The sequence below is a fragment of the Ammospiza caudacuta genome, chromosome 1 (assembly GCF_027887145.1).
Source record: "Ammospiza caudacuta isolate bAmmCau1 chromosome 1, bAmmCau1.pri, whole genome shotgun sequence".
Taxonomy (NCBI): Eukaryota; Metazoa; Chordata; class Aves; order Passeriformes; family Passerellidae; genus Ammospiza; species Ammospiza caudacuta.
In genome coordinates, this window is record NC_080593.1 from 362,537 (window position 1) to 478,196 (window position 115,660).

General features: G+C 68.9%; 11 protein-coding genes across 13 annotated transcripts; 6 read left to right on the forward strand and 5 right to left on the reverse strand.

The window, feature by feature from the left end:
• Window positions 1-299: 299 nt before the first annotated feature.
• Window positions 300-2,193, forward strand: TMUB1 (transmembrane and ubiquitin like domain containing 1). The gene is made up of 2 exons (XM_058811550.1): window positions 300-753; window positions 1,253-2,193. Exons 1-2 carry the CDS (start codon window positions 380-382, stop codon window positions 1,605-1,607), a joined length of 729 nt encoding a protein of 242 aa, XP_058667533.1. The 5' UTR covers window positions 300-379; the 3' UTR covers window positions 1,608-2,193.
• Window positions 2,194-2,433: 240 nt separating this feature from the next.
• Window positions 2,434-12,519, forward strand: FASTK (Fas activated serine/threonine kinase). The gene is made up of 10 exons (XM_058811538.1): window positions 2,434-2,558; window positions 2,868-3,471; window positions 5,799-6,269; window positions 6,874-7,022; window positions 7,222-7,438; window positions 7,884-8,043; window positions 8,973-9,064; window positions 9,306-9,921; window positions 10,356-10,470; window positions 12,316-12,519. The coding sequence occupies exons 2-10, from the start codon at window positions 2,913-2,915 to the stop codon at window positions 12,400-12,402; spliced, it is 2,466 nt and encodes an 821-aa protein (XP_058667521.1). The 5' UTR covers window positions 2,434-2,558; window positions 2,868-2,912; the 3' UTR covers window positions 12,403-12,519.
• A 421-nt stretch (window positions 12,520-12,940) lies between these two features.
• SLC4A2 (solute carrier family 4 member 2) lies at window positions 12,941-29,524 on the reverse strand. Its single transcript, XM_058811500.1, has 24 exons — window positions 29,370-29,524; window positions 28,705-28,759; window positions 24,061-24,204; window positions 21,100-21,268; window positions 20,740-20,975; window positions 20,404-20,528; window positions 20,023-20,246; window positions 19,092-19,228; window positions 18,839-19,019; window positions 18,614-18,749; window positions 18,294-18,477; window positions 18,106-18,220; window positions 17,837-18,021; window positions 17,087-17,300; window positions 16,772-16,993; window positions 16,441-16,589; window positions 16,068-16,262; window positions 15,752-15,988; window positions 15,534-15,623; window positions 15,105-15,271; window positions 14,770-15,023; window positions 14,341-14,510; window positions 13,904-14,077; window positions 12,941-13,778 (listed from the first exon to the last, which is right to left on the reverse strand). The coding sequence occupies exons 3-24, from the start codon at window positions 24,118-24,120 to the stop codon at window positions 13,698-13,700; spliced, it is 3,705 nt and encodes a 1,234-aa protein (XP_058667483.1). The 5' UTR covers window positions 24,121-24,204; window positions 28,705-28,759; window positions 29,370-29,524; the 3' UTR covers window positions 12,941-13,697.
• Window positions 29,525-29,829: 305 nt separating this feature from the next.
• Window positions 29,830-33,569, forward strand: CDK5 (cyclin dependent kinase 5). The gene is made up of 12 exons (XM_058806339.1): window positions 29,830-29,895; window positions 29,998-30,086; window positions 30,184-30,251; window positions 30,356-30,416; window positions 30,530-30,586; window positions 30,672-30,767; window positions 31,439-31,513; window positions 31,661-31,757; window positions 31,835-31,904; window positions 32,329-32,389; window positions 32,464-32,544; window positions 33,084-33,569. Exons 1-12 carry the CDS (start codon window positions 29,859-29,861, stop codon window positions 33,168-33,170), a joined length of 879 nt encoding a protein of 292 aa, XP_058662322.1. The 5' UTR covers window positions 29,830-29,858; the 3' UTR covers window positions 33,171-33,569.
• A 602-nt stretch (window positions 33,570-34,171) lies between these two features.
• ASIC3 (acid sensing ion channel subunit 3) lies at window positions 34,172-41,295 on the reverse strand. The gene is made up of 11 exons (XM_058811817.1): window positions 40,741-41,295; window positions 38,346-38,496; window positions 38,056-38,183; window positions 36,985-37,135; window positions 36,849-36,905; window positions 36,312-36,465; window positions 35,493-35,584; window positions 35,342-35,421; window positions 35,204-35,275; window positions 35,057-35,103; window positions 34,172-34,425 (listed from the first exon to the last, which is right to left on the reverse strand). Exons 1-11 carry the CDS (start codon window positions 41,293-41,295, stop codon window positions 34,347-34,349), a joined length of 1,566 nt encoding a protein of 521 aa, XP_058667800.1. The 3' UTR covers window positions 34,172-34,346.
• A 1,495-nt stretch (window positions 41,296-42,790) lies between these two features.
• On the reverse strand, window positions 42,791-47,471 carry ABCB8 (ATP binding cassette subfamily B member 8). Its single transcript, XM_058815165.1, has 16 exons — window positions 47,395-47,471; window positions 46,511-46,799; window positions 45,891-46,046; window positions 45,719-45,813; window positions 45,541-45,646; window positions 45,238-45,399; window positions 45,071-45,156; window positions 44,902-44,999; window positions 44,686-44,791; window positions 44,545-44,578; window positions 44,251-44,387; window positions 44,047-44,141; window positions 43,780-43,913; window positions 43,526-43,673; window positions 43,018-43,268; window positions 42,791-42,926 (listed from the first exon to the last, which is right to left on the reverse strand). Exons 1-16 carry the CDS (start codon window positions 47,469-47,471, stop codon window positions 42,846-42,848), a joined length of 2,055 nt encoding a protein of 684 aa, XP_058671148.1. The 3' UTR covers window positions 42,791-42,845.
• On the forward strand, window positions 47,470-49,427 carry LOC131564710 (collagen alpha-1(II) chain-like). Its single transcript, XM_058815267.1, has 4 exons — window positions 47,470-48,078; window positions 48,153-48,666; window positions 48,829-49,020; window positions 49,159-49,427. The coding sequence occupies exons 1-4, from the start codon at window positions 47,470-47,472 to the stop codon at window positions 49,425-49,427; spliced, it is 1,584 nt and encodes a 527-aa protein (XP_058671250.1).
• ATG9B (autophagy related 9B) lies at window positions 47,645-56,292 on the forward strand. 2 transcript variants are annotated; one of them, XM_058813091.1, is made up of 15 exons: window positions 47,645-47,868; window positions 49,424-49,556; window positions 49,707-49,750; window positions 49,876-49,940; window positions 50,023-50,181; window positions 50,769-50,910; window positions 51,251-51,999; window positions 52,708-52,861; window positions 53,369-53,548; window positions 53,627-53,872; window positions 54,008-54,180; window positions 54,572-54,674; window positions 55,367-55,436; window positions 55,553-55,668; window positions 56,058-56,292. In XM_058813091.1, the coding sequence occupies exons 2-14, from the start codon at window positions 49,427-49,429 to the stop codon at window positions 55,651-55,653; spliced, it is 2,316 nt and encodes a 771-aa protein (XP_058669074.1). In that variant the 5' UTR covers window positions 47,645-47,868; window positions 49,424-49,426; the 3' UTR covers window positions 55,654-55,668; window positions 56,058-56,292. The 2 variants fall into 2 exon arrangements, with proteins under 2 accessions (XP_058669074.1, XP_058669082.1); XM_058813099.1 differs by lacking the exon at window positions 47,645-47,868 and adding an exon at window positions 48,465-48,666.
• A 445-nt stretch (window positions 56,293-56,737) lies between these two features.
• NOS3 (nitric oxide synthase 3) lies at window positions 56,738-71,314 on the reverse strand. Its single transcript, XM_058819865.1, has 26 exons — window positions 71,178-71,314; window positions 69,750-69,852; window positions 69,252-69,400; window positions 68,465-68,627; window positions 67,488-67,579; window positions 67,264-67,405; window positions 66,893-67,032; window positions 66,286-66,460; window positions 65,642-65,743; window positions 65,045-65,239; window positions 64,197-64,270; window positions 63,970-64,114; window positions 63,734-63,838; window positions 63,250-63,317; window positions 63,050-63,166; window positions 62,496-62,670; window positions 62,257-62,386; window positions 61,695-61,773; window positions 61,093-61,280; window positions 60,437-60,615; window positions 59,908-60,118; window positions 59,362-59,449; window positions 58,998-59,119; window positions 58,245-58,393; window positions 57,566-57,760; window positions 56,738-56,938 (listed from the first exon to the last, which is right to left on the reverse strand). Exons 1-26 carry the CDS (start codon window positions 71,312-71,314, stop codon window positions 56,738-56,740), a joined length of 3,624 nt encoding a protein of 1,207 aa, XP_058675848.1.
• Window positions 71,315-75,465: 4,151 nt separating this feature from the next.
• On the forward strand, window positions 75,466-103,311 carry KCNH2 (potassium voltage-gated channel subfamily H member 2). Its single transcript, XM_058800830.1, has 15 exons — window positions 75,466-75,541; window positions 79,328-79,337; window positions 80,378-80,538; window positions 81,042-81,509; window positions 82,088-82,302; window positions 91,735-92,160; window positions 94,144-94,522; window positions 98,428-98,627; window positions 99,397-99,649; window positions 100,348-100,541; window positions 101,178-101,277; window positions 101,360-101,599; window positions 102,262-102,439; window positions 102,774-102,936; window positions 103,150-103,311. The coding sequence occupies exons 1-15, from the start codon at window positions 75,466-75,468 to the stop codon at window positions 103,309-103,311; spliced, it is 3,225 nt and encodes a 1,074-aa protein (XP_058656813.1).
• A 2,051-nt stretch (window positions 103,312-105,362) lies between these two features.
• Window positions 105,363-111,225, reverse strand: AOC1 (amine oxidase copper containing 1). Of its 2 annotated transcripts, none has more exons than XM_058810482.1 (5): window positions 111,156-111,225; window positions 108,568-110,114; window positions 107,425-107,713; window positions 106,712-106,844; window positions 105,363-106,554 (listed from the first exon to the last, which is right to left on the reverse strand). In XM_058810482.1, exons 1-5 carry the CDS (start codon window positions 111,173-111,175, stop codon window positions 106,276-106,278), a joined length of 2,268 nt encoding a protein of 755 aa, XP_058666465.1. In that variant the 5' UTR covers window positions 111,176-111,225; the 3' UTR covers window positions 105,363-106,275. The 2 variants fall into 2 exon arrangements, with proteins under 2 accessions (XP_058666465.1, XP_058666455.1); XM_058810472.1 differs by lacking the exon at window positions 111,156-111,225 and adding an exon at window positions 110,929-110,956.
• Between the last annotated feature and the right edge of the window lie 4,435 nt (window positions 111,226-115,660).

Consider the following 115,660-nt stretch of genomic DNA (forward strand, 5'->3'; position numbering starts at 1 on the left):
AACTGGCAGCAACGGAGATCGCATTTGGAGCAGCTGGGCCCATGCTGGGGAGAACTGACCCCACTGGGACCGTCTGGAAACGCACTGCGGTTACTGGAATAGTACCGGGAGTGTCTAGGAGGAGCTGGGAATAACTGGGATTGCCCCGGGCGCGCCTCCGCCGGGCCGGGACTACAGCTCCCGGCGTGCCCCGCGCGGCGGCCACGCCCCCGCCATGGCGCCTACAGCCAGGACTACGTGTCCCATGGCCCCCCGCACGCGGCCGGAAGCGGCGCGATGGCGGCCCGAGCCCGGCCCGGTGCGGCCGTGGCCCCGGTTCCCCGCGGCCCCGCGGGCTGAGGCCGCGCCCGCCCGCTGCCCTCTCGGTCCTGCCGCCGCCATGGCGCTCATCGAGGGCGTCGGCGATGAGGTGACGGTGCTGTTCGCGCTGCTGCTGGCGGCCGCCGTGCTGGGGCTCGCCTGGGCCTCCACGCGCGCCCCCGAGCCCGCGGCGCCGCTGGCTGAGGCGGCCCCGAGCACGGCCCCCGCCGAGCGCAAGGCCTCGACCCCCAACCCGGCTTCGGCCCCTGCCCCGGCCCCGGCCGAGGGAGCGGCGGCCTCCGATGAGGCGGAGGGGCTGCGGCACCGGAGCCCTCCCGCGGCCACCGCCGAGGGCCCCGCCGAGCCCACGCTGGTGCTGCGGCTCAAGTTCCTGAACGACACGGAGCGCCTGGCGCGGGTGCGCCCCGGGGACACCGTCGGCGCGCTCAAGAGGTGAGGGCGTGCGGGCAGGGTCCCGGGCCCCTCCCCGCAGCACCCGGCAGGGGACAGCGCTGTCCCGGGACAAGCGGCCCGTGCCGGGTGGCTGTGCCGGGGTCCCTGTGCCCGGGTAGCTGTGCTCGTCCCTGGCGGGGCCGCGGGACAGCCCAGGCTCGCAGGGGACACCTGGGGTCGCTGATGGGCACAGGCACGCTCGGGTGTGTGCGCAGGGCAGGGCGGGAGGGTCACGGTGGGTGCGTTGGCAGAGGGGTCTGTCTCAGCAGGTGACAGGCACAGGTGTGTGGGGTCAGGTGTGCAAGGCACGGTGGGGGTCAGGGTGGGCACACCCATAGGATGTGGATGAAGAAACTGAGCTGGCAGGTGACACTCCGGGCGGCTGATGGGGACACACAGGCTCAGCTGTGCGGGTGGGTGAGAGCTCGGGGTGGGCACAGGAGGTGGGTCAGAGGGCCTGTCCCGTCAGCGGTGTGACCGCTGTCCCTGTCTCCTGCAGGACCTACTTCCCGGGGCAGGAGCAGCAGGTGCGCTTGATCTACCAGGGACAGCTGCTGCGTGACGACACCCAGAGCCTGGCGGAGCTGCACCTGGGCCACCTGAGCGTCCTGCACTGCCACCTGTCGCCGCCCAGCGCGGCCGCCACGGCCCCCGGCAGCCCCGGCCCCCACAGCCCTGCGCCCGCCGCGCTGGGCGTGGGCAGCCTGGCGCTGCCGCTCTTCGTGCTGCTGCTGGCCCTGCTCTGGTACCTGCAGCTGCAGCACCGGCATGTCTTCACCGCCACCGCCACCACCTGCCTGGCCGGCCTCACCCTGCTCGTCACCTTCGTGGCCTTCGCCATGTACCGCAGATAGCGCGGCCGCACCCGCACCGGGGACACGCGGGACCCTCAGGGCCTGCCCAGCCTGCCTGGGACGTGGAGGGCTCTGCATTCAGCCCACAGCATATCGGGGGCACGTGGGGCCTGCCCTGCACCTGAAGGGGGGCTGGCCCCGGACCGTGTCCCCCGCGGGCCCACCCGCGCCCTGTCTGCACACAGGGGCTGTGGCAGGAGTGGGGGCTCAGCTACCTCGGGGGGGCCCCGCTGCCCCCTGTCCCTGCATGGAGCATCCCCCCAGCCACTCCGCGTGCAGAAGCTCCTCGGGCGCGGTCCTGCCCGAGCCGGTGTCCGTGCCCGCGGAGCTTCTCCTCGTGGGAATGCGGCCTGGCCCCTCCCGGGGGCTGCTCCCGGGTCCCGGTGCCTGGGGAGACACATGAGCCCTGGCGTGCCGAGGGTCCTGGTGCCGGCGGGATGCGCTCCTGAGGTCCCTGCCTGAGCTCAGTGCCCCCCAGCGGTCCCGGTGCCGGGGGTGGCTGCACTCCCCACTGTGCCGGAGTCCCGATGCTATGTTGGGGGTGCCACCCCCCACCGCCGTTCCGATTAAAGCGGACAGACTGTGAGCGGCCGTGGCGTCCCGGCTGTGCTGCGCCGCGGGTCGGAGGGGTGGCGGCATCCGGTGTGACCGGGCACCGGGCTGGGGGCGGGGCTTCGGGGGGTGGGGCCCGGCTCCTCCCGCCACGCGCTCCGCAGGGCCGCAGCGCGCCTGCGCTGGCGGCGCCGCCCCGCGCTCAGCGGAGCTCTCGCTCATTGGCGGGGACCCGGCGCTGATTTGCATGCAGCGCGCGCCTGCCCCGCCCCGGAAGTGCCGCGCGTGGGGCGGGGCCGCAGGAAGATGGCGGCGGGGCTGCGCTCCCCGGCCGGGTCCGTGTCCCGGCGGCGCTGAGCGGCGGCGGTGGCGGCGGGAGCGAGCGGCCGCCAGCGCCATGTACGGCCGGACCGGGTGGGGGGGGGGGCAGGGAGTCCCGCCGGGGGGACCGGGGCGGGCCCGGTGCCGGTGGAGGTCGGGGTATGCCCGGGAGAGGGGCGGGGGACCACCGGGCGGGCGGGAGGTCCCGGCACCGCGGGGCCGGGCGGGACGCGGGCCCGGACAGGGCGGCGGGCCCGGTGCCGGGGAGTCGCGGGGGCGGGGATCCCTGTGGGTGGGTGAGGGGAGTGCCCGCGGCCGCCCGTGCCCCCCGCCGGCCCGGCCGTCCCGCCGGTCCCCCCGTCACGGCCCCGCCGCTCTGTCCCGCAGGGTCCTCCGGAGCCGCGGAGCCCCCCGCGCCGCGCCGCCCCCGCCATGCTGTACCCGCTGCTGTGCCCATGGCTCCGCGCTCTGACCCGGGCGGGCCCGCGGGGCCCGGCTGCCCGTGAGCGCCGCGGTGCCGCGATGTTCCCCGCCTGCTGCTGCGCCGGCAAGGCCAGGCCGCGGCTGCTGCTGCCCCTGGACCCCTACGGCCATGGGCTGCTGCCCGCCGTGCACCCGGACGGCGGCCGGGGCCGGGCCCACGGCAAGAGGAAGAGCTGGAACTTCATCCACGAGAAGATGAGCTACGACACCTTCTTCACCATGAAGCGGCTGATCGAGCGCTCGCGCAGCGTGGGCGAGGTGCTGCGCTGGGTCACGCAGAACCCGGGCAAGGTGTCGGCCAGTCACTACCCCATAGCGCTGCACAAGCTGGGGCAGCTCCTGCAGCAGCAGCCGGGGCCGCCCGCGGGGGCCGGGGATGGGCGCGGGCCCGCGGGGCAGGTGCTGGAGCAGCCCGAGTTCCACGTGCTGTGCCAGGCCATCGTCAGCGGCTGCGCCAAGTTCGACAACTTCAGCATCGTCAACTGCCTGTATGCGGCGGCCGCGCTGGGTGAGCTCCTGGGGTGACACGCAGGGTGGGGAGCACGGCGCCAGCCCGGCTCCTGGGCACTGCTGCGCTGCTGGGTCTGGGGCAGATGGGCTGTGACCCCTGGGGCTCTGGGCAGGAGGCTCAGTGCAGCAGCGATGCTCTGCTCCTCCAGGGCAGGAGGACTGAGTGTCCCTGGCTGACCAGGAGGTTGGTGCTGGGCAGCTCTGCTTGGCAGCATGTGTGTCCGCCTCTCCTGGGCCGTGTCTAGCTCCAGCTTGAGTTCCAGGCCCTGAAAACCAGGAACCACCCGAGCACGAACGGGGGACACCATGGGTTTGGCTGCACTCTCGGAGGGCACAGGCCCCATAGCACCAGGTGTTGCTGTGTGCGAGAGAGGGTTTGAAGTATTTGGGTTCCTGTGCAGCTTCCTTGGCATGCTGCTGAACTGGGGAGGCTGTGTCCCAGGGAGGGCTGCATCCCAGAGGCTCCTCCATCTGTGGGCCAGGGTGACCCTGCAAGTTCTGCTGCAAGCAAGGGGGTGGGATCCACATCCAAAGAGAGGAGTGGACAGCAGGGCAGGAGGGGGAATCTTTCCCTCTGTCCCACTCAGGTGAGTCCCTATCTGCAGTGCTGTGCTGCTTCCCGCTCTGAAGCCCACCGGCAGGCAGCCATGAAGCGAGCCCGGAGGAGGCCACAGAGATGCTCTGAGAGCTGGAGAGGGACTTGGGACAAGGGCCTGGAGAGGCAGGACAAGGGGGAATGGTTTCCCACAGCCAGAGGGCAGGGTTAGATGTGATATTGGGAAGGAATTCTTCCTTGGGAGGGTGGGGAGGCCCTGGCACAAGTTGCTCAGAGAAGCTGTTGCTGCCCCATCCCTAGAGGTGTTCAAGGCCAGGGTCTTGGAGCAGCCTGGTCTGGTGGAAGGTGTCCCTGGTCACGGCAGGAGGTTGTAACTGGATGATCCCTAAGGTCCCTTCCAACCCAAACAATTCCAGGATTCCGCGATCCGGCGGGTGCCTGCCCTCCTTCCCTGGCTCCCCCATCCCGTTCCCGTTCCCCGCAGCCCTGGGCCGGGGCCGGTGCTTGAGGCAGTAACCCGAGCCCCTGCCGGGCCGGGGGGGGCCGGCCCTGCCCGCGGTCCCGGGCGGCGGCGCCGGCTGTTTGTTGACGCTGAGCGGGGCTGCCTGCCCTCGCCAGGCTCCCCGTGCTGGGCCCCCCACCTTGTTCTGCCCCCTTGTCCCTCATTAACACAAACTCCAGCTCTCCTTTGAGGCCTTTTCACGGAACAAAGCGGCTGCTCAGACCAATTCTGCTCGTTCCCCCAGCTGAGTTCTGATTAACAGTAACCCGCAGTGACTGGCCCTGCGCTGCCCTGCGGCCTGAGCCCGCCCAAATCCTGCCGTGATGGGGAACTCCAGGCCCCCCCAGTGCTCTTTGCCTCTGCTGAGGAGATCCCTCCTGACAGCCAAGGCACTGAGCCTGTGCCCAGGCCTGGATAACACGTCCTGAGCTACAGGGAAGTGTTTCCCTGGGAGCCAGGTCTTTAGCACAAGCTAAGGCTGAGCTGGGAAACAGGAGAAGGTCAAAAAAGCCAAAGGATTAGTCTCTGCTGGAACAAACAGGGTTTAGTTTGGTCACATGGGATGGCACAGTTGTTTTCCAACCACAACTTTTTTTTATGAACTTTTTGATGTGAGTTTTTTGAGTGCACAGAGCCCCTGGAAGTGCTCCAGTGCTCCAGGTTGGAGCAACCTGGTCTAGTGGAAGTGTCCCTGCCCATGGCAGAGGTGTGGAACTGAGTGGGATTTAAGGTTCTTTCCAAACCAAAACAACCTGAGATTTTGGGATTCTATGAATTCCTTGTCTTTGAGATGTCTGAGACTTAGGAAATAAACCTTGCCACTGAGGGTGAGCTGCAGTGCTCCCATTGCAGTGGGACAGGTGAGGATGACCCACAGCTCCCTGCAGTGTTTGCTGTGGTGTGGATGCTCTGATGTTCTGCCCGTGCTTTGCCTTCCCCTCCCTTCCCCTGCTCGGTTTGGGCACTGACCCAGCACATCCGTCCAGTCATGGCAGTGGCCTCCTGCCCGAGTTCTGAGGCGGTTGTGCCGTGGGGCTGAGCCGTGCCAGGAGCCAAGTTGTGCCCAGGTGTGAGCCGTGCCGGGATCTGACCCGTACCCAGATATGAGCCATGCTGGTATCCGAGCCGTGCTGGGATCTGACCCATGCCGGGATCCAATCCATGCCACCCCGTGCTGGGATCTGAGCCGTGCTGGGATGTGACCCGTGCCAGGATCTGATCCATGCCATCCTGTGCTGGGATCTGACCCCTTCCCATTCCCCCGCAGGGCTGCCCGGGGAGTCGCCGCTGGTGCGGGTGCTGGAGGACGAGTCCCGCAGCCGCCTGGGCCGCTTCAACCAGAAGGACGTGTCGATGGTGTTCAGCAGCGTGATGCGGCTGCACCCCTCCAGCCCGCACCCGCTGGTGGAGTCGTGCCTCAGCAGCCTGGAGCGGCACCTGGAGAAGGAGCGGCACCCCCAGACCCTGTTCCTGCTGCTCTCCTACTACCGGCTGCGGGCGCAGGCGCTGCAGGGCCACGCGGCCTCCGACCAGCAGCTCATCAACAACCGCAAGATCCTGCGCCTGGTGCGGCACACGCTGGGCCAGGTGAGCGCCATGAGGGAGCACGAGCTGGCGCTGCTGGACGAGATGCTGGCCCTGTGTGCCCAGGAGGCCAACAACAAGGCCCTGGAGGCCATCTTCAGCTCCCAGCTCTTCTACGAGAACCGGCAGGAGCGCTTCATTCGCAGCATGGCAGGTGAGGGGTGCCCGGGGGGGTCCAGCGTTGCCCCCTCATTGTGGGTGCAGGGCTCTGGTCAGCCAGGGGACATGGGGGCCTCTGGCAGGGTGGGGGGCAGCCTTCAGCCTGGCCCTAGACATGTTTGGGTGGTGCAGCCTCAGCTGGGGCCCTGCTGAGCCCCAGAAGTGGAGCAGAAGGAACCCTGTGTCATGGCCACCCTTGTCACTGACAGCCCAGCCCTTTGACAGGCTGGGAGCCCCCCATTCCTCTAGAGCCTGGGAGGGACTGGGAACCCCTCTTTCCTTCAGGGGCTGTTTTCCCACAGTGACTCCAGGCTGGGCACAGCAGAGTTTTGGTGGGATTTTGCAGAAAGCCCCACTTGTGCACATTCCAGCTGTGCTCCATCTGTGCCTTCTGGCTGTGTATGACAGGAATCTGTCTCAGCCTGTCACCTGACATATACCTGAGGGTTTTTAGGAGCTGCCTGGCTTTTGAGGTTTCTGGGACTGGCCCTCCTGTCCGGTCCTGTGCTCCCACCTGCCCAGGCTGCAGTGGCTGCAGAGGACCTGGGCTGGGGACAGAGCTGGCCCTGTGACGGCCTCCCCGCTGTGTTGGCTCGCAGAGTGGCTGCCCCGGAAGGCAGAGAACCTGACCCCCTACACCATGGCCCTCATCGCCAAGTATGTGGCACGGCACCGGCTGCGTGAGCCACGCCTGCTCGACACCATCGCCAACTTCCTGCTGAAGCGCGGCGAGCAGCTCGACAGCAAGGTGAGCGCTCCCCTCCGTCTGTGGGCACGCCTGGGCACAGCAGCCACGGCCCTTCTCCATGGTGAAGGGGCATTCCAGGGAGCCAGGGGCCTGCCCCAGTCCGGGTGGGTTCTGAGCATCCGTCTCTTCATGGCACCGGGCAGGTGGCCCCAACCTGTCCCTTGTCCCAGCCCGGCCCCACACGCCTCTCTTGCCACAGGTGATCCAGAAGTTGGTGTTTCCCTTCAGCCGAATGAACTACCGCCCCTCCAACCACGGCGAGCTCTTCCCCAAGCTGGAGGCCATCCTGGAGCAGAAGGCTGGCAGCTCCCCCTTGGCCACCGTCAACATCCTCATGTCCATGTTCCAGCTCAGCCACTTCCCGCAGACCGTCCTGCACCAGGTCTTCTCCCCAGGCTTCATCACCAATGTCATGAGTACGTGGGGCCATTGCTGGGGTGCTCCCAGCTGGGGTGGGGGCAGTCCCCAGTGGTACGGCTGAGCAGGGGGTGCCCGTGGCGTGGGCTCCATGCGCGTGCTCCCGGCTGGCAGAGCCCCAGCTGGGGTAGGGGTGCTCCCTGGTGGCACGGCTGGGCAGGGGGTGCCCATGGTGCCTGTGGCGTGGTCTCCATGCACACCCCGCCCCTACGGTCCTGGGGCACGGCTGGGCGGGGGGTGCCCGTGGCGTGGGCTCCGTGCACACTCTGCCCCACAGGCAGCCCGTACGCTGCTGGGCAGGGCAGGGGTGCCCGTGATGCCCATGGTCTCGATGCACACCCCGCCCCGCAGGCAGCCCGTACGCTGCTGGGGCAGGGCTGGGCAGGGCAGGGGGTGCCCGTGGTGCCCTCGGTGCCCATGGTCTCCATGCCCACCTCCCCGCAGGCAGCCCGTACGCGCTGATCGTGCGCCGGTACCTGTCGCTGCTGGACGCGGCCGTGGAGCTGGAGTTCCGCGAGTACAGCGGCCCCCGGCTGGACCCGCGCTACCGCGTGCTCATGTTCGAGCACGCCCTGACCGCCGACGAGGCCAACAGAAAGTACAGGTGAGGGGCCGGGGGAGCACCCCTGCATGGGGGACAGGGGTCTGTCACCTGCTCTGGCAGCATCCCGCAGGGTGCTGGGATGGAGGCCCCTATGGCAGCTCCAAAGCTTGTGGGGTAAAATCACAGCATTATTTAGAATTGCAGAATTGTTTGGGTTGGGAAAGCCTCGGAGACCTCAGTGCCTCAGTGGAGAAGAGGTGATATTCATACAGGGAGAACTGGTTTGGAAGGGCCTCCAAGTCCAGCCAGAGATACCAACAGTGGGGCGCGGAGGCTGGGTGCAGAGGCTTCCTTCCCAAGGCATTCTTGCAGTCAATGCCCTCTCTGTGCCACGCCAGCCTCACCGCACTCCATGCATTTTGGGGATACCACCTGCTGGAAGCAGGATGTACAGGAGGTCAGGAGACTGGCATACAGGTGAAGGCTTTCAGATTGACAATGAGGAGAGCAAAAAATCAGATGATGGGAATGCATCCTGCACACCCCATTTCCCCAGCAGGACCTGGGCGGAGGAGGAGGAAGGGTGTTTGCATGAAGGGGCTGCACATCTGGATGAAGATGTCATAACAATGCTGGGTCACCTAGCCCCTGAGCCCACCTGTCCCCCAGCACTGCTAAGGCCACCACTGACCTGTCCCCAAGTGCCACATCCACATGGCTCAGAGATGGGGACTCCCCCCTTTCCTGGGCAGTGGTGCCAGGGCTGGACAGCCCTTTTAGGGGCTTTTGGTGTCCCAATACTGTGAGGAGCTTTCCTGCAAAAGGAACTGGAGCCCGTCCCCTCTTGACTCCCAACAGCTGAGCCCAAAACTCCAGGCCTGGGTGTTCCACTCCTGGGGGTTCCCATCTCCACATCGATGTATGCAGCACCAACAGTTCTGGGGACACATGCCAGCCCCTGCAGTGCCCTGACTGTCCCCTCCTTGCAGCTACAAGGGGCTGGTGGCCGAGGCCCTGCGGCAGCTGGTGGGGGAGGAATGCTACCGGCAGGACGAGGTGCTGCCCCCTGGGTACTGCACAGGTAACCTCCGGGCTGTGGGCTGCCAGTGGCATCGGGGGGCTGGGGGTGGGAGCTCATGTGGGGCAGAATGAGCTCTGGCTGCTTTGTCACTGCCTGTCCTGTGACACTGCCTTTGGGACAAAGCTCCCGCTGCAGAAGGGGCGTTCCCCTGTCTCTGTTTGCTGGCTCAGAGTCCCAGCTGGGGCACAGAGGTCCCGAGCCGTGTCCCATCAGTAGCTGATCCCTCTTCTGTCTCCCGCAGACTTCCTGCTGTGGATCAACCGCTCAGGCACGGTGCTGCCTCTGTCCCGCGTTCCAGCAGCTTCCAGGGCGCCCCCAGCCACGTCCCCTGTCACCATGTCCCTGCGCTCCAGCGTGCTCGCCCTCGCCTCAGATTTGCAAGACTTTGCCCCGTTTGCTGCAGAGGCGCCCAGCAGCCCCCCAGGCCCCCGGGAGGGCAGCCGGGCTGGGCGGTTCCTGCCGGCGCTGTGCCCGGCCCCGGGGGGGCCCTGCTTCCAGCCCCCCTCGGACTATTACTGCGGGCTGAGCAAGGAGCCCTCCCTGGCCAGCCCGGGCAGCTCCACGCTCAGCAGCCCCTCCGAGTGCCTCTCGGCGCCGCCGCCCGGCACCCCCGACTGCTCCCCGCGTGCCTCTGCCGCCTCCCTCTTCCAGTTCCCCATCGGCAAAATCCTGGAGGAGGAGGAGGAGGCGGCCGGCTGCCCCGGCCAGGAGCGCGGCTGCTTCCAGGGGGAGCAGGCCCAGGAGCAGCCCGAGGAGCGCAGCCCCCCAGCCAGCGAGGACGCCGGGCCCTCGCCGTGCCGGCCCAGCCCCAAGCGGGGCCCACAAGAAGGGCCGCAGGGAGCCGAGGAGATCCAGAGGTACGGGCAGGGCCACACCCCGGGCGTGCCCCGCGTCCCCTTGTGCTGTAGAGCCACCCTGGCACTGCCCTGGCTCTGCTCCCTTCCCACAGCACAGCCACCCTGGCAGTGCCCTGGCTCTGCTCCCTTCCAGTGGGCCACCCTGGCAGTGCCCTGGCTCTGCTCCCTTCCAGTGGAACAGCCACCCTGGCACTGCCCTGGCTCCTGCTCGCTGAGACACTCAGCCCTGGCCCCTTCCTGCCCGGTGCCATGGGGCACACACAGACCCAGTCCCCACTCCACTGGGTGCTGTATACAGCTGTCCCTGCCACCAGCAGGGTCTGGGCTCAGCTGGGTGCTGCTCTTCAGCTGCCACGGTGCTGGGGAGCAGGGTCCGTGGGTGGGGTGGCACTGTGGGGTGACGCTGCCCTCCCTCCGTGCTGTCCCCTGTGCAGGGTGGTGCTGTCGGTCAATGACAAGTGGCACTACTGCCAGAACTCCGACATCCTGGTGGGCTCCCGGGCCATGAGGGACCGGCACCTGCGGCTGCTGGGATACTGTCTGGTGCAGGTAAGGGGGGCTGTACCCGCCTCCTCGGGGCCAGGGCACACGGTGGGTGATGGGCTCAGCGCTGGCATCCCCCTGCAAGGATGGGCCTGGCATGCCCAGTGTAAACACTCCTGTCCCTGTGAGAGGAAGCAGGGATGACTCATCCTCATGTCTCCTCGCCCTCCCCCACCCCATGCAGGACTTTTTCCATGCAGCTGGTGGGTGACACCAGCCCTGATGGAAAGCAGAGACAAGGGACGGTTTGTCCTGTGCGCTAAGACCCGACCTGAGTGAGGGGAAGGGGAAGGGAAGGATGTTCAGCCCAGGCTGGCAGACACAGCCACAGGGGCAGCATTGGGTCTGGGGCCTTGGGGTGGAATCAGGTGGTGGGGACACACTGGGCCCACGTATGGTGACCTGTGATCCCATGTGCCAAGGGGGCAGGAGGGAGGTTGGGTCACCACCTGTGCCAGAGCCCTGCCTGCCCTGTTCCAGCCCCAGGTGTTCCCTGCCGAGTGCTGGGGCTGGGAGAGCCCTCAGGTGTGCAGCTCCTTTGGCAAACTCCAGGTGTTGGTTTAGGATGTGCAGCTCCCACGTGCTTCTCTGTGGGTGGTTTTAGCCTGAGGATGTCTTTCTGAGGAGAACGGCACTGGAAAGGAGCCCTCTGTCCTGTTCACTCTTGCACTGCAGAGAGGACCAGGATTGCAGCAGTGCCTCCACCGTGCCATCCCACAGCCATTCCCAAACAGTTTCACTCCCTGCTGCCGCCAGGCTGTGCCAGCCGCAGCTCCCTCCTCATCCTAGAGCCCAGCAGCCCAGAGCCCCGTGTTTGTGCAGAGCTCCAGAGTCCTGTGACTGCTGAGGAATCACCTGGGAGCTGCCCAGCAGTGTAGCTGGGCTGGGAGCAGGGCCAGCTCTCCCTTGAGCTAGTGTTAGGGCTGGGCTGGGCTGGCCAGGGCTGTCAGTGTCCCTTCTTCAGAAGGCACAGCAGGGACCCAGCTGAAGGGACCTTAAAGGCCATCCAGTGCCAGCCCCTGCCACGGGCAGGAACACCTTCAGCTGTCCCAGGCTGCTCCAAACCCCAGTGTCCAACCTGGCCTGGGGCAGCCACAGCTGCTCTGGGCACCCTGTGCCAGGGCCTCCCCACCCTCCCAGCCAGGAATTCCTTCCCAATATCCCATCCAGCCCTGCCCTCTGGCAGTGGGAAGCCATTCCCCATTGTTTTGTCTCTCCAGGCTGTTGACCTAAGTCCCTCTCCAGCTCTCTTGGAGCCCCTTTAGGCACTGGAAGGGGCTCTAAAGGGTCTCCCCAGAGCCGCCTTTTTCCAGGTGAAAACCTGTGGGTTGAGGGCCTCCAGCCCTCCGAACCTTTATTCCTCCCGTGTGCTGCCAGTGGCTGGAGCATGGGTCCCAATACCCTCAGTCCTGCTCTGTGAGTGCTGCTGGTGCCCTCAGGGCTGTTGGACCCGCAGGGTTTCAGGGTTTGCAGCCCCCTGGTCCCCTCAGGGCTGTTGGACCTGCAGGATTTCAGGGTTTGCAGCCCCCCAGTCCGCTGTCACCTTCCATGGAGGGTGCTGGCAGGGGCTTGAGGGTGGTGTGAGGCTTGAGTTCCTCCCTCTGTGTGCCTGCAGCACCTGTCCAGAGCTGAGCTCAGGCTGGACGAGCCAGCAGCTGGGCATTGTCTGCATTTGCCCTGCTATTGTCCATACTTCTGTCTGTGCCCTCCACCTCCAGGAGGGATCTGCGTTCTGGTTCTTCCTCACACCACCACAGAAGGCTGAGTGGGGCTGGGGGCTGGAGATACTGGGGATACAGGTGGGGCCAGACATGCTGTCACTGCTCTGACATGGTCTCTGTTCCCTCACAGCTGCCCTACACGGAACTGGAGAAGGTGAGTGGCATCGAGGAGGCCAAGCACTACCTGCGGCAGAAGCTGAGGGAGCTGCGCTTCTGAGGGATGGATCCGGGGGGTGTGGGGGGCCAGGTGGGTGCTGCCAGCCCCTTCCCCTGTGCCGGGGGATACGGAGCTGCCCCCCATCCCGGGGGGTCGGGGGATATGGAGATGCTCCCCATCTTGGGGAGCCAGGCTGTGGGGCCAGGCCGTGGGCACTGCTCCTGCTGTGGGGCTGGGGGAGTGTGAGATTATTTATTGCCGTTATGGGGGGCCGGGGTGTGACTTGGGGGGTGCCAGAGGGTGGGGGGAGTTACTGGGGAAGGTCCCTCATGGCCCCCCTGCCCCAGCTCTGCCACCTCAGCCTGGTCTGTTGCTGCTGCTGGGCCTGGCCTGGGCACCAGGCCTGTCCCTGTGTCCCCAGCACGGCTGCTGGGCCTGGCCCCTCCAGGATCCCAGGGGGCTGTGGTGGAGAATCTGTGCAGGGCCGGGAGCGGGTGTGCACGTGGGGCTGTTCCCAGGGCCTGGGCCTGGAGGAGGGGGGTGTTAGGGAAAGGGGAACTTTCCAATAAAACTGGTGAAAAGTGTGCAAAGTCCGGTCTCTTTATTAGTTGAAGGCAGCAGGGGGGCCCCAGCCCGGTAGCCCCCCAGGGACTGCTCGGAGCAGGCTCCCCTGGCAGGGGACTCTCCCAGCACCTCTGCCCTGGGCCCCATGATCGGAATAAAGCTGTTTATTGCCTTTGAATTGCCTGATCCATAAACCCCGGCGGCTTCAGCCGACGCCTGAGGGTGGGGCGGGAGCCGAGGGGCTGCTGAGGGGCCAAGGGGCCCTGTCCCAGACAGCCCTGTCCCGTGAGGGGCTCTGTCCCGTGAGGGGCTCTGTCCTGGGAGGGCCCTGTCCCGGGGGCCCCTTTTCCATGAGGGGCTCTGTCCTGGGAGGGCCCTGTCCCGGAGGCCCCTTTTCCGTGAGGGGCTCTGTCCCGGGAGGGCCCTTTCCCGGGGGGCCCTGTCCTGGACAGCCCTGCCCCAGGAGGGCCTGTCCCTGGAGCACCCTGTCCCGGGGGGTCCTGTCCCAGACAGCCCTGTTCCTTGAGGGGCTCTGTCCCGGGGGCCCCTGCCCCAGGAGGGCTTGTCCCGTGAGGGGCCCTGACCCGGGAGGGCCCTGTCCCAGGGGCTTCTGCCCCGGGGGGCCCTGCCCCGGGGGGCCCTGTCCCGGGGCACGGGCAGCAGGTGTCTGAGGGGCTGAGCCTGGGGCCGGCGTCTCTTTGGCAGTGCCCTCCGAGGGCCTGGGGGCGCGGGCGCGGCCGCTGCCCCGGCCCCGCGCGGGCTCCACCGCCAGCCCTGAGCCGCCGGCGCCCTCACACCGGCATCGGCATCTCGTTGTACTCGTCCACACCTTCCCGCTCGTCCAGGATGGGCTCGGCCTCGGCTGCGTCCAGCTGCGGGACACGGCGGCTAAGGGGCAGCCAGGGCCCCACGGGAGCCCCCCGGCCTCGGGAGCCCCCCGGCCCTGGGAGCCCCCCGGGCCCACTGCTCCCGGGAGACCAGCGACATGGCCACTTACACACTTCATCTCCCGGTCGGTGAAGATGCGGCTGAGCAGGCACATGCGGAGTGGCACCGTGAGGATGAGGATGAAGGGGAAGGCGAGGGAGGCCACAGTGGACATGACGGCCCAGAGCACGGCCAGGCAGGCCAGCTGCAGCCCGGTGAACAGGTGCATACGCAGCGTGCGCACCTGGGCACAGAGGGCTGTCAAGGCTGGGGCACTGTGTCCCCCAGCCGGGCTCTGTATTGCCCTCCCACCACGGGCACAGCCTGGCTCGGGGCACCCACAGCCCCAGACACGGCCCCCGAGTCCCCACTCTGTCCCCCTGTGCCCCCTAAACCAGGCTCTGCCACAGCCTGTCCTGCAGTGCTCCTACACAAGAGTACCCCAGCCCGGCCACTGTCCCAGACAAGGGTCCTGCCCCAAGGATCCTCCCCAGGCCCCCTCCCCACCTTTTTGACATAGGTGACATCAGGGTGGTGCTTGGGGGGCATCAGCAGCAGCTGCAGGCGCTCGTAGAACTGGATGCCGTTGAGGGAGGTGACGCCCATGTAGAGGAAGATGCCGAAGAGCACGGCCAGTGGGATCTGCCGCAGCAGGTCCCCGATGACAATGGACAGCCCTGGGCCAGAGCAGCATCCGCCTGGGGAGGGGGCTCAGCACAGCCCTCCAGCCCCACCTGCCCACTTCACCCCCTCACGCGGGGAGGGTCCCACATCCCTGTGCCCACTGGGGACAGGATGGCCACATCAATTTGACCAGGGCTCAGGGTGCCCCAGCTCCGTTCCCCACACTGCCCCCTCCCCACTGCAGCCTCCCACGGCCCCCCAGCCCCCTCCCCACTGCACTGCAGTCCCCCAGGACCCGAGGGCCGGACCTACCGACCAGCACGGCCACCAGCAGCCCGGTGACCCGCTGCTCCTTCACCTCCTGGATCTTGGGCTTGTCCCCAGGCGCCACGGCCTTGCTCATGACGGTGAGGGCGTTGGCGTGGGTGACGGAGCGCACGGTGGCTGCGGCGAGCCAGGGCAGCCCAAAGAGCGCGAAGAAGCCGCCCATGGCCACGATGAGCAGGAGGTCGAGGTGGAACCCGGAACCCTTCTGCAGCATCCGCTCCTTCTTGCTGATGATCAGCCTGGAACCAGCGCAGACAGTTGGCGCAGCATGGGCTCCCCCTGCCCTGCCAATGCCCCCTGCCCGCCCCCAGTGCACTCACGTGGTGATCTGGGTCTCCATGAAGATGAGGATGAAGACAAGGATGGCGGGGAGGCCACTGGCCACCATCATCCACACGGGGAAGGCACTCTGCACACCCAGAGGGTTGATCACCCAACCCCGCTTGTCTGGGGCTGTCACCGAGAACCCACTGGGCACACTCAGCTTCTGAAGGGAGAGGGGGACACAAATGTTCAGAGGGCACCGGCTGTGCCCCATAGAGTGAGGGGGTCATGGAGGCACCGGGACCCCCAGAAGCCATAGTGAGAGGGAGAGAGAAGGTCAGATGCTGGCACGGAGCAGGTGCAGCCCTGCTGGGAGCAGATGGAGCTGCTGACCCGCAGCCAGGACAGTGGGACGGGTCACAGGGATCCCTAGGAGGGTGTGGGATTAGGTGTGCTGCCCAGGCAGTGGATGGGTGGCTGCTCACCTGTGTGTAGGTGTCCCGGATGCTGTAGTCCACCAGCACCATCACCAGGATGGCGATGGGCACCCCAAAGTCCCCGATGAGCCTCCGGATCTGGGGGAACACCAGTGCCAGCCTGGCTACAGCCCTCCTGGTTCACCCCACGGCACCCAGGCTCAGCCCAGCCCCCCTGGGCTCAGCCCAGCCCCACAGCCCCCAGCCCCAGGGCCGTCCCCACGCACCCGTCCGGGGAAGAAGCGGCTGTTCTTGAACTTGCGCAGGAAGAAGGCGATGAAGAAGGTGCCGGCCATGAGCACGAGTGAGAGCAGCGCCGTGTTGGGCTGCCCCGTGACCTTGGTGGCACCGCGGGCAGCAGGGCTGTTGACCAGGGCTGTGGTGTTGGCCACAGTGCCATTGCCCCAGGCCTCGGCCGAGCTGTTGGCACTCAGGCAGCCATGCAGAGGGTGCTCCTGGAAGATCTGGAGCAGGAGGATGGGATGTTCAGCCCCGTCCTGCCTGGCCCTGCCCCACTGCCCTGGGCTCACCCCCACAGCTCACCTTGGCCAGCTTGGAAAAGGTCTCATAGATGAAGATGAGGGAGATGAGAAAGGCAAAGATCTCCTGGGTGAAGCGGGAGACGAAACGCACCAGGAAGCTGCCCTCAAAGGCCACCATGACCAGCACGATGAGGATGAGCCAGAAGCCGATCCAGACACGCCCCACCAGGTACTCCAGCTCGTTGGACGTGCAGAACTGCCCAGCCGTGCAGACAGACAGATGGACAGACAGGTGTCAGGATGGTCACAGGGCTGGACAGAGTCTGGGCAGTGGGGCAGAGCCCTGGCAGGAGGGCTGTGGAGATGTCTGCCCTGGGCAGTGGGGCTGGGGTGGGGGTGTCTCCCCAGCCCCAGGGCAGACCCCAGCAGCTCACCGTGAAAAAGGCTTCCTCAAAGACCAGCAGCGGCCCCGAGAAGCCGATGACCAGCAGGGGCTGAGCACCCAGCAGGCAGAACAGGACGCCCTGCAGCGACGTGGAGATGATCAGCTCCGACACCCCGATCAGGTCCTGCGTCTTCTCCCCTGCGGCAGCACAGGCACAGGCACACCATCAGGATGGGCCCTCGGGCACGGCCCTGCCCCGCAGCACACACGGCGGGCAGCACCAGCACCGCTGCAGCCCCCTGCAGCTGCTCCACACCCACACTCACCCAGCAGCCCCATGCAGCTGTACCACCCTTGGCAGGCTCCACACCCGCACTCACCCAGCAGCCCCCCGAAGGTGATGGCGGGCGACAGCGCAGCGAAGTAGATGAAGATGACGGCAGCGATGCACTGGGGGTCCAGCGCGTCGCGGAAGTCGCTCAGGTAGTGGGGGTACCTCCGCCGCACGTCCCGGATCAGCCCCCCGAAGGGGCGGCCCGTGCGCCTCAGGGGATCATCGTCCTCCTCGGCCTCGTCCTCCACCACCTTCAGCTTCAGCAGAGCTGGGGGCGAGCGGATGCACAGACAGACAGACAGACAGTGAGACCCCAACAGCTGGGACATCCCAAGCCCTACCCTGGCCCCAGCCCTGGCACCTTTCTCCTCAGGGGACTTGGGCTCCAGCAGCAGCCTCCGCTCCTGCTCCATCCTCTTCTTCAGCATCTCGCGCTGGAAGTGGGCGACGCTGCGCAGCAGCTCCTCGCCCTGCACCTCAGAGGGCGGCAGCACCACGCTGCAGTCCAGGAACTCGTTGATGGCGTTCAGAAGGTCGTGACGGTCGTCGGCCAGGTAGGCAGCCTCGTGGAATTGCTGGGGGGCCACGGCAGGGTCAGTGCCCACACTACAGCCCTGTGGCTCCTGAGAGCCTGGTATTCCACAGCCCTGACCCCAAGGCCTCAGCATGGCCCTGGTCCTGGCACAGCCCTGAGCCCCAACCCTGGCACAGCCCTGGCCCCCACTCCAGGATGGCCACGAGACCCCAACATGGCAAGGCTAACTGGCATCCTGGCATTGCCCCACACTCACTAGCCCTGACAGGTCTCCAGGCCCTCATCCTGGCATTTTTCTGAGACCCCAGCACTGGCACAATCTGAGCCCTCCAGCCCATCCCATCTGAGTCCTGACCTGCCTGCCCCATCACAGTCCCAAAGCCCCAGTCCAGTGCTGTCTGAAGAGCATAGTGCCAGCACGACCCTGAATCCCCAGCCCTGGCACAAAAACCCTGAGCCCCCTGCCCAGCACAGGCTCAAGCCCCTGAACCCCATCCTGGCACAGCTCCAAACCCCTCAGCCGGGCACAGCCCGAGCCCCCTGCCCGTTAGGACCCCCATGCCCCGGGGCAGGGACCTTGTCAGACATGAGTGTGGAGATGGAGCGCCCAATCTCGTGATAGTCCATGTGGGTGCTGCTGGGGCCCAGCAGCACGAAGAGGAAGCGCACAGGCACGGGCACCTCCAGCACCGCGTCCAGCTCCACGGCCTCCTGCAGCCGCACAAAGGCCATGGTGGGCTGGTCCAGGAACTCCACACAGCCTGGGGGGCACAGGGGGCACAGGGGTCACCAGGGCGCCTGGCACGCGGGGCCCCCACACCCCTGGCCTGCCCACCCCTCCATACCCACGAGCACCACTGTGGCCTCAGCGTTGTCCGGAATCTTCTCCAGCAGCTTCAGCTCGTGCTTTGACTTGGAGCGAGTGATGCCGGCCGGGGGTGTGGGAGTGAGGACCTCCCTCTGTGGGGCAGAGTGGGGGACAGGGTCAGGGCCCTTACAGGGCACGGGCAGGGGGGGGGGCCGTGGCACCCACCTCCCGCTCCACATCGATGCGCGTGTCGTGCTCGCCGGCGTGGCCGGCGATGAGGGGCTCGGTGACGGCAGGCTCGCTGCCCTCGGCCACGTGGTTGGTGCTGTGGTGGTGCACGAGCAGGGAGCCCAGACTGCCCGCCGAGATGTTCCGCGGGAAGGAGAACTCCTTCTCGTCGCTCGGGTGGCTGCGGGACAGGGCCAGGACTGTCCGTGGTGCCCGGTGGCACAGCCATTGCCAGGATCCCAGGGACAGCATCAGCTCCACAGCTCAGGGAGCAGGGCCCGGGGGCAAGGGGCTGTGTCCGTGCCCCCCATGCCCACCTGTGCTTGAGCAGCAGTGCCCGCAGCACGTTGGCACGGTCCTCAGCCCGGATCTGGTCCGTGATCACCATCTGCTCCACCACCTGGTGAGCCACCCCCGGCAGCGTCTTTTGGTCCAGGTCCAGGAGCACGGCCCCTGGACAACAGAAGGGGTGCTGGGGCCAGCAGGGACAGGACCCCACCTCACTCACCGTGGGCCCCACAGGGTGGTCCCTGCCTCCCTACCATGGGCCAGGGTCTTGCGGAGCTCCAGGAGGCTGCGGAAGGAGAGGGAGGCCACGTGGGGCTTGCCCCAGCGGTCTGTCTCCTCCTCCACGTCCTCCTCAAACTTGATCCAGCGCGCCGTCTCCTTCCACTGCAGCTCCTGGTTCTTGTCCACCACCAGCTCGTTCAGCTCCACGAACACCTGCAGCACAGCAGGGTCAGTGCTGGCACCCTGGGGCCTGTCTCTGCCCGTGCCCTGCCCAGGACCCCGCACCTCGTGGGGCTGCCGGTCCTGCTTGCGCTGCCGCGTGCTGGGCTCCTTGTGGTCCTTGCTGACGTGCACCACCTGTGCCTTGGCGCTCTTCCGCACCAGGTGCCGGCGCACGCCCGGCACGTCCTCGAACCGGTGACCTGGGACGGGTCAGCAATGGGGGGTGACCACTCTGTGGGGCCCTGCACCTCAGACCTCAGCACAGGGGACACTGAGCCCTGGCACGGCCAGTCCTGCACCTCAGACCCCAGCACGGGGGACACTGAGCCCTGCCACAGGTGCCCGTGGAGCTGTGGGATGTGTCCTGCCAGGGAGAGCTCAGGGCAGAGCCATCATCCCACTGCTGGAGGCAACTGCTGCAGCTTTGGGGGGGTCACCGGGTCACCACCAGCAATGCCACCAATCGAGGTGGCTCCTGGCACCAGGGTTACCTGTTCCCTATGTGCCAAGGCCCACCCATGGCCACCAGCATGTGGGCTCTGCCCTGGCTGCGCTCCCATGGCAGCTCCACAGCAAAAGCATCACCTGCCACCCTGAGAGCCCTGGGCTGTGAATCCCTGGGGCTGCTGAGTGCCCAGGGGAGCCACCACCACTGCTACTGCTGTCACTGGCTCCAGCTGCCCAGCTCCTGGCTCCTGGCCATTTCACAGGGACTCAGCCCAGCCGTGGCTCAAGGGATGGGTCCCCTGTTGTTGTGCCTAGCACTGGGAGCAGGGTCAGTGCCTGCACCCAGCCCAGCTTGGCTTCAGCCGCAAGGCAACCTGGCACTGCCAGCCCCACTGTCCCAAACCCACCATCCCCAGCAATGCCAGCACCAGAAATGCCAGCCCCACCATCCCAAACCCACCATCCCCAGCCCCACTCCACTGTCCCAGCCCACTCTCCTGACACAGAGTGGACACCAGGGCAGCCCCAGGGGCACAGCCCCACTCACTCTTCATGTAGTCCAGGTCAGCCGAGGCCAGTGTCTGTGCCTCTGACTCGTCTGTGGGCATTTTCTGGTAGCGGTCCTGCTCTGCGGCCGTCATGCTGCCGATGCAGCGCCGCTCGTGCAGGTTGTAGCTGCGGTGCCCCGGCTGGGATTTCGGCGCAGGGCGGCCCGGGGACCCGGCCTCGGCGGCTGCCCCCTCCCCCAGGGCCCCCTGCTCGGCATCGGGGCTGCAAGGCAGGAGCCCAGCTCAGTGCTGAGCCCCCTCTGCACCCCAGGCCTGCCACGGGGTACGGGAAGGGGCTGTCCAGCCCCAGTCTGCCATGGGGCGGTCAGAGGACACTGCCCTCTCCCCAGGAGCCCCAGCACGGCCCAACCCCGGCTCACCTGCTGGCCTGGGCTTCCTTCGGGGCCGTGCCCCCGCGGGGCTCAGGGGGGGAGCCGGGCAGTGCCGCGGGGGCCGCCGGCTCCTCTGCCTGCCGGTCGCTCGCCTCATCCTCCTGCAGGAAGAACTGGGGGGGCAGCGGGTGAGCCGGCTGCTGGGGAGCCGCGTCTCCCTGGCCATGGCAGCACCGGCCCCGGCTCCTCCGGTGCCCAGCTGTGCCCAGGCACGCTGAGCTTGGAGGCACAGCGCTGAGCCAGGGGAGCACAGCGCTGAACCAGCGGGGCACAGCGCTGAACCAGCGGGGCACAGCGCTGCCCCCGCCCCAGCCCGGCCCTCACCTGCACCGCCTCGGCCGGCCCGGGCTGCCGCAGCTCCTCCGCCGACCGCTCCGTCTCCGTGTCACACGCGTCATCCTCATCCTCCTCAGCCTCCTCGATGGTGGGGGTCTCTCCGGGGACAGAGGCACGCCGGGCCTTCTTTTTGCCCTTTTTCGGGATGCCCTTCTTGCGGCGGGCGTCCGAGGGCAGGTGCGTGGAGAGCGGGTGGTGGATGTGGTGGGACGACTGGCGGTGGTCTGGGGGAACCGGGAGTTGGTGCTGTGTTCCCTGCCCATTTCCTGCCAGCTCCCCACTCCCTGCCTGCCCCCTGTCCGCCCCCTGCCCGTTCCCTGCTCCGTGCCCGCCCTTGGCCCCGCTCACACTCGAAGTCCTCCTCGCCGTAGCTGCGGCCGGCCTCCTCGGCATTGCGGGGGTGGGCGTCGTTCAGGATCTCCTCGAAGCGCTCCACGCCCAGGGCCTTGTTCAGGTCCTTCTCCTCCTCCTCCTCCCCGAAGGCAGGTGAGCCGGCGCCCAGCGCCTCCTGCTCGGGCTGCGGGAGGGCACGGGGATGAGCGGGCACGCGGCAGCACCGCTGCTCACTGTGCCCCGGCCCCAGCATACCCCGGGCACGCCGCCCCGCGAGATGGGTGCCCCGGGCAGGGCTGTCTGAGCCCCGGAGGCACCCAGGGGCTGGGCACCCCTGTCCTGGGCTGGGCACCCCTGTCCTGTCCTGGGCACCCTTGCCCTGGGCACCCCTGCCCTGGGCTGGGCACCCCCTGCCCTGTCCTGGGCACCCCTGCCCTCGTCTGGGCACCCCTGCTCTGGGCTGGGCACCCCTGCCCTGGGCTGGGCACCCCCTGCATCATCCCACCCCACGCACCCCAGCACCCCCGGTCTCAGCGCTGTGCGCCGGTGTCACCTCCGCCCCAGGGTGTCACCTCCACTCCACGTGCTACAGCACCCCAGCTCCAGGCCCTGAGCTGTGCCCCGGGTATCCCCTGCCCTGCTCTCCTCCGGATGGGACCCAGCACTGCCAGTGCTGTACCCCTGGACAGCCCCAGCTCCCCCAGTGCTGTGCCCCGGTGCCGTGCCCCCCCCCAGTGCTGTGCCCCGGTGCCGTGCCCCCCCCCAGTGCTGTCCCAGCCCCTGGCCCGCCGAGCCCCCGGCTCTGTGCCCCCCGCCCCCCGCTGCCGCTGCCCCCCAGCCGGGGGGTGCCAAGGGTGGGCTCCGGGGGAGGGGCTGCGGGGGCAGGGGGCGGTGCTGGGGGCGGGAGGGGATGCGGGGCTGGGGGCGCAGAGGGATGTGCAGGCTGCGGGGGGGTTGCGGGGGTAACGCGGCACCGGGGGCTGCGGGGACACGGGGGCTGCGGAGCTGGGGGGTGCGGAGGATGCGGGGCTGGCCTGGCGGCTGCGGGGGCTGCGGGGGGCGCGTCCCCGGCCGGTCCTACCTGAGTCATGGCGGAGCCGCTCCCTCCGCAGCTCCCGCAGCGCTTTATCGGAGCGGCGGGACCGGCCGGGGATGGGGCCGGGGGTGGGGGGAGAGCGGGGGGGGGGGCGGGGGAGGGAACCGGGGGGGCGGCGGCTCCGTCCCGGCCTTGCCAAATATTGACGGAGCCGCCTCGCGCCCGTCTCAAGGTGACGGCGAACGCAGAGGGCACCGGCGGCACCGCGGCACCGGCGGCGGCCCCGAGCGACCGCCCCCCCCGGAATGCACCGAGGCGCCCCGGGATGCACCGGGCCCGCCCGGGATGCGCCGATCCCCCGCCACCTCCGGCCCCTCGGGACGCACCAATACCCGGGACCCACCGGCTTCTCCCGCCGAGCCCCGGCCCCCGAACCACCGGCTCCCCCGGCCCGGCGCGGATTGCCCGGAGGGCAGCGAGCCCACGGCCGCGCTCCCATTCCCCGGGGCCCCACGGACCCCCGGTAAATCCCCCCAGCCTTGCACCCCTCAGCCCCGGCGGGGGCTGCACAGCCGAGCCCCCCACCACGGCCCCACCCAGTGACCCCGGGACCCCCGGAGTGGGGGGGCAGGGGTGTAAAGGGGCACCCCAGGCACCAGGGTCTGCCTGCAGGGACAGCGGGGGGGGAGCTGCCAGCACCCCGAGTGGGCACCCCAGCAGCACCTGCGGGTCCAGGGCTGTGCCATGGCCACCCCACATGAACCCCAGCCCAGGTATCCAGTTTGGGCACAGGTGCCCCATACCCATCCCCATTGCACAGTGACCCTGGGCTCCCAGGGGGGTTACCCAGAGAGTGACACAGGTAGTCACTCTGCAGTGGGGTGACCCAGGTGATGGCCCATGCCACCCCATCACACCCCGGCACACATGGGCTGCCACGTGACGGCAGGGGTGGCCTCAGAGCACATCCTGCACCTGCATCTCCCCCTCCTGCCACATCCCTCCCACCATCCCCGTGCCCCCTTTGATCCCCCAGACCCCCAAGCCCCTTTGGCCACGGCCCCATGGCCCTAAACCTGCCGGGCTCCATCCTGCACCCCAGCAGCACCCACCCCACCTTTGTCTGGCACCTGGCGTCACCGTGGCACAGGTGGGCACGGTTCCCTGGGCTGGCAGCGCACAGAGAGCCCCCAGAGCCCCCCTAGGCCGCAGCTTACCTGGGAGCCCCGGAGGAACTCCATTAGGATGGGGCCGGTCCCATCCCCGGTCACGTGCGGGCGGCGGGGCTCGCCAGCAGCACCGGGCGGCCGCGGCGTGACACGGGGCTCAATCATTAACCCGGCCAGAAACGGCCGCCAGGGCAGCGCTGGCACCGCGGGCACCGCCACCGCCCGGCCATCGGCGGCGCTGGCACCGCGCAGCCCCAAGGGCGCCCGGCACCCTGGCACGGCTGGCCTGGCCTGCCCCGGGGGGCTGAGCTATGGGGCAGGTGGTACACAGCACTGCCAGCACCCACAGCCCTGCCCCACACCTGAACAAGAGCTAGGGCAGGTGCACTGGGCACTGCCAGCACCCACAGCCCTGCCCCGGGGGCTGAGCAATGGGGCAGGTGGCACTGGGCACTGCCAGCACCCACAGCCCTGCCCCACACCTGAGCCAGAGGCCGGGGTAGGTGCAATGGGCACTGCCAGCACCCACAGCCCCGCAGTCGGGCATCCCCCCGGTGCACCACGGGCTGTGCCATGACACCCGTCACCCCTCCAGGCACTACCAGGGGCTGTGCCATGACACCCGTCACCCCTCCAGGCACTGCCGGGGCTGTGCCATGACACCCGTCACCCATCCAGGCACTACCAGAGGCTGTGCCATGACATCTGTCACCCCTCCAGGCACTGCCGGGGGCTGCAGCCTCTCATCCCCCGCCCCGCGGTGGCACTTACGCTCTGGAAGGCTGAGGAGACGATGTGGTGAAGCTCGGAAGACACCTGGGAGTGGGTCATGGCGCTGGCACGGCCCCCGGCGCGGCCGGCTTAGCCCTTTTCCTTCTCGCGGGGGCTCAGGGGACGCTCTCGGGGCAGCATAACCTGGGGGCACACGGGGGATCAGGGGTGCCCCGGGCCGTGCCGCGGGCGGGGCCGGGGCTGCCCCTCCTCGGGCCGCGCTGGCTCCGGGCTGGTTTGTCTTGGCCACCGGCTGGAATGGCAGAGCCGCGGCCAAGACAAACGCGGGGAGGGGAGCGGAGTCGGGGCAGCGGGACCCCGGGCAGGCACCCAACCCTGCGGGGTGCGGGCAGCGTGCCACACTCGGGGGGCACCGCAGCTCCCGACCCTGCCGAACGCCCACAGCCCTCCCCCGTTACCCCAGCCCGGCCCAGCTTCCACCCACGTTCCCCCTTGGCAGCTGCCCGGCCCCGCGCTGACCCCTGTGGCACCGGCGTGCCGCGTTTATTGCCACGGGAGGTGCCCACGTGACGGGGGCACCGGCGAGGGTGGTGACGGATGACTGCGTCTCACATGGGTGGCATCACCGTCCCGTCACCGGCACCGCTGGGGTGCCAGCACGGCGGCCGCGGCGAGGCTGCAGGAGCTGTGCTCAGTGAGTGCCGAGGCTGCGGCTCCGAGCCTCACCGCAGCCCTGAATCCCACCTATTCCCAAAATTCGGTGCTACCCTGCTCCGGCTTCACCCTAATCCCCGCTCCCGTCCGGGGCCGGAGCCAGCACATCCACATTCCAGCAGGCAGATTATCCGCCCTGCCACGCCGCTCTCCTGGGGCGCCCGCCAAGCCGCCGCCAGCGCTCAACCCCCCCAAACTCGGGATGGGACCCTCCCTCGGGGGGACCCGCAGCCGGGCCACCGCCTCGCAGGGCGCACAGGACGGTGCCGCCGCTGTGGGCACTAAGCAGCTTTTTGGGCTTAATCTCGTGGGCAGCTCGGGATTAGTTTGGGAACACACTGGGATTGTTCTCGGGAACGTCGTGCTTTCACCAAAACACCCGAAACGGGGGTCCTGGCCCCCAGGTGCCACAGCACGGGCCCGGCGGGATGGTGACACTGGGGACATGTGGCTCCCGGGAGCCGGGGGCATGACCCCGCTGGAAAGGATGATGGAGAGCTGGGGGGGACAGGGGGACACTTCTGCTTTCCGTCGCTGAGTCACGGACGAGTGGCGGCCGGGAACGGCTCAGGGCTCGCGCCAGCCCCGTGGAAAGGGGCCAGAACAAGCCTTGGTTGGTGTCCTGCGGCCAGCCCCACTCCCGGGACGCTCTGGCACCCTGGCATGGGGTCGGGTCCAGAGCAGACACCCCAGGACAATCCCACGGCCACCACACGGCAGCTGCAGCGCCGCCACCTCGCCCTGCCGCCGGGCAGAGGGGTCAGGACACGCACCCGAGCCCATGGCGGCGGCGGCACCGTGCCGGTGTCGGTGCTGGCACTGGCACCGGCCGCGCCCCGCGGCACAATGGCCCCTTGTGCAGGCCGGGCCGCCCCGACAAGCGATAAGCGGGGCAGGAGCGCTCCGGGCGCTGGGAATGACCTGCCGCTGCCACGGGCGCCCAGCGCCGCTGCCACGGCCACTCCCGCGCCGCCGGAGTCACATTCCTGGGACCGGCCCCGGCCTGCCTGAGCTGCTGAGGCGATTACAGGGCTCGGCCCCGGCCCCACACCGCCTCGGGGCTGCCCCGGAGCTCCCGGACCCAGCCTGTGCCGGGAGCCACCTCCGGCACCGCCAGCACCGGTGGGAAGTGGGACAAGGGTGCTGGCATTCACAGCACATACACCTGCCCACACCTGCACAGTTATGTCCTGGACAGCCTGTCCACAGCGGGACAACCACAGCTGCACTGGGACAATCACATCGTGGGCAGCCACAACAGGACATCCTGGACAATCACAGCCAGGACAGCCACAACCACACTGAGGCACCCACGTCCTGGGCAGCCAGGGCACACATCCACACCAGGACAGCCATGTCCACACTGAGGCACCCACGGCCTGGGCAGCCAGGGCACACATCCACACCAGCACAGCCATGTTCATAGCACAGAGCCAAGACCTCATGAGAAGAGACAAGACTGGAGGTGGGGGACCCCCAGGGCAGCAAGTGTCCTCCTGCCCACTCTGCCATGCCAGTGCCCCCAGTAGCAGCAGCACCAGGACTCCTGCCAGAACATCTCCTGCCACCACTGTGTTACCGGGCAGATCCCTGGCATGGGCTCAGTGCACACACATGTGCCACCCATTCCTGTGCCCAAATTGGCATCAAGGCTGATGGTGACTCCCGTAGCACGTTCCCCAGCCTTGGTGGTGACACCAGCTGCCCCCGTGGTGACAAGGAACAGCACACCGTGTCTGTTGTTGCTTCCTGGCTGGCAGCACCTCCAGCACGGCATGTGCCAGGCAGGAGGAATGGCTGGGGCGAGGCCAGCACAGCTCAGGCTGTGCCCATCCCCTGGGCAGACGTGCCCATGGAACAGGGAAGTCAGGAGACCCCCAGTGCCCTGCACCCCGAAATGGAGGACCGGTGGGCGCTCCAGCACTCTGCTCACCCCCAAATATGGGAGGACCCAAGCTCCCTGCAGCCCCTTGCTCCCTGCCCCATCTCACCTGGCTGCCCCGGGAAAGCCCTGGGTGTCACTGGCACACAGCGTGCCCCCAGATGCCACCCAACAGGGGCACTTGGGACCCTGCAGCCCTTGTCACCACGGGACAGAGCCGGACCAGACACCACTGGCTCCCACCCGGCAGAGCTTCCCATGCTGAAACTCCAGAAACCAACACCAAAAATGTTCACCTCCCCCCGCCCACACCTCTGCCCACGACCTCAAACCACCGGATCTGGAGATGAGTCACAGCTCTGCACCCACATGGTGCCACCACCGCGGTCATTGCCACGGTCACCAATGTGCCAGGCACCCTCCAGCACCCCTCTGCCACCTCAGAGCGGCCGGGATTCCCCCACAGCACCAGACCTGCAAGCGCCTCCTGCCACTGTCCCTCCCCATCCCAGCCCCAGGAGGGGACAGGCACAGCTGCCAGCACTGACAGCACTGACAGCTCGGTTCCTGTAGGACGGGATCGTGGAGGGGTGGTCTGGACACAGGGACAGCCACTCTGTCCCCTGCGGCACGGCTGGCCGCCGCCCACCCCCCTCGGCTGTCGGAGCCCACCGCGGAGGGGTCGCTGCCGCTGTGCCAGCCCCGGTCCCGCACCGGCCCGGCCCCACTCACCCCATCACCCGCGAGCCGCTCCGGCGAGGCTCCGGCAGCTGCCCCGGCCGGGGTCCTGCCCGGCGGGAGGGACCGGGACCCCCGGCCCGGCAGGGGCGAGGCGGGCCCGGAGCAGGAGCGCGGGCAGCGGCGCCGTGCCCGGGGCTGCCGAGCGCTGCCCGCAGTTTTATACCGGCTCCGGAGGAAAACAACCCGCTTGAGCTGCGGCGGGAGCGCGAGCCTTTGTTCCCTGGAGCAGCCCGGATCCAAACACTGAAGCGCTGCCAAGTCCTCCGCCGTGGCTCCCGTGGCGACCCCGCTCCCGCCCCAGGCGTGTTTGGGGACACAGGGGACACGACCCCCTCGGCGAGCGCAGGGTCCCACCCCGGGGAGGGCAGTGCCACCCCCTTGGCCCGGCGCCCCTGGAATGCCCCAGCGCGGCGCCCTCGGGCAGCCAGCCCGGCCCTGCGGCCGCCCCGTCCCGTCTAATGACAGGCTGCCACTGTGGGGGCTGAAACGGGGACAGCGCGGGGACACGGCTCCCACGGTCCCCTCCCTGCCGCCGCCCGGGACGGCGCTCAGGCACGGGGGCACCCGGGCCACCCTCAGCCCTGCCCGGGGCACGGGAGGTGCCGGGAGGGTGCCCCAGCCCGTGCTTTGGAGCCCTCCCGCAGCCCCGCGTCCCGCAGTGTCGCCGCCCGCCCGGCACAGGTGACAAGGCAGGTACAGCGCTCCCTGAGGAGCGGCGGAAGGGCTGCCGGCGGGGAGGCGCAGCCGCCGGTGCCAGCGGATCGTTAGAACGATCAAATCCCGGCTTTTTGGCAAGCGCTTGAAGTGGTGCAGCGACCCCGAAGGGCTCGACAGCAGGTTCCCAGCTGGAGCCCCCTCCGCGCGGGGACGGGGCAGGCACGGAGCCCTTCCCGCAGCACCGGGAGCTGCCAACAAAATTCCACTGCGGAGCGATCCCAAATCCCGACACCGTGCCGCAGAGCAAGTGTCTGTGCGGCTGCCGAGAGGCACCGCAGCCCCCCAAACCTGCGCGCACCCCAAACCTGCTGCCCCGTCCCCGGGGAGCGCTGCGGGGCCACGGGAGACCACGCTCCGTGGGAGAGCCCGGGCTGGAGCCGTGCCCGGCGTTGCTCAACCCCGGATGGTTTCGCAAGGGGCAGTGCCCCGGCACCGGCGGCGCTCAGCGGGCACCGCGCGGCTCCCCGGGCCCCTCGGAGCCCCCGTTGGACGGTGGGGGCGGCTGGATGACCCAGAGCCCTTCCCGGCCCCGGGGACCCCCGGAGCGCCCCGCAGGCGGGGAGCGGGGGGTGCGGGGGGCTTCGGGCGTGCGACGGGGACACGGAGCGGGTCCCGGCCCGGTCACTCACCTGCCGAGGGCTGCCGGGCTCAGGCGCCGCGGGGCAAGCGCATGGAGCGGCCTCGCTGCAAGAGAGGGACGGGCGTGGGTCAGGGGGCTCCCGCTGCCCCGGGACCCAGCGGCACCCGGGACCGCCCCCCACGGAGCTCCGGGGCGGCACCGGGGCTCAGCGTCCCGGGCGGCACCGCTGCCGGCCGGGGGATGGTGCCGGGGTGTCCGGGGGTGCCCGGGCTGGGTATCGCTCCACCTGCAGCCGAAGGAGCCGAGGCACCGGAACATGTACCGGGAGAGCCCGGGTCCCGGGACACGGCACAGCCCCGTGAACCCCCGCAGCGCGGCTGGGACCCCGGAAGGAACCGGGGAAAGCAGAGCCGCGGCCGCGCCGGGACCTGCGGCTGCCAGGGCGGGGCAGGACCCGACCGGGACCGGGACCGGGACCGGGGCTGCCGCGGGCGGGCGGGGCGGGAGAGGAGGGAGAGGAGGGAGCGGAACGGAGGGGGCTCGGTGAGAGCAGCGTGCGGGGAGCGGGGACAGCACCGACTGGGACGGGCGGCACCGGGAGGGTAGGGGCACTGGGACGGGACCGGGACCGAGACCGGGACCGGACCAGCCGTGCTGCGCCCCGCCAGCCTCACCGCCTCCGTTCACGATCCCGCTGCCGGTGCCGCTGCTTACCGGACAGTCCAGCCGCGCCGGGCGGGTCTGCGCGTCCCCGCGGGGCGGAACGGCGGGAGCGCGCCGGGGCGGGGCGGCACCGGGCGGGTCCGCACTGCTTCCGGCACCGACCCAGCGGGAGCGGACACCGTTCCCGCAAGGGATCCCCTCAGGGCGCCCGCGCAGCGGCGCTGTCCCGGGGAGGGCGGGCGGGGGGACCGGGGGGTCCGGCGGGGACGCGGCGGGCGGGGCCGGGGATCGAACCCGGAACCACGGGGCAGGGGCGGGGCTCGGGGGCGGGGCCATCGCGGGGGTGTGGTGGGGCGGGGACGCGCGGGGGCTGCCGGGAGGTGTGGCGGGGCCGGGACGCGCGGGGGCTGCCGGGAGGTGTGGCGGGGCCGGGACGCGCGGGGGCTGCCGGGAGGTGTAGCTGGCTGGCGGGCGGGCGGGCGGGGGCCGGTGGCGGGGCCGGTACCGGGGCCGGGCCGGGCCGGGACCGATCGCGGCGCGATGCAGAAATACGAGAAGCTGGAGAAGATCGGCGAAGGTGCGGCAGGGCTGGGGCAGTACCGAGGGAGCCGGTGCATGCGGGGCCCGGCGGCGGTGTCGGTACCGGGGGCTCTGCCATGACCCCGTTCCGTCCCCGCAGGCACCTACGGGACCGTGTTCAAGGCCAAGAACCGGGAGACGCACGAGATCGTGGCGCTGAAGCGGGTGCGGCTGGACGACGATGATGAGGTGAGGGGGGGCCGGGGCTGGGACCCTCCCGGTACCCCCCCGGTACCTCCGGGGACCCCCGGGGACCCCCGGCTCCCACAACCCGCGTGTCCCGCAGGGGGTGCCCAGCTCGGCGCTGCGAGAGATCTGCCTGCTCAAGGAGCTCAAGCACAAGAACATTGTCAGGTACCGGGGGCACCGGGAGTACCGGGGGCTGGGCTCGGGGGCTGCTCCTGCCGGTGCCCCGAGCCCGGCCGGGCGCTGGGGGCTCAGCGACCCCTGCCCCGCAGGCTCCATGACGTTCTGCACAGCGACAAGAAGCTGACCCTGGTCTTTGAGTTTTGCGACCAGGTGAGCACCGGAGGCACCGGGGACTGGGGGGATACGGGACTCCGGGAGGGGCACGGGGACCCTGGGGGTCTCTGAGGGTCACCGCTGCCTGCTGCCCCCCTCGCTCCCCCCAGGACCTGAAGAAATACTTTGACAGCTGTAACGGGGATCTGGACCCCGAGATCGTCAAGGTGGGTGTGGCGGTGCCGGGGCCCGGGGGGTGCCTGGGGTGTGCCCGGGGGTGCCCGGTGCTGACGGAGCCGCCCGTGCCCGCAGTCCTTCATGTACCAGCTGCTGAAGGGGCTCGCCTTCTGCCACAGCCGCAACGTGCTGCACCGCGACCTGAAACCGCAGAATCTGCTCATCAACCGGGTGGGCACGGCGGGGGCACGGCGGGGACACGGGCTGGGACACGGGCGGGACACGGGGTGACGGGCTGGGCACTCACACCTGCGAGCGGGGCTGTGCTCGGGGGTGGCACTTGGGAATGACGCTGGCTGGTTGGCTGTCTGTCTGTCTATGCTGGGCAGTCACACCTGGGAGCAGGGCTGTGCTCAGGGGTCACACTTGGGAATGGGGGCTGTCTGTCTGTCCATCTGTCCTGGGCACTCACACCTGCAAGCAGGGCTGGGAGCAGGGGTGGCATTTGGGAATGGGGTTGTCTGTCTGTCCTGGGCACTCACACCTGTGAGTGGGGCTGTGCTCTGGGGTTGCACTTGGAAATGGGGGCTGTCGGGCTGTCTGTCTGGGTGTCTGTCTGACCTGGGCAGAGAAACCTGCGAGCAGGGCTGTCTGTCGATCCTGGGCAATCACACCTGGGAATGGGGGCTGTCTGTGTGTTTGTCCTGGGCACTCACACCTGGGAGCAGGCCTGTGGTCAGGTGTCACACTTGGAAGCGGAGGCTGTGCGTCTGTCCTGGTGTCTGTCCAGCCCCATTTGCGATCTCTGCCGTGTTCCCAGTGATGGGCAGGCAGCAGTGCCGCAGTCCCTGGGGTTGGGGGACGCAGTGGGGCCCCTCAGGCTGAGCCCTCTGTCCCCCCAGAACGGGGAGCTCAAGCTGGCAGATTTCGGGCTGGCTCGGGCCTTCGGCATCCCTGTGCGCTGCTACTCGGCTGAGGTGAGCGGGGCCCTGGGGCTCCTGGGGCTGGGGATGGGGCTCCTGGGGCTGGGGCTGGGGCTCCTGGGGCTCGGGATGGGGCTCCTGGCCCTGCCCTGCCGGCCGGGGCTGTCCCTGTCCCTGTGCCAGCGTCCCTGTCCCTCCCAGGTGGTCACTCTGTGGTACCGGCCCCCAGACGTTCTCTTCGGGGCCAAGCTCTACTCCACCTCCATCGACATGTGGTCAGCTGGGTGCATCTTTGCGGGTACACTGGGGGGCCTGGGGGCTGGAGGGGGCCTGGGGGGCCACGGGGGCCTCTGGGAACCACCCCTGTCCCCCCAGAGCTGGCCAACGCCGGGCGGCCCCTCTTCCCGGGCAATGACGTGGACGACCAGCTGAAGAGGATCTTCAGATATCCTTGGGAGTGGGGAGCTCAGGGGATGGGGAGCCCAAAGGAATGGGGACTGCCCCTGGGAATGGGGAGCCCCAGAATGGATTGTCTGGGAATGGAGACTGCCCCTGGGAATGGGGAGCCCCAGAATGGATTGCCTGGGAATGGGGAGCCCAAAGGAATGGGGACTGCCCCTGGGAATGGGGAATCCCATGGGAAGGGGAGCCATGCATGCTGATCCCTCCAGAATGGGGAACCCAAAATGGGGGATTGGGGAAATCCTGCAATGGAGACTTTCCCGGGAATGGGGAGCCCTGCAGAGTAAGAACCCTTTGGAATGGAGAGCTCTGAGAACGAGGATCCCTTGGAATGGGAGCCCCCTCGGCTGGGCAGGGGGCAGGGGCAGGTGCTGGGTGTCCCCACGGTGGCCCTTGACTGTCCCCACGCTGCTGGGGACCCCCACGGAGGAGCAGTGGCCGGCCATGGCCAAGCTGCCGGACTACAAGGTGAGGGCAGGGGACTGGGGGGTCAGAGGGGATGAGGGGTCTGGGGGAGCTGGGTGTCACCCGTGTGTCCCCAGCCCTACCCCATGTACCCAGCTACCACCTCCCTGGTCAACGTGGTGCCCAAGCTGAATGCCACCGGCCGGGACCTGCTGCAGGTGAGAGCCGTGCCCTGTGTCCCCTGCCCCTGTGCCCCCCACCTCTGTGCCCCCTGCCCCTGTGTCCCTGCCCCTATGCTCCCCACCTCTGTGCCCCCCTACCGCTGTGCTCCTGCCTATGCCCCCCAACCCCTGTGCCCCCCTGCCCCTGTGCCCTTCTGCCTGTGTCCCCATGCCCCTGTGCCCCCCGCCTCTGTGCCCCCCTGCCCCTGTGCTCCTGCCTATGCCCCCCAACCCCTGTGCTCCCTGTGCCTGTGCCCCCCTGTCCCTGTGTCCCCTGTCTCTGTACCCCCTGCCCCTGTGCCCCCCTGTGCCCCCTGCCCCTATGTCCCCCACCCTGGTGTCCCCCATCCTGCCTGCCCCCTGCCCCTGTCCCAGCACTGTGTCCCCCACCCGTGTCATCCCTGCCCACCCCATAAGGGCTCTGGCTCCCGGGAGTGGGTGAGTGGGTGCCCTCCCCCTCGCAGCCCCCTGCCCGCCTGGGGGGCTGTGGGCTGGGGGGCTCCGTGCCGTCCCCCTCAGCCCCCCGTGCCCCCCAGAACCTGCTCAAGTGCAATCCGGTGCAGCGCATCTCGGCGGAGGAGGCCCTGCAGCACCCCTACTTCACCGACTTCTGCCCCCCCTAGGGCCCCCGAGGCCCCGGACCCCCTGAGGGGGTGCCAGCCCCTGCCAGCCCCCCGACTGCAGCCCCCCCAGTATTTATTAGGTTCTGCCCCGGCTGCAGGGGGCTGGCACCACCCCCGGGCCCCCCATCCGGGGGGGATGAGAGGGCTGGGGCTCCCCCGGGACTCAGGACTCACCGGGGGCAGGGGGCTCCCCGAGGGCACGGGAGCCCCCAGAGATGGGGCCAGGGCTGGTGGAGGGGCAGGACCCTCCGGGACCAGGCGCAGGGACGCCAGGGGGGACGCGCCCCCCTCTCCTCTCCCTACTCCCCTGAGCCCCCTCTGCTGGGGGGTGTGCCCCCCGCCAGGGCCTGCTGTACGTGGGTGATGTGCGTGCCGTGTCCCATAAAGAGCTTCCCCCCACCCCGTGCTGCCTCCTCCTTCCTGGGTGTCGGGGACCCCCTCAGACAGCCCCTGAGCCCACCCACCCCTGTGACCCCCCTCACTGCCGCCTCCTCCTTCCTGGGCTGTTGGGGCCCCCACAGCCATGGGACAAACCCCCCACAGCCCCTGACCCCAGCCCAGCCCTCGGAGCCCCCCAGTGCTGCCTCCTCTGTCCTGGAGCCCCCAGACCCCCTGAGCACCCCAGGCCCCCTGAGCACCTCAGACCCCCTGAGCACCCCGGATCTCTGAGCACCCCAGGCCCCCCTGAGCCCCCCAGACCCCCTGAGCCCCCCAGACCCCCTGAGCACCCCAGGCCCCCCTGAGCACCTCAGACCTCCTGAGCCCCCCAGACCCCTGAGCACCCCGGGATCTCTGAGCACCCCAGACCCCCTGAGCCTCCCAGACCCCTGAGCCCCCCAGACCCCTGAGCACCCCAGGCCCCACTGAGCACCCCAGACCCCCTGAGCACCCCAGAGCCCTGAGCCCCCCCGGTCCCCCGAGCAGCCTGGAGCCAGGGTTTTGGGCACCTCTTTATTGGGGGGGCGGTGGGGAGGGGTTGCATGTCCAGCGCGGGGGGGCACAGGCAGCGCATGCAGGAGGTGGGAGCGGGGCCGGGGGCCCCTCACCCCCAGCCCCCCGGCGCCCCCTCAGGGGGCGGGGGAGGCCTGGAGGCCGCCCCGCGGCCCGGGGGTGTCCCCCCAGCCCCCCGGCCGGCGGGGGGGCGGGCTGGGCTCCGCGGGGGGGCGCGGGGGGGCCCTAGAGCCGGGTGACGAGGTAGCAGGTGCGGGGCGACGCCGAGACGGGGCGCGGGGCCGGGCACGGGGCGCCGGGCGCCCTGCGGGGAGCGGGGGTCAGCCCTGCTGCCGCCACTGCCCCTCCCTGGGGGCTCTGCCCGTGCCCCCTCCCCTCCCGGTGTGCCCCACGGTGCCCAGGAGCCCCCCCTTCGGCAGGGGGCACCGCAAAGGGTGTCCCAGCCTGGAGCCGGCCTGGCTCCTCCCGTGTCCCCGCAGGGACCCCCGCCCGCCCCGCGGGACCCCAGCCCGGCTGAGGGTGTCGGGGTACCCCGGAACGAAGCGCTGTGGGGATGATGAGGATGGGGGGGGGTCTGCAGGGAATGGGGGGGGATCGCAGGGAATGGGGGGGGTCGCAGGGAATGGGGGGGTCTGCAGGGAATGGGGAGGGTCTGCAGGGAATGGGGGGGTCTGCAAGGAATGGGGGGGTCTGCAGGGAATGGGGGGGGATCGCAGGGAATGGGGGGGATCGCAGGGAATGGGGGGGATCGCAGGGAATGGGGGGGATCGCAGGGAATGGGGGGGGTCTGCAGGGAATGCCGGAGATCTGCAGGGAAGGGGGGGGGGTCGCAGGGAATGGTCCCGCACCCCCGCGCTGGCCCCGGGGAGCCCCCAGGGACCCCCCCAGGGAGCCCCATCTCCCCCCGGTGACTCCGGGTGCCCCCCCCCGTGTACCTGGGTGGGCGCGGGGCCGTGGGGCTGCCCGGGACCGCCGGGTGCTCCTGGACGGGCGCACGGAGGGACGAGAGAGCGGTGAGCGGGGGGAGGATGGGGTGGGACCCCCGGGCGGGGGGCTGGGGGCGGGGGGCGCGGGGGGGTTACCAGGGTGCCGCCGTCGCTCCGCGGGCTCCGCTTCTTCTCCTTGTACAGGCTGAGCAGTTTGTCCCGGAACACCTGGGGGGGACAGGTCAGGGTCCCGGCCCGCGGGGCCCCGCGCACGGGGAGGCCGGGGGGGCTCACCTCGTACAGGTAATCAAAGATCTCCAGGATGGTGAGCAGGCTGGCGCCGATGAAGAGCCCCATCTGCCCCCCGATGTCACCTGTGCGGGAGGGGACGTCAGCGAGGGCACACCCCGTGTCCCCCTGGCACCCCCCGGTCCCCGTCCCTCACCCAGCAGCCCCGCCACCTCGTACGCCTTCTTCTGCTCGATCATCTCGTAGTTGAGTGCCTCGAAGAAGATGTCCAGGACCAGCACATTGTCCCTGGGGGACACGGGAAAAGGGGGCACTGTCACCTGTCAGAGGGGTGCCAGGCTGTGCCGTGCCAGGCTGTGCCGTGCTAGGCTGGGGGCTGCACTGTGCCATGGGGTACCATGGGACAGGGCAGAGGGTGCATGCTGGTGTGCCAGGCTGTGCCGTGCCAGGCTGTGCTGTGCCATGGGGTTCCGTGGGACAGGGCAGAGGGGGCACAAGGGTGTGCCAGGCCGTGCTGAGCCATACTGGGCTGTGCTGTGCTACGGCCATGCCATGCCGTGCCGTGTGGGTTTCCTGTATCTGGGGCAGGTCTGCACAGGGAGGCCATGCCGTGCCATGCCGTGCCATGCTGTCACGCCATGCCATGCGTGTCACACGTCACTTTGGGCTGTCAGTCGGTGTGTGATGGGGATGCCGTGCGTGGCTGTGCCGTGCTGCTGTGTCACACTGCCGTGCTGTCCCAGTTCATGTCTGCTGGGGGTGCTGGGTGGGTGTGCCCTGTCACTGTCACTCTGGGCTGTGTGTGATGCTGGAGCCCCTGTGTCACACTGCTGGTTCATGTCACGGGGCCATGCTGTGCCATGTCACACTGTCACGCTGTGCCCTGTGATGGCACCGTCACGCTGGGCTGTGGGGCTGTGTCACGCTGTGCGCTGGCGAGGCAGCGGGTGACACCGCGGTGACAGCGTGGTGGCAGCGTGGTGGCAGTGGCAGCGGAGGTGGCGGTGTCACTCACGCAATGTACTGCTCCGTCTTGTTGAACTTCTTGGCCAGGTACTTGGCCGAGGCCTTGCTGGGGATCTTGACCATGGAGAGCTCCTTGCCGTAGCGCACCATGGCGCAGGGCGTGCGGCACGCGCAGTACTCGCTGTCCTTCGTCACCAGGAAGTCTGGGGGGGCGCGGGTGGCACCGGGACCCCAGACCCCTGCCCGGGGCGGGGGGGGGTGCGGGACGCTCCGGGGACAGAGCTGGGTGCTGTCCCCCCCACCCGGGACAAGGGTGCCACCCGGGATTAGTGCGCCACCCGGGATTAGTGCGCCACCCGGGACAAGTGTGCCATGGGCACTGCCGGTGGCACAGGGAGGGGACCCGGCCCTGCGCATCTGGGGACAGCAGTGACCCCCACTCCAGCGAGGGCACAGGGACACCAGAGCCACTCTCACAGTGGTGGGGGCACAGGGACATCAGAGCTGCACTTACAGCAATGGGGGCATGGGGAGGCTCGGGGGTGCCCGGGGGTGCCCGGGGCCGTTGGGGGCACGGGGTACGTACCCAGCGCGGGGTCGGCGCACTCCTTGTACTGCTCGGGGGTGCAGACGTTGGCATTGCCTGCGGGGAGGCGGCGGTGGCGGGCCCGGTTGGTGCCCTGGCGCCGCAGCCCCGCGGCCCCCGGGCGCCCCCCGCTCACCCGGCATGTGCACCATGCGGCAGTTGCAGTTCTCGGCCAGGTAGCGCGTCTCGCAGTCCAGGCGGCACGCCGTCAGGCTGTAGTTGGTGAAGAAGTCGGACTCGATGGGGGTGGCCTTGCAGTCCCCCCAGGGCGGGGGCAGGTACACCAGCTGCCGGGCACCCGCTAAGGAAAACACGGCGTCCTGGGGCCCCGAGCCAGCCCCGCTGTCCCCGCTGTCGTGCCCGGCCCGCGGCGGAGCCGCCCTCGGGCAGAGCTCACCCCGCACCCCAGCAAGGCGGGTGCTGCCCCCCCGAGCCCCCGTTCCGCCCCGTCCCCTCCTTTCGGGCACGGGGATGGCTGCTGCAGCAGTTGTCACCTGCGCCGGTGCCGCGGCGAGGTCCGGCGGGCGGCACTGGCTGGGACAGGACGTGCCGGGCGGGGGGCTCAGCGCGGACCCCTGCCCTGCCCTCGGCGCGGGGACGGTGCCTGGCTCGGGCCCAGCACCCCCGCCCGTGGGTGCCAGGGCCGCTCCTGCTGCCGCCGCGCTCCTGCCGCCCATGTGCCGGCACACGTGGTGACGCCCACCCCGGGCACCTAAATTTAGGTGTCTGGCTGCGGGGGCCGTGCCGCCACCCCCCGGCGGCTGCTCCGCGGAGCCGGGGGTCGCTGCCGGAGCCGCTGCCGCGTGGGGCCGCCCCACAGCCTGTGCTGTGCTGTGCAGTGCCACGGTACCCACGGCAGGGCTGGGCAGGGTGTCCCCATGGGCATGGCTGGGGTGCCCGCGGCTCGGAATGTCCCCACAGGGCTGGCTGTGCTCATGGCTTGGAATGTGCCCACAGGGCTGGCTGTGCTCATGGCTTGGAATGTGCCCACAGGGCGGGCTGTGGCCATTCCGAACCCTCTAGGGGTCCGTTCTGGTCCCTTTGGGTCCCATCCCAAGCCCTCTGGGGGTCCCTTCTGCTCCCTTTGGGTCCCATCCCGGCCCTGCGAGGGTCCATTCTGCTCCCTTTGGGTCCCATCCCGGCCCTGCGAGGGTCCATCCCGGGCCCTCGGGGTGCGTGCCCAGCCCCGGGCGCCGTGCCCGGATACCCGCTGCTGCTGGCAGGAGACGAAGGTCTGGAAGCCGGGGGCGACGCCGAAGCCCAGCTGGTCGATGAAGGGAGGCTCGTCCTGGCTGTGGATCTGCACCTTCACCCCCACCTCAAACGAGGTCTCATCTGCAGGGCAGGGGCTGGGGGTCAGGTGCGGGGCAGGGATCTCACCCGTGTCCCCCCAGATGGACACGCGCTCACCTGTGTCTGCCCAGACGGGCATGTCCCCCCTCTGTCCCCCCAGAGGTGCATGTCTCACCTGTGTCCCCCCAGACGTTCATGTCTCACCTGTGTCCCCCCAGACGGGCAGGTACTCCTCCTGCTGCACGTTGAGCATGAGCTCCAGCCCGTTGCCGGAGCCGCCCTGCAGCGTGGTCAGCACCTCCCGGCCCGGCCCGCCCGGGTTGAACGTGTAGCACTTGCCCAGGCGGGTGAAGATCTGCAGGGACACACGGGGAACACACGTGGGACACACGTGGGACACGCGTGGGACACGCGTGGGACACGGGGACAGGGCTGTCACTGCCACTGCAGGGACCCGTGTGGACAAGCAGTGCCACTCTGGGGACCCTGTGGGGACACGGGGACACACATGGCATGGCAGTGGGGATTCCAGAGCCCCACAGCACCCAGGACGGGGTCCCAGTGTCCTGCAGAACCCAGGACGGGGTCCCAGTGCCCCAGCACAGGATGCCAGTGCTGCCAGGAGCAGGCGAGGGCGTTGATGGTGCCCGGCCTGTGCTGCTGCAGCTCTGCAGGGATATTGGGTTTCGTCACAGCTCCAGGGAACATGTGGGGACACTTGAGATGGGAGGGCACAAGGCAGAGCGGGGATGGGGACCAGGACTCTCTGTCACAGCGGCAGAGGCCACCGTGTCCCCCCAGACCCCAGAGCCTGTCCTGGGCAGCCCCCCCGGGTCCCGCAGCCCCAGCAGAGCCCTGGGGTGACCTTGAGTCCCCGGGGATGGAGCCCCCAGCCGGGACCCCTGAGCCCCAGCCCGGTTCCAGGGCCCCCAGCCCCTGCCCCGCCGTGCCGGGGGTGCCCCACCCGGGGTGATGTCCCATGGGGGGAGCGGAGGGGGCGTTGCCGTGGCAACCAGCTGCTCCCAAAGTGGGGACCCGTTGCCATGGCAATACGGTGCCCAAGGAGGAAAGGGGGGGGCGGGTGTCATGGCAACGGCTGCCCGGCATGGGGATGCTGGGGGGGGCACGGGTGGGGACAGCCACGGGGACGCGTCCCCGGCAGTGCCAGCCCTCCTGCGCTGCACTGGGGTCACACAGGGACCCCCAGCCCCGGGGACCCCCAGCCCTGCTCCCCGAGGATTCCCCCGTCCCCACAGCCCGCCCTGCCCCATCCAACAGCCCTGGGGATGTGAGAGGGGACTCAGCTCACCCCATGGGCCTCGGGCCCCACCACGAGTCCAGGAACCTCGGGGACACAGGGCCAGGGCTGGGGTGAGGTCAGGGACACAGGGCCAGAGATCAGGACCGTGGCCTGGGGCACAGGAGCCCAAGTTGGGGATCCCAGTCCCTAAGACTGGCCGAGCCTGGGGATTCTGGGGGGCTGAACCAGGACCCTGCTGCCTAGTCAGGCACATGCCACCCACCCCAAATTCTGTGCTGGGGACCCTCAGCCCTGCTGTCCCATGTCCCAGCCCTCAAACCCAGGGGCCGTCACCGCTGCCTGCTGGGCTATGGGGACACTGGGGGAGCAGCTCTGGCCACAGGCACGGGGGGAACAGAGGGGCACGGGGGGCACAGACCTGTGAAAGGACAGCTGGTCCCTCAGCTGCGTGGCGGATTAATTAGTGCTCCAAGAGCATTAAGGGGACAGCGATGGCACTGGGCAGAGCTGGCATGGCAGACGTGAGCTGCCCAGCGCCCACGCTGCTGCTGTGGCAGGAGGGGAGTGTCTGCTGCCCATGCCGCCATCACTGCCTGTGCCCATGTCCCTGCCTGTGCCCATGTCCCTGCCTGTGCCCATGTCCCTGCCTGTCCTGCCCGTGCCACCACCCCTGTCCACCCTGTCCGTGCCACTGCCCCTGTCCTGTCTGCGCCACTGCCCCTGTCCTGTCTGTGCCACTGCCCCTGTGCTGTTCTGGGGGCTGCTGGGGGCAGGAACGAGGCTGCTGGGGTAGGGATGGAGGGTGCTGTGGGCAGCAGCAGGGAGTCCCAGCAGGGCTGGCATGGGGACCCGCACCCATGGGAGCCCTGCCCATGGGAGCCTCTGTGCCAACAGTCAGGGCAGAGCTGCTGCTGGCACTGCCCACTGGCACCTGAGGCTGGCACAGGCAGTGAGGGTGCACCTGTGAGCACCTGTACATGTGACACCCCGTACAGGAGAGCACACCTGCGAGCATCCTGTGCCTGTGAGCACCCTGCAACCCTGAGCATCCTGTGCCCACCACAGCCCTGCATGCCAGCAGAGACCCCGGGCAGCCCAGAGCGCCCGGCCCAGCCCCGCTCCCTGCTGGCACTGCCCGCGGCCGCCTGGCACCCCGCAGCACCAGGGTGGGCACATCCCGGTGTGGGTGCTGTCCCCAGCGGGACGGGCAGGGCCGAGAGCGCTGCGGGCCGGGGTGAGCGAGGGGCATCACCCGCCGGTGCCCGCCCCCAGCAGGACTCCCCGGTCCCCCCGCAGCCCCGGGCCCGCCGCGGGCCCCTCCCGGCCCCGGGCACTCACCACGGTGAAGTTGCGGGCGGTGCAGCCGGTGCCGCGGAAGGAGCACTGCAGCAGCATGTCGGCCAGGTCGTGGCCCGTGCGGTTGTAGAACTCGGCCATGCTGAAGGGCTTCGCCTTGAAGTTCTTGAAGTTGGCCTTGTCGCGCAGCGCGGCCAGGACGTGGGGCTCGGCCAGCTGCGGGTTGCTGATCTCGTAGCGCTCGTTGAGCAGCGCCAGCAGCTCGCCCACGTGGTACATGTCGTTGCGGGTGATTTTGGAGAAGCGGAACTCGTTGAGGTTGCAGATGGTGATGGCCGGGAAGGTGAGGTTGCGGGCGGCCACCTCGTCCAGCTTGGTGACGTGCGGGTAGGTGAGGAAGTAGGCGACGCGCTCGGCGCACACGAGCAGCAGCAGCCCCAGCGAGCCCAGGAAAAAGCCGCCCCAGAGCACGCGGCGCAGGGACACGGCCCCGTAGGCGAAGACGTGGCTGATGCCGTGCAGCGAGGAGCTGTGGGCGAACGCCCGCAGGCTCGAGAGCCCCTCGCCCTCCCCGCTGCCCTCCGAGCCCCTCCTCATCCTGTTGCGGCCGGGGCCCCGCGCTGCCCCGCAGCCTCAGCCCATCGCCGCGCCGGGCTCGGGGCGCCGCCGGCGGGAGGCGACGGGGGAGGAGGAGGAGGGTGGGCAGGGGATGGGAAGGCGGGGATGGGGGGGCAGGAGCGGCGGCCGCGCTGCCCCCGGTCCCTCACGCTGCCGGTGCCGCTGCCGGAGCCGCGGGCAGCGCGGCGCAGCCCCCGTCCCGCTCCCAGCCCCAGCCGCGGTCTCGGCTCCGATCGCGGTCCCGGTTCGAGCCCTGGTCCCGGATCCGGTCCCGATTCTAGCCTCGGTCCCCTCCCGGTCCCGGCTCCAGTCCCAGCCCCGGCCCCGCTCCCGGTCCCGCTCCCGGCTCCGCTCCCGCCGCGGCGCAGCCGCCGCCGGTCCCCGCCGTCCCCCGCCGCCGCCGCCCCCGCCCCTCCCGCGGCTCCACCCGCCGCCCCCGCCGGCGGCCGCAGCCTTGGGGTACGGGGGGGCCGGGACCCCCGGGAGGGGGCGCAGACAGCGCCCCTGCACCGGGCAGACCGCGGAGCCCGGCGCGGGGGTCACACCGCGGTCCCCCCAGCCCGGGGTCACACAGGGGTCCCCCATCCCGGCAGGGATGCAGGGGAGCCAGAAGGATGTGGCAGGGTCCCCCCGCTCCGGGGGTGGCACAGGGGGCTCCCATCCAGAGGCTGCCCCGTGGGACCCCCGCCCCCCGAGAGTCCTGCAGGGCTGATCCGGGGGGTCACACTGGGGCTCCTCCGCCTGGGGGGCTGACACAAGGGTCCCCCTCCTTGGGGGGCAGCACAGGGGACAGGGGACAATCCCTCCGGTGGCGTTACAAAGGGGTAGCCCCATTCCAGGGGTCCCCCGTCCCGGGGTCACACAGAGGGTCCCGACCCCAGGAAATGACACAGGGTCCCTCCGCTCCTGGAGGGTGACACAGGCGACCCCCTCGTTCCAGCGGGGGTCACACGGGGGTCGCCCCACCCCAGAGGTCACCCAGGGGTGACAGATGAGGCTCCCTGCCCCGGGGGTATTATCGGGGCCCCCTGACAGAAATCACGCAGGGGCTCCTCCATCCCGGGGGTGCAGGGGTCCCCCATCCCGGGGTCACGTAGGGGTTCACCCCTCCAGCCCCCGGGGGTCTTGCAGCGTTTCCTCACTCGGAGTGGCAGGGGTGCCACACTGCCCGGTGACACACGGGACACCCCAGGGTCACACGGGGAACGCTCAGCGCGGCAGGGGCCCCGCACCTCGGCAGGGGGCTGGCACCGAGCGGGGGTGGCACAGGGGGGCGACACAGGGGGGTGACACCGGGGGTGACACCGGGGGTGACACAGGGGACACCCCCGCCCCGTGGGGCAGCGCGGCAGGGGAGGGGGCGGGGTCAGCATCATCGGTCACGCCCACAAATCAGACGTCACTCACCCCGCCCCCTCCCGCAGCCAAGGGCGCCCCCCCCGCGGCCCGGAGGACCCATCGCAACGCCCGCCAGCCCGGTCCGCCCGGCAGCGCCGCTTTATTGGGGGGGGGAGCAGCGCGGGGACCCCTCAGGACCCCTCCTTCGTCTGCCGTCGGATGAGCTCGGCGTAGAGACCCCCCCGCCGCAGCAGCTCCTCGTGGGTCCCCGCCTGCGGAGACAGGGGGACAGCCGATGGTGTCACCGGCGGGCCGCACCCGGGTGTCGCCTGCGGGGCCGCGCCCGCCCTGCGCCCGCCTCACCTCGGCCACGCGGCCGCGGGCCAGCACGGCGATGAGGTGCGCGCCGCGGATGGTGCTGAGGCGGTGCGCGATGAGCAGCACGGTGCGGCCGGCGGCAGCGCGCTCCAGCGCCGCCTGCACCGCCCGCTCCGCCTGCGCGTCCAGCGCGCTCGTGGCCTCGTCCAGGATCAGCACGGCCGGGTCCTTGAGCAGCGCCCGGGCGATGGCGATGCGCTGCTTCTGCCCTCCGGACAGCGCCGTGCCGCGCTCGCCTGCAGGGCACCGCGGGGACACCGCGGGGACACCGTGGGGATGCTGCGCTGCACCATCCCAGGGCACCCCCAGAGTGTCCAGAGCCCGGGGACGCCGCCCCGGCCCGCAGCCAAGGACCCCCCAGACCCGGAGCCATCGCTCCTGCTCAGAGCCCAGCGCGGCCACGGCTCCCTGTGAACCTCAGCGGTGACCAGCACCGGTGTCCCCGCAGGACCGGGACCACCTCAGCTGGGCTGAGCCCCCCGCCCGGCCATACCCACGACGGTGTTGTAGCCCTCGGGGAAGCTGCGGATGAAGCCGTCGGCGTCGGCGAGCCGGGCGGCCTCGTACACCTCGGCATCAGAGGCTCCTGGCTTCCCGAAGCGGATGTTCTCCATGATGGTGGTGCCGAACAGCACCGGCTCCTGCAGCACACCCGGCCCTCAGCGCTGAGCCCGGCCAGCCCCAGCTCCCTCCCCTTGCCCTGGACAGCCAGGGGACCCCGGCCAGCAGCACTCCTGTCCCCTTCACCTGGCTGATGAAGCCGATGACCTGCCCCCGCAGCCAGGAGGGGTCCAGGCCGGCGATGTCGTGCCCGTCCAGGGTGATGGTTCCTGCCGTGGGCTCGTAGAACCGCTCCAGCAGCGCTGCCACCGTTGACTTCCCTGGGGAGGGGACCCCTGAGGCCCCCTGCTCCGGAGGTCTGGGGGGTTCCCAGTCCCTGGCACACACTGGGCACACTGGGCAGAGCCCTGGGGCGCAGGAGGAGGTGCCCAGGGAGGATGGGGGTGCTGGTACCTCCTCCTGAGGGGCCCACGATGGCCACGGTCTGGCAGGGGGGCAGGGTGAGGCTGAAGTCCTGCAGGACAGGGTAGCCAGGCCGGGTGGGATAACTGCAGGGAGAGGAGCAGGGGCTGCAGGGCTGTGGGGACAGGGTGCCAATCCCCTGTCCATGGGGTGGCTCAGAGCCATGGGGCCCAGGCAGGGCCTGCTGGGACCCACCTGAAGGAAACATGATTAAAGGAGATGCGTCCGAGCAGGGAGTGAGCAGGGATGGTGCTCCCCCCTTGCAGGGGCACGGGGGGCTCCAGTCTCAGCAGCTCGAGGACACGGGCACCAGCACTCAGACCCCGCACCACCTGTGGGGGACAGCAGGAGCACCCCATGGCCCCCAGACCCCACCTCACTGGCACTCAGACCCCACCTCACCCACAGGGAGGGTGGTGAAAGCAGCCCCGGAGCCCCAAACCCGAATCCCCAGCCTCAGGGGGTGCCAGGACCCCTCAGCCCACCTACCTGGCCCATCAGAACGGAGATGCTGGCCAAGGACCTGGGATGCACAAGGGCAGAGGTTGAGCTCAGGGCTGTGCCCAGGCAGGCTGCGGGGGTACAGGGGGTGCCAGGGGTTCTGGGGGCACCATGGGGCCCTGCCCTGACCTTTGCACCGTCTGCGAGGCCACCAGGAAGGACATGAGGTCACCGGGGGAGAGCTGGTCTCCAGCCATCAGGGAGCCACCCACGAAGATGGTTCCCAGGACGATGCCTGTGGGATGGGGGCAGAGCTGGATTTGAAGGGGATGTGCGGAAGGGGCATGGAGGAGGTCCTGCCCAAGGGAGTGCCACCCCAGGGCGCACTGTGTGACCCCCACTGACCGTTGAGCGCCAGGTTGGAGAGCCCCTGGAAGGCGGCGATGCCCAGTCCCAGCTGCTCGCTCAGACATCCGGCACGGTCCACCTCGGCACGGAACAGCCTGGGGCAGGGGTGGGCCGGGGTCCCTCTGCCCCACGCCCACCCCCCCCAGGGCCCTAGCCTTGCCCTTACCCTGCCTGCTGCTCCTCCATGGCGAAGGCGCGCACCGTCCGCACGTTGCCCAGCGCCTCGTCGGCCACCACGGTGGCCTTGGCCACCTGCAGGGACAGCGGGGACGTCAGAGACGCCCCACGGCCACGCTCAGGGCTGGCAGGGCAGGGGCTCTCAGCGGGGGTTACCTGCTCCTGTGCCTGGCGGGACAGGCTGCGCAGGAAGGCGCCGATGAAGGCACCGGCGCCCACGAGCGCCGGCAGCGCCACGAGCAGCAGCCCCGTGAGCTTGGGCGAGAGCAGGTACAGCGACACGAAGCAGCCGGCGGTCTGCGTGCCACTGCGCAGGCCCTGCGGGACACAGAGGCTGGGGGCACCGCCGGGCTGGCCCAGGAGATGGCCGGGCTCACCTGGGAGAGGCCGGGCTGGCCCAGGAGATGGCCAGGCTCACCTGGGACATAGCCAGGCTCACCTGGGAGAGGCCGGGCTCACCTGGGAGACGGCCAGCTTGAAGGAAGACTTGAACTCCTGGATGTCGGCCGTCAGCCGTGTCACCAGCTGCCCCGTGCGTGTGGCGTCAAAGAAGGCCACCTCCTGCCTGCCTGCCGGGGGAGCGGTGGGTGGGGGGCCCCGGACACCCCCTCTCCCGTGCCCCCCGTGCCGGGGTTACCTGAGCAGGGCGCTGAAGAGAGCCTTGCGCATGTTGCCGGCCACCCGCTCGCCCACGCGGGCCAGCAGCGCGATGTACCCGAAGGTCAGCAGGCCCTGCGGGACGGGGGGGTCAGCAGGGCTGGGGGCACCCCCGGGACCCCCACCCGCCCTTTTGGGGGGTCGGCACTCGCCTGCAGGCAGTAGACGGCGAGGAGGCGCAGGGCCGGGCGCCGCACCTCCCGCAGGTAGGTGGCCACGTGGCCGCGGGCACACCGTGCCACCACGTCCACCAGCTGGCCCAGCAGCACCGGGATGCGCACGTTGAGCAGGGCTGCGCCCAGCGCCAGCTGCGGGGACACACAGGGACAGGGACAGGGCTGTCACCACACCGGGACAGCAGCACGGGGCGCCATGCCATGGCACTGGGACAGCGGGTGTCACACCGTGGCACTGGGACAGCGGGGGTCATGCCATGGCACCAGACAGTGGCTATCTTGTGTCAGCACTGGGATGGTGGCTGTCACACTGTGCCACTGGGACAGCATGCGTCACACAACAGCGAATACCAGGATGGTGGGTGTCACACAATGGCACCAGGACAGTGGCTGCCACACCCTGGCATGGGGACCATGGTCATCACACTGTGGCACCAGGACAGTGACAAACAGTGGGATGGCGGGTGTCACACCATGTCAATGGGACAGTGGCCATCATGCCGTGGCACTGGCACAGTGTGTTACTCCACAGCACAGGTGTGATACGGGGACAGCGGGGACAGGGGCAGCCATGGCCACCCGCCCGGGCTGCTCACCACGACAGCAGCGGAGAGCGCCAGGAGCTGCGGGCGCAGGAAGGTCCAGAACAGGGGCCAGTCAAAGGGGGTCTCCGGGGGGGGCTCTGGCGGCTCGGCAGCGGCAGGGGGGACAGCAGGGACAGCGGGGACAGTGGCGGCCTCCTGGCAGCGCGCAGCCGTGCGCAGCAGCCCCAGCAGCACGCAGCCCGAGGCCGAGCCCACCAGGAGCAGCCGGGAGCGCGGGGCCGGGGGCGCGGGGGGCGGCCGGGGGGGCACGGCCAGCCCCAGGCGCCCCCCAAACCTGAAACTGCGGAGAGAGGTGGGTGAAGTGAACCTGGGGGTGAGCCAACCCGGGGGAGCCCCCAGAGACCAGCCCAGGCACCTCAGAATCCCATCTCCCTCACCAGGAGTTGTGTTCCCGCCCCCAAGGGAGCCGGGACCCCCCAGGACCGCCCGGGATCCCGCAGTCCAATCCCCCGCCAGGAGCTGGGGTGCCCCCATCGCGCAAGGCCGGTGAGTCTGGGAAGCCCCGGACGCCGCAGGCTGCCGAGCGCGCGGTCCCCGCCCCGCACCGCACCCAGAGGCGGCTCCTCCTCCCAGGGCAGCCCGGGGCACCCCAGTACCTGCCCACGTGTTGCCCCCGCCCCGGTTCCCGTCCCGCTGCACCGGGAAGCCCGCGGACCCCTCAGCCCCCCGGGAGCCCCGGCCTCCCCCGGTCCCCGCGCACGGATCTGGGTGTCCGGGACCCCCGCGAGTTCCCGGCACCCCTGGCTCCCCGCAGCCCGACTCGCACCCCGGGACCCCCGCGACCCCCGAGCCGGGGCTGCTCCCAGCCGGAGATGGGGTTCCCAAGGGAGCCGAGGCTCCGGGATCCGCCCGGGATGCCCCGCGCTCCCCGGTACCTGCGGCCCGGCACGGAGGGCGGCCGGAGCCGGGTCCAGGCGCCCGCCGCCCGCAGCAAGAGCACCGGCAGCGGCATGGCGGCTCCGGGCGGGGGCGGCTCCGGGGGCGGCTCCGGGCGGCGCGGGGCGGGCGCGGGGCGGGACCGGGCGGGCGGAGCCCAACACCGCGGCCCGGGCCCTGCGCCGGCCCCGACCCGCACCGGCCCCGCTCCGCCGCCTCGGGCCCTTCCCGGGCTCCGCGCCCCGACCCCGCCGATCCCCGGGCCCGGCACACCCGCTCCTCCCCGGGGCCGCCCCGGACCGCCGGACTCGCACCGGAACCCGCGGCGGAGCTCGGAGCGCGCCCGGCACCCCCGACCCCGCCGCTGCCCGGGCTGCTGCCGGTGCGGCCATGGCCGGCGGCGGGGCCCGGGGCGGGCGCGGCGCCCCCTGAGCGCCCGGCACCGGCGGGACCGGGCCGGCACCGAGCGCCAGGTGAGCGGGGACGGGCAGCGGTACCGGGGCGGCCGAGCCCCGCTGTGCCCGGAGCGGGGTCACGCTGCTCCTCCCCGGGCTCCCGCAGCCCGGCCGCTGCCCCGGGACCCCCAGCCGGGCTGCGCGGGGCACCGGGCCGGTGTGTCCCCTGCGGCCGTGCCGTGTCCCGATGTGTGCTCCCGGGGCACACGGGGCTCACTGACGGGCCCCGTACGGCACAGCCATGTGTCACCACCGGGGCTCGTGTCACTCGGGGGTGTCACCCTGCCCTGCCCCACGGGCAGGTGTCCGTGTCCCCGTACGGGGTCCCCGTGACACAGGTGACGCTGCGGAAACACAGGCGTGTCCCGGCAGGGTCCCCGGGGCCACTGCCGAGGTCTCCGTGTCCCTCGGGTGCCGCCGTGTCCCTCGGGTGCCGCGTCCCCCGGGCTGTGTCCCTGGCCCCGGGGGTGTCCCTGTCGCCCGGCCCGGGGATCCCCCGGCCCCCCCACCGGGGCTATTTACCCTCCGGGGCTATTTTCAGGCTCCGCGGGTATTTTTGGCCTCGCGGTGCGGAGCGGGTTGGGGACGGGCCGTGCCGATGTCACCCGCCGGGACACCCGATCCCGGGGGCCGCGGCCGCTGTCCCCAGGGGTGTTGCACAAGTGGGGTCGCGTCCCTCCCGCTGCATCAGCCCCGCGCGTGAGTCAGCCCCGGACACGTGGGGCCGGACGGTGTCACCCGCGGCCACCGGCCTGGCCGGACAGCGGCTGCGGCCACCGCGGGGGACGCTGGTGACGCGCGGCGCTGCGGGCGGCGGTAAGGGGGCATCGGGAGGGTGAACGGGGGGTCCCGTCCTGCTCCAGGGGTGGGGGTCCCGTCCTTCCCCGGGGGGCGATGGCCCCACCCAGGGGTTTGGGGTCCCTTCCAAGAGTTTTGGGTCCCGTCCTCCCCTGGGGGGGGGCGTCCTCCTGCCCCAAGGTCCGGGGTCCTGCCCTGCCCCAGAGGGGCGCGGGCTCCGGTCCTTCCCCGGGGAGGTCCGCAAGGCGCTGAGAGGCCGCCAGGGCTCGGCACCGCTCCCGAGCTGCTCCCGGCTCCGGGGGCGGTGTGTCCGTGCTGAGTGGGGGCTGCGGGCTGTCTGTGGGCACACGAGTCCGTGGGGAGGGGGGCTCGGTGGGGTGAAGGGTGTGGGGGGCTGTGGACACGGGGATCCGTGGGGAGACCCGTGTTCCCCCCGCTCGGGCTGGGCAGCGCAGCGTGGCCCGGGGGAAGGCTGGGGGAGTATTGGGGTCCCTCCCTGGGACCTTGCAGGGTCCGTCCCGGGCAGCCCTGCGGGGTCACGGCAGGCTCTGGCACTGGCCCGGCCGGTGGGACAGGACGGGCCGGTGGCAGCTGCGGTGTCACCTGCGGTGTCACTGCCCGCGGCCGGGGCCAGCTCAGGCCACCCGAATCCGGGGCACGCGGGCGGCACCCCGGCGGCATTTCCGGCGCCCCACATCTGCCCCGGCCCCTCCGCGCCCCACCGCCCCATGGCGGCGGCCCCACGGCGGCGGCAGGCGCTCCCGTTCCCCGGCAGGTGATGGCGGAGCACGGAGAGGAGCACCGGGACTACCGGGAGTACCGGCGGCTGGAGGATTGTGAGGAGGACTCGCCCCCCGGCGAGGAGGAGGAGGAGCAGCTGCTGCTGCACGTCACCGAAGGACCGACAGGTACTGGGGTGCCGTCTGGCGGGGATTCCGGGTCCCGTGGGCTGTTTGGGGACCCAGGAGGTGTTTCTGGGTCCTGGGTGGGGCGCGGGGGGTCCCGGGGGGGGGGCGGTACCACATTCCCACCTGACCCCCCCGTGTTTTTCCCCACAGACTCGTGGCATCACATTAAGGACCTGGACAGTTTCTTCACCAAGATATCCTGGCACAGCCCCTGGTGGCACTGTGGGGGACAGGGGGGAGCATGGGGTGACTCAGGGGATGGGAGGGGGGACATGGGGGGGTCCATCACTCCTTCATAGCCTCCTTAACCTCCCCGCACATCTACCAGTTCCACCAGAGGAATGGCTTTGCCTGCGTGCTGCTCTCGGACGTGCTGGAGCTGGTGTAAGTGCTGCCACGGTGTCACCGTTGGGTGCCAGGCGGCCCTGAGTGCCCCCAGGCTCCCGCTGACCCCCCGTGCCCCCAGGCAGTTCCTGTTCGTGGTCACCTTCAGCACGTTCCTGCTGTGCTGCGTGGACTACGATGTGCTGTTCGCCACGCGCCCGCTCAACCACAGCCACGTCCCCGAGCGCGCCAAGGTGACGCTGCCCGACGCCGTGCTGCCCGCCCCGCAGTGCGCCCGCAGGTGGGGACACCGGGGACACCTGGGCTCCCAGCGGTGGGGGTGACACGCGTGTCCCCAAAGGGTCGGTGGCTGTGGGTGGCTGCGGCGCCAGCTGCTGCCTGCGTGGCCGTGCAGAGGTGCCAGTGCCACCAGCGTGGCTTTGCAGGGCCAGGGTGCCACTGGTGTGGCTGCATCACGTCCTGGTGCTGTGAGTGATGTGTCCCCAGCAGTCTCTGAGGCTGCAGAGGGCAGTGAGGCGGCTGGTGGCACTGGTGACACCTGTGTTTCTGCAGGCTACATGGCAGCGGGTGGCTGTTGCCTGTGAAGCGTTTGTTGGCCCTCCTGACACTTGTGTCCCCACAGGCTTTGTGTCAGCAGGTGCCTTCTGGGTTTGCTGGCACTGGTGTGGCTGTGGGGGGGTCCCGGTGGCACTGGTGACACCTGTGTCTTCTTAGCAGGCCCTGTGGCACTGGCTGGCAGGTGGCCATGGGGACTTGGTGACACTGTGACACCCGTGTGTCCCCGCAGGCTCCGTGGCAGCGGGTGGCTGCTGTTCCTGCTGCGCTGGCAGGCGCAGTGTGGCACCGGTGACACGCGTGTCCCCGCAGGCTCCGTGGCAGCGGGTGGCTGCTGTTCCTGCTGGTGCTGGCGGGCGCGGTGTGGCTCTGCCGCCTGGTCACGGCGCTGCGGCGCCTCGTGGGCTACTGGGAGATCCGCAGCTTCTACATCCGAGCGCTGGGCATCCCTGCGGTGAGGGGGCCGGGCTGGGCTGGGGCTGGGCTGGGCTGTCAGGTGCCACTGAGGGGGACAGAGGTCTGGGCTGGGCTGTCAGGTGTCCCTGGGAGAGGGCTGGGGTCCAGGGTGGGCTGCCAGGTGACACTGGGAGGACTGGGGTCTGAGCTGGGCTGTCAGGTGACACTGGGGGAGCTAGGGTCTGAGCTGGGCTGTAAGGTGCCACAGAGGGGTCCAGGATCCAGGCTGGGCCATAAGGTGTCACGGGGCACAGGGCAGTGCTGAGTGACGCCAGAACCGAGCAGCGCCGCGCTGTGCCGCGGGTGCCCCGTGCCCATGCCCATTGCCGCCGCCGCAGGAGGAGCTGTGTAACCACAGCTGGCAGTCGGTGCAGGCCCGGCTGCTGGCCCTGCAGCGGCGCCAGCCCCTGTGCGTGCCGCGCCGGGAGCTGACGGAGCTCGACATCCACCACCGCATCCTGCGCTTCCGCAACTACACCGTGGCCATGGTCAACAAGTCCCTGCTGCCCGTGCGCTTCCGCCTGCCGCTGCTGGGCCCCGTGGTGTTCCTGACGCGCGGGCTGCAGTTCAACCTGGAGCTGCTGCTGTTCCGCGGCCCGGCCGCGCTCTTCCAGAACACCTGGAGCCTGCGGCCGCAGGTGAAGCGGGCGGGCGCGCGGCGGGCGCTGGCGCGGGGGCTGGCGCGGGCGGCCGTGCTGCTGGGGGTGGCCAACCTGGCGCTGTGCCCCTGCGTGCTGGGCTGGCGCCTGCTGCTCGCCTTCTTCAGCTACGCCGAGGGGCTGAAGCGGGCGCCGGGCAGCCTGGGCGCGCGCCGCTGGTCGCTCTACGCGCGCCACTACCTGCGCCACTTCAACGAGCTGGGCCACGAGCTGCAGGCGCGCCTGGGCCGCGGCCACGCGCCCGCCACCCGGTACATGGACTCGTTCAGCAGCCCGCTGCTGGCCGTGCTGGCCCGCCACGTCGGCTTCTTCGCCGGCTCCGTGCTGGCCGTGCTCATCGTGCTCACCGTGTACGACGAGGACGTGCTGACCGTGCAGCACATCCTGACGGCCATCACCCTGCTGGGGCTCGTGGTCACCGTGGCCAGGTGGGTGCTGGAGTCACCATGGCCAGGTGGGTATTGTGGTCACCATGGCCAGGTGGGTATTGGGGTCACCGTGGCCGGGTGGGTAATGCAATCACGGTGGCCAGGTAGATGTTGGGGTCACCGTGGCCAGGTGGGTGTTGGGGTCACCGTGGCCAGGTGGGTGTTGGGGTTATGGTGGCCAGGTGAGTGCTGGGGACATGGTGGCCAGGTAGATGTTGGGGTCACGGTGGCCAGGTAGATGTTGGGGTCACGGTGGCCAGGTGGGCGCCAGGGTCACGGTGGCCGGGTGGGTTCTGGGGTCACGGTGGCCGGGTGGGTTCTGGGGTCACCGTGGCCAGGTGGATGCTGGGGACACGGTGACCGGGTGGGTGTTGGGATCACCGTGGCCAGGTAGATGTTGGGGTCACGGTGGCCAGGTGGGCGCCAGGGTCACGGTGGCCAGGTGGGTGTTGGGGTCATGGTGAACAGGTGGGTGCTGGGATCACCATGGCCAAGTGGGTGTTGGGGTCACGCCGGCCAGGTGGGTGCTGGGGGCACGGTGGCCAGGTGGGTATTGGAGTCACTGTGGCCAGGTGAATGCTGGCCTCATGGTGGCCAGGTGGGTGCTGGGATCATGGTGGCCAGGTGGATGGGGCAGACCCTGTGCCATGCCATGGGGGCCGGGTGGGCAGCGGGGGGCTGAGGTGGGGCCCTGCCTGTGCCCCGCAGGTCCTTCATCCCGGACGAGCACGCGGTGTGGTGCCCGGAGCAGCTGCTGCAGCGGGTCCTGGCGCACGTTCATTACCTGCCCGAGCACTGGCAGGGCCGCGCTGGCCGTGCCGAGACACGAGCAGAGATGGCACAGCTCTTCCAGTACAAGGCGGTGCGTGCAGCCTCCCACTGCCCGAGACCCTCCTCCCCAGGACCCTGCTCCCCTGGGACCATCCTCTCCCCCTGCTCCCCCCCCAGCACCCCACAGACTGGGAGCCCCCATCCTGGGACTTCCCAGCCCCATATCAGGACCCCCAGCCTGGACCTCTCAACACTGCGACCCCCTGCTCCAAGACCCCATTGCCCTGGATTCCCTGTCCCAATCCCCTGCCCTGGGACCCCTCAGAGCAGGAGCTTCCCGTGCCTGGATCCCATACCCTGGATCCCCCACACTGGGACCCTCCTGCACCAGGGCTCCCCACTCTCGAGGTGCCCCCATCCAGGAGCCTCCTGCTCTGGAGTCCCCCAGGCTGAGATCCCCCACCCCAGGCAGCCCAAGGACTGCCCTGCTCAGGACCTACTGCCCTGATACCCCCACCCCGGACATCCCACCCCACGGCTTCCCAATCTGGGCCCTCCGCCCCGGGACACCCCCATATCCCGCTGGCCCCCCCTGCAGGTTTTCATTCTGGAGGAGCTGCTGAGCCCCCTGGTGACACCCCTGATCCTCATCTTCGCCTTCCCCCCCCGCGCCCTGGACATCGTGGACTTCTTCCGCAATTTCACGGTGGAGGTGGCGGGCGTGGGCGACATCTGCTCCTTCGCGCAGCTGGACGTGCGCCACCACGGCAACCCGCAGGTGTGCGCGGGGCCGGGCGGGGCGCTGCGGGCCGTGCGGCCGCGCCGGGGCGGCCGTGCCACGTCCCTGTCCCCGCAGTGGCTGTCCGAGGGACACACGGAGGCGCCGCCGGAGCGCCAGGCGGAGCACGGCAAGACGGAGCTGTCGCTGATGCGCTTCGCCCTGAGCAACCCCCGCTGGCGGCCGCCGCCGCCCGCCCGCCGCTTCCTCGGCCACCTGCAGGCGCAGGTGACCCGCGACGCGGCCGCCGCGCCCGCCCCGCGGCACCTGCTGCCCGAGGGGCCGCTGCCCGCGTCCCTGCTGTCCGAGGAGTCGGCCCTGGCGGTGAGTGGGGGCGCCCCGGGGGTGCCGGGGGTGTTTGTGTGTCCCTGAGGGTGTCCCTGCAGCAGCGAGCAGTGTCCTGGCTGCCGGGGGGGTGCCAGGGGGTGTGTGCGTGTCCCCTGACGGGTGTCCCCGCAGCCCGAGGCGCTGGTCAGCAGCGTCCTGGCGGCCAGCGGGCTGGTGGCCCGGGACCCGCGCTTCGGGCCGCCCTGCGGCACGGCCAGCGCCACCGCCAGCCTGCTGGCGTCCCTGCGGAGCCCCCTGGGCACCTGCGCGGCCGCCGAGAGCCCCGGCGAGCACCCCGAGGACAGGTGGGACACGGCACGGGGGCCGTCAGCAGGGGGACATGGGGGGGCATGGGGGGCGTGGGGAGGGGGGACGGGGCTGGGAAGGGTGTCGGGGGTGTCACCGAGGGGGGCTGGCGTGGTGGGACGGGGGTCGGGAGGGGAGGGGGTGTCACGAAGGGGATGTCATGGCAGGGAGGGGGTGTCACAGCGGGAAGGGGTGGCGGAGAGGGATGTGGTGGCAGTGAAGGGGTGCCAGGGAGGAATGCGGTGACACTCAGGGGTGTCACAGTGGAATAGGTGGCACGGAGGGATGTCGGGCAGCTCAGGGGTGGCACGGGGGGATGCGGTGGCACTCAGGGCGTCCCAGCTCGGAGGGCGCCGCGGCGGGGCTGTCACCGTCCCTCCCGGGCCCCAGGCCGGCGCTGAGCGAGTCGCGGCTGCGCAGCCTGAGCCGCTCGGCGCTGCTGGCCGAGGTGGCCTCTGCCGAGATGAGCCTGCACGCCATCTACCTGCACCAGGTGTGTCACCGCCGTGCCCGTGTCCCCCTGCCCGCAGCACCCCGGCACACAGCGACACGGTCCCTTGGGGCTCCCTGGTGTCTCTCACCACAGTGTCGCTGTCTGCGTGCTCTGCCTGGCCCTGGTCCCTTGTCCCCCGTCCCTTGTCCCCATTCCAGGCTGTCCCCACCCTCCCAGCCCGCTGGGTGACACCCACCCTGTGTTCTCAGCCTGACGGGATGCTGGGATGCGGCACCGCAGCTGGTGTCGCCCACGGTGCCCCTTGTGCCACCGCTCCGGGGCTGGGGAGGGTCCCGGGCCGAGGGACCCTTGTCCTGCTGCCCCAGGGGGGCTCCAGTGCCAGCACGGGGGCTGTGCTGTGCTGTGCTGGGGGGCTCCAGCAGCAATATGGGGTCTGTGCTGTGCTGGGGGGCTCCAGCAGCAATATGGGGGCTGTGCTGTGCTGTGCTGGGGGGCTCCAGCAGCAATATGGGGGCTGTGCTGTGCTGTGCTGGGGGGCTCCAGCAGCAATATGGGGGCTGTGCTGTGCTGTGCTGGGGGGCTCCAGCAGCAATATGGGCGCTGTGCTGTGCTGGGGGGCTCCAGTGCCAGCACGGGGGCTCTGCTGTGCTGGGGGGCTCCACCGCCACGTGGGGGCTCTGGGGGGGCTCTGAGCGCTCACCCTGGCTCTCTGCTCTTCCCTGACCCCCCAGCTCCACCAGCAGCAGCAGCCGCAGGGCCCCCAGCCCGCGGGGGCACCAAAACACCCCTCGGTGACCACAGGTGAGCCCGGGGGTGTCCGGGGGGCTGGGGGGCACTGCTGGCACCCCCCCCAGCACGGGGCTGAGCCCGGAGCCGGGCAGGGGGGGCTCTGAGCTCCTGCCCCCCTGTGCCCCCAGGCTCGGCTGCCCGCGCCTCGCAGCTGCGGGAGATGCCGCTGGGCGGGTGGGCCGAGGAGGACGAGGAGGAGGAGGAGGAGGAAGCGGAGACGATGACGTAGCCGAGCCCGGCGCCGGTGGGTGGGGACACGGGGGAGGGGGGACCCCCAGGATGGGACATGGAAACCGCCGGGGCTGGGGGTACAGGGACTCATGGCCTGGGACACGGAGGGGCTGGGGGACAGGGACCCCCGGGGCTGGGGGACAATGGTGGGTGACCCCCAGGGCTGGGGGACAGGGACATGAAAGGGATGCACTGGGACATGGAGGGGCTGGCGGACAGGGACCCTCGGGGCTGGGGTTCAGTGGGGCCTGGCTGCCGCGTGTGCCAGGGTCCCCAGTGCTGGGGTGCCCAGTGTTGGGGTCCCCAAGTGCCAGGGACCCCACTCCGGGGGCCCCCACTCCGGGGTCCCTGCCCCGGGGTCCCTGCCCTGGGGTCCCTGCTGACCCCCGGTTCCCTCTGCAGGGTCCTGGGTGTGCCGAGAGCCCTCGGAGGTGCCGGGGGAGCCGCCAGGGGCACAGTGGGGGGCTCGCCGTGCCCACTATGCTGCCAGGGGGGCCCTGTCTGTCGGAGCCCCCTGCTCGGGGCGTCCCTGGTGCCCCCACTACACTGCAGGGCCAGGGGTGCTGCCAGGGCCCCCCCAGGTGCTGTTTTTGGGGGGCACAGCGCTGGTGCCCCCCGTGGTGCCCCGAGCACCAGCTGAAATAAAGGTTTACAGAGGGGCTGTGCCCGCTGGCTGTGCCTGGGGTGGGCTGGGGGTCCTGGGGGCCAATGCCGTGGATGGGGCTGGGGCAGTTTGGGGTGACACTGGGGGTCCTGGGGGGCAGTGATGCCGTGGATGGGGCTGGGGCAGTTTGGGGTGACGCTGGGGGTTCTGGGCAGGTGGCAGCAGTGGGCCTGGCAGGGGGTGCGCTCACCTGCAGCCACACAGGTGGGAGCCACGGAACACGGCCCTCCCCCGTTTCCCACCCCTCAGAGCCACAGTCCATGTCCTTTCGCCCCCATTTCCCACCCCCGGCGTCTGGAGCGTGGCCAGGTGTCCCCGGCGGTGTCACAAAGCCCGTCCCTCCCCAGTGCCACCTCCCCTGCCCCCGGTGCCAGCGCAGGAGCCCAAGTGTCGGGCCGGGGGTATCAAAACTAAACCTTTACTGGGGGTGGCGGGCGGCGGCCCGGCCGCAGGGCCCCGTGTCCCCGTGTCCCCCGTGTCCCCGTGTCCCCGTGCCTCGGGGGCCGGGCCCCGGCGGGCGCCGCTCCTGCAGGGAGAAGGACTGGCTGCGGATGCGCAGGGCCACCTCCTGCGTGCGGAACGTCAGCCCGAAGATGTCCTCGTGGTAGCGGTTCTTGTCCTGCGGGACAGGCGTCAGGCCGGGGCCGGCCACCCCCGCCGTGTGTCCCCGGGGTGTGTCCCCAGGGGTGTCCCCAGGGTGCCCCCAGGGTGTGTCCCCAGGGTGTCCCCGGTGTGTCCCCGGGGTGTGTCCCCAGGGTGTGTCCCCAGGGTGTCCCCAGGGGTGTCCCCAGGGGTGTCCCCAGGGTGTGTCCCCAGGGTGTCCCCAGGGGATGTCCCCAGGGTGTCCCCGGTGTGTCCCCAGGGTGTCCCCAGGGTGTCCCCAGGGTGTGTCCCCAGGGTGTCCCCAGGGGTGTCCCCAGGGTGTGTCCCCGGTGTGTCCCCAGGTTGTCCCCAGGGTGTGTCCCCAGGGGATGTCCCCAGGGTGTCCCCAGGTGTGTCCCCAGGGTGTCCCCAGGGTGTCCCCAGGTGTGTCCCCAGGGTGTCCCCAGGGTGTCCCCGGGGTGTGTCCCCAGGGTGTCCGCAGGGTGTCCCCCGGGTGTCCCCAGGGTGTCCCCAGGGGATGTCCCCAGGGTGTCCCCGGTGTGTCCCCAGGGTGTGTCCCCAGGGTGTGTCCCCGGTGTGTCCCCAGGGTGTCCCCAGGGTGTCCCCCGGGTGTCCCCGGTGTGTCCCGGCTCCCGGCCCTTACCCTCAGCTCGCTGATGACGTCCCCCGCCTGGCCCAGCGTCATGTGGCCCTCCTGGGCCAGGATGTGCTGCACGGTCTGCAGCACCTCGGTGGCCATGGTGACATCCCCGCACACGTACATGTGGCCCCCGCGCTGGCAGAGCACCTGGTGCACCTCGGCCGCCAGCTGTGCCCGCAGCACGTCCTGCACGTACGTCTGGGGACACACGGGCACCGTGGCAGCCTGTCCCCGGTGCCCATCGCCGCCCTGAGCCTCGCTGTGCTGTCCCTGTCCTTGTCTGTGCCACCTGCAGCTCTGGCTTCGTGTCCCGCGGCAATCCCTGTCCCCTCCGCTTCCATTCCCACCCTGTCCTTGTCCCCAGCTCCGTGGGACATCCCAGCCCGTCCCCGGCTCCGTGCCCACCCCAGCCCGTCCCCATTCCATCCTCTCCATTTCCATCCCGTCCTTGTCCCCAGCTCCGTGCCCACCCCATCCCGTCCCCGGCTCCGTGCCCACCCTGTCCTTGTCCCCGGCTCTGTGCCCACCCCAGCCCGTCCCCATTCCATCCTCTCCATTTCCATCCCGTCCTTGTCCCCGGCTCCGTGCCCACCCCGTCCCGTCCCCGGCTCTGTGCCCACCCCAGCCCGTCCCCCTCGGTCCCCGCTCGTTCCCCCCGGTGGCAGCGCGGTCCCGGTCGCACCTTGGGGCAGCCGGGCTCCCGGGAGAAGGCGGTGAGCACCTGGCTGAGCGCGCCCTGCTGCCGCGCCTCCTCCATCTCCTCGCGGTAGATGTGGTCCAGGGCGGAGGAGCGGCACCCGAACACCAGTACCATGGGGCCCAGGGGGCCACCTGCGGGGGACAGCGGCCTCGTGTCCCACAGCCCCGCTCAGCCCAGCCCTGCAGCCCCCTGCTCCCCGTGTCCCCAGTCTCCATCCCCTTCCCCACGTCCCCAACCTTTTCGTCACTGTCGCCACATCTCTTGTGCCCCATCCTAGTGCCACCATGTCCCTGTGCTCATGTCCCCATGTCACTCCCGCATCCCTCCCATCCCCAGGTCCCTGTCCCTGTCCTGCTCCCCACTCTCATGTCACTATTTCTCCATCCTCTTCTCCCGGGCCCCCCATGGCCCCTGTCCCCTGCCCCAGCCAGCCGTGTGTCCCGTGTCCCCCGTGTGCCACGTGTACCCTGTGTCCCCCTCGCATCCCCCGTGTCCCCGGTGTGCCCTGTGTGCCCTGTGTTCCCCTTGTCCCCCATGTGTCCCGTGTGCCCCGTGTCCCCTGTCACTGTCCCTTGTGTGCCCCGTGTCCTCAACGTTCCCCATGTCCCCCATGTCCCCCGTGTCCCCCGTGTCCCCCATGTCCCCCGTGTCCCCGTGTCCCCCGTGTCCCCGTGTCCCCTGTGTCCCCCATGTCCCCCCATGTCCCCTGTGCCCCTCCATGTCCCCGTGTCCCACCTCCGTTGCGCAGGAGCTGCAGCCGGTGCTGCCAGAAGCTGCGGAAGGGCGCCACGCCGGTGCCGGGCCCCACGAGGATGCAGGGGGTGTCGGGGGCGGGCGGCAGCCGGAACGAGGGGGCCCTGCGGGAGCCGGGGGTCACCGGGGGGGCTCGGGGCCAGACCCGGCCGGGGGGGGGGCGGGAAATGGGGCGGGGGGGTAGGATGGGACATGCAGGGGACAGGGAGGGCAGGGTGGGGACAGGGACGGCAGGCAGAGGACAGGGACAAGGACAGGGACAGGGAGGGCAGGCAGGGACAGGGAGGGCAGGACGGGGACAGAGATGGCAGGTACAGGGACACGCGGCAGGACAGCGATCCCTCACCCCCGGATGAAGGCTGGCACCGTGTCCCCCGGCTGCAGCCGCGCCAGCCACGTGGAGCAGACGCCGTAGTGGAGCGGACCCTGCCCGTCTGTGGGGACCAGAGCGGGCCGGTGGGGCTGTGCTGGGGGGCCGCAGTCCCTCACAGAGCCCCCGCAGGGCTGGGGACTCCTCTGTGCCCGGATGGGGATTTGAAGTTGCTCTGGGGACACTGGAGATGTGCTGGGAACACTGAAGGTGCCCTGGAACCCCTGGAGATGGGCTGGAGATGCCCTAGAGCCCCTGGAAGTGCCCTGGAGGTGCCCTGTAACCCCTGGAGGTGCCCTGGAACCCCTGGAGGTGCCCTGGAGGTGCCCTGAAGGTGCCCTGGAACCCCTGGAGGTGCCCTGGAGATGCCCTGTAACCCCTGGAGGTGCCCTGGAGCCCCTGGAGGTGCCCTGGAGGTGCCCTGGAGCCCCTGGAGGTGCCCTGGAGGTGCCCTGTAATCCCTGGAGGCCCCGGAGGTGCCCCGGAGGTGCCCCCCGCCCGTGCCCCCCCCGGCCCGCTCACTCTCGCTGTGGTAGGTGACCACGGCCACGGTGAGGTGGATCTCGCCCGGGTGGGCGCCGGGCGCGGAGCTGATGGAGTAGTAGCGGGGCTGGAGCAGCGGGAGCTGGGAGAGCAGCAGCGCGGCGGGCAGAGCCACGGACGGGAACTCGGCCAGCACCTCGGGCAGCGTCGGGCACCGGAACCACTTCCACTCCTCGTACAGCCGCGCGTCCTGCGGGCACGAGAGTGGCACAGCGGGCACCCCAGCGCCGGGCACCGGGCACCGGGCACTCCCAGCGCCGGGCACCGGCCCGGGGAGCGGGGCAGCACCCGGGATCCAGTGAGGCAGCGGGGCAATGTCCCGGAATCAGGGAGCAGATCAGCATCCCGGTGCCAGGGACAGGATCAGCATCCCGGTATCCCGACTGCGAGGTAGCTGCCATCCCAGCAGCCCAGTATCCCGGTCAGAGAGGGGGAGCCGGACCCCCGTATCCCCCAGCCCCCCCAGCCCCCAGCCCCTCTCCGAGCAGCGTCCCCCCGCTCCCCTGACCTGCGCCAGGCGCTGCAGCCGCTCCCGCTCGGCGGGGTCCCGCGCCAGCGAGCCCAGGAGCTGCAGGAACTGGGGCGTCGGGGGCGCCGCCACGTCCAGGTAGAAGGTGAGAGCCTGGGCCAGGGTGCAGGGCGGCAGCCGGGGCTGCAGCACCCAGCGGGGCCCGGGGCTGGACCCGCCTGGGGACGGGGGATTGCGGCTCAGTTCTGTCCTGTGTCCTTCCCAGGCCCTTCCTCTTCTCCGTCTTCTTCCCCTCCCACTTCCCCCCGCCAAGTCCTATCCCCTTTGTCTTCCTCTTCCTCACTCCCTTCCTATTCCTTTCCCCAGCCCCTTCCTCTCTCTTCCCCTGCCCCAATTTATTCCCTTTCCCCTTCCTCTTCCTCTTCCCAATCCTCAGCCCCTCCCCATATTCCCGCGGTCCGGGACAGTGGGACCCCCTCCTGTGTCCCCCCGTCCTCCTCCTGTCCCCCTTCTGTCCCCTCCTGTCCCCTCCTGTCCCTCCTGTCCCCTCCCGACCCTCTCCGGTACCGGTGGAATCTCCTCCAGCCCCCTGTGATAGGGATTCCCCCAGTCCCTCCGTGCCCGAGGGGTTCCCCCAATTCCCCCGTGTCTCCCATGCCGGCGGGGTCCCCCCAGCCCCCCCGTGCCCCCCGTACCGGCGGGGTCCCCGTCGCGGCTCTCCAGGCCCAGGGGCTGCTCGGGGCCCGGCGCATCCTCCACCCTGTCCAGCACGGCCCGCACCAGCTCCTCGCGGTTGGCGGGGAACACGCCCAGGTGGTCCCCGGGCAGGTGCGGCAGCCCCGCCTGCTCCGCGCAGCCCACCCGCACCAGCAGCGTCTGCCGGCTGCGGGGGGTGCCAGGGGTCAGGGGGCACGGGGGGCACGGGGGGTGCCAGGGGGGGCACGGGGGGGTCAGGGGGCACGGGGGGCACGGGGGTGCCAGGGGGGTAAGGGAGGGGTCAGGGGGCACGGAGGGTGCCAGGGGGGTGCCAAGGGGTGCACAGGGGGTGCCAGGAGCACAGTGGGGTGCACGAGGGGTCAGGGTGGCACGAGGGGCACAGGAGGTGCCAAGAGCAGGGTGAGGGAAGGATCAGCGGGAGACGGGATGGGGGCACACACGGGGCAGGGGCACGGGGGAAAGCGGCCCCGGGGGTCCCGGCAGTTTTGGGGATTTGGGGACCCCGGGGTGCCGGGAGAGCGGAGGGGGACGGGAGATCCCGGGGCGGGCAGGGGGGGATCCCCTTGCGGGGGGACCTCACCTGGACTCCTCACTCTGCAGGTTCTCCACGGACAGCACCGAGCAGGGGAACACCTGGCGCTTGTGCAGCTGGGACAGCCCTGGGGGGCGTGGGGGGGTCGCGGGGGGTCATGGGGGGCACGGAACGCGCGGGGAGGCACGGAGGGTTGGGGGATACGGGTGGATGAGGAGGCTGGGGACACGGTGGGGACACGGAGGGGACACAGGGGGACATGTGGGGCTGGGGGACATCGTGGGACTGGATGGTGCTGAGGGGACACAGAGGGGCAGGGGAGGAACAGGGGTTTGGGGGGACACGGAGGGGCCGAGGGGCTGGGAGTTATGGGGTCATGAGAAGGCTGGGGGGAACCGAGGGTCTTGGGCAGGGCATGAGAGGGCCGGAGGAGTCCCTGGGGGGCTGGGGGCCGACCCCACAGAGCTGTGGGGTGCGAGGGGATCCCCGGGGTGCTCGGGGGGTGCTATGGGACGGGGGTCGGTGCTCGGTGGGGGTGACACGGGCAGCCGGGGGTCCCGCAGGGTCTGGGGGGTCCCGCAGGGTCTGGGGGTCCCGGGGCAGTCGGTACCGGCCAGGGTCTCGGCGGCCTGGGGCTGCGGCACCAGCCGGTGCCTCTGGCGCTTCCAGCCCTGCGGGGGGGCGAACAGCTCCTCGGCGCCCCCCGCCCCGTCCCCCACGCAGAACGTCTCGCAGGCGGCCTGGGGGCACGGGGGGCCGTGGGTGCCGGGCGGGGGGCGGTGCGTGCCCCCCACCCCGGTACCAGGAGGAGCGGGTGCAGAGCGGCCCCCAGCCCCCCCAGCCCCGCACCTGGAACACCTGGCGGGCCCAGGTGCGGAACGACTCCTCCTGCGCGCACAGCTCGTCGCCCTCGCCCAGGGGCAGCAGCCGCTCCCCGCCCAGCTCCTCCAGCCGCGTGTCCACGGCCCGCGCGAACGCGCAGAAGTGGGGGTATGCCCGGGAGCCCAGCCCGAACACCGCGAACCTGGGCAACGGGGGGCGAGGGTGCCCAGGGTGTGGGGCTGTGCCCGGGACCCCAGCCTGGGCACCACCAGCCTGGGCGGGGATGCACTGGGGGGGATCCCCAAAGGGCTCTGGCCATTATCAGCCCATTGCATGAGGGGGTCACGGGGGCACCTCGGGGCAGCTGCTGTCCCCACCCACACCTGCAGGGCAGACATGCCCATCCCGTGCCCATCCCTGTGGCCATGCCCACCTCATGCCCACCCCATGCCCTCCCCATGCCCATCCTGTGCCCACCCCGTGCCCACCCCGTGCTCACCCCGTGCCCATCCTGTGCCCACCCCGTGCCCATCCCGTTCCCACCCCCCGCCCACCCCGTGCCCATCCCATGCCCTCGGTACCGCAGGGCTCCCAGGTGTCCTGCACTGTCTGTGTTGCTCAGCTGCCGCCGCTTCTTCTTCCAGGAGGACACGAGCTGGTCGGACTGGGAGACGCTGTTGAAGCGCAGCTTGTAGCTCCTGGGGGTGTGAGCAGGGTCAGGGGGGTCAGGGGACCCTGCCCCAGCCCAGCAGGAACCCCCCGGGACCCCCAGAGTGCTCACATGGGCGGCTCTGCCTGGGAGGTGCCAGTGTAGGGCGATGTCATCTCCATCAGCGCCTTGGAGAAGCTCTGTGGGGGCAGGATGTCACCCCCACGTCCCATCCTCATCCCAGCCCTATTCCATCTTCAACCTCAACCCCTATCCATCCCACCCCATCCTCACTTTTATCCCCATCCCTATCACAACCCCATCCCATCCCCAGCCCCATCTCATCTCCAACCTCAACCCCATCCCATCCCACCCCATCCCATCTCCATCCCCAGCCCTACTCCATCTTCAACCTCAACCCCATCCCGTCCCATCCCTATCACACCCCCATGCTCATGCACAGCCCCATCCCATCCCCATCTCATCCCCATGCCATCCCATCCCATGCCATCCCATCCCATGCCATCCCATGCCATGCCATCCCATTATCCCATTATCCCATTATCCCATTATCCCATTATCCCATTATCCCATTATCCCATTATCCCACCCGTACCTCAGCACACTCTGGAGGGTCCCCATTCCCAAACGTGCTGGTGACCACCAAGACCAGGCTCTCATGCTCCAGGGCCACCACGTCATACTCATCCATGCACAGCACCTTGATGGCACGGCAGGGTCAGGATCCCCCCCAGCACTGCTCCTCCCCTCACCCAACCCCCCCGGGCCCTTTGTGGGGCGGTGGGCGAGGGGAGCCGCCCCAGCCCCGCCCCCCGTGCCCTCTGTGCAGACCTTGGGGTCGAAGGCGCGGCGGAAGAGCTGGCACAGGTTCCAGGCGTAGGTGCGCGACTTGCCGGTCTCGGTGCCGTACAGGATGGTGGCCTTGACGCGCCGCGCCATCACCTGCCCCATCAGCTTGGCCGAGATCTTCACGGCGCTGCGGGGCACCGCGGGGTCAGCACGGGGTCCCGGGACCCCAGAACTCCCATAGGATCCCCAGAACCCTGGGGTGCACCTACTTGGCCACCTCCTTGAAGGTCTTCCTCCGGGTGACAGTGGTGCCCTTGGACACGTAAACCTTCCAGGCATCGGGCTGGGGGTGGGACAGGAGGGGTGGTTGTGGGGCAGGGGGTCTGGAGGGGCATTGTGAGGGGAGGGATTGGGGATTAGGGGTTGGCTGTGGGGAAGAGGGGTCGGGGGTCGTGAGGGGCTGGACCCACCCGGTACCAGAATGTGAAATAGGGGTCATGGGGGTCGTGAGGGCTCCTGGGGGTCTGGAAGGGGCTGAGGGAGAGCCCAGCTGGGGCTGGCGTGTCCCAGGGGGGGCTCAGGGGCTGCTGGGGGTGCCCAGTGCCCCTGTGGGGTGGATGCCAGTGCAGGGGGATGCAGAGGGTTGGGGGTCCCGCACGGATCAGCCGTGCCCATTTGGGCAGTCCCAGAGAGTCCTGGGGGCTCCAGGGGGCTCAGTGCCAGCTGACCGGGGGGCTCAGTGCCCTGGGGCTGCACCTCCGGCCCTGGCAGGGGGCACAGGGGCTGGGGGGGCATGGAGGATCTGTGGGTCCAACCCTACACCCCGCAGCAGGAGGGGGCTGTGGGACGGGACCTATGGGGCAGATCCGTGGGGCAGGACCTGTGGGGCAGGACCTGTGGGGCAGGATCTGCGGGGCAGATCTGTGGGGCAGGATCTGTGGGGCAGATCTGTGGGGCAGGACCTGTGGGGCAGATCCGTGGGGCAGGATCCGTGGGGCAGGACCTGTGGGGCAGGACCTGTGGGGCAGGATCTGCGGGGCAGATCTGTGGGGCAGGATCCGTGGGGCAGGATCTGTGGGGCAGATCTCTGGGGCACACCTGCGGGGTGGGGTCCCACCTGGTAGCGGAAGGCGGGGCTCAGCTGGTAGTTGACCATCTCCTGGTGGAACACCGGGGTGAGGCTGCCCGAGAGGGGCGGCACGATCCAGGCCCAGTCCGCGGGACACCCGCCCCGCGCCCGCCCCTCGGCCGCCAGGTGCTTCATGAACGACTCGGTGGCCGCGTGGTGGTCCACGATGGTCACCTGCGCCACCTGCGGGGACAGCGGCCGTGGGCACGGGGGCTGCTCTGGGGACGGGGCCACAGGGACGGGGGGATCCCGTGGCCCTGAGAGTGTCCCATTAGGGGGATCCCAGCAGTGTGGGGGTCCCAGCAGTGTGGGGGTCCCAACGCGGGGTGTCCCAGAAGCGTGGAGGTCCCAGCACAGGGGGTCCCGGCAGTGTGGGGGTCCCGGCATGGGGGATCCCAGCAGTGTGGGAGTCCTGGTTCTGGGGGTCCCAGCACAGGGGGTCCCGGCAGTGTGGGGGTCCTGGCGCTGGGGGTCCCAGCACAGGGGGTCACAGCAGTGTGAGGGTCCCAGCAGTGTGGGGGTCCCGGCACAGGGGGTCCCGGCAGTGTGGGGGTCCCGGCACAGGGGGTCCCACGGGGGTCCCACCTGGAAGCTGTGCAGCACGGCCACGTTCACCTCCACAGCCGCCCGGTCCTTCCAGAGGGACGAGCTGGTCCCCGTGTCCAGCCCCATGCGCCGGGCCACCTCCTGCGGGGGCAGCAGGGCAGGGTCGGCCAGGGGGTCCCCGAGGCGTCCCGGATGGGGTCCTAGTGGGGTCCTGATCGGGATACCAGGGGGCTCTGTGGGGAATCCTGGGGGAGGTCCCAGGACTGATCCAAGCATTGTCCTAGTGAGGGTCTCGGGGGGTTCTGATGAGGGTCCCTGGATGGGCCTGAAAGGGGTCCTAGAGTGGTCCCAGTGGGGGTCGCTGGAGGGTTCCAGGGGAGCTCAGTGTGGGTCCCAAGGGAAATATTGGGGACTACCAGGGGGCTCCCAGGAGGGGTCGTGGGGGGACCCCAGTGGAGTCCCGGAGGGGTCCAGGACCATCCCTGTGGGGTCCCAGTGCAGCCCCGGGATCCCAGTGAAGCTCTGGGGGTCTCTGTGGGGTCCCAGTGCAACCCGAGGGTCCCTGTAGAGCCCCAGGCGTCCCTGTGTGGTCCCAGCGCTGTCCCGGGGTCCCCGTGCAGCCCCGGGGTCCCAGAGCCATCCCGGGGGTCCCAGCGCAGCCCCGCGGTCCCCGCGCGGCTCACCGGCAGCACGTCGTAGCGGTGGCGGTCGCAGAGGTTGCGGGAGCCGATCTCGGTGCCCATGTACCAGCCGTTGAAGGGCGCCGCGGGGAACTCGAGCCCCCCGATCTCCAGCAGCAGGTTGGCCACGGCCGGCAGGGCGTGCCAGCGCAGCCCCAGCTCCGAGAACCACTCCAGCCTGGGGGCACGGTTAGGGTTCCCGCACACCCACACTGCCCCACAGCCCCCGAGCGGGCACCCGGCCTGCATCGCACCCCCGCATCCCACCCGGGGAGGGTCACACACCCACGGCCCCTCAGGGGGGATCAGCACCCCGGTACTCCAGCACCCAGCCCAGGAGGGGCTCAACAACCCGGCATCCCAGCCCGAGAAGGAGCCGGCGTTCCAGTGCCCGTCAGGGACGGGATCGGACCCGCGGCTGCTCCCTGTCCCCGGCGCGGTTCCCCAAATTCCATCCCCTCTCCAGACCCCGCTGCTGCTCCCTGTCCCCACCCTCATCCCCACTCCATCCCCTCTCCAGACCCTCCCCAGGGGTGGCCCCGTGTGACCCCAGCCCGGTCACCGGGACAGTCCCTTGGCCCGGGGGTTCCGGGGTCGCAGCCGCACTCACGTGGGGTGGTGCAGCGGCACCTCGAGCACCAGCTCCGGCGGCAGCGGGAACAGCTCGGGGGACTCGTCGGGGCCCTGCAGCAGCAGCGGCAGCACGTCGAAGCGGCCCCCGCCGGGCGTCCAGCCGTGTTGGATGCAGAGCTGGGGGGGACAGCGTCGGGGGGCCTCCAGGAGGTGTTGGGGGCGCGGGGATTGGGGGGAGATGAAGGGATGGGGGGGATGGAGGGGGATGGAGCAGTATGAGGGGGGAGAAGGAAGAGATGGAGTGGGAATGGAGGGCGGCGTGGAGGGAGCACTGAGGTGGGGATGGAGAGTGAAGAGAGGAGGGTGGGGAGGCGCTGAGGGCTTCTGGGGGCTCAGGGGTGCCCCCACCTCGGTGATGTCCACGTTGGCAGGGTCTCCCATCACGGAGCCGTCGGGCTGCCGGTAGCCCGCGTAGCGGATCAGCTGCGGGTTCCAGATGCGGAAATCGCCGCGGCCCGGAGCCCGCGGGGGGAAGATGGTGATGGCGGACCTGGGGGGGCCGGGGGGGCCGTCAGGGACACCCTGCGGCCGCGGGGGCCGGGGGGCGCCGGGAGGGGCCGGGGGATGCTCACCGGATGTTGCCGCGGTTGGTGGCGAACTGGATGTGCGAGCAGAGGAGGCTGAACATCTCCGGCAGCCCCGCGCAGTCCCGGGCATCGAACACCTGCGGGGACAGGGGGTGTGGGGACCCCTGCGGGCAGCCGGGATGGGAGAGCCCCCGGGGGAATCTGAGGCTCCCATCCTTTGGGAGGGGTCCCCATGGGGCGGGGGTGCCGTGGGGTCTTCATTGGGGCGGGAGCTCCCTGTGGAACCGGGGTCCCGCAGGATGGGGTTCCATGAGTCAGGGTCCTGTGCTACAGGTGCGAGGCAGGGTCTCTGTGGGGTGGGGTGGGGGTTACCCCAGGACATGGGGCATGGGATGGGGGTCCCCGCGGTGTGGGGGTGACCATGAGGGTGTTGGTGCCTGTGGGGTGAGCTGGGGTGGGGTGAGTTGGGCTGTCTCTGCTTTGGTGTCCCCGGGAGTTTGAGGTGTCCCGGGGGGTTTGATGTGTGCGGTGTCCCCGGGGTTTGATGTGTGCGCTGTCCCCAGGGGTTTGATGTGTGTGCTCTCCCCAGGGGTTTGATGTGTGCGGTGTCCCTGGGGTTTGATGTGTGTGCTCTCCCCAGGGGTTTGATGTGTGTGCTGTCCCCGGGAGTTTGATGTGTGCGGTGTCCCCGGGAGTTTGATGTGTGCGGTGTCCCCGGGGGTTTGATGTGTGTGTGCTGTCCCCGGGGGTTTGATGTGTGCGGTGTCCCCGGGGTTTGATGTGTGCGGTGTCCCCGGGGTTTGATGTGTGCGGTGTCCCCGGGGGTTTGATGTGTGTGTGCTGTCCCTGGGGGTTTGATGTGTGTGCTGTCCCCGGGGGTTTGATGTGTGCGGTGTCCCCGGGGTTTGATGTGTGCGGTGTCCCCGGGGGTTTGATGTGTGCGGTGTCCCCGGGGTTTGCGGTGTCCCCGGGGTTTGAGGCGCTCGCTGTCCCCGTGGCTGCGCTGGCCGAGGCTCCCGCACCTGCAGCTTGTTCCACTGGATGCGGCCCACGCAGCGCGCCGCGTTCCGCCAGGCCTGCTTGGCGCCGAACGCCAGCTCGGGCTCCCGCAGCCGGTACGAGCCCGAGGCCGCGATGTCCGCCGCCACCTCCCGCAGCCGCTGCGTGTGCGCCGCCGAGTTCTCCCTGCGGGGGCACCCTCAGCACCCGCAGCCGCCGGGAGCACCCCCGGCACCCCCAGACACGGGCACCCTCGGGGGTTGGGGGGCCCAGCAGCGACAGGGATGTGGGTGCTCTGGGGTAAGGATGGGGATATGGGATGGCCCAGGCAGGGATGGGGGGTCTGGGGGTGCTTTGGGGGAGAGGTGGGGACATGGGGCAGCCCAGGGCACCTCAGGATCTGTGGGGGGTACCCTGGCGTGCAGGTGGGGATGTGGAGTGCTCTGGGCAGGGACGGGGCTGGGGGTGCTCTGCGGCAGGGGTGGGTTTGGGGGTGTCCCAGGACAGGGGTAGGGATGTGGAGGTGTTTTGGGCAGGGGTGGGACTGTGGGCTGCCCTGGCTCAGGGGAGGTCCAGGCTGTGGGGTGCTCTGGGGTGGAGATGGGGCCATGGGGTGCCCGGGGCAGGGCTGGGGCTGGGCTGCGTGTGCACCAGGGCCGCGGGGTGCCCATGCCGGTTGTGGGGGTGCCCGTGCTCGATGACTGGGTGCCCGTGCCCGCGCCCGTTGTGGGGGTGCCCGTGCCCTCTCTGGGGGTGCCCGTGCCCGCTGTGGGGTCCCCGTGCCCGCTGCGGGGTCCCGCCCGCGCTCACCGCCGCAGGGACACGTAGTACTGGGTGATGAAGTCCCGGGCCAGCTCCAGCAGCTCCTCGGGCGGTCGCGTCCCCTCGGGGGTGGGGGCGGGCAGCGGCCGCGGCAGCACCAGCGAGCCCAGGCAGCGCAGCCCCGAGCAGGGCAGCTCCTGGGGGCACCGGCTGAGCCCCCGTCCCTGTGTCCCCTCCCGCACCCTGCCCCGCCCACGTCTGTCACCCACAAACCTGCACCCCAGCCCTGCCACTGACCGCCCCCCATCTGCCTCCCGTCCCGCAGCCCCCCAGTGGGCAAATCCAACCTGCACCGCCATCCCCTGCCGCTATCCCTGCCCTCCTCCCGCCTTTTCCCTTCAGCCTTACACCCTGCTCCCGTGTCCCCGTGCCCGTGTTCCCGTGCCCCTACTCCCGTGCCCCTGTGCCCATGTCCCCATGCCTGTGTCCCCGCTCCCGTGCCCCCCAGCCATTCCCGTGCCCCCCAGCCGCTCCCCCGCCCCGTACCTGTCCCGCCGTGGCACACAGCGTGTCGTAGCTGATGCTCCCCGTCTCCCAGTTCTTCAGGCGGGCGAAGCGGGGCGGCTCGGCCGGGGAAGAGGGCACCGGGCTGTGGGGGGGACACGGGGCACCCCTGAGAGCTGCCCGGGCACGGGGGGCCCAGCCGGGGGTCTCGGGAGGCTTGGGGAACAACGCGTGCCCCCCTCCGTACTTGCTCCCGCGGCTCGGACACCGGGACCCCTCGGTGCGGGACAGGAGGGCACCGGGGAGGGGAGCGGGGCCTGGGCTGTGGCGGGGACAGCGGGGCAGGGCCGGGGGCTCCCCCAACTTCTGGTGCTGCTGGGGGTGCCGATGCACGCCCGCGGGATGGGGAGCGGCAGGGGATGGAGGGCAGGGGATGGGGAGGCTCAGAGGATGGGGGGGCCTCGGAGCGGGGGGCACAGGCTGGGGGGCTGAGCTGGGGGGATCAGGGGGTACGGGGATCAGGGGATGGGGGCTGAGCTGGGAAGTGAGGGAATGGGAGATCAGGATATGGGGGGCTGAGCTGGGGGCGTCAGGGGGTGCGGGGTCAGGAGATGGGGGATCAGGGGACGGGGGCTGAGCTGAGGGGCTCAGGGGGTGAGGGGAACAGGAGACGGGGGATCAGGGGGTGCGGGGATTCAGGGGACGGGGGAACAGGAGATGGGGGGCTGATCTGGGAAGTCAGGGAATGGGAGATCAGGATATGGGGGGCTGAGTCGGAGGGGTCAGGAGTTGAGGGGTCAGAGGGCGGAGGGGGCGCGGGGCGTTCCTGGCCCTCGTGTGAGTGCGAACAATGGCCATGAGTCACAGCGGGCTCCGGGCCACCGCGGGGGGAGGACACGACACGCCCCCGGTCCCATGCCCGTCCCTACCGAGCCCCTCCGAGGCGTGGGGTCCCCGCGCCTCCATCCCCACTGCGCCCCACAGACCCCTCCCCAAATGTCCCCCATGTGCCCCCAGATGCCGCTCGGCCCAGTGAGGCCCCGCGGGTCCCCGGGCCATGCCGTGGGACAGGGGACACTGTCACGACGCCACGGGCAGCGGGCACAGCGCTCTGCTGCCGGCGGGCTCCGTGTTCTGCCCCAGTGCCCCACGCCAGCCACCCCATCGGGGAATCAGGGAGACACCTCCACCGTGGGGACACCTCTGCGGCCGGGACACCCCCACGGCCGGGACACCTCTGCGGCCGGGACACCTCCATGGCGGGGACACACCCACGGCCGGGACACCCCCACGGCCGGGACACCTCCACGGCCGGGACACGTCTCCGGTGGGCTCGGGCCACGTGCGAAGGTCCCCGCGAGCGAGGAGGGGTCCCCGCCGAGGCTCGGAGCTGCGGCAGGTGAGTGCCGGTGCCCCGCTGCCCCGTCCGTCCTTCCCAGCCCGCTCTCCCCGTCCCACCCGGGCTCCTACCTGGGGGGCTCGGTGACAGCGGCGGGGGCGGCGGGGCCGGGGGGGTCCTCGGGCGCGGGGCCGCGCGGGCGCGAGCAGAGGCCGAGGCCGGGGCAGGCGCGGGGGGCTCCGGGCAGGACCCCCGGCAGGTTCCCCATCGCGGCCCCTCTGAGCCGGGAGCGGCCGCTTCCCGCTTCCTACTGCCCGGGGAAGTGGTGACGAGGCCGCGACGCCCCCGCCCCGCACACAATGGGCACCGCCACCGCCACCGTCACCGCCACGCGGCTGGGACACACCGGGGACCCCGCGGGGGCAGAGGAACCCGATCTGCTCCGGGCCCCTGGCATGTGGCCGTGGGGAGGGAGCGATGGCACCCGGAGAGGGGACGCGGGGGGGACATGGCCCTTGGGGGACTTAGGAACACACATGGCACCCGGGTGGGACATGGAGCTGGGGGGGACATGGAGCTGAGGGGGATATATGGCACTGGGGGGATATATGGAACTGGGGGGGCTATAGGGCACTGGGGGACACATGGCACCTAGAGGGGACACAGCACTGGGGGGGACATGGAACTGGGGGGGGATATATGGCACTGGGGGGATATATGGCACTGGGGGCGATATATGGCACTGGGGGAGACGCATGGCACCCAGAGGGGGGACACAGCACTGGGGGGGACACGGCACCCACGGGGACATGGAACGGGACACACACGTAGTGCCAGGGGAACGCACACATGGCGCTGGGGTGGACATGGCACCCTGGGGACACAGCGATGGCACCCACAGGGAGGACACAGCGCTCATGGGGGACACACAGCAGCCCTTGGGGGGCCGCGGTGGTGGCAGGGACCCCCACCCTGGCCACTGTAGGACACTGTACCCACCCCACACACCTTTTCACCGGGGCCTGGGGGTCCCGGGCCGCCTCCAGCCCCCCGGCCGTGGGGCGGATGTCCTGCGGGACCCCCCCACTTCCCGCTGCTTCCACCCAGTTCCGGCCATTGACGCGCTGGGCGCTGCCGGGGACCCCCGGGTCAGCGCCCCTGGGGGAGCCAGCCGGGGGTGGGGGGGCTGCACCCCGCGACCCTCGGGGGGCCCTGGGAACCCGCGCGGGTGGGGCGGGCTCACCCCAGCTGCGGGCGGGGAGGGTCCTGCGGTGACCCCGGAGTGGGGCGGGGGTCGCGGGGGTCGCGGGGTGGGGGTCCGGGACGGGGGCGCTGTTGGGGTGCGGGGGTGCAGGGGGTACCGAGTCCCCCGAATCCCGGCGGGTGAGACCCCCGGAGGCCGAGGAGGGGCGCAGCCCGCGGCTCACGCAGCGACGGGAAACCGCGCCCGGTGCCGGCCCGGCGGTTCCTTCCTGCGGGGGAGAGCGGGGCGGGGGCACCGGGAGGCGCGGGGCGGCACCGGGGCACGGCCGGGTCGGGGGCGCCGCAGGGACCCACACGGGGTGCGGTTCCATCACCGTGGGGCGGGCCGGGCCTATCGGTCACGGCAGAGCGCCCACCGACCGGATCGCCCGCCCTGTCCGGGGGCGGGACTGGCCACGGAGGGGCGGGGGCGATGGGGGTCAGGCCTTGACCCCCCCCCAGCTCCCCCCGCCCCACAGCCCCTCCAAATCCACAGCGTCCCCCGTGCCTCGGCCTCGTCCAGCCCCACAGACCCCCGTACCCCACAGAGCCTACAGCTCCCCCCGTACCCCACAGACCCTCCGTACCCCATAGACCTCCCCGCACCCCGCAGACCCCCTACCCCACAGAGCCTACAGCTCCCCCGGTACCCCACAGTCCTCCCGTATCCCACAGACCCTCGTACCCCACAGACCCCCGCACCCCACAGAAACCCCTATACCCCACAGTCCCCCCGTACCCCACAGCCCCCCGCCCGGCTCGGCTCAGCCCCGCTTGTTCTGCTCTGTCCGGTCACGTTTGTTCGGACCTGGTCGGTCTCGTCAGTCCAGTGGATCCATTTGTGTCCGGTCGGTCCATTCGGGTCCGGTGCGTCCCGGTCGGTCCATTCGGGTCCGGCGGGTCCCGGTCGGTCCGTTCGGGTCCATTCACGCCCGTTCGGGTCCGGTCGGGTCTGTTCCTGGCACTGAGAGCCGCTCGCAGCCGGTCGGTCCAGCCGGTCAGGTCGGGACTGGCCGGTTCCGGTCGGGTCCGGTTGGCGGAGCCAGCCCAGCCGGTTCCGTCCGTCTGTTCGGGCCCGTTTGGTTCCGGTTGGTCCGTTCGGGTCCGGTCACCCCGGCCGGTCCGCGGAGCCATTTTCAGCACCTGGGACAGAGACCGGGAGCATCCCGGGCTGCGCCGGGCTGGGAGGAGACCGGGACCGGGCTGGAACGGCGCGGAACCGGCACCGGAACTGCGGCTGGACGGGGCTCTGACCGGGACCGACACCAGGGCCGGAACAGAACTGGGACCGGATTGGGCTGACGTGGGACTGGGATCAGCACTGGAACCAGAACCGTGGTCGGGACGGGGATTGGTCTGGACTGGGACAGCGCTGAGACCCAGACTGGGCTGGGGCTGATCTCTGACTGCGACTGGGACCGGGACTGGGCCAGAAACGGACTGGGAGTGAACTGGGATTGCACTGGACTGTGAAGGAACTGGACTGGTCTGGAAGTGGACAGGGCTGGAGTTTGAACTGGGACTGGGACTTGGACTGGACTGGAACTGAGATTTGGACTGGATAGAGACTGGTACTGGGACCAGGCTGGACTGGGTCTGGCCTAGAAAGAAGACTGGGATTAGGATTTAACCGGGACTGTGACTAGGCTGGGACTGGGACTGGGACTGGATGAGGTCTGGGCTGAGACTGGGATGGGACAGGACTGGGAGTGGGACAGAACTAGGACTACAACAGAGACTAGAATTAGGATTGGATAGAGATCAGGATTAGGCTGGCATCGGGCCTAGGGCAAGGGCTGGTCTGGGGCTGGTACTGGGGCTGATGCTGGAACCAGCCTGGGAAGAGGGTTAGGCTGGGCCGGGATGGCAGGACTGGGGCGGGAGGCTCCCCCAGGACCCAGCTGGGGCTGTGCCGGGAAGCTCTGCTGCAGCCCCACATGGCCCCGTGTCACTGTATCCCACTGTCCCTGTGTCCCACTGTCCTGGTGTGCCAATGTCCCCATATCTCGCTGTCCCAGTGTCACGGCATCCCACTGTGCTTTATTCTGGTGTCTTGGTGTCTAAATGTCCGTGTGTCCCAGTGTCCCGATGTCCTGGTGACCCAGTGTCCCCATGTCCCTATGTCCCTGTGTCCCCATGTCCCGGTGTCCCCAGGTGTCCCCATGTCCTCGTGTCCCCGTGTCCCACCTGTCCGGGTGCGTGGCCCCGTTGCAGAGCGGGGCTGTGACCGGAGCGTCCCCCGGGGGTCGCGGGGCGTTGCGGGCATCCGGGAGGGGGCGTGGCCCGGTGCCGGTGGGCGTGGCCGCGGCGGGGCGTGGCCAAGGGCGCGCTGGGCGCCCCCGGGCGGGGCGGGGCGGGGGTCCCGGGCCCCCCCCGCGGCCATTGGCTGCGCCCGCGCTGGCCCCGCCCCGGCCCCGCTGTCAACACGCAGCGCCCGCCGCGCCCGCGGGGCCGGGCCGGGCCGGGCCGAGCGCAGGGACCGGCCCGAACCGAACCGAGCTGAACAGAGCCGAACCGAGCCGGACTCAGCCGGACTCAGCCCGCCCGAGCCGGGCCGCGCCGCGCCCGAGCGCAGCCGAACGGGGCCGAGCCGAGCCGAGCCGAGCCCGGCCGAACCCAGTGCAGCCGAGCACAGCCGAACACAGCCGAACCCGGCCGAACCGCGCCGAACCCAGCCGAGCCCTCCCGAGCTCAGCCGAACCGGGCCGGGCCGAGCCGACCCAGCCGAACCGACCCGACCCGAACCGGAGCGGACCGGGCCGAACCCCGCCGCACCGAACCGGCCGAGCCCGGCTCAGCCCAGCCGTTCCGAGCGGAGCCGAGCCGTTGCGACCTGTTCGAGCGGCGGCGAGCGCGCGGGGCGGGTCCCGGTCCCCCCCGGCCGCTCCGTGACTAAATAAGGCCGATGGCGCGGCGCGCACCGGGCGGGTAGCGCGGGGGGGCTCGGCCCCGCCGCCCCCTCCGGCTCCCGCCCCGGACCCCCCCGGCCCCGCAGCGCCGCCGCACCGGGGCGGGCGGGGGCCGGCCGCGGGCCGGGAGGGCCCCCCCGGTGCCGGGGCCGGGGCCCCCCCCGAGCGGCGCCGTCCTTGGCTCAAGGGCAGCGGGACCCCCCGCGGCGCGGGGCCCCCCCGGGCCCGGCCCCCCCGCCCCGCCGGCGCTGCCCATGGGCCCGGCACGATGCCGGTGCGGCGGGGGCACGTCGCCCCCCAGAACACCTTCCTGGACACCATCATCCGCAAGTTCGAGGGGCAGAGTGAGTGGGGGGCGCCGGGGGCACCGGGAGCGGGGCTGGGGGGGCGAGGGGGATCCGCGCGGGGGGAGGAGATCGGGAGACACCGGGAGATACCGGGGAGTACCCGGCAGGGAGGGCAGCGGGGGCACTGTGGCCCTGGGTGGGTTTGAGGTGGCGGGGACCAGCCCGGCAGGAGGGACCCTGCTCGCCCTGGCGTCCCCGAGTCCCCAGCTCGGGTGGGCTTGCGGTGACGGGGACAGCCCTGGCTGGCGGGGGGTTCCTGCCCGCCCTGACCCCCAGCAGCCCCGGCTCCGCGCTGCCAGAGCTGGGCCTTCCCCAGTCCGCGAGGTGTGCGGCCCCCAGCGCCCGCTCAGGCTGCTGTGGGGCTGGGGGTCCCCCTGGCTGTGCCCCCCACACTGCCCAGCAGCTGCTGCAGGGCGGCCTGGCAGAGTGGGGGCTCCGGGAGACTGAAAATCGGGGGGTTCCTCTGGGGTGAGGCCCTGGGCACCCCCGGGCTGGAGACAGGGCAGGGATGCGGGGGGATGCTGCCCCTGGGTCGGGCTGGGCGTGTCACCTGCTGGGGACAGGCTGTGCTCGGGGGGCTGGCCTGGCTGAGCCGCTGCCCTCACGGTGGGGTGCTGGGGGTCCCAGGGTCCCCGTGGTAGTGGTGTCCCTAAGGGGTCTCTGCAGTTGTGGGGGTCCTCGTGGTGATGAGGGCATCCCAGAGTCCCTGCTGTTGTGGGGTTCCTGTGAGATGTCTGTAGCTCTTGGGGGGTTCCTGCTGTTGTGGGGTTCCTGTGAGGTATCTGTGGCTCTTGGGGGGTCCCTGCTCCTGGGGGGTCCCTGCCGTGCTGGGAGCCCCTGGGTCCCCGTGGTTCTGGGGTCCCTGTGATTGGGGGATCCCAGCGGTTCTGGGGTCCCCACGGTGGTGATGGCACCAGCTTGGGAGGGTCCCTGGGGAGCGAGCAGGATGATTCACGGCCTGGTGTCCCTAGGAAATCCAGAGCCGTGGGTGGGTGGGTGGAGGGACCCCCACTCCGGCCTGACCCGCGCCCCCCTGTCCCTGCAGGCCGCAAGTTCATCATCGGGAACGCGCGAGTGGAGAACTGCGCCGTGATCTACTGCAACGAGGGCTTCTGCCGGCTCTGCGGCTACTCGCGGGCCGAGGTGATGCAGCAGCCCAGCACCTGCGACTTCCTGCACGGGCCCCGCACGCAGCGCCGCGCCGCCGCCCAGATCGCACAGGCGCTGCTGGGCGCCGAGGAGCGCAAGGTGGAGATCTGCTTCTACCGCAAGGATGGTACGGAGCCGGGGGACAGGGGGCTGCGCTGGGCACCGCGGCAAGGGGGGCACTGACACCCCGGGGGCCTGCGCTGGGACAGGGGCACAGGGACACGGCTGGGTGGCAGGAGCTGTGGGCACGGGGACACAGCTGGGTGGCAGGAGCTGTGGGCACGGGGACACGGCTGGGTGGCAGGAGCTGTGGGCACAGGGACACGGCTGGGTGGCAGGAGCTGTGGGCACAGGGACACGGCTGGGTGGCAGGAGCTGTGGGCACGGGGACACGGCTGGGTGGCAGGAGCTGTGGGCACAGGGACACGGCTGGGTGGCAGGAGCTGTGGGCACGGGGACACAGCTGGGTGGCAGGAGCTGTGGGCACGGGGACACAGCTGGGTGGCAGGAGCTGTTGGCACACGTGGGGACCCGGGGGACCCTGGCAGCCCCGGGGGCTCGCAGCACTCTCCAACCCCGTGGTGGCTTCCAGCAGGGTGCGAGCCTGGCCCTGGTGGCTCCAGATGGGCACCAGCCCCCTGTGAGCCGTCAGCCCCTCCTGGTGCCACGGTGGCCGCCAGGTGGGCCCAGGAAGCCACCATGTGTCGTGGGTGCGGGGTTGTGGGGTGCAGTGATCCCCACAAACAGGGATGCAGGGGGCTGTGTCACCTGGAGGGGGCTGAGCTGGTGTCACAGTGCCACAATCCCCGCGGGGTTGTGTGGAGCACCCTGGCAGGTGCCATCCCAGGGTCCCTGTGCCATCCCGGGGTCCCTGTGCCATCCCGGGTCCCTGTGCCATCCTGGGGTCCTTGTGCCATCCCGGGTCCCTGTGTTGTGTGGAGCACCCTGGTAGGTGCCATCCCGGGTCCCTGTGCCATCCCCGGTCCCTGTGCTATCCCGGGTCCCTGTGTTGTGTGGAGCACCCTGGCAGATGCCATCCCAGGTCCCTGTGCCATCCCGGGGTCCCTGTGCCATCCCCGGTCCCTGTGTTGTGTGGAGCCCCCTGGCAGATGCCATCCCAGGTCCCTGTGCCATCCCGGGGTCCCTGTGCCATCCCCGGTCCCTGTGTTGTGTGGAGCCCCCTGGCAGATGCCATCCCAGGTCCCTGTGCCATCCCGGGGTCCCTGTGCCATCCCAGGTCCCTGTGCCATCCCGGGGTCCCTGTGCCATCCCCGGTCCTTGTGCCCCCAGAGCCCGGGCAGGGCTGGCTCCCCGCCTCGCTAGTGCCGGTGCTTCCCCTCGGCGTGGCCCCGTGCCAGTGCCAGGTGTCCCGGCTGTCACCACAGCTGTCCCGGCTCCGGGCACACGGCCCCGGTTCCGGTGCTGGAGTAAACAAAGCCGGTGCCAGCTGCTGGCGTGGCCCCGGGTGCCCTGTGGGGTGGGCTGGGGGCAGAGGCTCCCCCCCGGCCCTGGCACCCCCACCCTGCTGCGTGGCTGTGCCTGGCACGGCCCTGTGCCCCTCGGACTGTGCGGTGCCAGGGCTCTGGGGCACGGGGGGACACAGTACCCCCCTGGAGCCGCGTTGTGCCCTCGTTAGGGTGACGCTGCTCGGCCTGCCGGGTGCCACAGGGCTGGGGGAAAGGGGGCTCGTGCCTGGGGCCTTCCCTGGGTCCCCAGAGACCTCGACACCCCCTGAGCAGCGTGGGGGTCTCACCCCTCACCAGCCCCCCTGTGCTGCCGGGGAGAGGAGGGACAGGGGGCTCCCAGGAGTGGTGAGGGGTCCCTGCCCCTGCCAGCCCTTGGGACCCTCTGTGGGGCCCATGGGGAGGTGTGGTGGGGCTCTGGGGTGCTCTGGGAGCCCCCACCGGGACAGGGACAGTCCATGGGGTCCGTCTGTCCCTCGGGATGGGGAGGGACCCTTGGCAGCGAGTTGGGTCTGGGGGTCCCGGTGCTGCGGGGGTGCCAGCCCTGGGGGTGCAGTGGTGCCACCGTGGGGGTCTCCTCCCCATGGTACCAGCCCCGGTGTGGGGGTGCTGGGGGCTCCCCTCACTGCACTAGCCCCCCAGGCTCGGTGGGGCAGGGGCGTTGCTGCCGTGGCTCCGGCACACCCGGTGCCCCCGGGGTCGCTGCCGTCCCTCGGGACCGTGCCGTGGCGCTCACCGGCGGCCTGCAGCCCCCGCCCCGCGCCCCCGGGGAGTGCCGGTGCCCGGTGCCGTGTGCTGCTGGCTGGGGCCGCGCTGGAGCCGCGCTGGAGCCCTGGAGCCGCCGCGGCTCCGCGCTGCTGCTGCTGCAGCCATTTGTCTCGCAGACGTGTTGTTTACGGTGCCGGGGACGCGCCGGGGTCACGGCGCCCGTGGGGCGCCTGTGTCCCCGCAGGGACACCGCAGGGACCGCGGGCTGCCTGGGGACAGGGAGGGGGCACTGAGACCCCCAGGTGCCTTTGGGGACCCCCACCCCGTGCGTGGCCCCGGTGTCGGTGCGGGGCGGGAGCACCAGGGGCTGAATGGGGGCCCTGTCACTGTGACACCTCGGGGTGCGGGGTCCCCCCTGTGCCGTGGGGGTGTCCCCAGCCTGGCTGCGGGCCTGGGGGTGCAGGTGGCTCCTGGTGCGGGGGCGCGGTCCCAGGGCAGGGGTGCAGTAAGGGGGAGCCGGGGTGGGGGAGCAGGGATGGGGGGCCAGGGGGGTCCCTCCGCTTTGGGGGTCACGGGGAGCACTGGGGGTGCTGGAGGTGCAGTGTGGGGGTGCGGGGGGATTTGGGGTACAGCTCTGGAGGTCGGCAGTGCACTTAGGGTGAGGGGGGCAAGGGGGGCGGTTCCCATTGCAGGGGGGTACCCCTGTGCCCCTGCGGTCCCCCCGTGACCCCCTGTGCCCCCTGTGCCCCCCCACGGGCAGCTGGACCGGAGCTGTCGGGCCCGGGGCCCCAAGGCTCCTGCGGGGGCGGATGGAGCCGCAGCGATCCCGGTTCGATGGCGCAAATCCCCTCACAGCGCTGGCTCTGCCAGGACCCCGCGGCCGCCCCGTGCCGCCCCGTGCCGCCCCGTGCTGCCCGCGGCCCCGCGTGCGTCAGGGAATCCCCCCGCCGCGGGCACGGGAGCGGGGACGGTGCCAGCTGGCACCCGCCGTGCCAGGCGGCCGGGCCCGGTGCCAGCCGGGGGGACACCGTCTGCGGGACTCGGTGCTCGGCGCCACCCGCGTGTCCCCCGGCGCCTCCCGCCCGCGTCCCCTCAGGGTGAGGGGTGCCGGGGGCAGCAAGATGCCCCCCCGTCCCCCAGAGGCTGCCCCGGGCTGCCCCCAGCACCCCGAATCCCCCCCCCCCCCCGCCTCCAGCTGTGGCACCGGATTAACGCCACAGCTGTTAACGAGTTCTGAGCGGATTAACCCTGCCCGGCACCCCCGGAGCCCCCCCGGAGCACCCCCGGCGCCGCTGCCCACGCACAGACACGCCACGGGATTGGGGGGAGAAAGGGGCACCCCGCCCTCCCGTGCCTCAGTTTCCCCCCGCGGTGGGGTCAGCGTTGGGGGCAGGCAGGGGTGATACCGGGGGGCAGGAGGGGGTGCCGAGCAGGGATGTTCGGGGCCAGGCGGGGGTCCCTCCCGGGTGGCAGTGCCACCCCCCATGTCGCTGTCCCCCCTCCCCGCAGGCAGCTCCTTCCCGTGCCTGGTGGACGTGGTGCCGGTGAAGAACGAGGATGGCACCGTCATCATGTTCATCCTCAACTTCGAGGCCGTGAGGGAGCCTGAGCCCGGGGAGGCCCCGACCCCCAGCACCAACCACTGGGTCACCCCGGCCCCCTGGGGGCCTGCAGGTACGGGGACACCGGGGACAGGGAGACCGGGTCAGCCCAGGTAGGGGGAGACACAGGGACACGGGGTCACCCCCAGGTGTGGGGACACAGGGACACCGGGTCAGCCCCCCGGAATGGGGACACAGGGACACCGGGTCACACCCTCCTCCCGGGTTCCTGCAGGGGCCATGGGGTCAGTGCCACCGGGCTGGTGTCAGCCCATGTCCTGCTGACCCCGTGTCCAAGGTGTTGCTTTGGGGCACATGGGGACAGCGGCAGCACCGTGGGGAGGGGGTCAGACCCTGCCCCCGGCCCCAGCCCTGACTCCGGGGTGCAGCTGATCCCTGCGGATGAAGCAGCGCCGCGTGGGGGTTTGGAGCTGCTCCTGCCCCTGTCCCCAGCCCAGGTGTGACCCAGCCCTGCCCCTGGGGTACAGCCGGTCCCTTTGGCCGGAGTAGCACCGGGTGCGGGTTTGGAGCCAGGTTCTGTCCCTGTCCCGGTGTGACCACCCCTGTCCCTCCCAGGTCGCAGCCGCTCCCTGCGGCTGAAGCTGCTGGCGCTCACGGGCAGCCGCCAGTCGCTGCCCCCCGAGCCCCCCGAGCCCCCGGACGTGGTGGTCGTGGACCCGGGGCTCACGGACCCGCTGGCCCTGGAGCCCGGCCCGCCCGCCAGCGACTCGGGCCCCGAGGACGCCTCCTCGTCGCTGGAGGCCGGGGACCGCGCCGAGGACGAGGCGGCGCTGATGGGGGACCCCGAGCCGCCGGTGCCGCAGCTGTCCCCGCGGGCCGAGCGCCTGGCGCTGGCCTTCGCCAACCACAGCCTGGCCCGGAGCCGCTCCCGGGAGCGCCGGTCCCGAGAGAGCCTCCGCAGCCTCCGCCGGGCCTCCTCCGTCGATGACATCGAGGCCATGAAGGGCGACGGGGACAAGCGCTGCCACAGCCGCCACGCCAGCGCCAGCGCCGGCACCGGCCTGCACCGCGGCTCCAGCACCGGTACGGGCACGGGACACGGCGACAGCCACCGGGGAGGGGACACGGGGCAGCCACAGCCAGGGACCCTGGTGACCCCCATCCCACCGCCCCACAGCAGGGGCTGGCGACCCCCTCCCCATGACCCCAGACCCTCCTGGCCCATCCCGCAGCCCCCTGAGCCACAGGGTGCAGTCACCCTGGGAATCCCCTCGGGAGTCACCTCGTTGGCCCCAGAGCTCGTTAAGGGTAATAGGATAAGGGACAATTATTGTAATGCCATTAAAGGTAACTGAGAGCAGCTCTGCAGGTCCCTGGGGGGCCTGGTGGCACACGGGCTGGTGGCACAGGGGCTGGTGACATACGGCTGGGGCTCTGTGTCCGCCCTGGGGCTCCACCTGCCCTGGGACCCCCAGCCCTGGGAGCTGTGGGATCCCCCCAGGGGCCATGGGACCCCTGCCCGGGAGCCCAGGGGAGCTGTGGGACCCCTGCCCCCGGAGCCCAGGGAGCTGTGGGACCCCTGCCCCGCGGATCCCGGCTCCGTGCCGCGGTGACAGTCCCGCCGCCGTGTGACAGCACGGTGCCCGTGTGTCCCCCTGCAGGCGCCGTGGCCGCCGTGCGCAGCGCGCTGCTCAACTCCACGTCGGACTCGGACCTGGCGCGGTTCCGGGCCATCGGCCGCATCCCGCAGATCACCCTCAACTTCATGGACCTGCAGCCGGGGGGGCTCCTGGCACCGCCCCCCGCCCCCCGGCCCATCATCGCCCCCACCAAGCTGCGCGACCGCACCCACAATGTCACCGAGAAGGTCACTCAGGTGAGACCCGCACGGGGGACAGGTCACACAGGTGACACAGGTGACACGGTGAGCCCCCGGGGCTGTGGAGGGCCCCGGGGTTGGGGGGAGCTGACTGGGTGATGCTGGAGGTGATGCCAGAGGTGGCCAAGTGGTGACAGAGGTTAGTGGGGAATGCCACGGTGGCCAGGTGCTGCTGGAGATGGCCAGGTGCCGCCAGGTGCCCAGGAGGTGCCAGAGGTGGCACGTGGTGCAGACGCGGCTGGGCTGTGCCGAGGTGTTCGGTGTTCGGGCAGTTTCAGTGATGGCGTGGCCAGGCTGTGCCAGGATGGCCCAGCGGTGACAAAGTGTCTGAGCCGTGACAAGATGTGCAGGCAGTGCTGGGGGTGACCGAGTGGTGCCAAAGTGTCCGAGTGGTGCCGAAGTGTCCGGGTGGTGCCAAAGTGACCGGGCAGTGCCAAGGTGGCTCAGTGGTGCTGGGGGGACTGGCCGGGGGTCGTGACCGTGGTGTTCTGGGGCGGTGGGTGCCGTGGCCGGGGGCAGCCGGGTCTGGGACAGCCCCTGGGGCGCTCCCAGCGGGATGCAGGGGGCAGACACTCCCCGGTGCCGTTGTGCCCCTGGTCCCGGTGCCATTGTGCCGTAGTACCCCCTGGACCCGGTGCCGTTGTACCCCTCACCGCGCTGCCCCCGGCCCCGGTGCCGTGCCTGCCGGGTGCCGTTGTGCCCCCGGCCCCGGTGCCGTTGTGCCTCTCACCGGTGTACTCCCGGCCCCGGTGCTGTTGTGCCTCTCACCGGTGTACTCCCGGCCCCGGTGCCGTTGTGCCCCCGGCCCCGGTGCCGTTGTGCCTCTCACCGGTGTACTCCCGGCCCCGGTGCCGTTGTGCCCCCGGCCCCGGTGCCGTGCCTGCCGGGTGCCAGGCGCTGGCGGCCGCCGCTAATCCGCGGCCCGTTGTGTAACCGCCATCTGCCGCGGGAGCAGGAGGCGCCGCTTAATTACACCCTCATTTCCCTCCGCTAATGATCCGGGGGGGCCGGCGGGCCGGGGCATCCCCGGAGGGCCGTGCGGGGTGGGGACCGCTGCGTGTCCCGCCCCGCGGTGTCCCCGGGGTCCCCGGCAGCTGGCGGGGGACGGAGCAGCCCCGGCGCATCTGCCCGGTCCCCCCGGGCCCCCCGGCCCCGCACCTGCCCGCACACGTGAGGGGCCCCGTGGGGACCCCCGCTCCCACCCCGAGCTCCAGGCCGGGCTCCGGGGCTCCCGCGCCGGTGCTGGGGCAGCCGCAGGGTCCTCGGTGGGGCGGGGGGACCCTTCTGGGGGCTGGAGGGACCCTTCTGTGGTGGCACCCCCCTCACTCCGCATCCCCGTCCCCCCAGCTCCTGACGGAACCTCTCGATTGCCCCGGCCGTGGTTAATTGTGCCGCCGGGGTGACGCTGCGCTCTCGCTTCGCCGCCGCTGCCACGGGGCCAGGAGGGGACGCGGCTGCGGTCACCGGGCCGGGCTGTGCCCCCGGCACGGCGGGGGAGCCTCGGGGTGTCCCGGCTGGAGGAGTGTCGGGGGAACGGGGGACACGGACACAGGGACCGTGGCTCGGCCCCTCGGGTCGGTGGCTCTGGGGACAGGGTGTCCCTGCAGCGGCACCGTGATTCACCCGCGGGGCCGGAGCCAAGCGCCCGTCAAGGTCACCGCGCTCTGGGTGACAGTGACAGGGGCCTGGTGTGGCCGTGACACCCCCAGGGCTCATGGGAGCCCCGGGAACTCCTGCTCCGTTCTGGAGGGGATCCCTGCGTGGGGCAGGGTCGGGCGGGGGGGTCGGGCGGGGGGACCCCAGCCCCACTCAGGGTGGGTGGGGAGCCGGCGGTGCCACCAGCCAGGGGTGTCACTGGGGCATCGCTGGCTCTCGGGGACAGCGGGCTGGGGACAACAGGGACCCCCCAGTGCAGGACGAGTCCTGCCGACCCCGGCCCCGCTGCCCCCCAGGTCCCTCTCGTCGGGGCTGGGGGTGCGCAGCCGTGGGGCAGTGCCAGGGCTGGGCAGTGGCCAGGGACACGGGGACACGGGGACACCGTGAATCAGCCGGGGCTGCCAGGGCCAGCTCATCGCTACCGTCACTGTCCGTGTCCCCACCACCGCTGTCCCCGTGCCCGTCATCCTCCGTCCCCGTCCCCTGTGCCAGCGCTGTGCCAGTCACGCTTCGGGGATCCCTCCCGGATCCCGGGGTGCCGCAGGGGGTGCCGGTGCGGCAGGCGGGGAGCGCACCGGTTCCGCGGCCCCCCCCGTGCCCCGCCGCGCCCCGGAGCCCCCGCGGGGCCGTTCCGGGCGCTCCCGGTCCCTCCCCCGGGGAGTGGCGAGGGCTGCGCCGGGGGGGCCCGGCGGGGGCGAGCGGCGGGGAGGGCTCGGGGGGTCCCGCCCCGCTCCATCTGCCGCGCGCGGGGCCGGGGGGGCGCGGGGACCCCCGAGCGCGGCCATGGCCCCGGCGCGGCGCGACAGCGGGGAGCGCCCCGAGCGCCCCGACGGGGAGCGGCGGGAGCGGGTCCGCCGCGCCGTGCGCGTCTCCAGCCTGGTGGCACAGGAGGTACGGGGGGGCGGGGGTCTCACCGGGAGGAGAGCGGGACCCCCGGTTTGTACGGGCGCGCGTGGGCTCGGCGTCCGGGGGCGGGGGACACCGGGGGTCCTGGGGGGGCGGCTCTGGAGGGATCGGGGGGCTCTGGGAGGGTCCCCCCGCCGCGGGATCGCGGTTCCGTTGTCGCTTCACCGTGCGCGGGCACGGGGGTGTCCCCGTGCCGGGATGGAGGGCACGGAGCGCTGGGACAGCGGTGGGCGCTGCGGGCGGCTCCGGGGGGCTCCGAGGGTCCCCCCGCGGTGGGAACGGGGTCCCGCTGGCGTCCCACGGCACAGGGCACGGGGGTGTCCCGGTGCCGGGATGGGGGACAGGGGGGCGGGCACCGGGGAGCGCGGCCGGGGTGTTGGGATGGGTTTGGGGGTCCCGGGATTTCGGGGATGGGTGTCCCCCCGAGGCGGGAACGGGGACGCGCAATTTATCCTGCCGTGGGGGGTGCGGGGTGTCCCCACGCCGGGCCGGGGGTCACGGAGCGGGGGCTGGCGCTGGGGGTCGCAGCAGCGGCTCTGAGGGGCTGCGGGGGGCTGGGGGTCCCGAGGGGCCCTGGGGAAACGGCTCCTGTGGCTCATCCCGCCCTCAGGGGCTGTGGGGTACCGGGGGTGCCCCCCTGCTCGGCGTGGGGGGCACTGGCGGTTCCGGAGGGCGGCTCTGGGGGTTCAGGGGGATCTGGAGCCCCCCAGTGCCCCCCGGGGCTTGGGGGCATAACCCCCCCCCCATGGGTGCCCACTGCCCACCTGGTGCCTCGGCTGGGCTCGGAGCCGTGTCCCGCTGTGCCGTGGTGGCTGTGGTGTGCCGAGGAGACACGGCTTGTGGGTCCTATGGCCTCTGCTGTGTCCCAGGTGGTCCCCAGGTGTCCCCGGCCGTCCCCAGCATCTCCTCGGTGGTCCCCAGCGTGTCCCAGGCGGTCCCCAGGTGTCCCTGGCGGTCCCCGGGTGTCCCTGGCGGTCCCCAGAGTGTGTCCCAGGTGCTGGCAGCCGTTCCCTTTTGGGGCGGGTGTGGGTCAGTGCCAGCGTCACCGGGCCGGGGTTCGGGGCCGGGGCGGGCGCGCCGCCCCCAGGGCCGTCCCCCCGTCCCCCAGGGCCGTCCCCCCGTCACGGGGCCCGTCCCCCGCCGTGCCACGGGTGCCAGAGGCTGCGGGTGCCGGTGTCGCTGCCCGCCCGGGCGGCCCCGTGTGCCCCGTGCCCATGTCGGGGGGTCCCGAGGGGGCTGCGACGCCGCAGCTCAGCGCCGTGAGTACCCGGTGGCACCGGGGATGGGACGGGGGGGGTCCCCAGCGCGGGGTGTCTGTGTCGGGGTGTCTCCTGTGTGGGGTGTCCCCACACTGCTCTGGTGTCACCTGGCGATGGCTGGCACTGCCCTGGCCGTGCCCACCCCGGGTGACAGCTCCCAGGTGGGGACATGGGGGTCAGTGTCGCCCTGGCTGGGGGTGTCCCCGGGCCCCCAGGGGAGGTCTGGGGGTCTTGGGCCCTTGCGGGGCATTGGGTGGGTGCCAGGGCCTGCTTAGGGCAGGTATGGGGTACCCAGGGAGGTGTGGGGTGCCTGCCAGGACTGATGTTGGGTGCCTGTGGGTGCTGGTACTCGCCGGGGCAGGATTTGGGGCTCTCTGGCTGTGGGGTCCCTATGGGGCAGGATTTGGGGCTCTCTGGCTGTAGGGGTCCCTATGGGGCAGGATCTGGGGCTCTGTGGCTGTGGGGTCGTTATGGGGCAGGATTTGGGGCTCTCTGGCTGTGGGGTCCCTATGGGGCAGGATCTGGGGCTCTCTGGCTGTGGGGTCGTTATGGGGCAGGATTTGGGGCTCTCTGGCTGTGGGGGTCCCTATGGGGCAGGATTTGGGGTTCTCTGGCTGTGGGGTCCCTATGGGGCAGGATTTGGGGCTCTCTGGCTGTAGGGGTCCCTATGGGGCAGGATTTGGGGCTCTCTGGCTGTGGGGTCCCTATGGGGCAGGATTTGGGGCTCTCTGGCTGTAGGGGTCCCTATGGGGCAGGATTTGGGGCTCTCTGGCTGTGGGGTCCCTATGGGGCAGGATTTGGGGCTCTCTGGCTGTGGGGTCCCTATGGGGCAGGATTTGGGGCTCTCTGGCTGTGGGGTCCCTATGGGGCAGGATTTGGGGCTCTCTGGCTGTGGGGTCCCTATGGGGCAGGATTTGGGGCTCTCTGGCTGTGGGGTCCCTATGGGGCGGGTGTTGGGGTCCCTGCCGGGTGCTGGGGGTCCCTGCTGGGGGGCCCGGGGGGGAGCAGGGACAGGGCAGTGACAGAGGGGGTGTCGGTGCCCTGGGGGGGGCCAGGGGCTCAGTCAGGGTCTCGGGGGGCTCTCGGGGGTGCAGCCTGCCCCCGCCCCTGTCCCGTTGGGTATTTGGGGTGCAGCCTGCCCCTATCCCTGTCCCGTTGGGTATTTGGGGTGCAGCCTGCCCCCGCCCCTGTCCCGTTGGGTATTTGGGGTGCAGCCTGCCCCCATCCCTGTCCCGTTCGGTATTTGGGGTGCAGCCTTGCCCCTGTTTCTGTCCCGTTGGGTATTTGGGGTGCAGCCTGCCCCCGTCCCTGTCCCGTTGGGTATTTGGGGTGCAGCCTGCCCCTGTCCCTGTCCGGCCCGTATTTGGGGTGCAGCCTGCCCCTATCCTTGTCCCCTTCGGTATTTGGGGTGCAGCCTGCCCCTGTTTCTGTCCCGTTGGGTATTTGGGGTGCAGCCTGCCCCTGTCCCTGTCCGGCCCGTATTTGGGGTGCAGCCTGCCCCTATCCTTGTCCCGTTCGGTATTTGGGGTGCAGCCTGCCCCCGCCCCTGTCCCGTTGGGTATTTGGGGTGCAGCCTGCCCCTGTTTCTGTCCCGTTCGGTATTTGGGGTGCAGCCTGCCCCGGCCCGTGTCCCGTTGGGTATTTGGGGTGCCGCCTGCCCCTGTTTCTGTCCCGTTCGGTATTTGGGGTGCCCGTGGGCGCAGGTGTCTGGGTCGCGGCAGGTGCGGCGCCGGCTGTCCCGGGGGGTGGCGGTGTCACCGCAGGTGTCGGGGACGCGTCACCGGGGCGGGACGTGTCGCCGCGTGTTGCCGAACGTGTCACCGGCGCCGCCGCCATCTGTGTCACCGTGACTGACGGGTGGCGGGGCGGGGGGGGTGGCACCGGGCCCGGGGGTCGGGACATCACCGCATATCGGCTCTGTGCCGGCATACGCACCGGGGATGGGGGTCCCACCTGGGCTTGGGGTGTCCCCAACCCCTCTTCATGGTACCCCCGACCCTGCTGGCAGGGGAGGGGCTGGGGGCTGTCCCTGTGGATGGGGACATGCTGGGCAGGGGGACACGCTGGGCTGGGGGCTGTCCCCGTGGCGGGGGGACACGCTGGGCTGCGGGCTGCCCCGCCATTTGGGGGGCTGGAGACCCCAGGGCTGGGGTCAGGGGGACTCCGCGTGTCCCCCGTCCGTTCGGGGGGCTGGCACGGGGAGGGGGTGCCAGGACAGCGCCTCGGCCTCGCTGGGACCCCCGGGAAGGGGCACGGGCTGCTCTGGGGGTACTGACCCGGTACAGGGCGCATTCTGAGGGGGTTACAGGTGTACCTGTGGGGCCCATGCGTGGGGGTATATTTTGGGGGGCTCTGGGCTACCCCCAGCCCATGGGGGCCACAGGCTCGGGGATGGAGCGGGGGGTTCCGGGGTCTCTCTCCGCAGACGGCAGGACCCCCCCCGGCCCCGGGGCCTTGCGCGGCCCCCGCCCCCCGCGCCGCAGGCCGGGATTTGTCCCACTTTGCCGCGGCAGCTGCGATAAATTTAGCGGCAGGAGCGGCTGGTGGCTGGAAACGCCCCCCGCCCCTCCCCCGCTGTGTGTGCCCCCCCCCCGTGCCCGCCCCTCCCCCGCTGTGTGTGCCCCCCCACCCTGTGCCCTCCCCTCCCTCCGGGCCGGCACAGCCAGGGGGGCTCCGGCACTCGGGGTTGGGGTCCCCCCCTCAGGACCCCCCCGGGCTCCCTGCTGGCACCGGGACGGGGGCTCTGTGCCCCGGTCCCTGTCACCCCCCGTGTCCCCAGGGCCCCGTGGCACCCGTGTCACCCCCGGGCCTCGGGGGGTGTCGGGGTGCAGCCCCCCAGGAGGGGCTGGGAGCGGGGACCCCCGCACGCAAGGCACGGGTGGCCGCGTCCCTCTGTCACACGGTGCGTGGGGACACGGGTGGCAGCGGGAATCCCCCGCGTGGGGGTGGCGGCTGTGACGCAGGAGCTGCCGTGTGTCCCAGTGCTGTCATCGCGTGTCACCGCGTGTCCCGGCGCTGTCACCGCCGCGTGTCCCAGTGCCATCGCTCTGTGTCCCCAGCGCTGTGTGCCTGTGTCACTGCGTGTCACTGCGTGTCACCGCGTGTCCCAGTGCCATCGCTCTGTGTCTCCGGCGCTGGTGCCCGTGTCACCGCGTGTCTCGGTGCCGTCGCTCTGTGTCCCCAGCGCTGTGTGCCTGTGTCACTGCGTGTCGCCGCGTGTCCCGGTGCCATCACCCCGTGCCCCAGCAGTGTCGCCGTGTGTCCCACCACCCGTGGCTGTTCCCCACGAGGCCACTGCGGCTGGTGGCCCTGGGGACAGAGGTGACGAGGCCTGTGTCCCGGGGGGTGTGTGGCAGTGGGGGACATGTTCTGGCTGGGATGGGAACGGTATCCTGGCCTATGGACACCGCACGGGTGAGGGACATCCCCGCCGTGTCCTTGTCGCGAGTGTGGCCCGTGACGCCCTGCTGGTTGCCGTGGGCAGCGCTGTCCCGCACACCTGGGGCAGGTGGGGGTGCCCTGGGGGTGCCCTGGGGCTGCCAGGGGCTGTGACTGTCGCACCCGGTGCCGCGCCGCCCGAGGGCACGCCCAGCCGCAGCGCTGTCCCCGCGCTGTCCCCGCGCTGTCCCTGCGGGCGGGGGGCCCGGGGGGCGCTGGGGGGGCGCTGGGGGGCCGGGGGGGCAGCCCTGGCCGTGGCCGTGGCGGCGGCAGCGGAGCAGCCTGGGAAAATTTCCGCCCCAATAATTCCTGTCGGCTCCGGCGGAGCGCGGCTGGCGCACGGCGCCGGGGGTCCCCATCGCCACCGGGGCTCCCCATCGCCGCCGGGGCTCCCCGCGCCCGCCGGGGGTCCCGGGCACGCCATGGGCGCGGGGCCGGGCCGGGGGGCTCCCCGGCAGCCCCGGGCCGGCGCGGGCTGACCCCGCCGCCGCCGTGCCGAGGATGCTGCCCGCGCTCCTGCAGCTGCTGCAGGAGTTGCCGGGCGCGTCCCCCGCGCCCCCCCGGGCCGGGCCGCCCCCCGGGCCCTGCCCCATGCCCGGGGTCCCGCTCTGCAGCGCCTGCCTGGGGCTCCGCCGCGATGGCACCGGGCACCGACCGCAGGAGCAGGTACCGGGACCGCCCTCCCCGCGCCCCCTGACCCGGCCGGTGGGGCGGGGGCGCCGCGGGGTGGGCTGGCGGCTCTGCGCCCTCCCGAGCCCTGGCGGGGGCTGCGGGGGCCGCGTCCGTGTCCTCGGCGTGGCTCGGGAGGGTTCGGGGCTTACATAAAGCTCTGGCTCTGCGTGACGGGGGCACCCCGGACCCCCAGGGACCCCTCGGGGGCAGGGGGATGGCAGCCGTCCCCTCCCGGGGCTGCGGCACCAGATGGAGCCCCACGATGGGCCTGGGGGAGCGAGGGGACCGCCGGGGGGACAGGGGCACCGTGACCCCCCACGGGGCAGAACGGGGGCTGTGACCCCTGTGGGGCACAGGGCGGGGGCCCTGGGTCACCTCCTGCCACCCCTGCCGTGGGGCTGTGCGGGCTGAGGAACCCTTGGGCCCCCCCAGGCGCCCCCAAGGGTGACCAGGACCCCACAAGGACCCCTGGCGTTGTGCCCCCAGGCGTTCTGCGCAGGGACTGGCACTGGGGAGGGGGCTGTGCCCTCCGGGTGGGAATGCCAGGGGGAGGCCGTGCCCCTCGCTGGGGATGGCAATGGCCGGGGGCACAGATCGGGGGCACAGGGCAGCATCAGGGGGTGGGAGATGCCCTGCTGGTATTTGTGGGGCTCTGTGGTGTGGAGGGCTTTGTCCCCTCCGGGCACCCCTGGTCACACGTGGTGGTGTCCCTGCACCCCCCATTGCCTCTGCTGGGCTCCCCCTGCCCCCCAGAGTCACAGAATGTTGATTTTGGGAAGGACCTTTGAAACCACGAGGTTCAGTGATGGGCACCCAGAGCACAGGGGGTCTGGGCTGGGCTGGGCAGGAGGATCAGGGGGTCTGGGCAGGAGGATCAGGGGGTCTGGGCAGGGGGTTCAGGGGGTCTGGGCAGGAGGTTCAGGGGGGTCTGGGCAGGGGGTTCAGGGGGGTCTGGGCAGGGGGATCAGGGGCGTCTGGGCAGGAGGATCAGGGGGTCTGGGCAGGAGGATCAGGGCGTCTGGGCAGGAGGATCAGGAGGTCTGGGCAGGGGGATCAGAGGGGTCTGGGCAGGAGGATCAGGGGGTTCAGGGGGTCTGGGCAGGGGGATCAGGGGGTCTGGGCAGGAGGCTCCTGACCCAGGTGCCCACCCCTCCCCAGGCTGGGGGTGTGAGCCCTGCAGCAGCACTGCCCCCCTGCAGCCCCCCACGTGCCCTTGTTGGGGTCACACCTCACCCCAGAATGTCACAGCGCTGCTGAGGCTGTGAAGACCCACCAGAACCCCTGGGTCCAGACCTGACCCACCCTGGCCAAGGCCAAGCTCTGACCCACCATGGCCAAAGCCCAGCCCTGACCCAGCATGGCCATCATCCAGCACTGACCCAGCATGGCCAAGGGCACCGTCCCACACTGTTTGGGGTTGTGGTGGCAGGGGCAGGGTGCTGTGGGGTGCTGGGGAGTGCTGCGGTGCAGGCTGAGCCCCGTGTCCCCCCCATCCCAGGTGCTGTCCCTGGGCGCCGATGTGCTCCCCGAGTACAAGCTGCAGGCGCCGCGCATCCACCGCTGGACCATCCTGCACTACAGCCCCTTCAAGGCCGTGTGGGACTGGCTGATCCTGCTGCTGGTCATCTACACGGCCATCTTCACGCCCTACTCGGCCGCCTTCCTGCTCAGCGACTCGGAGGAGGCGCAGCGGCACCACTGCGGCTACTCGTGCAGCCCGCTCAACGTGGTGGACCTCATCGTGGACATCATGTTCATCATCGACATCCTCATCAACTTCCGCACCACCTACGTCAACTCCAACGAGGAGGTGGTCAGCCACCCCGCCAAGATCGCCATCCACTACTTCAAGGGCTGGTTCCTCATCGACATGGTGGCCGCCATCCCCTTCGACCTGCTCATCTTCGGCTCCGGCTCCGAGGAGGTGACAGGGGACACGGGGACATGGGGACGTGGGGACACGGGGGGCCAGCCCTGCCAGCTGGGCAGTGCTGCTCTGGGGGTCTGTGCTGTGGCTGGGGGTCCCACCGGTGCCCCCAGTGCTGGGGTGGATGTTGGGGTAGTGGGGGCTGTTCCTGGGTGCTGGTCCTCCTGTGGGGAGTGTCTGGGGGTCCCATATGCACCCCCAGGCCAGGACACCACAGTGGCCCTGGTGACCCCTGTGAACCCCCTGCCCAGACCCCCCGATCCCCCTGCCCAGACCCCCCTGATCCCCCTGCCCAGACCCCCCTGAATCCCCTGCCCAGACCCCTCTGATCCCCCTGCCCAGCCCACCTTTGCTCTGCGTGGGACACTGGGAGCACCAGGACCTGATGTGGGGAGGGGGACAGGGGCTCACAGCCCCCCTGCCCTACCAGGGGTCTGGGGGGGCTCTCTGGCTCTGCTGAGCCCCCTTTCCTGCCTCCCCAGACACCCTCAGCCTGGGGGCACCTGGGGCAGGGGGAGACCCCCAGAATGGAGGTGCCCGGCTTGGGGCAAGCCCCCCCCCCCTTTTGGGGTTCTGAGGGTGTCTCTTCAGTGTCACCCCCTCCCCTTTTTCCTGTCCCCCGTAACATGACACTGGTGGGGCTGCTGATGTGGGGAGAGAGGATGGAGCCCCCCTCACTCCTGTGTCGGTCCCCAGGGTATCCCCACCCCGTAACCCTTTCTGTGCCGCTCCCCAGGCCACAACGCTCACTGGGCTGCTGATGTGGGGAGAGAGGATGGAACCCCCCTCTCTGTTCTGGGGGTTCCCCGGGTATCCCCACCCCTGTAACCCTTTCTGTGCCGGTCCCCAGACAATGACACTCATCGGGCTGCTGATGTGGAACCTCCCTCTCCCTTTTGGGGGTCCCCGGGGTATCCCCACCCTCATAACCCTTTCCCTGCCGCTCCCCAGACAACAACACTGGGGGGGGTAGCTGATGCGGGGAGAGAGGATGGAACCCCCCCTCATCCTTTTGGGGGTCCCTGGGGTATTCCCACCCCTGTAACCCTTTCTGTGCCAGTCCCAGACCATGATGCTGCTGGGGCTGCTGATGGGGGGAGAGAGGATGGAAACCCCCACCCCTCCTCACCCCTCGGTGGGTCCCCAGACCACCTCTGTAACCCTTTCTGTGCCGCTCCCCAGACAACAACACTGGTGGGGTAGCTGATGTGGGGAGAGAGGATGGAACCCCCCTCTCCCCTCTGTGTGTCCCCAGGGTGTCCCCACCCCTGTAACCCTTTCCCTGCCGTTCCCCAGACCACGATGCTGCTGGGGGGAGAGAGCATGGAACCTCACTCCTCTGTGGGTCCCCGATATATCCCCACCCCCGTAACCCTTTCTGTGCAGCTCCCCAGACCACGACACTCATTGGGCTGCTGATGTGGGGAGAGAGGATGGAACCCCCCCTCTCTGTTCTGTGGGTCCCTGGGGTATCCCCATCCCCTGTAACCCTTTCCCTGCTGTTCCCCAGACCACAACGTTCATTGGGCTGTTGATGTATGTAGAGAGTGTGGAGCCCCCCTCTCTGTTCTGTTCCTGGGGTATTCCCACCCCCGTAACCCTTTCCCTGCCGAATGCAATCTCACCCCTGTGTGTGTGTCCCCAGGGTGTCCCCACCCCCCGTAACCCTTTCCGTGCCGTCCCCAGACCACGACGCTGATCGGGCTGCTGATGTGGGGAGGGGGCACGGAACTCCCCTTTCTGTTCTGTGGGTCCCTGGGCTATTCCCACCCCCCGTAACCCTTCCCGTGCCGTCCCCAGACCACGACGCTGATCGGGCTGCTGATGTGGGGAGGGGGCACGGAACTCCCCTTTCTGTTCTGTGCGTCCCTGGGCTATTCCTACCCCCGTAACCCTTTCCCTGCCGAATGCAATCTCACCCCCGTGTGTGTGTCCCCAGGGTGTCCCCACCCCCCGTAACCCTTCCCGTGCCGTCCCCAGACCACGACGCTGATCGGGCTGCTGAAGACGGCGCGGCTGCTGCGGCTGGTGCGGGTGGCCAGGAAGCTGGACCGCTACTCCGAGTACGGCGCGGCCGTGCTGTTCCTGCTGATGTGCACCTTCGCGCTGATCGCGCACTGGCTGGCCTGCATCTGGTACGCCATCGGCAACGTGGAGGGGCAGCGCACGGGCTGGCTGCACGCGCTGGGCCAGCAGATCGGCAAGCCCCTCAACGGCAGCTTCGGGCCCTCCATCAAGGACAAGTACGTCACGGCGCTCTACTTCACCTTCAGCAGCCTCACCAGCGTGGGCTTCGGCAACGTGTCCCCCAACACCAACTCCGAGAAGATCTTCTCCATCTGCGTCATGCTCATCGGATGTGAGTGCCCCGGGGTGTGAGCGGGTGTGAGAGCTGTGTGTGCTGCACACCTGGGTGTGTGAGAGCTGTGTGTGCTGCACACCTGGGTGTGTGTGAGAGCCCCAGGGTGTGAGAGCTGTGTGTGCTGCACACCTGGGTGTGTGTGAGCACCTGTGTGTGCAGCCAGGTGTGTGTGAGAGCCCTGGGGGCTTCGGCAACGTGTCCCCCAACACCAACTCCGAGAAGATCTTCTCCATCTGCGTCATGCTCATCGGATGTGAGTGCCCCGGGGTGTGAGCGGGTGTGAGAGCTGTGTGTGCTGCACACCTGGGTGTGTGTGAGAGCCCCAGGGTGTGAGAGCTGTGTGTGCTGCACTCCTGGGTGTGTGTGAGAGCCCCAGGGTGTGAGAGCTGTGTGTGCTGCACACCTGGGTGTGTGTGAGAGCCCCAGGGTGTGAGAGCTGTGTGTGCTGCACAGCTGGGTGTCTGTGTGAGCACCTGTGTGTGCAGCCAGGTGTGTGTGAGAGCCCCGGGCTGTGTGAGTGTGTGCTGCACACCTGGGTGTGTGTGAGAGAGCTGTGTGAGTGTGTGCTGCACACCTGGCTGTGTGTGAGTGCCCTGGACTGTGAGCGGGTCTGTGAGTGTGTACCTGGACCCCTGGGTGTGTGTGAGCACCTGTGTGTGAGTGTGTGCTGCACACCCGGGTGTGTGTGAGAGCTGTGTGAGTGTGTGCCTGCACAGCTGTGTGTGTGCGTGAGAACCTGTGTGTGTTCAGGGAGCTGTGTGAGTGTATGCTGCACACCTGGGTATGTGTAAACACCTGTGTGTGCAGCCAGGAGTGTGTGAGCACCTGTGCAGTGTGAGAGCTGTGTGAGTGTGTGCTGCACACCTCTGTGTGTGTGAGTGTGTGTGAGCACCTGTGTGTGCAGCCAGGTGTGTGTGAGAGCCCTGGGGGCCTTGGCCACCTGTCCCCCAACACCAGCTCCAGGAGATCTTCCCTGTCTGTGTCAGGCTGATGGGGTGTGAGTGGCCATGGGGCGTGAGAGCACCTGTGAGTGTGTATATCCACACACCTGTGAGTGTGCAGAGCTGTGTGTGTGTATCCACACACCTGTGAGTGTGCAGAGCTGTGTGTGTGTACCCTCACACCTGTGAGTGTGCAGAGCTGTGTGTGTGTACCCTCACACCTGTGAGTGTGCAGAGCTGTGTGTGTGTATCCTCACACCTGTGAGTGTGCAGAGCTGTGTGTGTATCCTCACACCTGAGTGTGCAGGGCTGTGTGTGTATATCCACACCCCTGTGAGTGTGCAGAGCTGTGTGTGTGTATCCACACACCTGTGAGTGTGCAGAGCTGTGTGTGTGTATCCTCACACCTGTGAGTGTGCAGAGCTGTGTGTGTATCCTCACACCTGTGAGTGTGCAGGGCTGTGTGTATATCCACACCCCTGTGAGTGTGCAGAACTGTGTGTGTATCCAAACCCCTGTGAATGTGCAGGGCTGTGTGTGTGTATCCACACACCTGTGAGTGTGCAGAGCTGTGTGTATCCTCACACCTGTGAGTGTGCAGAGCTCTGTGTGTGTACCCTCACACCTGTGAGTGTGCAGAGCTCTGTGTGTGTACCCTCATACCTGTGCGTGTGCACAGCTGTGTGTGTGTACTCTCACACCTGTGAGTGTGCAGAGCTGTGTGTGTATCCTCACACCTGTGAGTGTGCAGGGCTGTGTGTGTGTACCCTCACACCTGAGTGTGCAGGGCTGTGTGTGTACCCTCACACCTGTGAGTGTGCAGAGCTGTGTGTATATCCACACACCTGTGAGTGTGCAGAGCTGTGTGTGTGTACCCTCACACCTGTGAGTGTGCAGAGCTGTGTGTGTGTATCCTCACACCTGTGAGTGTGCAGAGCTGTGTGTGTATCCTCACACCTGAGTGTGCAGGGCTGTGTGTGTGTATCCTCACACCTGAGTGTGCAGGGCTGTGTGTGTATATCCACACCCCTGTGAGTGTGCAGAGCTGTGTGTGTATCCTCACACCTGTGAGTGTGCAGAGCTGTGTGTGTATCCTCACACCTGTGAGTGTGCAGGGCTGTGTGTGTACCCTCACACCTGTGAGTGTGCAGAGCTCTGTGTGTATATCCACACCCCTGTGAGTGTGCAGAGCTGTGTGTGTGTACCCTCACACCTGTGAGTGTGCAGAGCTGTGTGTATATCCACACACCTGTGCGTGACACCTGTATCTGCACCCACACACACGGGGGGCTGCAGGATCACCCCCAGGCTCAGTTTTGGGGCTGTCCCTGTTTGACACCTGCACTGATGCTCTGGGGATCAGGGCCCCTCGTGGCCTGTCCTCAAGTGACACAGCTGGGTGGGAGGTGGCTCTGCTGGGGACAGGAGGCTCTGCAGAGATCCACGGGCTGGGGACACCTGTGGGTCACACCAGCCTGTAGGTCACACCGGCCCCATGGAACGTCCAGGCTGGGCACAGGGGCTGGTGACAGCAGCTGGACACGAGCCCAGGGGCGCCCAGGTGGGCACAACCCAGGGCAGGGATTGTCCCCTGTGCTGGCCCTGCTGAGGAACCCCCCTGGAACCCTGGGGCAGCTCTGGGCCCCTCCAGCAGGAGAGACCTGGAGGGGCTGGAGAGAGTCCAGGGAATGGAGCTGGGAAGGGGCTGCAGAATCCCTGAGGGAGCTGGGCAGGGGCTGCAGAATCCCTGAGGGAGCTGGGCAGGGGCTGCAGAATCCCTGAGGAGCTGGGCAGGGGCTGCAGAATCCCTGAGGAGCTGGGAAGGGAATGGAGAATCCCTGAGGAGCTGGGAAGGGAATGGAGAATCCCTGAGGAGCTGGGCAGGGGCTGCAGAATCCCTGAGGAGCTGGGCAGGGGCTGCAGAATCCCTGAGGAGCTGGGCAGGGCTCACCCGGAGCAAAGGAGGCTCAGGGGCCCTCGTGGCTCTGCACAGCTCCTGCCAGGAGGGCACAGACGGGGAAGGGTCGGGCTGTGCTCCAGGGAACAGGGACCTCAGAGGTTGCCGGGGAGGTTCGGGTTGGATATTGGGAAAATTCCTTCCCTAAAAGGGTGATCCGGCCCTGGCCCAGCTGCCCAGGGCCATGGTGGAGTCTCCATCACTGAAGGGATTTAAAAGCCCTGTGGATGTGGCAGTTGGGGACATGGTCAGTGGTGGCCTTGGCAGTGCTGGGGGACGGGTGGGCTCAGGCACGTGAGAACTCCCTGGATGACTCTTGGCACTGACAATGACGATGATGCCCCTCCATGGCCATGGGGACCTCCATGACAGTGGGGACCCTCACAATTATGGGGTCTGCTGACAGTGGAAACCTGTGTGGTGATGGGGACCCCCGTGACACAGGGCACTCCTGTGCTGATGGGGACACTCCTGTGCTGATGGGGACACCCCATGATAATGGGGTCACTCCTGTGCTGATGGGACCCCTGTGACAAAGGGCACTCTGGTGATGGACACCTCCCAGTGACAATGGGGACCCCATGACAGTGGGCACCCTGCCTGATGAAGGGTACCCCACACTACAGCCCTGGCAGCAGTGGAGGTTTGGGGGTGCAGAGCCCCCCAACAAGTCCCCCCAACACCGATGTGGGGCAGCATCCTCGGGAGCACCTCGGTCATCACCCGGTGCTCATTCTCGGGCACACAGGGACACGGGGACCCTGCGTCCGGCCCAGAGGGTGGCAGCGGGGCTCTGGGGAGGTCTGGGGGTGTTTGGGGGTGCAGAGCCCCCTGACATACCCCCCCCCAGCACCAATGTGGGGCAGCATCCTCGGGAGCACCTTATCCATCACCCGGTGCTCATTCTCGGGGCCACAGGGACACGGGTACCCTGTCCCCCGGCCCGGGGGGTGGCAGCGGGGCTCTGGGCGCTCGGGAGCGCCATCCTGACGCTGTCCCCCCAGCGCTGATGTACGCCAGCATCTTCGGGAACGTGTCGGCCATCATCCAGCGGCTGTACTCGGGCACGGCGCGCTACCACACGCAGATGCTGCGCGTGCGTGAGTTCATCCGCTTCCACCAGATCCCCAACCCGCTGCGCCAGCGCCTCGAGGAGTACTTCCAGCACGCCTGGTCCTACACCAACGGCATCGACATGAACGCGGTGAGAGCCCAAAACACCCCAAAAACACCCCAAAAACACCCCAAGCCCCCAGCACCCCCTCCTCAGGGAGTACTTCCAGCACGCCTGGTCCTACACCAACGGCATCGACATGAACGCGGTGAGAGCCCAAAACACCCCAAAACACACCAAAACCACCCAAACCCCCCAGCCCTCAGCCCCTCTTCCAGCACGCCTGGTCCTACACCAACGGCATCGACATGAATGCGGTGAGAGCCCAAAACATCCCAAAAACACCCCAAAAACACCCCCAAAACACCCCATGGCCCTCAGCCCCTCTTCCAGCATGCCTGGTTCTACACCAACGGCATCGACATGAATGCGGTGAGAGCCCAAAAAACCCCCAAAACCCCATGGGAGCCCCAAACCCCTCAGCCCCTCTTCCAGCATGCCTGGTCCTACACCAACGGCATCAACATGAACGCAGTGAGACCCCCAAAACACCCAGAAACACCCCAGAAACACCCCAAGCCCCCTGGGACCCCCAAACCACCCCGGGCCTCAGCCCCTCTTCCAGCACGCCTGGTCCTACACCAACGGCATCGACATGAACGCGGTGAGAGCCCAAAAAGCCCCCGAAACCCCATGGGAGCCCCAAACCCCTCTGCCCTCAGCCCCCCTCCTCAGGGAGCATTTCCAGCACCAGCGGCACCGGTGTGACCGCGGCGAGACCCTCCGGGACCCCTAAAACCTGCCCCGACCCCTGGTACCCCCCACCCTCCGTGCCGCCGTGACCCCCCGCTCCCCGCAGGTGCTGAAGGGCTTCCCCGAGTGCCTGCAGGCCGACATCTGCCTGCACCTGAACCGCAGCCTGCTGCAGAACTGCGCCCCGTTCCGCGGCGCCACCAAGGGCTGCCTGCGCGCCCTCGCCATGAAGTTCAAGACCACCCACGCGCCCCCCGGGGACACGCTGGTGCACGCCGGGGACGTGCTCACCGCGCTCTACTTCATCTCCCGCGGCTCCATCGAGATCCTGCGCGGCGACGTCGTGGTCGCCATCCTGGGTGAGCCCCCCCAAAAGGGATTCGGGGGTGCCGCAGTGCCTGTGGGGCAGCAGCCGCTGCTTTTGGGGTGCCGAGTGCCCCCAGGGTGACAACCCGTCTCCTGGAGACCCCCGGTGCTCCTCGGGTGGCACCAGATCCCGAGGGATCCCCCCCATCCCGGGACCCCCCAGTGCTGGGGAAAGGCCAGACTGACCCCCATCTCCTGGGGACCCCCAAAGCCCACACTGACCTCCCATCTTGGGGACCCCCCAAAGCCCAGACTGACCCCCATCTCCTGGGGACCCCCCAAAGCCCACACTGACCTCCCATCTTGGGGACCCCCCAAAGCCCAGACTGACCTCCCCCTTCTGGGGACCCCCCCAAAGGCCAGACTGACCCCCGTCTCCTGGGGACCCCCCAAAGCCCACACTGACCCTCTTCCTGGGCACCCCCAGTGCTGGGGGAAGCCCAGACTGACCCCCCCCCCCCCTTAGGGACCCCCCAAAGCCCAGACTGACCCCCGCCTCCTGGGGACCCCCAAAGCCCAGACTGACCCCCGCCTCCTGGGGACCCCCTTCCCCCGGGGTCCCCCAGCCCTGTGCACACCCTGAGTGTCCCCCCGTTTCCCCCGTGCCCCCCAGGTAAGAACGACACCTTGGGGTGCCGGGGGCAGTGCAGGGCCCCGCTGATCCCCGTTTCCCCCCCGTGCCCCCCCCCAGGTAAGAACGACACCTTCGGGGAGCCGCTGCACCTGCACGCCCGGCCCGGGAAGTCGCGGGCGGACGTGCGCGCTCTCACCTACTGCGACCTGCACAAGATCCTGCGCGAGGACCTGCTCGAGGTGCTCGACATGTACCCCGAGTTCTCCGACCGCTTCTGGGGCACCCTCGAGATCACCTTCAACCTGCGCGACGTGAGGGCGGCTCCAAAACACGGGGGGGGGGGGGCCGAGCGAGCCGGGGGTCCCAGTGAACCGGGGGTCCTGCAAAGGGGTGGTCCTGAACCAGTAAGGGGGTTCCGAGCAAGCTGAGGGGGTCCTGGAAATGGGGGGTCCTGGACAAATAAGGGGGTTCAGAGCAAGCTGAGGGGGGTCCTGACCAGTTTGGGGGGTCCTGAGCGAACTGGGAGTCTTGAGGGAGTTGGGGGAGTTCGGAGCAGGTTGTTGGGGGGTTTCAAGGAGTCTTGGGGGGTTCTGAGAGAGCCGGGAGAGCCCTGAGAAAGGCTGGGGGGGGCGTCCTGAGCAGACTGGGGGGTCCTGAGCAGGTTGGGAGGGGGGTCCTGAGCAGGCTGAGGGATTCTGTGCAATTTTGGGTGGGGGGTCCTGAGCAGGTTGGGGGCCCTGAGAAGATTGGGGGCGTCCTGAGCAGGTTGGGGGGTCCTGAGCAGGTTGGGGGGTCCTGAGCAGGCTGGGGGATTCTGTGCAGTTTTGGGTGGGGGTCCTGAGCAAGGGAGGGGGCGCTGAGCCAGCTGCGAGGAGCTGAGGGAGCTCGGGGGGTCCCGAGCTCGGGGAGGGTCCGCAGCCCCCGACGGTGCCCCCCGTGCCCCGCAGACCAACATGATCCCCGGCTCCCCGGGCAGCGACGAGCTGGACGGCGGCTTCTCCCGGCTGCGGCGCCGCAAGCTCTCCTTCCGCCGGCGCCCCGAGAAAGGTGCGGGGCTGGGGGGGACCGGGACCCCCGGGGTGCCCCGGGGTGTCCCGGCCCGGCCCTGACCCCGCTCCGTGCCCCGCAGACGCCGCCAGCCCCGGCGAGTCCCGGGCGCCGCGCGGGGACGGCCAAGCGCCCGGAGCGCCCCCCGGCCCGGCCGAGTGGGACCCCCCCCCCAGCCCCTCCAGCTGCGGCTCCAGCGACGAGGAGGAGCCGCCCGCGCCCCCCCCGGGCGCCACCGCGCTGTCCCCGTTCCGCAGCGCCCCCCCCGCGCCCCCCGAGCCCGAGGAGCGCGGCGGCAGCGACGTGTGCAACCCGCTCTCAGGTGGGTCTGGGGGCGTGCGCGGGGCGGCCCCTTCCTCCCCTCCTGTTCCCAAACCCTGGCACTGCTGTCCCCAGCCCTCATCCCCTGTCCATCCCCTGTCCCCTGCTCCCCTGTGCCCCCCTCAGCTGGATTTGGGGGGGGTCTCCCTTCTCTCCTCGGTCGGGGTCCTGCAGACCCCCCAAAACTGCAGCACAGCCTGGCTCCCCCCTCTGAACCCCCCCTCACACTGCCCTTGAGCCCCTGGAGCCCTCCCCCCTCGGGGTCCTGCAGACCCCCCAAAGCTGCAGCACACCCAGCCCTGACCCCCCTCTCCCGCTGCCCCCGCAGCCCTGGAGCCCTCCGGGTGAAAGTTGGGGTGGGGGTTCCGGGGGGGGGGTTCCCGTCTCCTGCTCCCCTCACTCAGGGTTCCAGAGCTCCCCCCAAACCTCTAATCTCCCCCATTCTCAGCCCTCCCCCTCCCTGCCCCTGCATCCCCTCAGGTGGGGATGGGGGCCTCTGGTTGGGCAGGGGGTCCCAATCCTCCCCTCCCTGTTTAAGGCTGGTGGAGCCCCCCCAAAAGACCCAGCCCCCCCTCCCCACCCCTCCCCCAGGCCCCTGAACCCCCCAAACCTCCCCCCTCATTTCCTCACCCCCCAAACCCATTTGCCCCCCTCCTGTTCCAGGCGCCTTCTCGGGAGTCTCCAACATCTTCAGTTTTTGGGGTGACACCCGGGGCCGCCAGTACCAGGAGCTGCCCCGCTGTTCCCACGGGGGCCCCCCAAACCCCACCCCGACCCTGACCCGCCGCCAGCGCTCCGACCTGGAATCCCGCTTGGACCTGCTCCAGAAACAGCTCAACAGGTAAATCTGGGGGGTCGGGGGGGACCCGAGGGGGGCTCGGGCAGCGGGACCCCTTGGGAGTCTCCCCATTGGCAAATCTGGGGGGTCGGGGGGGACCCGAGGGGGGCCACTGAGACCCCGTGGGAGCCTCCCCATTGCGAAAGGGGTCTGGAGAACCCTGAGCAGAGAAGGGTGGGACAGGGGCAGTGCTGAGGGTCCCGGGGGTAGTGCGAAGGATGGGCTGGGGGTGCCGGGGGTCCTGGGGACAGGATGGGCTGGGGGTGCCGGGGGTCCTGGGGACAGGATGGGCTGGGGGTCTCCCCTCTCACCCCGCGGCGGCCCCGCCATCCCGCAGGCTGGAGTCGCGGCTGAGCTCGGACATCTCGTCCATCGTGCACCTGCTGCAGCGCCAGGTGCTGGTGCCCCCCGCCTACAGCGCCGTGACCTCGCCGCACCAGCCCCCCCCGGGGCCGCTGCCCCCCACCCTGCCCATCACCCCCATCCGCCCGCTCGCTCAGGTGAGGCACCGGGGGCGCACCTGGGCTGGGGGGGTTCCACTGTCCCGCTCCGGGGGCTGGGGTCACCCCGGAGCCCCCGGACTGGGGGTGCCGCCCTCCCGAGTCCCCCCGCCCCGGGGGTGCCGGTATTGGGGGGGCGCACCCCGAGCCCCCCCCCCCCCCCCCCGGTGCCGGTGCCCCCCCCGCCCCACTGACCCCCCGCCCGTTCCGCAGGTCCCGCGCCCCCCGCGCGCCCCGGAGCCCCCGGACGTGGTGCTGCTGCTGGAGCCGCCCCCGCCGCGGCGCCGCTCCCTGCCCGGGGCGCTGCCCCCGCCCGCGGGGACCCCCCCGGGCACGCCCCCGCTGCAGAGACACTGCTCCGACCCCGGCAGCTAATGGGAGCGCCGGGGCGCGGCGGGACCCCCGAGCCACGGGACCCCCGCGGCCCCCGGAGCCCAGGGCGTGGGAGCCCCGGAGCCCTCAGAGCGCGAGAGACGGGACCCCCGAGCCCAGGACGGGGGACCCCCGGCCCCGGAGTGGGGGAGCCCCGGAGCCCTGGACGCCGCCGCCCGGGACCCCCGGAGCCACGGGATCCCCGGAACGTGGGACCCCCGGAGCCCTGGGACCCCCAGCCCTGGAATGTGGGACCCCCGGAGCCCTGCGAGTCCTGGAGCCCCCAGCCCCGGAACGTGGGACCCCCGGAGCCGCAGGACCCCTGTCCCCAGCATGTGGGACCCTCAGAGCCCAGGCCGTGGGACGTGCAGAGCCCTGGGACCCCTGAGCCCGGAATGGGGGCACACAGAGCCCCCAGCCCAGGGTCCCCAGAGCCCTCCCGGGCCCGGCCCACCCGGGGCTCCGGCCCCACGGACACTGCCCTCGGTACCGGCGGCCAGGGGGGAGCTCGGGGCCGCCGGGACCCCCCGATACCCGCCTCACCCGGGCCCCTGCCCCGGGCTGTCAGACTGTGCTGCTCTTCCTCCTCCTCCTCCTCCTCCTCCTCCTCCTCGTGCTGCTCCCCGAGCCCCGGGGCGGCGGGGGGGGGTGGACAGGTGTGTGCAGGTGTGTGTGTGCACAGGTGTGCGTGTGCACAGGTGTGTGCATGCACAGGTGTGCACAGGTGTGTGCGTGCACAGGTGTGCACAGGTGTGTGTGTGCACAGGTGTTTGCGTGCACAGGTGTGCACAAGTGTGTGTGTGCACAGGTGTGTGTGTGCACAGGTGTGCACAGGTGTGTGTGTGCACAGGTGTTTGCGTGCACAGGTGTGCACAAGTGTGTGTGTGCACAGGTGTGTGTGTGCACAGGTGTGCACAGGTGTGTCCCCGGCTTCTGTCCCCAGGACGTCACGCGTGTGTCGGGGGGGTCCCGCTGCGCTGGGACACGCGTGTTGCCCCCCTGTCCGTGTGTGTGTGTGTGCGTGTGTGTGTGTGTGTGTGTCGCCGTGTCCCCGCCGTGTCCCCCCGGTGGCTGCGGGGCCCGGTGGCTCCGTGTGTGCCCCCCGTGTCCCCAGGGACGGCCCGGCTGAGGGAGGGTCGGGACCCTCCGTGTGCCCCCCACCCCCGTCCGGCCGGGCCGTGCGTCCCCGAGCCCCCTGCCCTGCACAGCGAGGGGACACACGGCAGTGTCACCCCCCCCGCACAGCGAGGGGACACACGGCAGTGTCACCCCCTCTCAGTGAGGGGACACACGGCAGTGTCACCCCCTCTCACAGTCAGGGGACACACGGCAGTGTCACCCCCCCCGCACAGCGAGGGGACACACGGCAGTGTCACCCCCTCTCAGTGAGGGGACACACGGCAGTGTCACCCCCGCACAGTGAGGGGACACACGGCAGTGTCACCCCCCATCTCACAGCGAGGGGACACACGGCAGTGTCACCCCCTCTCACAGCGAGGGGACACACGGCAGTGTCACCCCCTCTCACAGCGAGGGGACACACGGCAGTGTCACCCCCGCACAGTGAGGGGACACACGGCAGTGTCACCCCCTCTCACAGCGAGGGGACACACGGCAGTGTCACCCCCGCACAGTGAGGGGACACACGGCAGTGTCACCCCCGCACAGTGAGGGGACACACGGCAGTGTCACCCCCTCTCAGTGAGGGGACACACGGCAGTGTCACCCCCCCCGCACAGTGAGGGGACACACGGCAGTGTCACCCCGCACAGCCGGGTGGCACTTGGCAGTGTCCCCCCCTCCCAGGAAGGGGACGCAGGGCTCGGGGGCTGCACGGCCCGGCCGCCCCGTAGCGTGTGCTGTGTTTGTCCCGTGTCACCCCTGCATGTCACCCCCGCGTAGGTGCCCTCAATAAACCAGACAGAGACCCCCGCCTCTGTGTGTCACCTCCTGGGGGCTGGCGGGAGGGACAATGGCCTCGGGTGTCACCGTGGTTGAACGCTGTGACACTGGGGACGGGTTTGGCCACAGCATTTGGCAGAGACATGGGGACAGGGGAGGTGACATCGCCTTTACTGAGCCCAGCACTCACACGGCATCGTGTGACATGTCCCACACCGTGGTGTCCCTGTGACACTGGGGTCCCCTGTGGTGGCAGAAGGGGTGGCATCACCTTTGCTGGGCCCGACAGGTGGTACCGTGTGTCGTGAGCCATGCCATGGTGTCCTTGTGGCACCAGTGTCCTCATGGTGCCAGTGCCAACAGAGGTGACATTGCCTTTACTGGCACTGTGTGACATTAGGTGTGACACAGTGTCCCACAGCCCGGTGTCCTGGTGGCACCAATGACCCGCATGGTGGTGGAAGGGTTGGCATGGCCTTTGCTGATCCTGACAGGTGGCACCACGGGACACATCCCGCACCGCAGTGTCCCAGTGTCACTGGGGTGCCACACGGTGCCGGGCTCAGAGGAGGTGACACCGCCTGTGCTGGGCCTGGCCCGTGGCACTGTGTGACACGGTGTGACATGTCCCGGTGGCATCATATCCCTGTGGTGCCAGGGCTGGGGAGGTGACACCGCCTGTGCTGCCTCTGTCCCGCGCGCACGGCCCGGCCCTGCCGGTGTCCCCTGTCCCTGTCACACCTGGCAGTAGGTGCCGTTGTGGGTGAAGGGCTCGGGGCTGGCCGGTGTCCCCTGTCCCTGTCACTGTCACACCTCGCGGTAGGTGCCGTTGTGGGTGGAAGGGCTCAGGGTGCACGCAGGGCCAGGGGCTGGCCGGTGTCCCCTGTCCCTGTCACACCTGGCGGTAGGTGCCGTTGTGGGTGAAGGGCTCGGGGCTGGCCGGTGTCCCCTGTCCCTGTCCCTGTCACACCGGGCGGTAGATGCCATTGTAGGTGAAGGGCTCGCGGTGCACAGGTTGTAGGTGAAGGGCCCGGCCCCGGGCGGTGTCCCCTGTCCCTGTCCCTGTCACACCTCGCGGTAGGTGCCGTTGTAGGTGAAGGGCTCGGGGTCCACGCAGGGCCCGGGGCTGGCCGGGGTCCAGCGCTGGATGTGCAGGCGGGAGCAGGCGGGCGGGTCCAGGGGCCGCACGATCACCGGCGCCCGCGACGCCACCGACGGGTCCTCGCTGAAGAAGTTGAAGGGGCGCAGGAAGAAGCCGACGGCGTTGCCGGGGGTGGCCGTGTTGGGGATGTCCTCGGCGTGGGGCACGTGCAGGAAGCCCACGGTCACCCAGGCCACCAGGTCCTGGGGGGACAGGGGAGACACGCCGCGGTGTCAGCGGCACCGCGGGTGCCCCGTGGGAGCTGGGGTGACCCTGGGAGCTGGGGAGCCCCCAGAGATGGGCCCACTCTGGGGATGGAACCCCCCAGCCCCGCGTGCCCAGTGTCCCCCCGTGTGTCACCTGGTCCTCGATGGTCTCGTTGTCGCGGATGAAGCTCTCGAAGGTGACCGGCGGGTCCCAGGGGTTGTTCTGGGTGTAGATGCTGCTGCTGCTCGGCTCGTTCTCGTGGCGCCGTGTCACGGCCAGGTGGTACCTGCCACAGGTGAGGGGTGGGGTCAGCCTGGGGGCGGGGGGTTCCTGTCCCACCCCTGCCCTGGTCCCTTCCCTGTGCCACCCACAGGGCTGGCGAGGGGCACGGGGGTCCCCAGCTTTGTGCGCTCCTCGGCTCCTGAGGGGTTCCCCACGTCCAGGGGGACACCCCAGGTCCCCTGAGGGACTCCCCAGCTCCTGAGGGCCTTCCCAATCCTTGAGGACCCCCAGATCTTGAGGGGTTCCCATTTCCAGGGCTTCCTCATCTCCCAGGGTGTTTTACAGCTCCCAGAGACTCTTCAGCTTCCAGGGGTTCCCCAGCTCCCACAGCCCCCTCGGCCCTGGGGTGTCCCAAACACCCCCCCATGGGCTGCTCCCGAGGTGTTTCCCCAGCTCCAGAGGATCTCCCAGCTCTGGAGGTTCCCCAGCTCCCAGGAACCCACTCCACCTCCAGGGCAGCACGGAGAGGTGCCAGCAGGGCGAGGTGCCACCCCAGGACGGTGTGCCCAGGGCAGGGCCCCCCGTGCCCCCACAGGCGACAGCCTGGTGACACCGTACCCCCGTTCGGCCTCCCCGGTGCGCACCTGGCCCAGGTGACGCCGCGCTCCTCCTGCCAGCCGCGGGGCAGCACGGGCCCGGCGTGCGAGCTGAGCTGCAGGCGGAAGGTGCGGCGGTGGCCCCAGCGGTTCCGCCGGCGCGGGTTGGAGAAGAGCAGGTAGCGCGGCGCGGGCCGGTGCAGCGGCAGCGCGGCCTCGCGCTCCCGCCGCCGCGGCTCCCGGTGCAGCCACGGCTGCACCACGCGCGCCCCCGCGCTCCAGGGGCTCGAGATGTTCTCGAAGCGGATGTCCATCGTCTCGAAGCTGTTCCCGGAGCCTGCGGGGACCGCGCGTCGGTGCAGGGGACACGGCGGCGCAGCCCCAACCCGGGGTGAGGGTGGGACCGCCGAGGTGTCACCGTGGTGGGACGCAGGGGTGACACCATGAAGGGGTGGGACACCGCAGGGATGTCACCCTGGAGGGATGGGACACCACAGGGGTGACACCATGGAGGTATGGGACACTGCAGGGGTGACACCGTGGACGTGAACTGGGACCTCATGGAGATGCCGACATGGAGGGCTGACATGCGACCCCCATGGAAGGCTGTGACCCCACAACCAAGCCATCGTGGTGGGCTGGGGTCCAGTTTGGTACACCAGCATGGAGAGGAGGGCATTCACCTTGGAGATGCCACCATGGTGGGCTGGGACATCTTGGAGATGCCACCACCACCACCAGCACCACAGGGGACTGAGACACCAGGAGATGCTACCGTGGATGTGGCCTGGGAAATATCACCCTGGGGGACTGGGACTCCACAGAGATGCCACCATGAGGGGCTGGGACCCCAGGCAGATGCCATCACCCATGAGGGGCTGGGACCCTGCAGAGATGCCACTATGAGGGGCTGGGGACACCTTGGAGATGCTGTTACCCATGGGGGCTGGGACCCTGCAGAGATGCCGTAGAGGGCTGAAGCTCCCCAGATGTCTGGGGAGATCCCACCACCACGGAGGGGTATGACCCTGCAGCAATGCCACCACAGAGGGGATCACCATCTCAGGGTGCGGGTGACGCCCAGGTGACACCACCCTTCCAGAAACAAGGCACCTGAGCCCCTGGAGCCCCCCGCGGGTCCAGCCCTCTCCCATCACCCTCCCAGGGCCACGGGCTGTCGGGAGCCTTCACCTGCGACATCCAGGTCCACCTTGTAGTGCACCAGGTGCGTGTGGATGTTGCCCAGGAGGTGGCTGTGCACGCGGCTGCCGTAGCGCCGGCCCTGGGGCGTGTAGAAGGTGGCGTGGATGTAGCCGGTGGCGTGCACCTTGCTCTCCAGCACGCCGTTGGGGTAGAGCAGGAAGTCCCAGATGTAGTCGTAGTTGTAGACGGTGGAGGTGGTCCTGAGCACCAGCGCCCGCCCCTCCAGCCCCGCGTAGAAGTGGAAGCCGCCCTGGAAGTCGCTGTCGAAGTGGCGGCGCAGGGGCACGCCCGTGGGCAGCTCGAACACGCACAGGGCGCGGCGGAAGCGCACGGGCCCGTCGGCGTCCAGCAGGTGGTGGGCGTCCAGGAAGGCCGCGGTCTCGGGGCAGTCCACGCCGCGGGCCAGCTCGTAGCTGGAGGCGCCCATGGCCCAGCCCGCGTCCATGTACTTGGTCTGCATGGCGGCGGGCGAGTGGCCGCCGTAGAAGGCGATGGCCTCCTGCACGCTCAGCTCGTAGGCCACGCGCTCGCCGTCGAAGCGCACGTCGAAGAGCTGCAGGCCGGCCGAGGAGCGCAGGCGGAAGGCCAGGCTCCAGCCGCCGTACTCCAGCCGGTTGCCGCGCAGCCGGTAGCGCCGGCCCTGCGGCTCGCACACCTTGGCGCCGTGCGCGTCGTCGGCGGGCGTCCCGCCGGAGAAGCGCCCGCGGGGCTCGTAGCTGGAGAAGAGCTGGCGGGCGGGGGGCTCGGGCAGGCGGGCCAGGGGCAGCGCGCCCCGCGCGTGGCTCTCGGCCAGCTCCCGCACGCTGCCGAAGTAGCGCCCGTTGTACCAGAGCCGCAGCACGGCCCAGCGCCGCGGGTCGCGGTCCCGGTGGTCCAGCAGCACCTCCAGCCCCGCGGGGTGCAGGAAGAAGCCCTCGACGAAGCGCTGGATCACCAGCCACGTGCGGCGCTCGCCGGGGCCCAGCCCGCGCGGGGCCACGTCCGAGAAGGTCAGGCAGCGCTCCGAGCAGTTCTGGAAGCCGAAGCCGGTGGCCTCGCGCAGCAGCGGCTCCAGCGGGGCCAGCGCGGCCACCAGCGCCCGGTGCAGCAGCTCGTACTCCAGGCGGGTCATGGGGCGCGCCCAGAAGGGCACGGCGCGCCCGCCCCGCGACGGCAGCGCCCGGTAGGAGCTGGGGCGCGGCAGCGGCCCCACGGCCAGCTCGGTCACGTTGGGCTCCGCCTGCGCCCCGAAGAAGAGCACGGCCCGGGCCTCGCGCCGCGGCCGCGCCCCGCCGTGCTCCAGGAAGCGCAGCGCCGAGCGCTTGGGCGGCGGCAGCAGCTCCACCAGGAACAGCGAGTTCTTGGCCAGCGTTCCCCCCCGGCTCGGGGACAGCCCCAGCTCCGGCCGCTCCATGAGGAAGGCGCGCACGGCCCGCAGCTCCGCCGGGGACAGGTCGGCGAAGATGGACGCGGGGTCCGCGGGCTCCGCCGAGGGGCCGGAGGCGGCCGCGGTGACCAGCAGGGCCAGAGCCCAGGGGAGCCCCAGCTGCCACATCCTGGGGGACGCGGGGACAGGCGGTCAGCACCAGAGAAGGGATGGGGCTCAGCTGGGCATCCCCTGCCCCAGCAGCGCCGCGATCCCAGCAAAGCGGGGGAGACCGCGGGGTGACCCCCAGGAAAACCGGGGGGAACCAAGGCGGGACCCCCAGCACAACTGGAACCACCGCGGGGAGCAGCAGAGCGCCCAGAAAAAGCAGGCGGACCGTGGGGTGACCCCCAGTGAAACCAGAGACACCGTGGATGTCCCCAGGGGAAATGGGGACACCATGGGGTGAACCCCGAGAAACTGGGGACACCATAGAGTGACCCTCAAAAACCTGGGGACATCGTGGGGTGACCCCAAAAAAACCTGGGGACACCATGGGGTGACCTCCAAAAAACCAGAGACACCATGGAGTGACGCCCAAAAAACTGGGGACATCATGGGATGACACCCGAAAAACCGGGACACCATAGGGTGACTCCCAAAAAACTGAGCACACGATGAAGCGATCCCCGAAAAACTGGGGACACCGTGGCATGTCCCCAGGGGAAATGGGGACACCTTGGGGTGACCTCCCCCAAAAATGGGGACACCATGGGCTGACCCTCAAAAAGCTGAGGATACCATGGAGTCAACCCCGAAAAACGGGACACTATGGGATGACTCCAGGGGAACTGGGGACACCATGGGGCGACCCCCAAAAACCTCCCCCCAGCCCGGAGTCCCTCAGCATCCCCAAACCCTCTCTCACTGCGGCTGCTGAACCCCCAATGTCGGGGCCCCCGGCTGCCCCCCCACTTTAGGGAGCCCCCCAGGCCCCCACTCACCCGCGCTGGCTGTGCCGCCCCATGCGAGGAGCGCTGCCGGTCTGTGCCGGGCCCTGCGGCTCTGCCCCCCGCTCTGGGGCACTGACCCCCCCTCCCCGCCCCCTTCCCGCCCCCCGAGCCGGCCCGGGGTCAAGGCCACCGGCAGGGCCGCGTCCCCGCTGTCCCCGCTGTCCCCGCTGTCCCCGCTGTCCCCCCGGGCTGTCCCAACCCGCACCCCCAATCCGCACCTTCGCGCTCTCCGCCGCATCGCTGGGGGGGCGCGGGAGGGACCCCCGGTACCGATCCCGGTACTGCCCCCGGTGCCGACCCTGGTGCCGCCCCCGGTACCGATCCCGGTGCCGCCCCCCGCCCCCCCGCGGGTTAATGATCACCGGGGCCGCCCGGTCGTTGTCCCCCCCCGCTCGGAGCGATCAAATTCCGGGCATTTGGCGAGAGAGGAGCCGGGAGATCCCACGGGAGCCGCGGGGTGCGGGGCGGCCCCCTCGGGCTCCCAGCAGCGCCCCCGACACCCCCACCCCCCAAAAAAAACCCCGCACGGAAACGGACTCGGGGCCCTGCATCCCACGGCTGCATCCCGTCCCCATGGCAACGCGTCCCCGGCCCGGCCGTTGCCATGGGAACGGGGCGCCGACCCCAGAATCCGCATGGAAAGGGGTCTTGGACACCCCCCCCCCCAAAAAAAAACCTCCACGGCTGCATCCCGTTCCCATGGCAACGCATCCACCGCCCCTCCCTCCCGAACCGGGGATGAAGGGGTTAAAAACCCCAAAAAGGGAAATGGGTGAAAAAGGCACAAAAGAGGCGTCGGTGGCTGTAAAAAACCCAAAATTCCGCGGTAAGTGGTTTAAAAAGCAAAATGAAACGGGACAAGGGATTTTAAAAGCCAAAAAAACCCCCCAAAAAACTAAGTGGTTTTACAAACAAATGAAACCCCAGGAAAATCCTCTGAAAAGCCCCAAAAATGGGTTTCAGGGTTTTCGATATCCCCAGAGTGGGATGGGTGGTTTGAACGGCCAAAAAAACCCCATCCTAAATCATTTTAAATGCAAAGAATGAGGTAAGTGATTTTAGACTGCCCTGGAAATGGGGTGAGTGGCTGAAAAAGCCCCAAATCTGGGATGAGTGTGGCTTTAAATCACCAAAAAAGTCCCTATATAAGTTATTTTTAAATAGGAAAATATAAAAAAGAGAAGTGATTTTAAGATGCTGCCGGAAAGGGATAAGGTTTTAAAAGCCCCAAAGTTGTTGTGAGTGGTTTTAAAAGGAAAAAAATAAAAAAAAGAAAAGAAAAAAGATAAGTGGGTTTTGAAGCTAAAAAAAAAAAAAAAAAAAAAAAAAAAAAAAAAAAAAAAAAAAGGGACAAGAGGTTTTCAAAGAGCACAAAAATGGCCTGAGTGGTTTCAAAAACCCCAAAACCCAGGATAAGTGGATTTTAAAGTCCCAAAAAATAGGACAAGTGGTTTGAGAAGCCATTAAAAAAAGCCACTAGGATAAGTCATTTTTAAAGCCAAAAAAGGGAGAATAAAAGGTTTTAAAGCCTCGAGATAATGGTATAATGTTATTATGATATTTTCTGATTTTTTTTAATATAAATTTTTCTTTCTTGGGAAAATGAGAAGCCTCAGAGAGGAACGAAAACAAGAATACTTTTATTGTTTGCTCCTGTGTTTACTGCTCTGGAATGTGCTTTGGAGATTGTTCATTAACAGGTGAATGTTTGATTAATTTTATGTGAATTGGGTTTTTAATGGCCAATTACAGCCAGCTGTGTCAGACTCCCTGGGAACCCTCACAAACACCACAGTATAAGTGGTTTTAAAAACATGGGGGAAAAAACTATACAGGGTAAGTATTTGCTTAAAGCCAAAAGAACAAAAGTGACAAGTGATTAAAAAAAAAGAAAAAGAAAAAAAGAGAGTTGTTGTTGTAATTGGTTTAATAAACCCAAAAAAAATCCAGATAAGTGGTTTTAAAGCATAAAAACAATCCCAGGATATATTATTTATAGAACAAATAAAAAAAATATAATTGGTTTTGAAAGTCTCAAAAATGGGAAAAGCGATTTTAAAAGTGAAGGGGAAAACAAATAAATTATTTCAAAAGCAAAAGAAACCTTCAGGATAGGCAATTTTAAAAGCCAAAAAAATGTAAAAGCCTCCAAAATGGTGATGTCTTCTTAAAAAGAAAATTGGGGAAAGGAGAGGAGAGGAGAAAAGGAAAAAAAGAGAAAGGAAAGAAAAGAGAAAGGAAAGAAAAGAGAAAGGAAAGAAAAGGAGAAAGGAAGTAAAAAGTGCTTTTAAAGCAAAACAAAAAAGGAACGAGTGGTTTAAAAGCCCTGCAAAATGGGGAAAGTGGCTTCACACACATCCTCCCCCCAAAAAGGAATAAATAATTTTAAAAGCCAAAAAGCGAACAGGACGAGTGAATTCAACAAAACAGGGAAGAGTTGTTTTAAAAGGCCCCAAAATTGTGAAAAGTGTCCCCAAAACTCAAGATAAATCATTCCTAAAGCCAAACCCGAGGGACAACTGCTGCTAAGAGTTCCCCAAAAATGGAATAATGTGTTTTAAAAGCAAACAAATTTAATAAAGAGTATGAGCAGTTCCAAAAGGCTCCAAAAACCCAGAATAAGTGGCTTTGAAAGGAAAAAACAAAACAAAACCGAAAACCAAAAATAAAACAAACAAACAAACAAAACAAAAAAGAAACCGCACACACACAAAAAAAGGGAGATAAGTGGTTCAAGGGGCTTTAAAGGCTTTGAAAATGGGAGGAGAGTTTTTAAAAGCAAAAAGACCAAGTGTAAGTGATATTAAAAACAAAAATAAACAAAAAAAAATCTGTGATAATTTGTTTTAAAAGGCTCCAAAACCGGGATGGGCAGTTTTAAAAACCTCAAAAATCGGGTTAAATGGTTTGAGGAGGCTCAGAAATGGGATAAGAGGATTTTAAAGCCCCTCAGAAAAGGGGATCAGTAATTTTAAAAGCTACAAAGTGGATAAGAGGTTTTAAAGCTCTCAGCTTGGGATAAGCGAGTTTAAAACTCTCCAAAAACAGGATGAGTGGTTTTAAATGCAAAAATGCCCAGGATAGGTCTTTAAGTGGGTTTTAAAATATCAGAAAAGAGGATGAGTGATTTTAAAAGCAAAAAAGAACCAAACCAAACCCAACCCAACAGCCCTCAAAAAAAAAAAAAAAAAAAATCCAAAAATTCAGCAGGATAAATGGTTATTAATGCCAAAAAAATGGGATAAATGGTTTTAAAACCCCTAAAACAATGGGATAAGTGATAATAGTCAACATCATCAACAAACAAACAAACAAAACAAAGAACTCCAGGAAAAGTATTTTCAAACCCCAAAAAAATGGGACAAGTGATTTTAAAAGGGAAAAAAGAGATAAGTTGTTTGATAAACCACACACAAAAAAAAAAAAGAGATAAGAAGTTTGATGCAAAAAAAACCCCTAGGATTAATATTTATTTTAAAAATAAAATAAAATAAAATAAAATAAAATAAAATAAAATAAAATAAATTTTTAAAATAAGATAAAAAATTTGTACTTGGACCACTGCCCACCATACCATAGATAACTATATAAAAAAAGTTTCAAAATATATGCATCCATTTATAAATACAGAAATGCCATTTAATATATTAATCTACAAATACAAATATATAGAAATATAAGTACATATATAAATATATAAATAGATTTTACACATATGTACATCTATATAAATATATAAACATACAAATAAAAAAATATACATAAATGCATTAATAAAATTATTTTAAGTAATAAGATATTTATATAGATTTATATTTCTATATATATAAATAAAATATTCATAAATATTTTAAAGTATTTAAATATAAATATATACATTTATTAAAATATATAAATATACAGATATACAAATAGACATACATATATTAAAAATATTTTGTTAAGTAATATTATATATAAATACATAAATATGCATATATAAAATATACAGAATCGTAACTATATTTAAATATATACATGTATATATAATAAATATAATTATGTTAAATTATACGGAATTTAAATATAGACATAAAGAAATATACAAATGTATACAAATAAATAAGTATATAAATGTATTTTTATAAAGATATATACATTTATATAAATATATAAATATACAAATATATAAAAATAAAATTATGTTAAGTAATATTATATATTAACATATTAATATACACATATTAAAATATAGATGATCATAAATATATTTAAATATATTATATGTAAATATAAAAATATGTAAATATACAGATATATAAATAAAATTATGTTATATGGAATATAAATATCGAAATAAATAAATTTATAAATACATAAATAAAATTAAGTGAAGTAATACGAAACATAATATGAAACATATATATATATAAATATATCTATAAATCTGTGCAGAAATCCGAGAGTGAAGGAACCTGAGCCCTCCCCATGTCCATGGGCAGCTCCGTCTGCCCCCAGTCACTGCTGATCCCTTTAACACAGGCCCCTCTATTTCTGCAGTGTTTGTGCTGTACTGCGATCTATCAGCACTTCTTCAGTTGTGTGCTGGGGAGTGCTTGTGATTAACTTCTTCCGTTTGTTATTTCCTGGCTGTTCAATAAATAATTTATTTACAAACAAACCTGACTCACGGTCACTGGGGTGAGTTCTGAACTCCATCCGGGGTATCCCTAAATATGCACAG

Excerpts from the sequence above, each read along its gene's own strand:
- TMUB1 (XM_058811550.1), top strand. The coding sequence starts at position 380 with ATGGCGCTCATCGAGGGCGTCGGCGATGAGGTGACGGTGCTGTTCGCG. Across the intron at positions 754-1,252 it reads ACCGTCGGCGCGCTCAAGAG|GACCTACTTCCCGGGGCAGG; the intron begins GTGAGGGCGTGC and ends TGTCTCCTGCAG.
- FASTK (XM_058811538.1), top strand. The coding sequence starts at position 2,913 with ATGCTGTACCCGCTGCTGTGCCCATGGCTCCGCGCTCTGACCCGGGCG. Across the intron at positions 8,044-8,972 it reads GAGGCCAACAGAAAGTACAG|CTACAAGGGGCTGGTGGCCG; the intron begins GTGAGGGGCCGG and ends CCCTCCTTGCAG. Across the intron at positions 10,471-12,315 it reads TGGGATACTGTCTGGTGCAG|CTGCCCTACACGGAACTGGA; the intron begins GTAAGGGGGGCT and ends GTTCCCTCACAG.
- SLC4A2 (XM_058811500.1), bottom strand. The coding sequence starts at position 24,120 with ATGACCCACTCCCAGGTGTCTTCCGAGCTTCACCACATCGTCTCCTCA. Across the intron at positions 21,269-24,060 it reads TCTCCTCAGCCTTCCAGAGC|CCCGAGCAGGAGGCGCTGGG; the intron begins GTAAGTGCCACC and ends GCCCTCCCGCAG. Across the intron at positions 19,229-20,022 it reads TGACCTGGACTACATGAAGA|GTCACCGGTTCGAGGACGTG; the intron begins GTGAGTGGGGCT and ends GACCCGTCCCAG.
- CDK5 (XM_058806339.1), top strand. The coding sequence starts at position 29,859 with ATGCAGAAATACGAGAAGCTGGAGAAGATCGGCGAAG. Across the intron at positions 30,768-31,438 it reads AGAATCTGCTCATCAACCGG|AACGGGGAGCTCAAGCTGGC; the intron begins GTGGGCACGGCG and ends CTGTCCCCCCAG. Across the intron at positions 31,758-31,834 it reads AGCTGGGTGCATCTTTGCGG|AGCTGGCCAACGCCGGGCGG; the intron begins GTACACTGGGGG and ends CTGTCCCCCCAG.
- ASIC3 (XM_058811817.1), bottom strand. The coding sequence starts at position 41,295 with ATGAGGAGGGGCTCGGAGGGCAGCGGGGAGGGCGAGGGGCTCTCGAGC. Across the intron at positions 36,906-36,984 it reads CCGCATGGTGCACATGCCGG|GCAATGCCAACGTCTGCACC; the intron begins GTGAGCGGGGGG and ends GCCTCCCCGCAG. Across the intron at positions 35,276-35,341 it reads TCTTTGATTACCTGTACGAG|GTGTTCCGGGACAAACTGCT; the intron begins GTGAGCCCCCCC and ends TGTCCCCCCCAG.
- LOC131564710 (XM_058815267.1), top strand. The coding sequence starts at position 47,470 with ATGGCGGCTCCGGGCGGGGGCGGCTCCGGGGGCGGCTCCGGGCGGCGC. Across the intron at positions 48,667-48,828 it reads GCGCGGCGCTGCGGGCGGCG|GTCCGGGGTCCTGCCCTGCC; the intron begins GTAAGGGGGCAT and ends TCCTGCCCCAAG. Across the intron at positions 49,021-49,158 it reads TCCGTGGGGAGGGGGGCTCG|GGTCCGTCCCGGGCAGCCCT; the intron begins GTGGGGTGAAGG and ends GGGACCTTGCAG.
- ABCB8 (XM_058815165.1), bottom strand. The coding sequence starts at position 47,471 with ATGCCGCTGCCGGTGCTCTTGCTGCGGGCGGCGGGCGCCTGGACCCGG. Across the intron at positions 45,157-45,237 it reads CCCGCCAGGCACAGGAGCAG|GTGGCCAAGGCCACCGTGGT; the intron begins GTAACCCCCGCT and ends CTGTCCCTGCAG. Across the intron at positions 44,388-44,544 it reads TCTCCGTTCTGATGGGCCAG|GTGGTGCGGGGTCTGAGTGC; the intron begins GTAGGTGGGCTG and ends TGTCCCCCACAG.
- ATG9B (XM_058813091.1), top strand. The coding sequence starts at position 49,427 with ATGGCGGAGCACGGAGAGGAGCACCGGGACTACCGGGAGTACCGGCGG. Across the intron at positions 53,549-53,626 it reads GCCACCACGGCAACCCGCAG|TGGCTGTCCGAGGGACACAC; the intron begins GTGTGCGCGGGG and ends CTGTCCCCGCAG. Across the intron at positions 55,437-55,552 it reads ACACCCCTCGGTGACCACAG|GCTCGGCTGCCCGCGCCTCG; the intron begins GTGAGCCCGGGG and ends CTGTGCCCCCAG.
- NOS3 (XM_058819865.1), bottom strand. The coding sequence starts at position 71,314 with ATGGGGAACCTGCCGGGGGTCCTGCCCGGAGCCCCCCGCGCCTGCCCC. Across the intron at positions 60,616-61,092 it reads CCGCGACGGGGACCCCGCCG|GCGGGTCCAGCCCCGGGCCC; the intron begins GTACGGGGGGCA and ends CCCCGTCCCCAG. Across the intron at positions 59,120-59,361 it reads GTGCCAGCCTTCATCCGGGG|GGCCCCCTCGTTCCGGCTGC; the intron begins GTGAGGGATCGC and ends CGGCTCCCGCAG.
- KCNH2 (XM_058800830.1), top strand. The coding sequence starts at position 75,466 with ATGCCGGTGCGGCGGGGGCACGTCGCCCCCCAGAACACCTTCCTGGAC. Across the intron at positions 81,510-82,087 it reads GCACCGCGGCTCCAGCACCG|GCGCCGTGGCCGCCGTGCGC; the intron begins GTACGGGCACGG and ends GTCCCCCTGCAG. Across the intron at positions 102,440-102,773 it reads CTCCAGAAACAGCTCAACAG|GCTGGAGTCGCGGCTGAGCT; the intron begins GTAAATCTGGGG and ends GCCATCCCGCAG.
- AOC1 (XM_058810472.1), bottom strand. The coding sequence starts at position 110,951 with ATGGGGCGGCACAGCCAGCGCGG. Across the intron at positions 106,845-107,424 it reads CGCGGCGTCACCTGGGCCAG|GTACCACCTGGCCGTGACAC; the intron begins GTGCGCACCGGG and ends CACCTGTGGCAG. Across the intron at positions 106,555-106,711 it reads ACGAGACCATCGAGGACCAG|GACCTGGTGGCCTGGGTGAC; the intron begins GTGACACACGGG and ends CTGTCCCCCCAG.